Raw genomic sequence first — 135,278 nt, forward strand, 5'->3', positions numbered from 1 at the left:
ACACTTGCAGCAGGTGTAATACTTAGCTCCCTAGAAGGGCTTAGAGTTTTCTGCAAACCCGTGTTCCTAACCATATCATCATTCCCTATGCTGTTTAATGACTTGACTCCAAATTAATTCTTGAACATGACCCCTTGGCTCTTATCACCCATAGTGCCTTCTGAAAGTGGAAATTCAGAGCATTGGAAAGAACTGCCAGAAAAAAAAACAGAATATTGGACTCCAGGGCGTGGTTAGCTCAAACACATGGAGTGGTAGAGGATGCAATGGGCATGAGGGAGAAGTTTCTTGACGTGGCAAGGACAGAGCAGAAGAACACCAATGACTTCACGGACATGGGAGGACTAGTAGGAGAGGCTTTGAAACCCACGGATAAGCGGAGACGCGGAAAACAAGAAAGGTACCACGCGGAGCTGTTCCATCTGCCTCACCCTGCCCGACTTGGGATGTGGGTCAAAGCTGGCCTGGTCCCCAAAGCTTCTTCAGCCGGTGCTCTCACCACATCCCACCTTCACGGAGCGCAGCCACCCCTGTGAGACCACGACGGGCTCATCATCGTTACTTCTACCTCCACTGCTGCCTGGCTATGTCATATCTCTTCAGGGCAGTTTAAAGACATAGTGATTTCTGTCATTTTATTTAAAAAATGGGTTAGTTCTTATTGCTTTAACCCCCCCAAAATAAAAAATAAAAACAGGTTAACAGCCGATTGTTAAAGACTTACTCAGAATGCTGTGATGTTGAGATGCGTTTGCTCAGAGGATGAGAGAAGCATTCATTCAACACATGTTGAGTGCCCACTGTGGGCCGGGCACTCTCTTGGGCACTGGGTATGCAAGGGCAAACAAGACACAGCCCATATCCTCAAGCGATTCACAGGCTGGGTGTGAAGGCATAGGGGAGTCTAAGCACAAGTGTAGCTGTATCCACACCCCGGGGGAAAGCCAACCCAGACCGGAGAGTGAGGGAGGGTCCTGGAGGACATGCTGAGACCTTAGGGACATTAAATAGACCACGAGTGTCTTAGTCCATTCGGGCTGCAGTAACAAAATACCAGAGACTGGGTGACTTACAAACAACAAATTAATTTTTCACAATTCTGGAAGCTGGAAGTCTGAGATCAGGGTGCCCGCATGGTCGGCTTCTGGTGAAAACCCTCTTCCTGACTGCAGACTGCCGACCTCTGTGCCCTCCTGTGGTGGAAGGGGCCAGCGACCTCTGTGGGGTCTCTAATATGATCACTGATCGCATGCCTGACCTAAACACCTCCCCAAAGCCCCGCCTCCTAATGCTATCATTTTGGGGGGTTAAGATTTCAATATATGAATCTGGGAGGAACTCAAAGATCCATTGTTAACCATAGCAATAGGTTTTCTGGAAAGGGCCAGATAGTAACGATTTTTGGTTTCGCGGGTGGTATGTTTTCTTTCACCGCTGCTGAACTCTGTCATTGGGTGAGACTCTGCAGTCGCAGACGCTGTGTAAACAAGTCAGCATGGCCGTTTCCCTGAAGCTTTATTTACGAACATGAAAATGTGTATTCCGTCTCATTGCCTCATTCCACAAATTCTTCTTTTATTCTTCTTTTGATATATTATTCTTTTGAGGTTTTTTTTTCATCTTAATAATGTAAAAGCCCGTCTAAACTTGTAGGCCATTCCAAAAGCAGCTGGTGGGACAGACAGGGCCTGTGGCCTGGGAATTGCCAACCCCTGACCCAGAAGAAGAGAACACAGCAATCACATGAAGAGGAGACCGCTCCTGGGGAGGGGTGCAGGCGCATTCAGGAACGACAAGTGTTGTTAAGATTAATTTTTTGAAACAATAAAATGATGGCTCTCATACAAATATGAAGCAAACGTGTGCCAGAGATTTTATTTAATTCATTAATTAGGGAACTAGTACGAAGTGACAACCAGTTCAAAGGAAAATTTCTTTTAAAAAACTTATATATGAGTCATCAGAAGTGCTGAAATCAGGGCGCCTGGGTGGCTCAGTGGGTTAAGCATCTGCCTTCAGCTCAGGTTGTGATCCCGGGGTCCAGGTCTTTGGGCTCTGCGCTCAAAGGGGAGTCTGCTAGAAGATTCTCTCCCTCTGCCCCTCCCCCAACTCACATGTGCTCACTCTCTCTCTCTAAAATAAATAAATCTTAAGAAAAAGTGCCGAAATCAATTGGTCAATATCTATAAGCAATAAGGACACAGTTTGCCTATCTATGGACAAAAAGTCATTTGCATTACCCTCAGTATTCAGTTGTAAACTAGCTCAAAGACAAAGGATGTACTACTGGGGACAATAGGAATCTTTCTCCTCATTTCACAATTTTTCTTGGCGCAGTGCAGTGTGATTGGAGGGAAGTGCTCTGGGACGATTGGTTCTTTTTTTTTTGGTCCAGAATGTTCCACAGCTGGCTGACTTTAATTTAGAACATTTTGGCCTTTGACATTCAGGCTTAAGGCACAGGATAGTCAGGATACTTACCCATGATAGGCCTCAACAACCTGGCCCTCATTACTTCTACTTCCTCTTGCTGCCTTGTTGGAGCAGTTCATTTCCAACGAATGAAAGGCAATGCTGGCAAGTTACTTCTTTGTGCCTCAGTTTCCCCATCTGCAAAATGGGAATAATGTAATACTCACAGGGTTGTGGCAGAAATTAAATGATTCAGTATTCCTTGTCCTCCTACAAAACACTCCCATTTCTGTGGACTCACTGAAACCTTAAAGTATGCGAGCATGACACTGTGCCACAAAACCCCCGTCCCGAAGGACGAAATAAAAGAAACATGGCTGTCCACCATGAGTGCTAGGGCGGGAAAAATGGAGGAGGGCTGTGGACCAGGGTGTGGTACTGGCCGAGTCATTTAACTCTCTAGTTTTAGATGCCTTCTCTTGGAGGGCAAAGAGTTAGAACTAAAATTATCCACGACTCTGTGTTAACAACTTTTGTATAGAAACGACACAGCTTTTACACAGATGACCAACAACTGAAAATTTGGTATGTTTCAACATTTTCCTATAAGTATGGGAATGCATTTTAAAATTCTGATAGGAATTATAAAAACTCTTCAATGGACTCGAGTCCCGTGAATCGCTCTCAAATGCCCTGTGAGCTCCGTCTACCTCAGTCTGGTAAGTGGAGAATTTCAGGGCAGATTCTGAGGTGCGAGTCAGCAGGATTACCTCAGACCCAGGCCCCTGCAGGCTTAAGGATCTTCTCATCTTCTCTGGGGGGAAAGTTGGTTATAAAAGAAACCAAAGGGTAAATCTATCTTCTCTCCAGGTGCCCATGGCTCTCTGCCTGAGGTCACTCTGAGGTAACACAGGGGGCTGACATCAGTCCTGTCAGGGAGGGCTTTGCGGTTTCCTCATGGCCTGAGGACTTTGCAGGCAGGCCCACACCCATCTGTCCTTTCGGAGTTTTGGCAGTGTGTGTCAGCTCCATTAAGCATTGTGGTCTTAGTTTCATTCAGATCCACCGAATCTTATTACAGGCTGATCAGCTGTCTGACATCTCCTGAGATTGGATAATCCTCCCCACATCCTGTCAGGGCGTGCAGGCCTCCTTGTGCCCAGTGAAGACTTCTGAGCCCTTGTGAAATCTTGAGTCAGGGCACATCTGAGTAGGTGCTCAGCCCCACAGTTTTGGTGGGCCACCACCCCACAAGGCTCATCGAGCAATTCTGGTTGAGATAAGGTTGCACCAAGGAATTTCTTCCCAGGTTGCCTTCCAAGGAAATACCCAGTTCTAGAGCCATGAAATGTTCGCTTCTCTCATATCTTTTTTTTTATTGTATGAGTCCATTTATCATACAAGGTCCAGAATAGGCAAATTTATGGAGATAGAAAGTAGATTAGTGGTTGCTTGGGGTTGAGGGGAGGGTTAGAGGAACAATGGGGGCTGATGGCTAGTGGGTATAGAGTACCCTTTGTGGTGGGGACAAACTATTCTAAAATTAGATTGTGGTGATGTTTGTACAACCTTGTGATATATTTTAAAACAATGAGTTGTACATGTTAAATGGGTGAATCGTAACACATATGAATAAAGTTGTTTTTCTTTTTCTTTTTCCTTTATATTCTTTATTTTTTCCAATTATTTTTTCTTTTTTTTTTAATTTTAATTTTAACTCCCGTTAGTTAACAGTTATGTTAGTTCCAGGTGTACAATATAGTGGTTTGACAATTCTGTATATCACCTGGTGCTCATCGTGACAAGTGCACACCTTAATCCCCATCTCCTATTTCCCCCCTCCCCTCTGGTAACCATCAGTTTATTCTCTATAGTTAAGAGTCTGTTTCTTCGTTTCTTTCTCTCTTTCCCTTTGCTCATTTGTTTTGTTTCTTAAATTCCACATATAAGTGAAATCATATGGTAGTTGTCTTTCTCTGACTGATTTCGCTTACCATTATACTCTCTAGCTCCATCCATGTCCTTGCAAATGGCAAGATCTCATTCTTTTTATGATTAAAGAATATTCCATTGTATATATATATACCACCTCTTCTTTATCCATTCATCAATTGATGGATACTTGGACTCCTTCCATATCTTGGCTATTATACATAATGTTTCTATAAATATAGGGGTGCAGGTATCCCTTTGACTTAGTGTTTTTGTATTCTTTGGATAAATACCTGGTAGTACAGTTGCTGGATTGTAGGGTAGTTCTATTTTTTACTTCTTGAGGAAAATCCATACTGTTTTCCACAGTAGCTGCACCAGTTTGCATTCCCACCAACAGAGCACGAACGAGGTTTCCCCTTTCTCCACATCCTTGCCAACACCTGTTGTTTCTTTTTTTTTTATTTTTTAAAATTTCTTTTATTTTATTATGTTGTGTTAATCACCATACATTACATCATTAGTTTTTGATGTAGTGTTCCATGATTCATTGTTTGCATATAACACCCAGTGCTCCATTCAATACGTGCCCTCCTTAATACCCATCACCAGGCTAACCCATCCCCCACCCCCCTCCCCTCTAGAACCCTCAGTTTGTTTCTCAGAGTCCATAGTCTCTCATGGTTCATCTCCCACTCCGATTCCCCCCCTTCATTTTTCCCTTCCTGCTATCTTCTTCTTCTTTTTTTTTTTAACATATAATGTATTATTTGTTTCAGAGGTACAGGTCTGTGATTCAACAGTCTTACACAATTCACAGCGCTCACCATAGCACATACCCTCCCCAATGTCTATCACCCAGCCACCCCATCCCTCCCACCCTCCACCACTCCAGCAAGTCTCAGTTTGTTTCCTGAGATTAAGAATCCCTCATATCAGTGAGATCATGTGATACATATCTTTCTCTGATTGACTTATTTCGCTCAGCATATAATACCCTCCAGTTCCATCCACGTCATTGCAAATGGCAAGATTTCATTCCTTTTGATGGCTGCATAATATTCCATTGTACATATATACCACATCTTCTTTATGCATTCATCTGTCGATGGACAGCAATGTCCACAATAGCCAAACTATGGAAAGAAACACCTGTTGTTTCTTGTGTTGTTGATTTTAGCCGTTCTGACAGGTGTGAGGTGATATCTCATTGTAGTTCTCATTTGCATTTTCCTGATGGTAAGTGTTGATGAACATCTTTTCACGTGTTTGTTGGTCATCTGGATGTCTTCTCTGGAGAAATGTCTGTCCATGTCTTCTGCCCATTTTTTTTCTTTCTTTTCCTTTTTTTTTTAGAGAGAGAATGTGCATGTGCATGTCAGCAGGAGAGGGACAGAAGGAGAGGGAGAGAGAGAATCTTAAGCAGGCTCTACACCCAGTGGGGAGCCCTACGCTGGGCTCGATCTCATGACCCTGAGATCATGATGTGAGCCCAAAATCAAGACTCAGACACTTAACAGACTGAGCCATCCAGGTGCCCCTTCTGTCCGTTTTTTAATTGGATTATTTGTTTTTTGGTGTTGAGTTATATAAATTCTTTATATATTTTGGATACTAGCCCTTTATCAAATATGTCATTTACAAATACCTTCTTCCATTCTGTATGATGCTTTTTAGTTTTGTTGATTGTTTCCTTCCCTGTGCAGAAGCTTTTATTTTGGCGGCACCTGGATGGCTCAATAGGTTAAGCATCCAACTCTTGATTTCTGCTCAGGTCATGATCTCAGGGTTGTGAGATTGAGCCCCTCATCGGGCTCCACACTGACCATGGAGCCTGCTTAAGATTCTCTTCCTCTCACTCTACCCCTCCCCCTCCACTCGCACAGGCTCTCTCTCAAAAAAAAGAAAAAAAGAAGAAGAAGAAGAAGAAGAAGCTTTTTATTTTGATGCAGTCCCAATTGTGTATTTTTGCTTTTGTTTCCCTTGCCTCAGGAGACATATCTAGGAAAAAGTCCCATCGATGAGTCAAAGGAGTTACTGCCTGTGTTCTCTTCTAGGATTTTTACGGTTTCAGGTCTCACATTTAGGTCTTCAGTCCATTTTGAATTTATTTTTGTGTATGGTGTAAGAAAGTGGTCCCCTTTCTTTCTTTCTTTCTTTCTTTCTTTCTTTCTTACTTCTTTCTTTCTTTTTCTCTCTTTCTTTCTCTCTCTTTCTTTCTCTCTCTCTTTCTCTTTCTTTCTTTCTTTCTCTCTCTCTTTCTTTCTTCTTTCTTTTTTTAAAGATTTATTTATTTGAGAGAGAGAGCAGAGGCAGGGGCAGAGGAAGAGGGAGAGAGAATCCCAAGCAGACTCCATGCTGAGTGCAGAGCCCAATGTGGGGCTCAGTCTCAGGACCCTGAAATCACAACCTGAGCCAAAACCAAGAATCAGTCGCTCAACCTACTGAGCCACCCAGGCGCCGCCCATCTTTCTTCTGCATGTGGCTGTCCAGTTTTCTCAACACCATTTGTTAAGGATACTGTCCTTTTCCCATTGGATATTCTTTCATGCTTTGTCAAAGATTAATTGGCCATATAGTAGTGAGTTTATTTCTGGGTTTTCTATTGCGTTCTATTGATCTATGTGTCTGGTTTTTTTTAAGATTTTATTTATTTATTTGACAGAGAGAGACACAGCAAGAGAGGGAACACAGCAGAGGAAGTGGGAGAGGGAGAAGCAGGCTTCCTGCTGAGCAGGGAGCCTGATGTGGGGCTCAATCCCAGGACCCTGGGATCCTGACCTGAGCCGAAGGCAGACGCTTAACTGACTGAGCCACCCAGGCGCCACTATGTGTCTGTTTTTGTGCCAGTAGCATACTGTTTTGATTATTACAGTTTTGTAATATAACTTTAAGTCTAGAATTGTGATGCCTCAAACTTTGCTTTTCTTTTTCAAGATTGCTTTGGCTATTTGGGGTCTTTGTGGTTCCATACAAATTTTAGAACTGTTTGTTGTAGTTCTATGAAAAATGCTGTTGGTATTTTGATAGTGATTGCATTAAATGTGTGGATTGCTTTGGGTTGTATAGACATTTTAACAACATTCATTCTTCCAATCCATGAGCATGGGATGTCTTTCTACTTCTTTGTGTTATTTTCAATTTCTTTGATCAGTGTTTTATAATTTTCAGAGTACAAGTCTTTTACCTTTTTGGTTAGGTTTGTTCCTGGTATCTTATTATTTTTGATGCAATTGTAAATGGGATTGTTTTCTTAATTTCTTTTTTTTTTAAGATTTGTTTATTTATTTTAGAGAGAGAGAGTACATGTGATCAGGAGGAGGGACAGAGGGAGAGGAGAGAGAATCCTCAAGCAGACTCTGTGCTGAGCATGAAGCCCAATGCACAGCTCAGTCCCAAGACCCTGAGATCATGACCTGAGCTGAAATCAAGAGTTGGATGCTCAACTGAGTCACCCAGGCACCACATTTTCTTAATTTCTCTTTCTGCTGCTTCATTATTGGTATATAGAAATGCAACAGGTTTCTGCACATTAATCGTGTAACTTTACTAAATTCGTTTATCAGTTCTAGCAGTTTTTTGATGAAATCTTTTGGGTTTTCTATATATTGTATCATGTCATCTGCAAAGAGTGAAAGTTTTACTTTTTCCTTGCCAACTTGGATGCATTTCTTTTTGTTGTCTGATTGCTATGCGAAGGATTTCCAGTACTACATTGAATAGAAGTGGTGAGAATGGACATCTTCATCTTGTTCCTGACCTTAGGGAAAAGCTCTCAGTTTTTCCCCATTGAGGACGAGGATCCCCACATCCTAGCTAGCTGTGAGTTTTTCATATATGGCCTTTATTATGTTAAAGTATGTTCCCTCCAAACCTACTTTGTTGAGGGTTTTTATCATGAATGGATGTTGTACTTTGTCAAATGCTTTTTCTGCATCTATATGGTTCTTATCCTTTCTCTCATTGATGTGATGTATAACATTGATTGATTTGTGAATATTGAACCATACTTGAAACCCAGGAATAAATCCCACTTGATCGTGGTGAATGATTTTTTTAATGTATTGTTGAATTCAGTTTCCTAGTATTTTATTGAGGATTTGTGCATCTATGTTCATCAGGAATATTGGCCTGCAGTTCTCCTTTTTTAGTGGAGTCTTTGGTTTTGCAATCAGCATAATGCTGGCCTCTTGAATGAATTTGGAAGTTTTCCTTCCGTTTTTATTTTTTGGAATAGTTTGAGAAGAATAGATATTCTTCTTTAAATGGTTGGTAAACTTTGCCTGTGAAGCCATCTGATCATGGACTTTTGCTTGTTGGGAGTTCTTTGATTACTGAGTCAATGTTTTTGCTGGTTATTGGTCTGTTCAAATTTTCTATTTCTTCCTGTTTCAGTTATGGTACTTTATATGTTTCTAGGAATTTATCCATTTCTTCTAGGTTGTCCAATTTGCTGGCATATAGTTTTCCATAATATTCTTATAATTTTTTGTATTTCTGTGGTCTTGGTTGTTATTTCTCCTCTCTTATTTGTGACTTTATTTGTTTGAGTCCTTTCTCTTTTTTCCTTGATGAGTGTGGCAGCCAGAAGTTTATAAAATTTGTTGATTTTTTTCAAAGAACCAGCTCCTAGTTTCATTAATCTGTTCTATTATTCTTGTTTGTTTCGTTGGTTTTTGTTTTTTAGTTTCTATATCCAATTTTTACTATTTCCTTCCTTCTGCTGGTTTTAGATTTTGTCTGTTGTTCTTTTCCTAACTCCTTTAGGTGTAAAGTTAGGTTGTTTATTTGAGATTTTTCTTTTTGAGGTAGGCATTGCTATAAATTTCCCTCTTAGAACTGCTTTTGCTGCATCCCAAAGGTTTTGGACCATTCTGTTTTCATTTTCATTTGTTTCCATGTACTTTTTAATTTCTTCTTTTTATTTCCTGGTTGACCCATTCATTGTTTAGTAGCATGTTATTTAACCTTTACATATTTGTAGTCTTTCCAGATTTTTTCTTGTGATCATAGTGTTGTGGTCAGAAAAGATACATGGTATGACTTTGATCTTCTTGAATTTGTTGAGGCTGGTTTTGTGGGCTACTATGTGACCTATTCTGAAGAATGTTCTGTGTGCACTTGAAAAGAATGTATAGTCTGCTGTTTTAGGATGGAATGTTTGAATATATCTGTTAAATCTATCTGTTCTAGTGTGTCACCGAAAGCCATTTTTTTCTTCAGCTCCTGACTGCAAACTTCCTCTGTGCTTAGTCCTGCCATGGAAACGACATGATTCTAGTCTTCTAGGGGTTGCTTTCCAGGGCGTCTGAAGTGAACAGATAATTTGGACTATAGGGAATACATTAAAAACAAAGGGCATTGATTTAAAATACAGCAGTAAATAGAAACACAGAATTAAATAACAAGTAAGAAACCTTGGTAAAACACTTCTAAAAGCGTTTAAAGGTCTATAAAATTAATATTGGAGGAAAGTTTGTTGAATCTATTCTCTCACTAGTTGATATTGTATAAAAAATTAATATCAATTGTTGCTCAATTCGCAGTCATCTCCTTCCACGAGCTTGTAGGAATCTGAAATATGTCTTTGGAAGCAACTAGCAAACATACCCAGCTGACACTTCAGAGGAGATGTGTCCCAGATGCCTTAATATATGGGCAGGTGAGTAAAATTTAAGATTCTGCCTTAGTTTCATTTTTACCCTATAGATCTTTGTAGGAGAACAGAATAGCCATGGCATCCTGAGCCACTTACATCTGCAATTCCTGCAATGGTTATACTTGGCCAATCACAAGGCAAACAGAAGATGTTGACACTTAAGATGGTCCCTCGTCAGTCGGGATTTGACAGAGCATTGAGAACCAAAAAGAAAGTATTACACCTGATCCCCTGGAAGTAGATTGGGGTGGGTTTGGCTCCTTCATTTCTAAGAAACAAGCCCCTCTAGTCCAGCACATTTTACAGCTGATAAGTATCAAGCTGCCTGAAAATGACTACAGAAGCATGAGCCAGAAAAAATGAATAAACAAAACAGGGAACGAGATATTCCTGCCTTATCCTTGGCAATTCAGATTGGCTTCAGAGGAAAGGAGAACGCTAAGAGAGGGAAACAAAGGAAGTCTAAGAGATGGGGAAGAAAAAAAAATGAAACAAAAGAGAATTACATTTTGTGGAAAGAGCAAACCATGATTGATAAGAGAAATAACAGTTGATTTAAATTACCGCAGGGCCTTATGAGGGCAGGAAGAAGAATTTTCCCTCCATTCTAAATTACTAGACAGTAGAGAAAATTGTCGTTCTCTTGCTTTGAATGTTTTACTCCCTGCAAATTCTCTTTGATGACTTTTCTGTGCCATCCACTCAGCTAACTTATCATGCCTGTTGAAAAGCCAATGGAAAGCAGTTCAAATCACATGGCCCCAAATTTTAGAATATAAATTCCAAACCTAAATCCAGGGATTTCGATTTTTCTGATATAAAGATTTCTCCATATAATTTTGTTAGCAGTTTCTTCAACTTAATGGCACCTCATTCAAAAAGCAAGCGCCTACTGTGTGCACTGCACTCAGCTTGGCATTTGGGAATACAGTGTGATATGGTTTAAATTCTTGGCCAAAACACTTGAGGGGTGGAAGATCATGCCCAAGTGAATTCATCATGGTGGGGGAGGGGAGGGGTAGGTGACAGGCTCTCTCAGCTACAAAAACTGGCCAAGAGAGCAGCTTCTTTTTTTTTTTTTTTTTTAAAGATTTTATTTATTTATTCATGAGAGACAGAGAGAGAGAGAGACAGAGGCAGAGGGAGAAGCAGGCTCCCCGCGGAGCAGGGAGCCCGATGCGGGACTCGATCCCAGGACCCTGGGATCATGACCTGAGCCGAAGGCAGACGCTTAACCGACTGAGCCACCCAGGCGTCCCAAGAGAGCAGCTTCTTTTTCTTTAAGTTTTAAACTCTAGTTAGTTAACATACAGTGTACTATTAGTTTCAGGTGTACAATATAGTGATTCAACACTTAACATACAACACCTGGTGATCATCACAATATACTCCTTAATTCCCATCACCTGTTTAACCCATACCCCACCACCCCCACCCCCACCCAGCCACCTCCCCTCTGGTAACCATCAGTTTGTCCTCTACAGTTAAGAGTAAGAGAGCAGCTTCTTTTTTAATAAAGATTTATTTATTTGAGAGAGAGAGCTCACGTGTGTGAGTGGGGCAAAGGGCAGAGGGAGAAGGAGAGAGAGAATCTCCAGCAGACTCTCCACTGAGCATGGAGCCCAACGCAGGGCTCGATCTCATGACCCTGAGATCATGACCTGAGCCAAAATCAAGAGTCAGATGCTTAACTGCTTGAGCCACCCAGGCACCCCTGAGAGAGCAGCTTCTTAAGGAGAATCAGTCCATACTCCAGGACTAGATTAGGGGGCAGAGGAATAGGCCAGATTCCTCCAAATTCTGGTAATGGTCATCCAGTGTGGAGATGAGGCAAGGCCCGGCAGTGGAGAATCCACGAGGCTTCCAATACTGAGGATCTGTCCACGGTGGCAGAGTCATAGGTGGAGGCTGACGGGAAGGGGGGCCCACCCCAAAGAAGAAGAAAAAATGCTAGCCTCCTGATACTGATCCAGGCTACCTACCAGAAAGAAAGGGACCCTCGACAGAAGCCCAGTCCTGCAGAATGGGCCAACATAGGAGGAAGGGAAGTCTGCATGGCACTTCGGAAGTGCTGCCCCCTTGTGGGCATGAGAATACCCAGCGCCAGGCCCTTGAGCACTGGACCGTGAGTCTGGTGATAATGAAGATCAGAGGGTACACAGGAGTTTACCTGCTGGAACTGAGCCACTGGCTTCCAGGCAAGGGAAACAGGAGCAGCCCAGCCACCGAGTCAGAGGGAGAGCAATAAGGATGGTCGTCTCTGTGGTCCTTGACATCCCCCTGCTCAGAGTAATGAGGGGGAGGCCGCCACCAACATTTCACTGCAAAGGCAAGCCTGTCCCTCTATCGTTGTACTTCTGAAGCAAGAACAGCCAGCTCTCTCTGGAGGAATCTAGAAAAGCTTTACAAAAGATGGCAGCTAAAGGAAAAGTGGAGAGGGGAGAACGGTGTCACATAGGAGGGAATGGCCCGTGCCAAGGCCTGAGTCACACGAGTGCGTGATGTGTCCAGGGACAGAGGGAGAGAGTCTAGCTCTCGGGCAGGCAGTGCGCAAGCGGGGTTGGGGCCAGACTGTAACCCCGTTTTGTTCTGCCACACTGAGAAACGTGGATCCGGTAAGTGACAGGCCGCCGGTGAAGGATTGTCAGCGAAGAAGCCCCAAGTCTAAATCTGTGTTCTCTGGTGACAAGAGGATGATGGCTCAGAAGAAGCAAGGATAAAATTCGGGCAACAGTGGGGCACCTGGGTGGCTCATTCGGTTGAGTATCTGACTCTTGATTCAGCGCCCTGAAATTGAGCCCCCCCGCACCACCCCCGGGGGCACCGTATCAGCGGGGAGTCGGCTTGGGACTCTCTCCCTCTGCCCCTCCCCCCAGCTCGTGCGTGTGCCTGCGCTCTCTCTTTAAATAAATAAATTAAAAAAAATAAAATTTAGGCAACAGAGACTATGAGAAATGACGACAGCCCCAATGAATACATTGATGTAAGGCTAGAGAAGAAAGAATAAGTGGAGAAAAACAGCTGACCAGCATTTGGGAGAGATTTCCTTCATAATATTATTTGGCCACTCTCATCTTGGTTAGAGCTAAGTTAAACGTCAAACCAAAAATGTAATGTTGTAGAATGTTCTGCTTTGAGTAACTGAGGGAGACATAACTCTGTTTTGGTCCTCAGGACTTGGCCACGAGATGTTGAATTTGGTCTTTGTAAGCAAAATGAAACAGTCCAGTCAGTAATATTTAGCCTTCTTCCCCCCAGCACCCCCACTTTCCTGCACCATACTAGAAGGGATCTTAGGAGTAAAGCCAGTGAAAGGTCTGACCCACTGACTGACAATGGGGGGGGTGGTAAACTGGATGCAGGGACTGTTCCAAATGGACAGGAACCAGAAGGAAGCACCGTGAGGTCGGAGCCTTTAAATCCTCCCATTGGTGATGCTCTGAGACCCAGTGTGAGCCCCGCAATCACCCTCTGAAAGGACAGGACAGTGTCCCAGGGCCAGCCAGCCAAGGCCCAAGGGGAGTCACTAACACTGTGACTGACCACCAGCCACGCTTGTGCTGAGAGGAAACCATAGGAACTTTGGGGGAAGCAGCGGAAGACCACGTCCCTGTCTGTCACTGGACCCCATCAAGTGTTTAGGGAGGCTGTGCTCCGAGAGTGTGATTTTATGTCTCAGGACAATGGAAGGAGGGGGCATGGAATTAAGCACAGCTGAGGTTCCTGGCTTGGACAAATGACTGGATAAAGATGCCATTAACTGAGAAGGTATGAGGATGAGGAAGAGGGAGAAGTTCCAACAACACAAGAGTTCAACTGTGAATGTCTTATGTTTGAGGTGCTGGTGAGTCATCCAGAAAGAGGTGTTGGTAGGCAGTTGGGAGCATGGAGCCAAAGCTCAGGAAGTAGGTGGGGTTGGAGATAAAGAAGTGGTTTAAGCCATGAAACTATCTGAATGAATTTGCCTCAGGAATACACAGAGATTTCTCAGGTGATAAAGCCCAGAGGAAACATCAACATTTAAAGGGGAAGGTAGAAGACAAGAATATTTTGTTTTATCTTTTTGGTATATGACAACATAAACATCGTTTGGTTAATAACTTACTGACATAGTCAGATCTAATTAAATAATGGAGCAAAAAGCCAATCACTCCCAACCTGGGAGGTACTTGATAGTATTTCCAGAACTTCCATAGCAGAGCATGTGCTACCAAAGTATCTGGGTAAAGGTAAAAACAGAGATTTTCAAGGCTGAGTGAATGTGGAAAGACTGATCTTCTCTGCCATGTCTTCTCTTGGACAGATGTCAATATAAATCAGTGAAATGGGTTAGTTAATTTTGTCTTAATGGTGCATTTGTAGAGAATACCTTTACTACTCAAATTCTAGGAGCCGAAGTATGCTGCAGACTGTCTTGCTCTTTCTCTGTTAGTTTCATTAGACACAGTTTCTTTTCTCCGAAGCACCAAAAGCCTGGTATCTGAAGGCAAGAACTCAGGAGCAAAAGACTATACAAGTTAGTGAATAATAAAAACATGGCGTTTATCCACCACTCTTCTCCAGGGTGAGATTTACTTTGTAACACATTACAATCGCAAGTAGGAAGGATGCCTACTGGCAAGTGTTTGAATGTGCCTACAGCTTCCATCCGAAGGAACTCAGGGCTGCTCCCACAGACAGTTGGTTCCTCAAGAAAGCACTGCACCCCGGTTGCTTGGGGGAGCACAGTGTGAGCCTCTAATTCTTTGAGTCTTCCCTCTTAGTTTCACACGGCTGGAGCAGCTAAGGGGAAGCTGCAACTTAGTTACAAATTTGGTAGGAATATTGCAGTTTGTTGTTGTGACCCTGATCTCAACTCCTCCCAGCTTTTGCTTTCAGAAGTCTGGCACATAATGAAGAACATTTGCTGTAAAATAGAGCTCTTTGCCTCTGTATACAAGGGGGGGTGTGTGTGTGTGCGCATGCGCATGTGTACATCAAAACCCAAGGCAAGTAGCTTCACCCATCACCTTTTATGGCAGGTTCGGGAACATCACTCATCTTTTTTCCCCTCCCCCTAGGTGCCTCGGGGGAGAGGTTTTCTACTTAAACTCTCACTTTCAGGTGTGCCTTTACACGCCCTGTTTGCAGCCTGCGCCTCTCAGCACAGCCTCGCAAATCCCGGTAAGTCTCGTCTTCTCTCTCCCTGACATGTTGGCAGTTTTTGGATTAAGTGAAGCTATCAGCAAATTCAGAATTTGTTGTGTATGAGGGGAGCCAGCGTAGGGGATAATATATCAGAGCATGGAGTATACGCATTACTGTCACAGAAGGATAATCAGATAACATGTATACACAAGACATGTACACAGTACAATATCCAATGGCAAAAATTGGTGCTCAGTGGCCAGTGGGGTGCAGCCAGTGACCTGAGCTTTTCTGTTCCTTAAAGAAAGCTTCGAATGATGCAATGTTGAGCTGCACAATTTATAAATTGTGTAATAGGTGAATACTTACTTTCCCACAGTGATACAACTTGGGACAGTTGGGAAACGTCCCAATTCTGTAGAACTAGCCATATCTTCAAAATATATTGTTAATATCTTAGGTATGTATAAGTGGTGAGTTTTAAGGAGAGCACGGTGTCTGCTGTAATTTAAGGGAAAGTGAGATTTATAGCTTCATGTTCTGCATTCCTCACTGCAATGCAATTTAAGGCAACACAGTTGAAATATCTGATGATTCCTGAAGTAATGTGGGAGAAAAAAAAACATGTGTTACACAGATAAGGGAAAGTTAAACATAAGATTTCTATGAGAACTGTCATTTTAAAATGTGTAAAATAACCCATTTGAAGTGTGCCAGAAAAAGAATTAAGGGCTAGTATAAATAATGTGGATTATAATGATCCCCCGTGTTAGAGATTACTGTACAACTTGCAGAAGGAAGCCTGCAGAGAGGCTGTTTCCCACACGCTGTTTGTACCCGTGGGTCTACCTAGGACAGTGTTGGGACACTGCTGGGCAGCTCGACACTAAATCCCCCCCATGTCTCCATCTGTTGCCTCCACATCATTTTGACAAAAAAGAAGAAACTCTTCGACGAGCTGTCACCTTGAGCACAACCTTCCAGTGAGGGCAGATGAGGTAATGGTGGTGGTCAGTAAATTAAAATCGATTAGCAATGCTGGGAAATTAGTTATTGTCAGTTTCACATACTTTACTCTTTATTGCGACACTTAATGTAGTTTGAGCCCAGGGTCCTCTAGCGGCATTCCCTAAACCATCACCAAAATGCATCCAGGGCCTTTGTAAACATATTTACATGCTCTTTGTCCAAATAAGGGGTGATAGTATGTTTCTTCATCCCTATTACTTTTACAAATATCACTTAAACTCACCAATGAATTTAGCAAGAAAGAAATTGCATGTGGCCTCTGTGAAGCTTCGCAAAGGTCAGGTCTGGTACACCAACCAGAAAAGCAGCACTGATGAAATGGAAAGCCTGCTGAAGGAAGGTATGGGGGGGATGACCACCGCACCCGAAAACGTGCTCTATGTACAGCCGTGCGTTTTTACAGTGACTGGGTGATTTCAGAAAACAGATTTTGTAAAAGTTGCCAGACTGCATACTCTAACACTCATCTAGCTTGGGACTTAGATTATCTCAAATGGGAAACAGAAAACTGGGAGCAGGACCAGAGCTGAGGAGCTTATGGGAATGAAGGGTGAGGAGACAAGGCCCTGACTCAGGGCACTATTGATATTTGGGGCGAGATAATTCTTACTTAGGGGGATGGGGCTGCCCTGTGTGTTGTAGGAGACTCTCTAGCACTATCCCTGGCCTCTGCTCACTAGATGTCAGTAGATCCTCCTCTCCAATGTGACAGCCACAAATGTCCCTAGACCTAGGGTTCTCTGCTGGGCAAACCAATCCTGAGAACCCACTGCGCTCGTGAAAGCAGGAAAGCTGATCTGGGCCTCAGCCTTTCCAATGTAATCACAGGGATCAGCCATAATCTACCTTCGCTGAGAAGGAAGGAGATTCTACATCAGGAGGTAGAATTGAGTGAGGTGAGATAGAAGGAATGAATTGGTAACAGGATGCCAGGAACCACTGCAAAGTGACATAGAGAAGTAAGAAAATGGGGGATGATTGAAGCCCCTTTGCCACATTTTATTGGACATTTCAAGGAGAATATTTTTAGTAGCCTGAATTCACCAGAATTAACTCACGTCTTCATAGCCTGGGCCTCAGGGATTTCAGAGATAGCTGAATTAAAGAATTTAAAACCCCAATGTTGGCCTTCCTTTGGGACCACTCCCACTACTTGGCTGGAGGACAGGAAGCTGGGGACCTCAGCCCATTTTCTACCCATCATGCCTCTGGGCCCTGTAGAACCCCATGTGTGGATGCTGCGGCCCCAGACCAGTTCTTCTGACCTGAAAGCTGTAAATCGTTCACAGGATGTGGGTTCAGGATTGTTTCCCTAAACAAAGTTCTAAATCAGTTCTAAGTGGAGACAAAGACTGGGAATGGATGAGCTCCTTTAGAGTTTCTTCCAGCTGTGATATGAAAACAAAATTAGGAGTGTGGATGGGTGGTTACATCTATAGGCCCATTGATCTCCCAAGTGCCTCCTCTTACAGTATGTAAACTTTCAGGTTTAAAGACACCTCTAGATTCACACTGGGGCTCTGGAAAGCAAAGACCAATGGAAATGGGGAGAACGTCAGGAACTAGAAGCCACAGAATAAGGCAGTGGGGGGAAGAGGTGGAGAAAGGTCCGCAGCAGGGAACACCCAGGATTGGCAATTGCCATGGGGATCGTGAAAACAAAGCCAAAGCAGCCCCAGCAGGGATGGGCCCATCCAGGGCACAGTCAAGGCCTTCAAGTCAGGACAGATGAGGTGAAGTTCATGAAAGAGGCAGTAATAAAAATCAAGCTAGAACACTACGCATGCAGTTGGCGTCAAGGTTGGACGCTGGCGTATTTTAGCAGAAATGCAAACTGCCGATCCATGAGTATGGAATGTTTTTCCATCTTTTTGTGTCTTCTTCATTTTCTCTCATGAGTGTTCTGTAGTTCCTAGAGTATAGATCCTTTACCTCTTTGCTTAGGTTTATTCCAAGGTATCTTATGGTTTTGCGTGCTATTGTAAATGGAATCAATGCTCTAATTTTTCTTTCTACAATTACACTGTTAGCGTATAAGAAAGCAACTGATTTCTGTGCATTGATTTTGTATCCTGCCACATTACTGAATTGCTGTATGAGTTCTAGTAATTTGGGGGTGGTCTTCTGGATTTTCCACATAAAGTATCATGTCATCTGCGAAGAGAGAGTTCGACTTCTTCTTTGCCAATTTGAATACCTTTTATTTTTTTGCTGTTGTCTGATTGCTGTTGCTAGGACTTCTAGTACTATGTTGAACAACAGTGGTGAGAGTGGGCATCCTTGTCATGTTCCTGATCTTAAAGGAAACGCTCTCAGCTTTTCCCCATTGAGGATGATATGTGCTGTGGGTTTTTCATAGATGGATTTTATGAACTTGAGGAATGTTCCCTCTATCCTTACACTCTGAAGAGTTTTAATCAGGAAAGGATGCTGTATTTTGTCAAATGCTTTTTCTGCATCAATTGAGAGAACCATATGGTTCTTCTCCCTCGTCTTATTAATGTGTTCTATCACATTGATTGATTTGCGAATGTTGAACCACCCTTGCATCCCGGGGATAAATCCCACTTGGTCGTGGTGGATGATCCTTTTAATGTATTGTTGGATCCTATTAGCTAGGATTTTTTGAGAATTTTGGAATCCATATTCACCAGGGGTATCAGTCTGAAATTCTCCTTCTTGATGGGGTCTTTGCCTGGTTTGGGAATTAAGGTAATGCTGGCCTCATAGAATGAGTCTAGAAGCTTTCCTTCTGTTTCTACTTTTTGAAACAGCTTCAGGAGAATAGGTATGATTTCTTCTTTGAATGTTTGGTAGAATTCCCCAGGGAATCCATCAGGCCCTGGACTCTTGTTTTTTGGGAGGGTTTTGATCACTGCTTCAATCTCGTTCCTGGTTATTGGCCTATTCAGGTTGTCAATTTCTTCCTGTTTCAGTCTTGGGAGTTTATAGGTTTCCAGGAAGGCAACCATTTCTTCCAGGTTGTTCAATTTATTGGCATATAGTTGTTGATAACAATTTCTAATAATTGTTTCTATTTCCTTGGTGTTAGTCATGATCTCTCCCCTTTCATTCATAATTTTATTAATTTGGGTCCTTTCTCTTTCCTTTTGGGTAAGTCTGGCCAGCGGTTTATTGATCTTATTAATTCTTTCAAAGAACCAGCTTCTAGTTTCGTTGATCTGATCTACTGTGTTTCTGATTTCTAATTCATTGATCTCTGCTCTAATCTTAATTATATCTCTTCTAATGAGTGGCTTAGGTGTCATTTGTTGCTTTTTCTCCAGTTCTTTAAGGTGTAAAGTTAGTTGGTGAATTTGGGATTTTTCTATTTTTTTGAGTGAGGCTTGAATGGCTATGTATTTCCCCCTTAGGACCACCTTTGCAGTATCCCATAGGTTTTGGACCGATGTGTTTTTGTTCTCATTGGTTTTCCATGAATTGTTTAAGTTCTTCTTTGATTTCCTGGTTGACCCAAACATTCTTGAGCAGAGTGGTCATCTACGCTGCCCAGAGCAATCTATACCTTCAACGCCATCCCGATCAAAATTCCAATGACATTTTTCAAAGCGCTGGAACAAACAATCCTAAAATGTGTATGGAATCAGAAAAGACCCTGAATCGCCAAGGAAATGTTGAAAAAGAAAAACAAAGGTAGGGGCATCACATTGCCTGATTTCAAGCTATATTACAAAGCCATGATCACCAAGACAGCATGGTACTGGCACAAAAACAGACATATAGACCAATGGAACAAAATAGAGAGCCAAGATATGGACCTTCAACTCTATGGTCAAATAATCTTTGACAAAACAGGAAAAAATATGCAGTGGAAAAGAGACAGTCTCTTCAATAAATGGTGCTGGGAAAATTGGACAGCTATATACAGAAGAATGAAACTCAACCACTCTCTAACACCACACACAAAGAGAAACTCAAAATGGATGAAAGACCTCGATGTGAGACAGGAATCCATCAAAATCCTAGAGGAGAACATAGCCAGTAACCTCTTCGACATCGGCCACAGCAACTTCTTTCAAGATACATCTCCAAACGCAAGTGAAACAAAAGCAAAAATGAACTTTTGGGACTTCATCAATTCTGCACAGCAAAGGAAACAGTCAACAAACAAAGAGGCAACCCACAGAATGGGAGAAGATATTTTCAAATGACACTACAGACAAAGTGCTGATTTCCAAGATCTATAAAGAACTCCTCAAACTCAACACCCAAAAAAACAAATAATCAAGTCAAAAAATGGGCAGAAGACATGAACAGACACTTCTCCAAAGAAGACATACAAATGGCTAACAGACACATGAAAAAATGTTCATCATCATTAGCCATCAGGGAAATCCAAATCAAAACCACACTGAGATACCACCTTACACCAGTTAGAATGGCAAAAATTGACAAGGCAAGAAGCAAGAAATGTTGGAGCAGCTGTGGAGAAAGGGGAACCCTCTTACACTGTTGGTGGGAATGTAAGTTGGTACAGCCACTTTGGAAAACAGTGTGGAGGTTCCTCAAAAAATTAAAAATAGAGCTACCCTATGACCCAGCAATCGCACTACTGGGTATTTGCCCCAAAGACACAGATGTAGTGAAAAGAAGGGCCATATGCACCCCAATGTTCGCAATAGCCAAACTGTGGAAAGAGTCGAGATGCCCTTCAAGAAATGAATGGGTAAAGAAGATGTGGTCCGTATATACAATGGAATATTACTCAGCCATCAGAAAGGATGAATACCCAACTTTTACATCAACATGGATGGGACTGGAGGAGATTGTGCTAAGTGAAATAAGTCAAGCAGAGAAAGTCAATTATCATATGGTTTCACTTATTTGTGGAACATGAGGAATAGCATGGAGGACATTAGGAGAAGGAAGGGAAAAATGAAGGGGGGGACATCGGAGGGAGAGATGAACCATGAGAGACTATGGACTCTGAGAAACAAATTGAGGGTTTTAGAGGGGAGGGGTGTGGGGGGATGGGTTAGCCTGGTGATGGGTATTAAGGAGGGCATGTATTGCATGGAGCACTGGGTGTTATACGAAAGCAATGAATCATGGAACATGGCATCAAAAACTAATAATGTACTGTATGGTGACTAACATAACATAACAAAATAAAATAAATTAAAAAACAAAAAAAGAAACTGCAATGACTTCAAGTTGGCAGATGTTTTTGGTATTTTTCTACGTACCTCTGGGGAAAAGAAGATGAATGTTGGCCTTCAAGTGCTTACAATCTATGAGAAAGGTTTAGACAAGGTCTTAACATTAGTTTAAGAAAACAGTGTTTTTCTACGGTGATGCATTTACCCCAGAGAAATGAAAATACATACATTCATACAAAAACTTGTAGATAAATGTTCATAGCAGCATTATTCATAATAGCCAAAAAGTAGAGAAAAATGCCCATGAACTGATGAATGGCTAAACAAAGTGGTATATCCATCCATATAATGGAATATTATTCAGCAGTAAAAAGGGGCCATCCCTGCTGGGGCTGCTTTAGCCTTGTTTGCACGATCTACAGAGCCCAGCGGCATGACGGGTTGAAGGGTGCCCCCACCTGCCTGCTCTGTCCCCCCAGTACCACAGCCTGGACCTGCAGTGCCTTACGTGGGGGGCCACCCAGCCCAGGCAAACAGCTGGGAATGCACTTGGCACAGATTAGGTTCTTGTGAGGTGTCACTGCTGTCCCAGCAGCAGCAGCTCTGGTCTTTAGCGTTTGGACCCGGGAGTTACTGATGAGCAGTGGTTCTCAAACTTGGGCATACATCAGCCTCATCTGGAGGGCTTTGTAAAAGGGCACAGTGCTGGGCCCCATCCCTAGACTTTTGAATCAATGGGTCTAGTGCCGGGGCCTGATCATTCGCATTTCTAACCAGTTCCCAGGTGATGCTGATGCCGCTGATCCAGTAGGGTGACCAACTTTTGAATTTGCCCAGACCAAAGGGCGTTCCAAGGACCTGGGAACTTCTGGTGCTAACACGAGTAAAGTGCCCTGCACACTGGGATGAACTGGTCACCTTGTTAAATCCATGGACCACACATTGAGAATGACTGTTTAAGGAGAGGAGATCAAATTTAGATTCGGAAGCATGACAGGGAGGGAACAAGGATGACCCTCAACATTGTGGCCTAAGCAAGTCGGTCTGTGGTAACCCCAGTGGCTCCCAGACTTGGCTGCACGTTGGAATTACCTAGAATTAAAAAAAAAAAAAAACACTGTTGCTGGCACCCCACCCCCAGATATTCCGATTTGATTGGGATAAAATGTCCCCTGGGCAGCAGGACACGTAAAGCAGGCCAGGAGATTCAAATGTGCAGCAACATTTGGAGCCATTGGTTATTCCCTTCTCTTAGAATGGAATCCAGGAGGAGGGCAGGTATGTGGGCAAGTTGATGAGTTTTAGGTATTCACGAGCCATCGGTGGTTCTCCACCCCGGCTACATATGAGAATCCTCTGGGGGGCATCATGGACATATTGACACCTGGGTCCCACTCCAGCCATTCTGACTGAATTGGTCTGAGTTGGGCCTGAGCATCAGTCACTTAAAAATCTACCCCATACATACAATGGAATATTATTCAGCCTTAAAAAAGAAGGAAATTCTGACACGTGCTATAACACGAATGAATCTCGAAAACATCATACTAAGTGAAACAAGCCAGTCACAAAAAGACAGATACCGTATGATTCTACTTGTATGAGGTACCTGGAGTAGTGAGATTCATAGAGGCAGAAACTGGATCGGTGGTTGCCAGGGGCTGGGGGGACCGGAGATTGACAAGCTGTTTCATGGGTACAGAGTTTCGGTTTTGCTAGATGAAGAGAGTTCTGGGGATTGGCTGCCCAATAATGTGACTGTACTTAACCACTTTCAGATGGTTAAGATGGTAGATTTTATGTTATGTGTATTGTATCAGAAAATAAATAAGTATTTTTAAAAAGAAGTCATGAAAAAATAATCTTGCCAGGGGTTTCTGAGCTGCGGCCAGGGCTTTGGAGGTGCTCAGCCAGCAGGGGAATTATCGATAAGCCCGGTAATTCTGCACTGAGGAGCTGGTGATACACGTTGAGCAATTATGAATAAGAGAATGGTATCTCTTCTAGTCTAGCTTGGGTTCGCCTTCTAGTGCTCTCTTCTTCGGAGCAAGTCAGGCTGGAACCCGGCTGATGCATGCTGGGAGGTTCACTTCCTTGTATCATGATCTTTACTGTTGCTTGAAGATACTTCGTAGACTGACAAAATTCCCAGGAGTTTATTTGCTTCACAGATGTGTGATGAACTGTGATACTAGGAAGTTTTGTCCCCCACCCCACCCCTCCCCCCACCCCGTGCTCTGCCAAAGGCATCCCTTTCTTTTTTTTTAATTTAAATTCAATTAATTAACATATAATGTATTATTTGTTTCAGGGGTCCAGGTTTGTGATTCATCAGTCTTACACAATTCACAGCGCTCACCATAGCACATACCCTCCCCAGCGTCCATCACCCAGTTACCCCATCCCCCACCCCCTCCCCTCCAGCAACCCCCAGTTTGTTTCCTATGGTTAAGAGTTTCTTATGGTTTGTCTCCAAAGGCATTCCTTTCACACGAGCTTTTGCTCCTGTGGTCAACATGGCAGTCTTCTCCTTTCTCTCTAAAGCTGGGTCATTAGAATTGTGCCATCTGCGTCCCTCCCACCTTCCCAGAGGAGGGAGATTTTAGCCCTCGGTCTGTAGTTGGAAACAGTGTTTCAGTTTGGAATCTGCCCTGTGAATGGATTCCCCACTGGAGAGAAGCAGAGATGCTGTGTAATTTCATAATTTCGATGGCATTCAGCAACCCACACAGAATGGACCTTCTGAAGGCTCCGTTCTGGATTCTCCTGTAGGTCTTGACAAGGTTTTGTATACAGGGAGCAGTCCAAAATCGCAGACTTTAAGAGAGAGGACTCATTATCAGTTGGAGATGCTGCGGGGGCACTGCTTCTCAGTGACTCGTCTTCTTATGACATCGGGACGTCCAAAATGAAGCCCAGGCTGGCTGGGGGAAGAACTTGGGTCACAGAAGGAAATTCGCCTAAAATCAGGCATTTAAACAAAAGACTTCGTAAGGAGGCTGGCATTTGAGTTTAGGAGGGTGGCATTCAAGGCAAAGCCAAGAGCATGAGAAGAGAGTTCCGAGAGCGGAACGCCAGGCACATCAGGTTAGGGGGACTCAGAGCGTGGGCAGGGAGGAAAACAAAGAATTCACTAGGAAAAGCCTCAAAGGATCGAAGGGCAAAAATAATTCTCACCTGTAAATACATGGAAAAGCATTTTTACGTTCACTACTACCCAAATAGAAACATTATAACCAAAAGGACAATGTATAATTTTTTGCTCTTTAAATTGACAAAGCTTTAAAAATTCATAATACTCCGTGTTGGGAAGGGCACGAGTGAGCAGCGATTCTCGTTGGCTGTTGGTGAGCGTGTGCACTGGGATGAAATGTCCACATGGCAACTTGGCAGTTACATCAGCTTTATACACGCACACAGCTACATGCACGCGGTACGTATGCATGTGTGTATGTACTCTTTACGTACACACATGTATGTTTGTGTGCACACAGATGCCCAAACACACACGTGCTCTTTGATCCATTAGTTCCACTCCACTTAATGTATCCTGGGGAAAAATTCGGGATATAAATAAAGATTTAGCAAAAATGTCTAGAACAGGAAAATACTAGAAACAAAGCACACATCCACCAAGAGAGGATTCGTTAAATAAATTCTGGTTCCTGCATTCAGAGGAATACTATCCAGTAATTTAAAAATACTGGTGCAGGAGAGCATTTTACCTTCTCTCCTCCCAACCCCTGCGGGGCATGTACACACCCATCCCTATCAGGCTTCCCCACACAGGGACTTGGGGGCGCCCTCCATCTAGGGGGATATAGCTGAATCTGCAAACGGGGACACAAGTTTGGTTTGTGGAAGCCCCCAGGTGATCCTGATGTCCCTCACTAGGTTGAAAAATTACTGATGTAAAATTATATTTGCTGGTACGGAGAGATGTCTGGGATGCATTGATTGAAACAAGCATACAATATGCTATCATTTTTGGAAAATACTTACATGGAAGGGAAGCACTATGGAAAAACATACAGCAAGATATTAACCACTTGTCTCTGGGTGGTAGTACTACGGATAATAATTCCCTCTCTTTGCCTGTCTGATTTTTCTGTTTTTTCAATAATGAGTACATACTGATTGCATAATTAAAAATTTTTTTCTAAACAATAAGAGGACAAAAATAGGTTAAAATAAAAATATGCAAATGAAATTGTTTCATATAGTTCCTACAAACTATTGCATTCTTTGATTTCAAGAAAATAGAGAACAAATATTGGTAAAAATTTTATGCACTCTTACTTTTTAAGAAATTGGGCGCTGTACATATTTTGTGTCCCTAAAGAATCATTGAAAGTTGATGGCAATTATTGATTCTATCAGTGACTGACTTTAACCTCCTTTTTTTTTTTTTAACCTAGCAAAACTGAATTTAATCAGTTCCTGACAAAAGAATGCAATTTCTACTGGGGTTTTTTTTGCACCTTGGTGAGTATTAGTTGTCAAAATCCATTTTCTACTTTTACTGAATTGTTCTAAAATATTTAGTAAAAATGTTTTTTAAACATATCCACCTCTTTTTTTCTGTTCTATATATTGTCATGGTTCTTCTGTTGTATAATTGTGTCCAGCAACTAGAAAATTCCACTCCAATATGTTTTCTATCCACACATAGCTATTTCAATCATCTTTAATGGAATATTACTATCAGCAGATAAGTAAATTAAGATACCAAGGAAAGTAGAAATACTTTCAGATTCTTAATTTACAAGTAGAATGCATTTTAATTTTGAAATAGAGGCCTGTTTGAATGTAGCCCTTGTCCCAGTAATGAGGTCTTGTGAAGAACTTACAGGCAAAATTTCCTCTTCTGAAAGCCGCAGCTCCTTTCCACTAAAGGGCCAAATCCTCCATGCCTCTGCCATCTTTAATAAACTAAGAATAATTTACATTAGTCATAGAGAGGATGTTTCCAACAATTACTCTCTTTGATCCTGACTTTTCTATAACAGTCCTGCTTTTAGTTATTAAGTACTGACTAAATTGCTTAGAATCTTCTCTTCAAAGATTCATGCTGAATTTCTTCATGGCAGCAAACTTTCAGAATCTCATTTTTTAATGTTGTTAGCCCCAAACCCTGAGGCAGTCTCCCAGTTAGATTTGCTGGTGGTAGAGGAAAGAACAGCTCAAAGTAGGAAATGCTCATTTGTTCTCTGTTGAAAATTCTCTGCCTTGGAAATGTGAGCCGCAAGTCACTGGGAGCAGAGACTCATTACCTTGCCTCCCCCAGGACAATGAAACTTAGATCTGGCCTCAGATGGCCAGAGAAGAGCTGTTTCCTTCTACATCTGCCTCGGATGCTCTCTTTGGGACTAAACTCGTGTTCAAAATCAGAAGCAACCACTGAGGATCCCTGAACCTCTGTGTAGGATAACTTCCTCACACCTTGCCAAAATTCTAAACCACAGCAAGGTTGCTCAGGGACCCCTCTTCAATCAGGAGACCTTTCTCTCAGGATGAAAGATCTTCAAAATCAAATTAGCTTGGGCAGAAAAGGACCTCAGGGTGCCTGGCTGGCTCCGTGGGTGGAGCGTGCAGCTCTTGATCTCGGGGTTGTAAGTTTGAGCCCCAAGTTGGGTATAGAGATTACTTTTTAAAAAATTTAAAGAAAAAGAAAAAGACCTCACTCCAGTAGATCCTGGGTTTCCATCCGTAAGCTTACCCTGATCTAACCCAAGTCTCTAGGGTTGCCTATGGTCAAACTACCAACCAGGTTAATCCTACATATCAGCTTGGGCATTTTCTGGTTTGTAGTTCAACCACAGGTATTTATATAAAAACTGGAGCCTATTTAAGCCCTTAGACTTACCTTCTGACTAAGGAAGATTAGGAAAAATAATCCTAATATGTGTATTGGCCAGGTTTTAGGAACTACACACAAAGTACAAACCTTACCTAACATGCATTCTTTATAAGTTTTCTTACCCATAATAAGTAATGTGTGTGTGTATGTTTACAGCCTCTAAACTCCAACATGAACTCTAAAGTATATGAAAACATTCCACGTGTTTAAGAAAATGAAAACAATATACAAAATGAGAGATTATATAGTAACGGTTATTTCTACAAAATGATCCTTCACTTTACAGAACATTTGCCGTGCATTTTCTTTAAATGACCAGATCTCTTAACTTCGTGTTTAATCAGATCCTATCTTCAAGATGCATGTTGTTTTTGAGGAATGCATTGATTCTCTAAAGACATAAGCATCTTTATTCTCTGAATCAATTCCAGCCTGTTGCTAATGTGATAATCTGGCAGTTGAAAACTCTAACCCAAGAAGGGTATTGCTAAGGCTATCTGTGTTCGGGCATGAAGCTTTAACTGCTTATGTTGCTAGCCACTTTTTGCCAAGTATTTGAGGCTGGAAATTCATATTCTCATTTAGACTATTACATGAATAATAATAGTTCGATTTCCCTAAGTCCTGGGATACTTTTATTTCTGAAAAGTACACATCTGATCAAAACAAGTTAGGCCAAGTCAGGTTATAAAAACATGTTAAATCTCTAAGGCAGCAATTCCAATAAAAGAATTCAGGATGGAACTTGTCTAGAAGACTAAATCCCTGGAAGGGAAGTCTTAGCTAATCCACACATAGCAGCATTAGCAGAGATTTTTATACCTGACCTTGTCTTTAAAAGCCTCTGTCTTTGGGAATCCAAACTTCTGATTGGTTATTTATCCTAGAGGTCAAGTCGAGGAAATAAAAGGAGATCTGGGTTTGGATTGTTGGGTGAATAAAAGGAAAAATCCATGTTAACCAATGTAGGATCATTTATTATATAGTGAAATGAAAGTATGCAATGGTGCTAACTTTTTTCACTTATCTATCTTCAAGAAGGAGAAAGCTCTGTTGTGCCTCTGTTTTGGAATAATAGTAATCTTTGCGATGAGAGTGAAGACAGAAAATTCCTCGTCCAAACGAGTATTTGGTAACCTGCGTAGAAGGAGACCTTATGTATCATATTCTTAGCTGTAGAACTATGATCTATGTATTAATGCCTGATAATAATCACAAAATGACCAGATGAATAGAATAGTTCATGTGGGGAATGTGGACATAAGAGAAAAAACATTACTTTTCAATAGCTTCTATTTTTGGAGGACAAGTTGAAGGAAAGAAATCCATTAAATGCAAAACAAGACCATAAAAAAATTCTTATTGTTTTACAATTGAGAAAGCTGGAGAGAAACCAATCTTATTCCATAGTATGGGAATAATTTTCCATTTTATGCCCATCCCTCTCACTCCCGTCTGCTGGAATCAGGGCTTGGCATAAATCTTCATGTCTCAAGGGAAAAGTATATAAGAGCAGCTAGAGAAGGCCATGTATGTGCATATTATCTTAGAGTGTAGGGTTTACTTGATTCACCGTCCAGAGGCTGATGGGGTGATTTTGAAGGGGCAGAGGATTCTGTGGGGTTTTTTCACTTTTTATTTTGAGATTATTGCAGGTTCTCATGCAGTTGTAAGAAATAATACAGAGAGATCCCATACACCTTTCACCTAGTTTCCCCCAATGGTAACTTCTCGTGTGAAGATAGTGGGGTATCACAACCGGGCAATTGACAAGGTTATAGTCCTTGACCTTGTTCAGCTTGTATCAGTTTGACCTGCGCTCATGTGTGTGTATTTAATTCTATGCAATTTTATTAATGTGTCCATCACCGAAGTTAAGATACCGAACAGCTCCATTACCCTCAAGGAGCCCTAGTACAACCCTTTTCTATCCACACCCTCCTCCCTACCTCCCTAATCCCTGACAACCACAAATCTGTTCTCCATCTCTATAATTCTGTCATTCAAGAAATGGAGCCATGCAGCGCATAACCTTTTAATTGGCTTTTTTCACTCAGTGTAATTTGCAAAGTTTTAATTTTGATGAGGTCCAATTTACCGATTTTTCCTTGGACAGATCATGTTCTTGTAGTCAATCCTAAAATGTCTTCACCTAGTCTTAAGTCTCAAAGTCTTTCTCCCATGCGTTATAGGAGTATTATAGCTTTACATTTTTATATGTGCACTGAAGTCCAGGATCCGTTTTGTGTTAATATTTGTATAAGGTGTAAGGTTTTGGTTACAGTTCATTTCCTTGCCTATGGATGTCCAGTTCCTCCAGCCCTATTTGTTGAAAAGGCTACTCTTCCTCCATTGAACTGCCTTGGTGCCTCAAAAATCAGTTGGGCCTATTTGTGTGGGTCTGGAACTCCATCTCTCACAATATCCCAAAGGGGCATGATTTGTTCCATGGTGAATCCGAACCCAACAGTCCAGGTTATAAACGGGGTCAATTGAATTTACATGTTTTAAGAGAAAGTCGTTTCCCAAGGATTTCTTAAATTCTCCAATTGGTTTTGTACAGGTTGGAACAATAAGTATAAGAGGCTGGATTAAGATTTTCCTTCCTTGTGTCTATGCACTTTATTTGCCCTAAAATGACACATAGAGAATTTCTAGTACATACAGGCTGTCTCAAGTCAGGTTTCCTAGACACAGAGCCTGAGACAGGGATTTGTGTGTCCGTGATTTAGTGAGGGAGGGCTCTGCGGAGTAAGAGAGTGAGGAGAGGGGAGGCAGGATGTGGTCCCAGCTGGAGTGGGGCTTCAACCTCCTCCTGTGAAAGGTTCTGAGCACAAACCACAGCACAGAGTTGCTCCCAGCCTGAGGCAATGGTGCCAGCCTTTTGAACTGTGTATCCATCAGTCATGGCTACAGGCTGGCCCAGGTGGGGACGTGAACGCAGGTGGTTCTGCGTTCTCTCTGGCAGGCTAAGAGATTTCCATTAGGCCAAGGGCACCAACAGTATCCACAACCAGAGTCTTAATGACCAGAAAACCAGAGAACTGGTTTTGAAAATAAATGGGACTATTAACTTTCCAACTTAACCGCTTGCTTCTTTAAGCCTTCTGCTACCCTTTGACTGCCTTCTGTGCAGCCATGTCTGTTGTGTTCAAGGGTTGCTCGGTTACACGAAAGCCCACGATGACTGCAAAAGGGGCTCCTGTCACCCCACCACCGGTGATCTTCTGGTGGGTCGCAGCGCACAGCTCACGGCTTCTTCTACCTGTGGGCTGGACGGAGCCCAGAAATACTGCATTCTCAGCTACCTCGAGGTGCGTTTGTTCTTTGTTTATTTGTTGGGACATTATTGAGTCGATGACATAGATTTTTCTAAGTGTATCGGGGGCCAGCCAGGCAACATGAAAGGAGGACACGTCACCCTTTCCTGAACGTCAGAGGCACAGGTGATATGATTCCAAGTCCAGAAGCCCTTGACTGATCAGAAAATAGGGAAGATCTGCTTCATCTCTTTCTTTTTACCTTTAGAATTAGAAAAGCCTCCTTGGTTCAGCCTTCGAAGGGAATTACATGCAATGTACTGTTCTATTTAACTGCATTAGTGACTCCTAGAGAGTAAATTTAATTGACCCATCAGTGAAGATTGAAGATCCCTCAGGGTCTCAAGGCCATTACGCTGAATGTGAGTTCTCATTGTCCTGCCTTGGGTGGGGGGGTGGGGGGTAGAATGTTGAATTGATGGCATGCCAGCCTCACGATGCCACTTGGAAATTGTCTTGTCTAATAGGCCAAAAGATCCCAATATGAACATATTTTCGTGCCTTTTTTTTTCCCCCTTAAAGACCAGTTCTATAAAAGGACCAGCTGCTTTACTGTTTTTTCCTTCTCCATGCTCTGGGAGCAGAACAAGCATCCAAGGTCATCTGAGTATCCTACCTGCCGAGGAGCCTGGGGCAATCACGTCAACCCCTTATTTAAGAGGATGTGCAGGAAGGAAGTTGGACATAAGCCTAATGATCGCGGCCCAGGCTTTTCCATGTATTGTTCATTGAAAGCAGCTCCTGGAGGTCTCTGGGAAATGCTTTGTATTCTAATTGGTTTCTAGTAAAAGAGGATGATTATAAGTAAGTGGAGACAATACCTGAGTGCTTAGCACTGTTCTAAGTTTGGGGAGGACTTGTGTCAGAAAGCAAATTCACTACATGTGCAAGGAAATGACACTGTAGAAGTTTTGTTCAGGTGGGATGGATGGCCCTTCCAGTGACTTCACTAATTCCAGGCCCTCTGGACAAAGAAATGGTTCTCAGCTCTAATATTAGAAACTCTCCAACCCTGACATCACACATCTTGTTCTCCAAACACTGACATTTTGCTTACTGTTGCCTTGGCCAACTCATGCCATACCCTGACAATAATTAGGACTTGATACTCCTATCTTTCAAAGTCACACCACCAAAAGTAGAAGTAAATCAGACTTCAAGGTTTCTTTTGTCTCGAGAATGCCAGAAATCTTAAAATCTTAGAGCTGGAAAAAAATCTCAAAATGTCTTCAGGCTGACCAAGTATTCTGGGTGGGGCTACAAGGACTGGTCTACTTAAACATTTTTGCAGCACAGAGGATGGTTTTTTTCCCCATCCATTGTCTAACAAATTGCTACCAAGCCAAACATTCTTCTCAGAAGCTTCAAATCAACATTGACCCATAGCGTTACCCAAGTTGGGACTTCCCCATCCGGTTACTGCAACTAAGCATCCTGTGTAGCCAGGTCCATCAAAGGTATGCTCCTAAAATATTTACAGAATAAGCCCCAAAGTTAAACATTTTCCCTAATAATTTCCATAGTCTTACTGGAAATCTTTTGAAGTCTTGACATCTTTTGATGGAATCATAAAGCTTCCGCTCTCCTTTCAGGACAGGTCTGGGGCAAGCCTCCCCATATGCAGAATAGATCTCGCTTCCATCGCTCCTTAATTTCCAAAAGGCATTTTGGTGTGTTTTGCAAGTATAAGGCTTATGGTGGCCAGTGATTCTAAAGAGATTATATGGACCTCTTGAAAGGCTGGTTTACTTTGACAGACATTAGCTGAAATAGTCATTAAAATCACCACGCAGGGGCACCTGGGTGGCTCAGTCGGTTAAGCGTCTGCCTTCAGCTCAGGTCATGATCCCAGGGTCCTGGGATCGAGCCCCGCATCGGGCTCCCTGCTCATTGGGGAGCCTGCTTCTCCCTCTCTCTCTGCCTGCCGCTCTGCCTACCTGTGTTCTCTCGCTCTGTCAAATAAATAAAATCTTAAAAAAAAAAAAAAAAATCACCACGCAATCAGTCAACAAATTTTATTGAGCATCTACTATGTGCCAGACACTGTTGTAGGTAAGGAGGATACAACCTTATATGAAACAAAGTCCTCGCCTTCATTCAGCTTAAATTCTAATGATGGAGACAGACAATAATCCAACAACTATCCAATACAGTCTCAAGTGGTATTACAGGCTTAGAAAATATCACAAAGCAGAGGAAGAAACAGAGAGTGGCAGAGGCCATAAGGGTGGGGAGCTGGCGGTATTTTAGATAGAAATCTGAGAGGAGGGCAGTTAAACAGAGCCCCAGAAGAAGGGAAGGAGCAAGAGATGGGGCTATTTGAGGGCTGGAGGAAAGGGGAGCAGAGAACAGCTTGTGTCAAGATTGTAAGGCGGTAGAGTTCCTGGTGAACTCAAGGAAGAGCAAGAAGTGAGTGCAGCCAGAGTTGAGGGAATCGAGGGACGACTCAATTTTTAAATGTGGCTGCTAGATGCATTAAGTTAGGCAAACTCAAAGGCCAGTCTTGGCTGTTGCAACCTTTGGAAGTCCGTTCCAAGTAAAGTAGTGCCAATTGACTAATGAGGCCTTCTAGTCTGCAAGACAAGGGGGCAGGCCTCTCTGTTACGAGTTCAGTGAGAATCTTTTACAAAATCCACATATTACAAAATCCACAAACGTAGAGGTTTTGATCATGGAAGTTTTTCTGCCAAAAACTAAGTCTGAGAGAGAAAGGAGGATGGTTGCAGATAACTTGGTGGCCAAGTGTTTCATTAATTTCTTGCCAAATATTCGTTTTCTGACTAAAGAGAGTAATCCCTCAAGGAATGTATCCTGTTTATTTCTCTACAGTTTAACATAAGTTCCAGATCATCCGCCTCTTGTGTAAGACAAAAATTAGTTCCGCATAAATTTGCATTTTTACCCCAGATATATCAATTTATCAAATTTCTGGGTCATATTTTTATTGCATTTGTCATTGTTAAGTACCTATTGATGGAAAAATTGATGTCTTGTTATTTCCTCTGCTTTTTATTTTTAGCCAGATTGAAAGATAAATATAGCAAGTACAGCTTGTTTTCAAATTCAGATCAACAATAAGTAATTCTGACTCTTTATTTTTTATCTAAATGATGGTCTTTTCCAGGGGGAGCAGAAATGCTTCATCTGCGACTCGAGATTCCCATACGACCCGTACACCCAATCCCACAGCCACACCATTGAGAACGTAATTACAAGTTTTGAACCAGAGAGAGAAAAGAAATGGTGGCAATCTGAAAATGGTACGATTGAGTTTCTTTCCAGTTTTTCATTTCTTTACATTTTTAATAAGCTGTCTTTCGCTCTGTATGATTTTAACAATTTCACAGCAAGGAGCCCTATTGGAATGGAACAGCCTCCACCGAGAATGTAAAACCCAGTATAAGAACAAACTTGATTTTCATTTCAGGAAAGGTTATTTTCCTCCAGAGAACTCAGTGTATTTTAAGCACCTAACTCTGGGTGCTTCACTCTTTCCATGCGCGGGAAGAAAATACCTGTGCCTCCTTTTGTTCTTTGTAAAAAAAAGAAAAAAATAGGCCACTTACAAGGTGCTGGTGAATGAAGGCTAATATAAAACACACTGATGTCAATGGAATTAAGGATGCCCCGGGGGAGATCTGAGAGTTATCACCACATACTTCTTCCTTCTGCAGTACATGCAGGGAGAGAGAAAAATAACATGTCATTTCTTGCTGCAAGCCAAATATTTTCATGTAAAAATTGAATTGAAAGGATAGTTGGTACTAACTAAAGGTCTTTCCTTCCTGGATTTGTGCCCTTCTCTGTTCATGAACAACTGTGGTATTGAAGCTTATATTGGCCCTGACCGTCCGTATTTCCGAGGTGCCCCGATCAGGACCCGACTGGGGTTCCTCCTGTCCCACCCCAGCCTTGGGCCTTACGTGCTTGAATGAATGTAGCTGGCTCACTCATGATGGCTCCTCTTCAACACCCATCTGGGACCCTCAGCCCACAAAATGATTCCATTTGCCACATCTCTATATGTTGTCCTGGGGCTACAATCCCTCTATCCTCTTCAGACACCTAAGCATATTTCCCACAGGGGATCCTAGACCATTAGGGGAACATGGGAATAATCATAATGTATAGGATCATAATATATAGGGCAAGCATAATATGAGGCTGTTTTTCTCTGCTGCCCATTGGACAAGTATGTGATTGGTGTCTACTAAATGCCAGCCCATTTTGGATCCCAGTTACTCATCTCTAGTTGGGCTCTCCTTAGTGCATGGGAAGGGCCTTTGCCACAGCCACCTGCCTTCACTGATGCCATTTTTGCATAACAGCTGTTTTCCTTCTTGTTTCTGTTTTTGGTTTTTTTGAGAGAGAGTGCAAGCAGGGGGAGGGACAGAGGGAGAAGCAGACTACCTGCTGAGCAGGGAGCCCGATGTGGGGCTCGATCCCAGGACTCTGGGATCATGACCTGAGCCCAACCAACTGAGCCAACCAGGTGCCCCGCTTAACAGCTGTTTTAAACCACGTGCCCAGCATTTGTCCCACATCTCCTCACAGAAGGAGTGCCCCTCTGTCAGAGTTGTTTGCATAGAACAAGGGTTCTCAGCCAAGAACTTTCAAGAGGGGAAAGGAGATCTCCTTTCTAGAAAGGGTGAGGAGCCCTTGACCCGGGAATGGGGCTGCCCTCTGAGGTGCAAACCTTCCTGAGTGGTTCACCCTCTAAGAAGACTGCTTCCCATTTGCTGCAGCCCAGTTAGTGCTCTCAGAGCTGTTTTGTCTGGTCCCGGAGCCCCTCACCCTGGGCACTCCTGGGCATTAACAACATGGCCGATCCAAACTGAGATGTGCTCTTGGTGTAAAACCATTCCAGATTTCTAAGACCTCGTTTGGAAAAAATGAAACATTGTTAATAGTTAAAAGAAAGCATTATTAATTTTTTTAAAAATGTTGACCACATGTTGAAATGAGATGCTTTTAATATATTGGGTTCAATAGATTAAAATTAGTTTCACCTGCTTATTCGTACTTTTTAAAGTGTGGCTGCTAGAAAATCTTAAATGACATGTGTGACTCCTATTCCGACTGGACAGGGCTACTCTAGAGCGATCAGGGCTTCTGTTCCGTCCAGGCTGGGGCCCATCCTCCACGTCCAGGCAGAAGGTGAATGGCCGCTGACTATCTCAGTGCAAAGTCCGGGCCGGGCTACTCCTTTCTTCTTCTCAGTCACGGAGGAGCCGCAGATCCTTACTCCAAGGGGACTATTTCAGGCTGTGTTTTATGCTAGGTAACAATAAAACTAGTCCAAGTGATCGTTAAGCAGCTGCTGGAAGAATAGGGTGTGTCGATTTTTACCAGGCTCTGGCTTGCTAGCTCACGGTTATGCACAGTCAAGAGGTGAGTTCAAGGACATGAGTCCACCTATGGGAATATCCCGGAAGTCCCTTGGTGGGACGTGATACTGCCACCCAGTGGCCGTGTGCACAGCCACCGTAACATGAATGTGGGCACGGTCTGGGTAAACCCTATATTGCTCTCAAGTAGACCTTCTGCACGTGGAGTGTCATGGGAAACCACTGGACAAGACCAGGAAAGAGTGTGGATCCCCAGCCATGCGATTTCAAAGGGCTTTATTACAGACAAGCCACAGGGAGGGATTAATGTGATAAATAGGGGTCTCTCAAAATCACTGATCTTCTTCTTTCTGGATTTTTCTTTAGGTCTTGACCATGTCAGCATCAGATTGGACCTAGAGGCATTATTTCAGTTCAGCCACCTCATTCTGACCTTCAAGGTACAGATGTGTGGGCTTGCCGCCCCCTCTATCTACCTACAAGATGCTGGGCTTGCCTGGGATTTCACTTCCTTTCTTCCTGGCAGAGCACAGAAGGCTTTGTAAATCTCTGCTCAAGCTTTGTCATTTGGGTTTTGGTTCCTGAGTGGAAAACAAAACAAAACAAACAAACAAACGAACAAGAACCCCACTGCCCATTAATTAATCACTTAGATGGTCAACCAAAAAAAAAGAAAAGAAAGACAGAAATCTTACAAGATAGAGCAGAAAGGAAAACTCCAAGCACTGGGGTGATAGGGACTGTAAGAACTAGAAAAATATTTTTAAGGAGAAAAAGGCAGGAAGTGGAAATTATTCAGGGAAATACAGAAAGGTTGCGATCAGAAGAGGCAGAAAAATGAAAGGGTCTTTACTAAGGATAGTTAGATGTCAGAGAAATCCTGTGCTGTAGTCATTCCCAAATCATTCATCAAAATTCTAATTTTGTCATCAGGCTGGAAGCTGACTTATAGTAATAAAAAATGAAAATAAAAAATGAAAAAAAGCGCCCCACAAGTGTTTGCCCTCAGAGGGCTCACCGCCTAGTAAAGGATACAAACATACATAGAGATTTAAAATCATAATACAGAATGGTAAGTGCAGGAACTGACATGTGTGCAGAGTGCTGGTGGGCTCCTTAAGGAGGTGAACTCTGAGGAATCAGAGTAAGTTTTCTGGTAGATCTTAAAGGAGTTTGCCAGAGAAAAGTGTTCTTGTCAAAGAAAACCACGTGCAAATCGCTATAAAATATCAATCACGTTGCTTTTTAAAAATTGACATGCTCTCCTTCTTCAATGAGTAATTCACACGGCCCATACACATCTTTTATACAGAACCAGATTCGAGGCAAAGTATATGTTCATGAAAGCTTGCCCACTGATTGGAAAGAGATTTCTGTGTGTTCCTTATATGAGAGATTTTCAAAGATACAAATAAAGTTTGAAAAATGGAGATTAGGAAATATAAATGTTCAATCTGAAGCGGATAATGAAATCTGCCTTTGTGAACCATTACAAGTTTACCTCATGTTTTTCTAGACTTTTCGGCCTGCTGCGATGTTAGTTGAACGCTCTGCAGACTATGGACACACCTGGAAAGTACTCAAATATTTTGCAAAAGACTGTGCTGCTTCCTTTCCTAATATCACATCGGGCCAGGCCCAGGGAGTGGGAGACCTTGTTTGTGACTCCAAATATTCGGATATTGAACCCTCCACTGGTGGCGAGGTAGCCTTTCCTTTCTTGGATTTCTCTGATAGAAATTAAACCTTTTTTTTTTTGCTACTGTGGTTCATTTAAATGAAAACAATTTAGGTAGTGTTTACTGAAATAGAACTTAAGCTGTTGTTTTTTTTTTTTTAAGAATGAACATGTCTAAATTGAAATGAGTCCTGCATTCATTTTGAACTCGGATAAATAGTAAATAACTTATAGGAAGTAACTCTGCACAGGGCACCTGGATGGCTCCATCAGTTGAGCGTCTGACTCTTGATCTCAGCTCAGGTCTTGATCTCAGGGTCATGAGTTCAAGTCCCTTGTTGGGCTCCATGCTGGGCATGGAGCCTACTTAAGAAAGAAAAGAAAAATAATTCTGCACACGAGTGCTCAGCTGAGGGTGAGCAGGGACTGAGACCCCAGGCTGGGTGCCGGGGCACAGGGCCCCCAGAGGAAGGAGCATCTGCTTCTAACCCCTGCTATAGGCTAGTGGCAGCCCTGGTTTAGCTGTGTTCTCTCCATGCTCTGTAAACCACCATCCAGCTGGAATCTGCCAGGAGCTTCCTCTGAGCAAAGCTGGTGACTGGCAGAGGGTCAGGGTAGGAGTGGGGTTGGGCGGTATTATTTTATCAGGTAGAATGAAAGAATTGGCAGCAGAAGTCGGCTCTAGAATTCCCTGCCAGATCCAGATGGATGATGACCTGCTGAACTGTGACCCCATCGCTCCACCCCAACCCCAGGCAGGAGCTATCAGAGCTTCTGCCTTCACGGACCACTTGGGCATAAAGAGCCAGAATGACTGTTTAAGGTCTTTCATTCATTTTCATTCTTGGGACTTTTATTCATGTGCGAACCCAAATAATAATCTGCATCCTACACCACCGAGGGAGGCAATGACTCAGCCCTTTTGTAAGGGCAGGATCTCTTCTTTGAGACTATATTTAACAACACTGTTTTGGGTAGGATGCTTATACATTTACCTATATTTGTTTTACAGGTCGTTTTAAAAGTTCTGGATCCCAGCTTTGAAATAGAAAACCCTTACAGCCCCTACATCCAGGGTATGAGTCGCTCTCGTTTGCGCACCAATTCCTTATCTCAAATTTCATGTTAGGAGTGTTCCTCATCACTGTGGGTCCATAGTCCATTAAGGGGATGTCAGTCCGGGAGAGCGCCTTGACCTGATGCCTCCTAAGTGTGCTTTGCTTTGCTCTTTTCCTTTCTCTAGACCTTGTGACATTAACAAACCTGAGGATAAACTTCACCAAACTCCATACCCTGGGGGATACTTTGCTGGGAAGGAGGGAAAAGGAGTCCCTTGATAACTACTACTATGCTCTGTATACGATGGTGGTGCGGGGCAGATGTTTTTGTAACGGCCACGCCAGCGAATGCAGCCCTGCGCAGAAGGTGCGGGGAGACGCATTCAGCCCCCCCGGAATGGTGAGTTACTGAGCAATCCCAAGGGACACCTGGCTCCCTTACCTTTCCTGCGCTGTGCTGCTGCTGGATGTAGACCAGACTCTCTACAGGGGGGTCCACCATCGAAGTGACAGCTTTATGTGGGGGCAGGTGTCATTCAACCTGGCCTGACGGACCAGCTGGAGGAGCTGGGGGGCCGTGGGGTGGGGGGCTTTGGTATTAATTAATGAGTAGCATTTATCATTTATGGTCTCATGGGAGCCCATCTTGCTCCCTTTTTGTTTTATTTGGCTTTTTAGGGAATGGAGCTTTGGTGGCAAGGACCCATGGTCCCACAAAAATGCCTTGAAGGTCTCTTGTGTGAGAGAGCCTGTACTCCATGCCAGGGTGTTTGACTAAAATCTGTCACTGTCAAAATGGCCATTCCAAGTAACATTCTTGCCCTGGGAATGACTATTCCTAGCACTGATCTCTTCCATGCTTTGGGACACGGCTTCAAAGAGTGATGTAGTAGAAGAATTGTGTTTTAACGCCGAGTCCCAAGGGTGTGTCCGCGAAATAATTTTAAACTATTAGCCACAATCAGACAAGGCAGGATACTTCCCTGTCAGCCACCTCATATTTCCCTAGAAATAGAACTTCTCTCTTTGAACTTGGACATACGGGGCATTTTGTGGAAAAGCCAAGAGAATCACACATTTTTCTCCAGTTTCTTTCTGTTTTCTAATTCCCTCTTTTCCCTTATGCTCCTCAGCCACCCCCTGTGCTCACGCACACACACACACACACACGTGCGCGCACACACGTGCACACACATGTGCACACACATGCACGCGCACATGCGCACACATACACACGTGCACACATGTGCACACACGTACGCACGTGCACACACGTACACACGTGCACACACACGTACACACACACGTACACACACTCCCCATTCTGTCTGTCCTTGTGCTGCGGGCTGCAATATGTTGTTTTAAAAGTAGAACTCAGAAATGCCAAAAAATGTGTGTCCCGAACACCTTAAATTTTTTCAAAATTTTAGGGCTGGTTAAGCAATAACAAAAGCTAGTCAAGGTTGGTGCCGTCATTAGCCAGGAACACTGAGACCCAGAGAGGCGCCCGGCCTGCTAGTTCACTTTCCACGTAACGAACCCCAGCATCCTCCAAGCAAAGCCCCCTTTCCACATCACGCAGGTTCACGGTCGCTGCGTCTGTCAGCACCATACAGACGGCCCGAACTGTGAGAGGTGCAGGGACTTCTTCCACGACGCTCCGTGGAGGCCAGGAGCAGGCCACCAGGACAGCACGTGCAGAGGTACGCGGGGAACACCCTCAGCCTGGACCCAGCGTGCTCTGCACCGCCTGAAAGACCACTGAGTTCATTTCGGTGGGGCTGCAGGCGACGGGGGTGATGGACCTGTGGCTCCAGCTCCGGCATATCCTGATGTTGCCCATGACCTCCAACTTCTCAAGTCTTCACACCAAACATGAACATTAATTTACACACTGAAACAACATGCACGTCGTGTGGTCGCTTTCTGGAGGAGGGGCAGAGCCATGTCACGGTACTATCACTGGGGACAGGGCTGGTCCAGGATCTGGTGAATACCAGGTTTGGTCCGGAGATCCCTACCATTTTCCTGAATACTCATACATTCCATGAACTGGATCTTTTTTTTTTTTTTTTAAGATTTTATTTATTTATTTGACAGAGAGAGAGCACAGGCAGGGGGAGCAGCAGAGAGAGAGGGAGAGGGAGAAACAGACTCCCTGCTGAACAAAGATCCTGACATGGGGCTTGATCTTAGAACCCCGGGATCATGACCTGAGCCGAAGGCAGATGCTTAACCGACGCCACCCAGGCGTCCCCTCATGAACTGGATCCTAAACACATGTGTCAGGAGAGATGAAGATAAGGACCAAGTCTGACAGGCTATTGTAATTTTTGTAAAATATTTAGGCTAATAAAGTAGAGCGTTTTCTTGTAAGGTGTTCACGGCCTCTGAATTTTGATGAACTTCCATACAAACTTGTCACTCAGTTTCTTTTCCCAGACGGGGAGGGGGGATAGGATGTGAGGGAAGAGTTCTCATGAAAACGTCCCATCCATGAGAGTCACACAGTGGGCAGACCCAGCAAAACAGAGCCTGAGATTTTGCTGTTTACAGGGAAACCCCAGCAAGGCACACAGCACAGACTTCACCACCAAGACAAACAAAGTCCTTTCCCTCTGTTGCTCTGGCTGAGCCCCAGATGGGATGGGAATGACCTATAAGCCGCCCTTCCAGCTCTTCTGCCCACGGAGATGGAGAAGCAGGCGGGGGCCCAGCTCGGACATCTTATCTGAGGATCCCCGAACCTGCAGAACATGGGATATAAAAATTCAAGTTTACAAAGCCTGAGTCAGTAAAAGTATTCTTTACTGGAAAACAACAAAATTGCACCCTAGGCCTTCTGGATCACCCAAATGATTTACTTTTGTTTATTTGATATAAAAAAACCCACAAATATTAAACACAGGGAGCACATTTTACAGAGAATGTGGGCAGAATCAGAGCACTAGGAAGATCCTTTGAAAGCACCTGTTTTAATCTGTGTGTACTGGGGGCGCCACCGTGGCTCAGTGGGTTAAGGGTCTGCCTTGGGCTCAGGTCACGATCCCAGGGTCCTGGGATTGAGTCCCCCATCTGGATCCTTGCTCAGCGGGGAGTCTTCTTCTCCCTCCCCCTCTGCCTCTCCCCGCAGCTTGTGCTCTCTCTCGTGCTCACTCTCAAATAAATAAATAAATACAATCTTTAAAAAAACTGATCTGTGCATACTTGGTGTATCTCTAACAAGATGGGGTAGTGGCAGGAGATGGAGGGGCAGGAGGGCTGCGGTGATTGGCGCGGCCCAGCGGCTCGGTGTCCCCCAGACCTCGGCCAGTCTCTCATAGCCCGTCTCCTTCCTCAGCTTGTCGCTGCAACAGCCACGCTGACCGCTGTCACTTCGACATGACGGCGTACGTGCGGAGCGGCGGCCGCAGTGGGGGCGTGTGCGAGGACTGCCGCCACCACACCGAGGGGCAGCACTGTGACCGCTGCAGGCCCCTCTTCTACAGGGACGCGCTCAAGGCCATGTCCGATCCTCACGCGTGCATCCGTGAGTCCCCGGCCGCGGGCCTGTCTGTCCCACGCGTGTGAGCAGAGGCTGACGGAGAGGCCTCCCTTGCGCCGCCAGCCCCCCGCTCGGTTGTGCAGCATGCCCAGAGCGCCGGGGTTAGGGGCCGGGGGCGGCGGGGCGGGGGGGGCGGCTCGCGGAAGCGCTGCGGCTCTAAGAGCTTCCGTTCTCAGCGCAGTTTGGGTCGGATGATCCGGGTCCGTCCTGGTAGCCCCTGGTGAGTGGGGAAGCTATGCTGGATTGAGCCAGGGGCGGGCGCGTGGTTTCAGAGGAGGCTGCGGACACCCGGTGCGCTGGACGTCAGCGGGGGCAAGTGGCCGACCGCAGTCGCCCGGCTTACCGTGGCCGGCTGGCTCCACCGTGCCGGAGCAACAGGCATTCGGTAGAAACGTACTTGGGATTTTGAACTTGGATCTTTCCCCAGCCTAGCCGAAGGGGGACGACCCTCTCTCCCCATGCTGGGCGGGGCAGCTCCCAGTCAGTGGCGCTGGTCCAGAGGGTCCGCAACCAGTAAGCCGCCCACAGCCATTCTGTTCCCACACAGCCACTCTGTCACTTCCAGTACGGTAGTCAGTAAATTACACGGACGTGCAACGCTCCGTTATACAACAGGCTGTGTGTCGGATGATTCTGCCCAACTGTCAGCCAATGTGAGTGCTGTCAGCATGCTAAGGCAGGCTAGACTAAGCCGTGATGTTTGGTCGGTTAGATGTAGTAAATGTATTTTCGACTTAAGAAATTTTCGGCTTATGATGGGTTTATCAGACAGAGCCCTGCCTTAAGTCGAGGAAGATCCATAGTGAAATTGGCTGCAACATTTCTCTGGCTGTAGACAATTCAGTTTTGCTGATAAGCTAACATTACCTTGCTGCTGCTGCAGCTTTTTAAGATTTATTTATTTACGTTAGAGAGAGAGAGAGAGCCCGAGCAAGAGGGGTGGAGGGAGACAGTCTTAAGCAGACTCCATGCTGAGGACGGAGCCTGATGCTTGGCTCAGTCTCACAACCCTGAGACCATGACCTGAGCTGAAACCAAGAGTCGGTGGCTTACCTGACTGAGCCACCCAGGCAGCCTACCTTGCTTCTTTTATTTATTTTTTTTAATCTTTAAAAATCTTTCATTTTGTCCTTAATCTCAACTTTTAAAAATGGAATATATTATGCATATACAAAAATAGAGAATAATATAATAAGCAACCTTATGCCCACCAGCAGCCGTGTCAAAACATATCTTACGCTGTCATCTTCAGGACCTTAATAAGCACTACAGACACTGCTGGGGACCCGGGCACACACTTGCCCCATTTGTTACCCTCTTTCCTGGGGATAAACTCACATATTTGGCAATTATCACGGCAATGCCAGCTTTTACACTTTCATATGTTCTTGTATAGAAACAATATATGTTGGCATTTTTTCAAATTTCAGATAAATGGTATCCCACTGTATGTATCCTTCATTATTTTGTTCAACATTATATTTTTGAAATTTGTCCATATCAGGCAGCCCTCAGTCTCCAGTTTTAATATCTGTATGTAATATCTGTATAGAGCTCTTTCTTCCTCTAAGTATGACAAAATCTATTTGGCCATTTTTCTTTTGATGCTTCAAAAAACATTCTTGTATATGTGGCCTTGTGCACATGCACAAATCCTGTCCCTAAGACCCATACCGAGAAGTGGAATTACTGGACCATAGGGTATGAACTTTGTCAAGTCAATTACGTGGTACTGCTTTGTTCCCTAAGTGGGGGTACCAATTAACACCCACACCAGCAGCGTGTGAGTGTTCCCGTTGCTCTGTGTCTTGGCCAACCCTGGGTTTTGTCACACTTCAATTTTTGCTAATGAAAAGTTATCTCATCATTATTTTCATTTGAACGTCCCTGCAGGAATGAGACTAGAGCGAGACAAGCCAAGCACCCAGGTCCCAACACTTCAGGAAGGTCTCTCTGTCTCTGTCTGAGTGACGTAAGCGTGGGGTTGACACCTCCCATTTGCACTAAGCTGGCAGTGAGCACCTCCTGAAGTTTTACACCCTCGGCACTTTGCTTGTCTCACTCCAGTCCCAGCACTGCTGTCGATCACTGCATAGATAAATACTCCAACTTGATTTCCAATACCACGTGCCAGTTCCTGGGTCTGAGGTTTTACTCTACTCGCAGACTGACAAGGAGCTTGTTACTGTTTCATGGATGCTGGCGGAAGACCTGAAACTCCCGGGTGAAAGACAAAGGACTTCATTACCCATGACACAGCAAGCAACAAGATGCTTGTATTGGTGTATGTTCCCATGTCCCTGAGCCCTGAGTTCCATGGGGCAATTCAAAGGATGCCAGGTGGATCCCGCATACCGAATGAGTTTGTGCTACAGCCAAGGAACACTGAGCTTGGGGGATTCACTGCTTTTATAGCAAGGGGAAGCATGCCTGTTCTTTGTCCAGGGGAAGAGGTTACCTCATCCCTCAAGGTAGCTTGCTGGAAGCACAACCTTGAGAAATGGCCCTGGTGAAGAGCAGTCAGGGCCTTGCATTGTTGGCACACTCAGCAAAAAACGTTCGGATGCCCAGGGCCCGTGGAAGGTTGCCTCTCCCAAGACCCAGAAATCCTGCTTCTTAGGCGATATCATCAATATCTTGTTATTTTGGGGGGAGGGGTTTGCTATAAAACTACAACTTCAAACTTTATATAATCATAACACATAAAATAAAGTCATATACAGAAGTAATTCATAACCACCTGAATGTATACAACATCCTAGATTTCACTTTAAATCCTCACAATGTAGGAAAAGCATAAATGAAGTTTTTGTTCAGATTACTTAGTGGGGGGTAGAGGGATGAGGTAACTGGGTGATGGACATTAAGGAGGGCATGTGATGTAATGAGCATTGGATATTATATAAGACTGATGAATTACAGGCCTGTACCTCTGAAACCAATAATATATGTTAATTAATTGAATTTAAATTTAAAAATGTTTAAAAAAAGATAACTTAGTAGGTACCCGACTGCATAACATTTTCCCTTACATGACCTGTTTAAAATTGATACAAAGAACTGAATTCTTAGAAAAAACATTTCTTTAAATCAGTGTCCTAAGTGTCCTACATTTTTTTTACCAGAATCTATAATCTACCTCCACTGCCTTACACACACACACAACACACACACACACACACACACACACACACACGCGCACACACATTTTATTAATATTTTAAACCCTATTCATTTATAAAAGAAGAAGAAATTGCTCTCTTAGGTAGAATCAGGGGGAAATATAATGTTTTGAAACAGATAATCTAGGAATCTGGAAAGAGACTGGAAGTAACTAAGCCAGATAGTCACGTCAACCAAAGTCTTGTTCCTTAAAAACCACTTAGTATTGGGGCGCCTGGGTGACTTAGTCAGTTAAGCGTCTGCCTTCAGCTCAGGTCATGATCCTGGGCTCCCTGCTCAGCAGTGAGTTGGCTTCTCCCTCAGCCCCTCCCCCTGCTTGTGCTCTCTCTTACTTGCTCTTGCTCGCTCTCTCACTCAAATAAATAAATAAAATCTTTAAAAAAAAAAACTGCTTAGAATTAATGATGGCACTTCTGAAGGAAACTAAGAAAACTAGTACCCAGACATGAAATCAAGAAGTCTTTCTTTATAAACAAGGAGCTGTTTTTTGTTTTTTTTTTTAAGGAAAGGCAAATGAGGAGCTTGTAAAACAACCTCCATGAGGCTCCCCAGTTTCCCTAAACACATGTTTATGTGTGTGGGATTATGTGTGTACAAATGGCATTTATTAAGACTGACCAGCAATCTCATATAAATTTTCTCTGAATTGTCCTTGTTTGAGCCTAAATATTTACATACTCAGATTCCAGGCCTAAGGGATGACTAATTTTAAGTCTTCTGTGATTAAAACACAGTCAAATATGATACAGGAAAAGACACAAAGATTTGGTAGATTCAACCACTCATAATGTGAGTTTGCTGGAGTTAAGTTGTGTGATGCCGAGAAATTTTATTGCGCTTCTTCTGGTTTTCCCCAAACTAAACAGAACCAAATGATGTTTTTCTGTAATAAGATTTTATTACCAGTCACAATCCAATAACAGTTGAAAATCGAAAGATTCTGTCAGACAAACCACATATTTGCTTCAATACCCCAAACAACTAGGTTTTTTCCATCAAACTCACTAACCTAAATGGGTGTTATATAAACATACATAACATGGCTTTAGATGGAAGGGGTTTGTTTTTATTCCTCCAAAGTAAACCTGTATAAATGTGAATATAATTATTTCATAGAATCAGGATATTCATTTTTTTAAAATCTTTATTACATTCCTTAAAAGTGGCATCCCTTGGAAACCCAGCCCCACGAGGCTACGAGAGACGCTGGTGGTCATCTGATTATCTACCTGCAGACTTGTTCTCTCTACCAAAGCCACATCAACTGCCGTTTCAAGCTCTCCTGGACACTACCCCTCAAAAATGTGGGGGTCACTGCTTTACAGGGCAGCTCTAACTGTCAGAGAGCTCTTCCTTATAGTCAAATCACTCTCTGCCTTTTATCACTTCTCCCCTCTGGAATTAGTCGTATGATCAGCATCCTTTTTCATAGCGTGCTCCTTCCTGTAGTCGTTCAAGTTTCCGCTGAACAGAAAAGGGGGTGGGGGTGGGGTGGTGCTTTTGTTGCTCCTTTTGCTATAGGCGACCATCTCATTTTGCAGAATCTCTTCATCCCAGCTTTTGCTGTGCCAGCAGATTTCCAAAAAGGAAACGGTGATATAAACCCTTCTTGCTATTCTCCCCTTTTCTTTCTTGAAGGTGCTTCTTCCAGGACGAATTAAAGAGAATGCTAGCATTTATCCTTATTTTTCTGTGATGGGGAAGGGCAGACTTACTTTCTTAACCAGATTTCAGAGATTTGGTAGATATTTTATGTAATGTTTTTTTCTCTTACTCTCTCACGACCCTTGATTATATATACATATATATATGTATATATGTATATTTGTGTATTTATATATATAAATATATAAATAATATATAAATATATTTTATATTATATATAAATAATATATGTAAATATTTGTATATATATAAATATATAAGTTATATATATAAATATATATATTGTGTTTTTCCTTACAACATCCCATGCTTACTTGCCTCTAGACTTCATTCTCACCTTTGGAGTCTTATTTTCTTCTCTTAATCTTTCTTTCATTGAGGTGAAATTGACATAACATAAAATTAACCATTTTAAAATGAACAACAGGGCGCCTGGGTGGCTCAGTTGGTTAAGCGACTGCCTTCGGCTCAGGTCATGATCCTGGAGTCCCGGGATCGAGTCCCACATCGGGCTCCCTGCTCGGCAGGGAGTCTGCTTCTCCCTCTGACCTTCCCCCCTCTCATGTGCTCTCTCTCTCTCTCACTCTCTCAAATAAATGAATAAATAAAATCTTAAAAAAAAAATAAAATAAAATGAACAACAATTTAGTAGCACAAAGTTGTATGATCAGCATCTCTGCCTAGCTCCAAAATGTTTTCATCACCCCGCAAACTAATCAATGTACTCTTCACATCCAGTTTTCATAATAGCCGTCTTCCTCTGATCCTCTTACTTTAGAATCACTTAAAAGCCTCAAAAATATATATATATGTATATATATACATATATGCATACACATATGTATGTATGGAATCGTTCAACATTTTCCAAAGCCCGAGATCTGGGAGACATTTCTGAACAGCCTTTGCCCACTGGTCTAGTTGTTTAAACGTATTTAATTATTTAAATGAAATAAAATAGTTATAACGTGAGTAAAATGCTATGTTTATATCTCAGGTTTCCCGCAATTTGCAATTAACTAAGATAATGCGTGTCTGTGTCCCCAGCTTGTGAATGTGACCCAGACGGGACCTTATCGGGTGGCATGTGTGTGAGCCACTCTGATCCGGCTTTGGGGACTGTGGCCGGCCAGTGCTTGTGCAAGGAGAACGTGGAAGGAGCCAAGTGCGACCAGTGCAAGCCCAACCACCATGGGCTGAGCGCCGGGGACCCCGCGGGTTGTCAGCGTAAGTCAGCAGCGGCGGTCCACCAGCCCGGATGCGTTTTAAAGCTTGGGGCTGTCTCTTTCAGCCCTAAAATTCGGTCATTGTAAAACACGCAAGGTATTGCCAGCCTCTGGGTTTTCTAAAGTGATGCAAACAAAGCTCTCACAAATTTAAGTAAATGGGTGATTTTTCTCTTGGTGGTTAGCTGAGATTATCATAAGGGACCAGCAGGGGGCGCTCACATTTCCTCACTGGGGCAAACATGGGAAAATGCCAAGAAATTTAATGCCAAGTTGCGAAACCTTTAGAAAAATGGTCTGGACTTGGACTCTCTTATACAAATCCGTTAAATTACATTATGCATTTATGCACAGATTGAGGACTTCTTAAGCAATCTTCAAGTGGTTGTTTCTTTTCTTTTTCCTTCTTTAAAATTACTTTTCCCCTTTCTTCTCATACCCCTTCTGGAATTGGTCCTATATTCTCTAACAAAGAGAAGACAAAAATTAAAGAGCCAAGGGAGAGGTTGTGGGGAAATAGGAAGAGTTTTCTGGGGCCAAATGGGGAGACCGTTGGCCCCGGGATCACAGAAATTTAGAGTTGCCTGGGGTCTCATAAAGCTGCAGATTCCCCAGGAAATCCTGGGGAAATAATTTCCCTCTGGTCACAGCATCATGCTCTATGTTTTTGCTCATATAAGGAACTATAGATTATTTGCATGTTTAGAGAACAGCATGCAGAATCCTACATTCTTCTGGAGTTTAATGGCAACATTAAATTCCAGGATAGTGAATTATATCGTCAAGCCAATCCCCATCACACCCAAGTGTTTCCCCTGGTTCAGTATTGACCTGATGCCCTCCCAGAATAGGGCAAATGTTGTGTTTTGTTTTGTTTTTCTTTTGTAACAGCTTCAGTGAGATATAATTCACATACCATAAAATTCACCCTTTGAGGTACAATTCAGTGATTTCTAGTCTATTCAGAGTTGTGTCACCACCACTATAATCAATTTTAGAACATTTTCATTACCCCAGAAAGAAGTCCGATAGCCTACTTCTGGCTGTCTACCCAAAAGATTGGAGAGATGTGTACACTCTTGTTCATAGCAGCATTATTCACAATAGCCAAAAAGTAGAAGCGATCCAAGTGTCCATCCATGGATGAGTGGGCAAGCAAAACGTGGCATATACATACAACAGAACATTCTTCAGCCTTAAAAAGGAAGCTCTGACACATGCAACAGTATGGACGGACTTTGAGGAGGTTCAGCTCAGTGAAATAAGCCGGTCACAAAAGGACAACTACTGCATGATCAATCCACTTCCGTGAGGTACCTAGAGCAGTCAAGTCCATGAAAGCACAAAGTAGTGGTTGCCAAGGGCTTGGGGGAGGGAGGAAGGGGTGGAAATGGTGTTTAAAGGGCATAGAGTTTCAGTTTTGCAAGATGACGGACAAGTCCTGGATATTAGTTGCAAAACAGTGTGGGTGTATTTAAAATGGTAAATTTTATGTCACATGTATTTTACCATAAGAAAAGTAAAGAAGCCCCATGGCCTTTAGCTACCATCTCCCCATCCCCCATTCCCCCAGCCCTGGGCAAGCATGAATCCACTTTCTGTCTCTGTAGATTTGTCCACTGTGGACATTTCATGCAAATGAAATCATCCAATATGTGGTCCTTTGTGACTGGCTTCTTTCCCTTAGCATCATGTTTTCAAGGTTCGTCCATGTTGCAGTGTGTGTCAATGTTTCGTTCCTTTTTATGGCTTAACAATATTCCGTTGTGTGGATACTCCACATATGACCTATCCATTCATCATTCGATGGACATTTGGGTTGTTTCCACAAGCAGTGGTTTTTCCTGCAGGGGAAATGTGTATCTTGCTCTTAGCAAATTTCTTAGCCTCACAACAAAGGCAGAACTCAGGGATGCCTGTGCATGGCAGAGAAAGAGGAGGGAGAGGATGAAAAGAAAACGTAACAAGGCAGTAAGGAGAGAGGAGAGAGAAACGTTAGATGCATCTGCCAAAAAAGGAGCCATCGCTAACAACCACAAGCCTCAAAAACCCTTGCCCTGCGTTAAGCGAGCTGATCCCCCCCGACCCCCCACCCCCCAGCATCACTCAGGGTGACTGTCCCAGCTGCGCCCTCTTGCACAACTTCTTTTCCTTTGTCTCCTCCTAAGTGCCATCCGGCAGAACCGCACGGGGGCTCTGGAAGTGTCTGGGCCTGGCTTTCCTGGGTGGGGTTGCACGCACTACGATAATCGTGCTACCAGGCGGACCGGACACTAGGCAGGGCTGGCGGCTCTGTGTTCTTGAGGCCATGCGTTTTGCTCTGTGTGAGCTCTTCAGGACAAGAGTGGGGTCAATAAAAACGAGAATAATTGTGTTTGCCGTGCTTTCAGCCTGTGACTGTAACCCCTGGGGGAGTCTGCCCCTCTCAGCCTGCGATGCGGACACGGGGCGATGCTTGTGCCAGCCGTTCGCCACGGGACCACACTGTGAAGAGTGCACCGTAGGTATTTGCCTAGGATTGCCCTTGTAGGTCCTCCCTCCGATTTCTGCTGCCCTTGCCCAGAAGAGACCCGGTCTTGTTCATTGCTTTCCTTGTCCTGATGTATTTCAGGCCTCCCTGGGAAAGGTTGTATAAGCTACAGAAATCCACAAACACTAGAAATCAGCCCCCACCCTTCTAGAGAGAGCCCGCTGTTAGACATTCACCAGCACACCAACTTTTACCAAATTGGCCTGAACCCACCCAGGCACCGATGTCGGAAGTGTTATGCGCTGTTCTCCTGAAAGTGCCAAGCAGTAGAATGTGACGATTTATCTCCGCCCCTCTCTCAGCCCGCCAGATCACGGAGTCTTTTCTTCTGTCTCTCGCATACAGTCCCTTTATCACCCCTACCACTCCTTGCCTAAAAAATATTTTGGATGAGCTCATTAAAAAAATAAATAAATAAAACCCCCAAACCACAGGATTACATGTATTATAGATTCCTGTGGGAAATAAACTCCTGGATTTTTCACAGTCTCCTCTAAACATATGAGCACGTATGTCTAAAAATTAGTAAAAGAAAACCTTTTTTTACGCCGTAAGAAATGTGTCATGCAGTTAGGGAGTTCAAATCCAACTCGTCCCTTTGTTGTCCAATCTTGGCAGCCCACCGTGACATTTTAGAAAGAAAGAAAGAAAAAAATAAAAAGCTGAACCTAATAAAAGAACAGTGACCTTGATGTGTCTGAAGAAATGTAGCTGATAAATAAGAAACATATGCCTATTACAACATAGTTTTGTGGTAATATTTTAAGTCATTTTACTGAAAACATATGAGGATAGGGCGCAGGAGGTGGGGAAAGAAAGCCAGGAAATATGTACGAAGAGGGAACTCTCTAAGACAGGGCAGGTGACCTAGAAATTATGAGGGAAGGTGAGCCAGGCTAACTCCACGGCCATGTGGGGGCAACACGGAGAGGATGCAGGAAAATAACTGAGCAGGGGCCACCCCGTGGGGGCTCGTCCATTGTGGCTGAGCCCACGCATCCTGTGTCCGGTGGTGCCTGGGACCTGCCCGGAGCCCCCCACCTCCCCCCATGCCAGCATGCCCGGCCCAGGGGGAGTTTTCACAACCACATCCTGAGTGAGGCCGGTCATGGCACGTTGTTTTGCCTGAACTGAAGTTTAGTTTTGGGAAAAATATCAAAATTCCTTTCCTGTGTTTTGTAACAAGTTAGGTCAACTTTTAATGTTTAAAATAAATCTTTTTGAGTAAAATCAGGCATAAAATTTTACCAAGCTAATGACAAAAAAAAGTATATTGATACTTAACAGACCTGTTTCCAACAAGAGCGCCATGCCTATTAAGACCTTAATTTTTTAATTGTCTGAGCGTGTTAACTTGAGATCTGAGGGGGAAGCATTTTTTTTTTAGCATTTTATAGTAAATGTTATCAGATTTAAGAACTAGTTGTTTGTATCTCACCAGCTGCTTATATTGAATAAAGGTCAAGATGTTGCAATGATGAAAAAAGTCTCAAACAAAGTTGACTCTCACGCAGAGTTTATTATGCCAAAACAACTTATTTATAAAAAAGAGAGCCTGCTGAACTGTGATATTCAACTAAGATCTCAAAAGCAGCTTGATTGATTTTTTTTTTTTTTACCCCAAACATTTTAGGGTTGTGGAGGTAAAAATCCCTAGGGATTCTGTGGTAAGGGAACCTATTGGTTTTGCAAAAGCAGTTGCAAATCAGCTAAAGACCTTCTCCCCAGACTGGCCTTAGGTGACCCAGTGGAAGATGGAATTGATACTCTTAGAGGACCCAGTAGTTTCCACCGCATCTGAGCTTGGAGTCATCCACAGACAACCCGCCTGTCCCCCTCATTTCAAGTCCCAGAAATGGGAGATACGTGTCCTCGAAGATCATTACCAAGTGCACAGGCAAGAAATGCTGGGTGATTGCCCAGGCTGTGTGGCTATTTGGCATGAGTCAACTGAATCGTACTGGTTTTAATAGTACACTTAGAGCAGCAAATCTCTTCATAGCTGGAAGCGGCTGAGCATTTTCTCTTTGTAGGCTGGATACTGGGGACTGGAAGATCACCTCCATGGCTGTTCTCCCTGCGATTGTGATATTGGAGGTGCTTATTCCAATATGTAAGTCAATCAAATGAATGACAAAGTTCTGTGGCTATAGTCTTCACTCACGTTTCCACATAAAAGCACATTTTATTTTGATATGCTCTTAGTCATCGGCGATGGGCTTTATTCCATGACAAGAAAAGGGCGTTGAAAAGCGATGATCTTGAAGCATTAACTACAGCTCAGTTGATTTATTTTGCTTGAAATATTCCTAAGGAAGAGAGAAACAGTTCTACTCCCTGGGTATCCCAGGAGGTGGTAAGATGGATGCCTCGTGTGACTTGACCTGCCTAAAACACCAACTTTTTGCCACCCTATAAAGAGAGGTCCTACACTCCTGTTTGCAGTCTTTAGAGCAGAATCAGAGGAAAGAAATGGCTACTTGGGTTTCATAGATCTGGACTGGCTTTTCAAGACTAGACATGTAGAGCCCACGGCCTCCTAACCTCCTCCTCAAGACAACTGATTGATAGATTCAAAGAGTGGGTCCAAACTCAGAAGGCATTGAGCTCAGCACTCCCATGCCTTCATTTTATATCTGCCCACCCCCCATCACCACGTTTGTGCATGATGGATTTGTTTTTCCCCAGGTGCTCACCCAAGGATGGGCAGTGTGAATGCCGCCTGCACATCACGGGCCGCCGCTGCACTGAACCAGCCCCCGGCTACTTCTTTGCTCCTTTGAATTTCTATCTCTACGAGGCAGAGGAAGCCACCCCACTGCAAGGACTTGCGCCTTTGGTGCGTATTTCATTTAGTCGCCTTACAGATTTGATTTGACGGCGTGTCAGTCCATATATGTATGGACATATACATATAACATATAACATACATATAACACAACCTTGAGATCATGGGTAAGGTACCCGGAAAAGGATGGTTTTGCCCACATATGCAGATCAGAGTAGACCTTAATTTATCATAGAACTGAAGATTATAGAAATTCTTGAGGGCAGAGTCTGCATTTTATTTAATCTTTGTAGTCCAATTCTAGTGCAGAGCCTGGCACATAAGGGGGAATTGGATTAAGTTGTGATTTCACTTTCGCTCTTTAAATGTGCCCCTCAGATAGCACGTGTTTATTGAGCATCTACTTGTCTGCCTTCCCCACGACACTACAAACCATGAGAGGGAAGAATAGATGTGTATCCCATTCACCACTGTTGCCCTAGGGCCTACCACAGTTCCTGACCCATGGTAGGAATGTCACAGACCTCTGCTAATGAGTGAATGAATAAGGTTCCTAACAGATGAGGATGCTGTGTTCTCTGGCCTCCTGAAGCTGATCTCAGATTAGCAGTTCTCACCGAAGGCAGCCATGTTCACTGGAGTGTGTGACTGCAGACGTCACTTGGCGTGCTACTTTGTTTCCTACAAGTCACAGTCCCGTGGGAGCTTTTCCCTAAACATATTTTTCTAAAAGTCTCGTTAGTGGAGCAGACACATACATGCAGAATGGTTAGAGAAAACACGAGTTGGACTCCTGTGACATTCTCAAGCACGTGGCGCCAGCCACAGGCAGGAATGTGATGGGAAATGGTAATGCGAGGTGGACGTCTCAAGGAGAGAAAGCATGGGAAGGTCGGTTCTGAAGACAGGATTTGGATAGAAAACAGGGGAGCTCATCCAGGTTCCAGCGACGAAGTCATTTCCTGAGACCTCTTCTTTATCTGGACACTGTTGGTGGGAGGGATGAAAATGCCCCTTAGGAGGCTTGGAATGTTCTCTTTTACTGACTGGAATTGGGGAAGGGGGCAGGAGGCTTTTCCTGTCCCTACTTAGACTTACAGCCGTGGTGGGTGGAATCAAATGAAACAATTCTATGTCCGCATTCTTCGCGGGTTTTAATTTTGTCTTTATGATGGAGAGTGGAAAAAAAAAAACAACTTTGGGAAAGTAATAAAGTAATATTAGTATTTATAGTTACGCTGTAACTATTGTTAAGTAATAGAAAATGTGTATTGGCCCCGCCCCCTGGTTCTTGGTACAGAGCTCCTAAAGCCCAGGTAATTTTCTGAGTGATAAGAACACTAGGAACATCTTTTGTTCTAATATTTGGTCTTTGACCCTGGCTCGGGACACAGAGCTCCTAAATCCTTTGGAATTTCCTGGGTGATAGGAGTGTCTTTTGTTCTAATCGGTGACTCTTGATGGGCTTCTGGATGGGGGCTGGTCACCAGAAAGACCCAGCCATGATTGGAAGCTTGGAATTTTCAGTCCCCTTTCCCATTCTCTGGGAAGGGGAGAGGGACTAGAGATCAGGTTAATGATTGATCATGCCTATGTGATTAAAGCCTCCATAAAAATCTCCAAAAGTATGGGGTTCAGAGAGCGTCCAGGTTGGTTAGCGCATCCACGTGCCAGGAGGGTGGTGCACCCCGAATCCAGGGCCCAGAAGCTCTTGCTTCCAAAACCGTCCCAGTCCAGTCCATGCCCTACATATCTCTTCATCTGGCTGTTTATCTGTATCCTTTATGGATCCTTTATTGTATAATAAATCGCTAAACATAAGTGTTCCCCTGAGTTTTGTCAGCGACTCTAGCAAGTTATCGAGCCCAAGTCCCAGTTTATAGCTGGTTGGACAGACGTACCAGTAACAACCTGGATTTTCTACTGGCTTCTGAAGTTGGGCAGGGCAGTCTGGTGGGACTGAGCTCTTAACCTGTGGCATCCGACACTAAATCCAGGGAGATGGTGTCAGGACTGAATTAAGTTGTAGGACACCCCGCTGGTGTCAGAGACTTGGTGGGTGTGGGAATAAACCCACATATTGGTGTCAGAAGTGTTGTGAACGTGGTAACTACCACTGTCACAGCGGAGGGGACACACAGCGGTGTCTCTCCTATACAACTGTAAATATAATCGTTCCCATTGTTTTAGATAAGAAAACACAAAACAGATGTAGTTGCCTAGTAGATGGACTGATACTTAACATTTACTCGCTGTGCACCACTGGTAGGTGCTGACAAGCCATTAAGTAGGATCATATCCTGTGCGGATACGGCTCCCAGCTGTGAGGAGTGTCTGACACGAAGCCCTACTCCTCTCTCCAAGGCTTTACGGGGAAAAAAAAAAAGTCAAGGCTATAGAACAGGCTTAAAGGATCAGGAAAATTGCTTAAAAAACTGGAAAGTCATATGTATGACAAAGGAAAGTAAATTCAAGGTGGGATTGATGTTAAACATTTAAAAAATAACAGCATGAATAATTTCCTCTCCACTAAAAACATGATCCTTAATTGTAGTAGAAAGGATTTAAGTTAGACACTAATTATTTGTGCGTTCATTTAACAAATACATGTTGTGTGCTTACTATGCTGTTGCTGTTGGTATTAATAAAACTTCCAGGGGCGCTGGGCTGGCTCAGTCAGTAGAGCGTGCGATTCTTGATCTTGGGGTCAGGAGTAGAGTTTACTTTAAAAAAGATTTTTTTAAACCCCACAAATTTCCACTTAGTTAGTGCCTTGTGCTTTGCCCTTTATATGCATTATCTCTTTTAACTTTCCAAACAACCTAAGTATTAGCATCTTTAATTTCCAGATGAGGGAAACATTAGAGAGGTTGTGCAACTTGCCCAAAGTCACACAGCTGGTGGGCTGTGGGCCCTGGATTGAAACCCAGGTGCATCTGTTCCATAAGGCTTGCTCTCACCCCAGGTGCATCTGTTCCATAAGGCTTGCTCTCACCCCAGGTGCATCTGGCTCCATAAGGCTTGCTCTCACCCCAGGTGCATCTGGTTCCATAAGGCTTGCTCTCACCCCAGGTGCATCTGGTTCCATAAGGCTTGCTCTCACCCCAGGTGCATCTGTTCCATAAGGCTTGCTCTCACCCCAGGTGCATCTGGTTCCATAAGGCTTGCTCTCACCCCAGGTGCATCTGGTTCCATAAGGCTTGCTCTCACCCCAGGTGCATCTGGCTCCATAAGGCTTGCTCTCACCCCAGGTGCATCTGGCTCCATAAGGCTTGCTCTCACCCCAGGTGCATCTGGCTCCATAAGGCTTGCTCTCACCCCAGGTGCATCTGTTCCATAAGGCTTGCTCTCACCCCAGCAATATGTGCCACCCAGTGCCTAACACTGACCTCTAGGCCAAGGGCAGCATTGAAAATGATTAGTTAGGGTCTCTGCCCTCCAGGAATTTTTAACTATAGCAAATACACTTCCATAGATGGCTCAGGATGGGCGCAGAGCCTTATGACAAGGAGAGTGGATACGTGCAATGTGTTAAAATTTCAGAGGGAGTGATCCTTTATGAACAGGCTTAATGCACAGGTAGAATAATATGGCCTGAGACTTGAAAACAGTAAGCGTTTCAGTTGGTGGCCTTGGTGAGGAGACAGTCCAGCCAGGAACATTATAAGTAATGGCTCAGAGGAGAGACAGTGCAAGTGTATTCAGAGAACAGGAAGTTCATATAGGGAAGAAGTATTGGAAAAGAACATTAGATGCTCTTATTAAAGAGACTATATTTTAGGGGCGCCTGGGTGGCTCAGTTGGTTAAGCGACTGCCTTCGGCTCAGGTCATGATCCTGGAGTCCCTGGATCGAGTCCCACATCGGGCTCCCTGCTCGGCAGGGAGTCTGCTTCTCCCTCTGACCCTCCCCCCTCTCATGTTCTGTCTCTCTCATTCTCTCTCTCTCTCAAATAAATAAATAAAATCTTTAAAAAAAAAAAAAAAAGAAAAAAATTAAAAAAAAAAAAGAGAATATATTTTATTCTCTGGGCAATGAGAACTCACTGAAGCTTTCTGAGCAAGGGACTGACCCGATGAAGACTGTCCTCGGTGTTCTGCCAGGGCAGTCTAATACAAGTGAGGCCGGGGATGGAGGGAGAGCGGTGTGCAGTAGTCTGGCAGGAATAAGGAAGGGTCTAAGTTAATGGGAAGCAGAGAGAAGAGAAAGGATGATGGACACATGAAAGGATGTGAATCCAAGACCACAACTTATGAATTTGAGAACAAAGAAAAACAATGATTTCTTGGTGGGTCTTCAAAAGGTGTGTGTGTTTATATGTGTGTATCTTAATTTATCCAGGCTTCTATAACAAAAGCACCATAGACTGGGTGGCTTATAAACAACAAAAATTTATTTCTCACAGTCCTAGAAGCTGGGAAGTCCAAGATCAAGGTGCCAGCAGATTCATGTCTGGCAAGAGCCCGCTTCCTGGTTCATTGACCGCCATCTTCTTACTGAATCCTCACATGGTCGTAGGGGCAAAGAAGCTCTCTGGGGTTTCTTTCATCAGGACGCTAATCCTATTCATGAGGATGTGCCCTCATGACCCAGTCACCTCGCAAAGCCCCCCCCCCCCTTAAATATCATCACCGTGGGGATTGGGCTTCTATATATGGATTTTGCAGGGACACAAACATTCAGTCTGTGGCAATATCCTTGCAACTCAAAATGTCTATAGACCAACAAGATTGGTATTGCCTGTGAGTTCACTGCACTTGGAGAATCTCTGACCCCACCTCACACCTATTGAATCATGTCTACCTGTTAACAAGATCCCTAGGTGATTCATAGGCAGTTTGGGAAGCACTGGTCTGTTTTCTTATAGAAATGACCTGTGGCCACAAAAAGTTAATGTTGATTGAATTTAACATAGTATAGAATTTAATACAGTATAGTATAAAGCTAATTCTGTATTATACTGTCTGTGTAAAATTAATAAAATAGTCTCTAATTTTGTGTTACACGAACTCAATTGGTAAGAGAAAAAAAAAAAAGAGGACAAATTGGCATAATCCAGGGTAGCCTGTCCACGGGTCCTCATCACAGAGGTCGGGCAGCTGGTCAGAGAGTGTGGCTGAGAATCAGAGCAGTAAACACTGGAGTAAGAGAGTTCCGGAAGCAGGCCACACAGCTGACCCTAGGGCTGCGCGCTCGTGACGAACAACCAGGGCACCTGTGAAATTAAAAATCATGTTTGTAACACCAACAATGAAACATCAACCAAGGAAACACCCATGTCCAGAGTCCAGCGACAATCTGGAAACAAGCAATTGGAGATTCTGACTGGGTCACCGCTGAGGACATGGTAGCAAAGAGAAGCCTGCGAGGCCAGGATTTTAAGGAAACTGGAGCTGCATGAATGCAATTCCTCTGCTTCAGTTTGACTGCTGGGATTTGGCTCTCCTGCTCGAACCTCTCGTGGGAACCCAAAAGGCCAAATCCCACAAACTGTGAGAACTGCCAGGAATTGGTCTAGGGAGTGGCCAGAGTGACAATAAGCTAATAAATCTGCCTCGCCACCATGTCTGTTGTTGATTTTCTACAACTTTCTTCTTGAGATTTCACATTAAAAACATAACATTTGTGCTTTTTTTTTTAATACCATAAAACTAATAGATAAAAATAAATGTTTCCCCAGTTTCAAATTTTACCGGTACACAGCATCCTTTAAAAAGAAAACCAGGGGCGCCTGGGTGGCTCAGTCGTTAAGCGTCTGCCTTCGGCTCAGGTCATGATCCCAGGGTCCTGGGATCGAGCCCCGCATCGGGCTCCCTGCTCTGCGGGAAGCCTGCTTCTCCCTCCCCCCCTCCCCCTGCTTGTGTTCCCTCTCGCGCTGGTCTCTCTCTGTCAAATAAATAAATAAAATCTTTAAAAAAAAAAAAAAAAGAAAAAGAAAACCAAATACATGCTCATCGGACTACCAAAAATTTCCCATTTTCACAGAGGAACAGAAAATTATAAACTGCTTCATAACTCCTCCCTGAGGCTATGAAATGAGGCTCGGGATTACCTTTAAATTATCGGATAATCTGAAACTCTTGCCCCGTGGTATAATTGGAACTTTCGTAGGTTGCTTACACTGTCATTTCTTTTCTTGTTAAGATATCAGCCACAGCTCTGCCTACATGTGATGTGTACTTCCAGCAACAAGGGAGCGATTTCGTAGTTGACAAAGGCAATATAATACTGAAGAGCAATCAGAAGCAGAGTGTACATGCTGACGAGTGGAATAAGGTAAACCATTTCTTCGTGGCCGTTGTCTGTCCTGCCGTAAGCGAACAACCCAGGACTGCCCTCAGAACTGTGTGGGGCCCGGGTAAGTGCTCAGGCCATGTAAGCTCCCAGTGTCGTCAAGGATGGGATAGACGAAAGGAGGACACAAGCTCAAAGTAATTAGAGCCTCTGGGCAAAACCTTAGTAGCTTTCTTTCTTTCAAGACAGAAGTTTCTGGAAAGCTGGATTCTGGAGTTCGAGAGTCAGGTATTATGAATTCACAATTTTTTGTTATTTTAGTAAAGAAAGGTACAGTGCTGAGGAATGGTTCTCCCCCTCATTGGAGGGAAAAGGACATGTGGATATCCCTGGGGATAGTGCATGGCTATGCCCTGGAACCAGGCCGTGGGAGTCGGCCAGTGCTGGCCTGAGTGCAGGATGATGCCCCCTCCACGGGATCCCACCTCCGATGGCTTCAGATGGCCCAAGGAGACCTGAGGACCTTGTAGCCATCCAACTATATTAGCCAAAGTTGGGGGTATTTTAGGCCCATTCATTTGTTCGTTCATTCATACACTGGGATCTTTACTCACTGAGTGTTCCCATGTGTGTAATGCGTGATGGGCGTGTTAGAAAGCAAATGAAATCAGCCGCTCGCTGTCTTGTTCACGAACCTAACACCTAAGTCAGTTCCTTCCATATAAGAGACCTCCTTGAGTGAATGAAATGCTTGGATCAATAAGAAAAATATGTAGGCATGAAGCCTGCCCTTGAGATTGTTGTTGTGGAAATGAGCCATGTATACAAACAACTAATGGTGGCCGGGTGGGGTGAGTCTCATAGAAGAGGTGCACGTAATGTGATAGGGACTCTCATCTCCAGCGGAGAGGAGCAGAGAAGGCTTCCTGGCCGGTGTTCTTCCTCCCGGGTCCATGCACACCAGTATGGCGGCCTCGCTCTTTCTCTGGTTTCTGTTCCCACACCGCATGCCCATGGAGCCTTCTCTGACTCTCTGGACTTCTCATTCTGAGTCCATCTGAAAGAGAAGAGTGGGGGATGAGTGGCTCCTCCCCTCCCCTGGCTCTCTGCGGCGCAGCTCAGTGAACCTCAAATTTTACTGTCAGTATTGCCTGGGGAGTTCATTCAGAATGCAGATTCCGAGCCTTCCCCTCAAGATGCTGAATCAGGGCATCTGGGACCGGTCAGGAAATCGGCCAAGCACCCCGAGGTGATTCTGATACAGCTGGTCCCTGACTGCATTTCGAGAAACACAGCTCTGAGCTTCCACAGACTATTCTCCTGACTCTTGCCTGAAACAACCACCTCTGTATGATTGATGTGTAAAACTTCTACTCATCCCTGAAGGCCCAACGCAGATTTATCTTCCTCTGACATTCCCTACCCTGCCATCTGGACATTGTTCATTGTTTCCGTCTCTGGGGTCCCACAGATCAGTAATTTTCAAAGCGAAATCAATTGGCTGGGCCAGCTTGGTGCAACAGAACAATACAAAACAAGGGCATTTTTTTTTGGTGAAAATTTTGTATCAGTTTTCTATACATGCGTATGTGTGGGCTGAGTCGCTGTCTTGGGTTGGGTTCCCCCGAAACAGACATGACAGCAGAGATTCGGGTGCACGTGCTTTACTGGGGGGACGCTCATCAGGAGAAGGCTGTATGGGGAGCAAGGGCAGGAGGCAGGGAGGGGAAAGCAAGGCAAGGACGCGTCTAGGGCAGAGTCTAGCCTTGGCCTGGCCCCTGGGCAAGGTCGGAAGCATAAACGGCACAACAGAATTGCCCCCATGGAGGCCCAAGGGCAGGCCTGTTGTGTTCATCGGTCAGTCATTGTTGCGGGCGGCCAGGGCAGGTGCAGGCAGCCTCCCTCGTGGGAGCTCCCAGCCAAGGACAATTCTCAAGAGAAGGGAGCTGTGTGAGACAGCAAACAACAGTCACAGCAGCTGGTAGCTGGGGAGAGCGGCCCAGCAAAGGGCAGTGCACGGAAGCATCAGCTCCTTGAGTGCTCAGACTCCCAAGCATGGCCATTTGTTCGGAAATCAGGGAAAAAGAACATTGAAGGTACTGAAATATCCAGCTTCTTAGTTTCTTCTGTAGTCTCTCTTGTGACTTGTTAGTGGTTTTTTATTTGCTGTTTAATGTCACTTGAAGAAAAGGAATATTTTTTTTAAAGATTTTATTTATTTATTTGACAGAGAGAGAGATAGCAAGAGAGGGAACACAAGCAGAGGGAGTGGGAGAGGGAGAAGCAGGCGTCCTGCGGAGCAGGGAGCCCGATGTGGGGCTCGATCCCAGGACCCTGAGCTGAAGGCAGATGCTTAATGACTGAGCCACCTAGGTGCCCCAAAAAGGAATATTAAAAAGTTAAATTATTAGCGTGAATTGGGCCATTCATCTTTATGTCATGCGATGCCAGTTTTCACTGCAAACATAAGAGCATTTGGCTCCTGTGTAATCACTGAAATTACACAGTTTGTATTTTGTAGTCACATTTGCATCTGTATCTTGTTCTTCCCAGAACAATGGAACGCTGCACAAAACTAACTCAACTTAGTTTTCGTTCCACTTCTCGGTTTGTGTCCCGCCAACACTCCCTACCTTCAGCGTACTAATGAGTAAGGGAGGGCTGCAAAAAGGGCACCCGGGAGTCACCTTATCTTTTATTCTTCCTAGGCATCCTTCGGTGTAAGCAGCTGGCTGATACAGGGAAGCCACATGAATAATGTCTTTCTTAGAATGCCTTTGCCGCCTTTCTGCTTTCAAAGCAAGTTCTGGTTGGAACAGAAAGCCTGGCTTCCTGGAGCTGTCAGCACCCTGCTTACTCAGTCATAAATGTAACACATTTACCTTGTACACACTCTTAGTCTCCTTGAACGCATGCACATAGTAGATCCACTCGAATGCTATGCTCACCGGCATCATGTGAGCTATTTGCAAATGGGAGCAAGCAAGCAAGCACATGGTGGGCATATCTCTTCTGCTCACATGTGCCCTCCATTATCCCAAGAGACATCAACTTACAAAACAACTTCAAAGATAAAATTATTATTTCAAGATGGTGACAGCAGAGCATGAAACCAAACATGGGGCCCTTCTGAGTGTGGGACCCTCTGCAAGTACACGTGTTGCACACCTATGAAGCTGACCATGCTCATTTGCTTCTTACATTAAGTTCATTCCATGCAAGCACAGGTTCTCCAGGATTCTCATTGATCACCATTCCTGGGGAGATTTACAAAAGGAGATTAGTGGGACAAACTGCAACCTTCAGCTGTGACAGTTGGTCCCAAGGTTGTAAATGATACTATCTTCCCCCTCCTTGCCACCCATTCTAGATTCCCCTCATCCTCAACTAGCACTTCTGTTGGGTAGGATGACCTAGGCCCTCATCCCTCCAGGGTCTGAGCCCCTGGTTTCCATGGTCTCATCAGGCTACATGTAGGGCAGCGCCAAGGGTGTCTTAGTGGGCCCCTCAGTGCCATGCATATTCCTCACGTCCTGACTGTACAGCATCAGCCCTTCCAGTTATGGTCATTTCTTCCCGGGCCTCCTGGTCTACTGGCATGAGGAGCCTGAGTGACCATGCAGCAGCCATAGCTTTAAGTTTAGTGGAGTTCTTTGTTCCTGCCCAAGAATCAAGACATCGAAACCCACAGAGCCTAAAGTCGTAAGCACAAGAAGCCCAAATTCCCATGATCACCGTCAGTGACAGTGAGCTTGGCTACTCCTACTTGATTTCCAAACCCATGTTTTCTCCCTGTTGGGGACACTGCATTACATAAGGCCTTCGCCCTAAGGAGTAAACAACCTCCAGAAGACCACTGTCCCGCCTCACAGGGTGTCATTTCCAAGCTAGCTGAAGCTGATGCATCTTTGAGAGACCCCATTCCACCCCCCATCTGAGGTTAGCATCTTCTGGACAGTTTGGTTTGTGTAGGAGCAGGGGATCTCAAAGTCACATGACTGCTGCTCTATTTCTTTTGCTGCGAAGTGGGTCCCTTGAGCTGAGGAGGTATTCTGTTTTCCCTCACTGGTGAATCAGACACTCTGTGAGCCCTCAGACAGTGGTGCTGACCAAGGCCACAGAATGTCTGATTCTCTCTATGGGAGACCGCATAACATTGCCTTGGACTAAGGGACCCAACTTCACTGTCCTTTAATATAGGAAATCAGTGTGCTATTTTGTGGAATATCTGGATGGTTCAAACCCTTTTGGGCTATACTGTCGTAGAGAGTGGGAGAATGTGAATGGCCTTGGGGCAAGACTGAATACACACTGCTGCTCAGCCCAAGTCAACACAAATTGCTTCTGTTCCTTCTTCTGTATGGGGATGGAGAAGAACACATTTTGCGTTTCAGTAGCTGTGTATCATATATGAAGGTGGTGTTCATCTGCTCTGGTAAAGATACTCCAGCAAGCACAACAGCTGCAAGTGGGGCTACCAGCTGGTTAGGTTTGTGTTAAGTTTGTGATGAGGATATGATGGGAACCACCACCAAGTCCTGAGAGTGGTACTTTGAGGATACTGCTGATTTGCAATATTGTTTTGTATTTACTGTATTGGCTTGGTGGGGAGAAAGTGGAGGCGGATGGGCATTTCACAAGCTTTTACTTGGCATTTCCTACTATAAGACCTCTTATGTTACCTCACAGGTCAAAGAGTCAATGTCCACTGCTAAGCAGGTCTGTGCCAATTACATACTCAGGAATTGGAGGAAGTAATCAATGGGTGGTTCATAAGTGCAGTGAACGCATTGCAAAAAGAACTTAGGCCAGGACTCCATATATTACCTCTCCTTTATATGCCCCTCTTCTAACAAGGGGACCATGATGGCACTTTGGGTACCTGGTTTACACTTGCCAGGGTGTTGAAGAGTCTTTCTTCATTGGGATCTGGCCTCTTTTCAGTCACCGGGTTCTGGATCTGAGAAGTGGCTCAGATCTAGGAACTTGACAAAGCATCATGTCTTTCCATGGGGGCAGCTGACCTCAGCCTTTTGCTAACTCATACTGGATCGCTTTTGATTATATATATGAAGCAATACCTTTGTTGTCTGCTCATCTCTCTTGCTCCAAGGAACACCATGTTCTATTAATCATCTCCATTGAAGATTCCTACGGGTCAGGCCCCCTTGTCTCCTACTCCAACCTTGCTGCCCACTTTAATAATTGTACCCATCTTGCTTTTGAGAGTTAAGTGATACCCAGCCTTTGGTAGTCTGTGATTCTGTCCTCCACAGTGATACGAAGGAGCTCAGTTTTGTAATGATGTATCCTACCAGGCTACAGAGGTTACTCAACACTCAGCTTTTCAGTGATGCTGGTGCCCTTCTCACCAGCTCATTACTTACTGTCTTGATATATAGAGTGTCCTCTAGGCCTTCAAGGAACATAATCAGTTGGTGTGTTTTCTGGTCTTGCATTTTAGATCCATTCTAGCACGCCTACTACTCTGAGCCTTGAATCCCTTCCTCCACAGCCTGATACAGCTGTTCTGGAACCTCTGCTTCCTTTCCTCAGGGCCACAGCTTTTGCCAAGCTTCCAAGAGCTGTTCCAGCAATATATTGGATCCATCTCCCAAGATTCCAGGGCTCTTGCCAGGCTATTAAGTCCTACATTGCTGGTGGCCCCAAATCAACAAACTCTCTTTATCCAGTTTCATATCCTGCCTCGTTGGTCTAGCAACCTCAGGACCCATAGTCAGCCATTCTTTCCCAGTTGCTACTGGTCTATGTTAGCCAGGTCCCTCTCAGAGATCCAGCCCTTTCCCAGTCAGATCATGCTGAAACTTGACCCTAATTATCAGGCAAGTGGTCAGGAGGGATAGTATAGGCAGGTCCTGAGGAAGGTACACATTTTCTTCCAAGACACCTGCATCATTTGAGGTTTCTGCATTGTCCTCAAATGTGGCAGGGGTGGAGTGGAGGGGCCCTATTTTCCAGCAAGAGTGAGTGGATTACTTCTGTAGTCCGAGAGCGCTCAGGGGAACCTCAGGGTTCAAGGTTCTCGTGTGCATCGCCCATGTCTTAAAAGCCCTCTTCTTCCCTGTGAGGGGCTTGACTTTGTCATAGGTGACTTACCTTGGCTGAGAACTCAGGCTTCTCTGAAGTTCCGCAAGTCTTATAACTAAGTCCCGTGCCTGGACTTCAGCTCTTCCTGCCATCTAGCTAAAGGAGAGGAGTCCGTAAATACCTCCAGGGAGGCCTCGGATTCTCACACTGGGCTTGGAATTCCTAGGTGATCGCCCTGAGCCTGTCATCTCTCATCGAAGCTTCGGTGGCATTCAACAACTACCCCCATTTCCACAGTCCACAGTCCTTATCATTATGGCTCCCCCACATCTCTTGGTGCCAGAAATATCCAGTGGGCGCCCCCTCCCCGCTCTATCCTGTCCCAGTTCTCCACAGGTGACAGCTTTAGCACTTGCTCTGGTAACCACGGTCCAGGGACCCTCGATGCACGTTACACACAGGGGTCCTCATTGCCAGCTGAACCCAAAACGATCCTCCTCCCAATTGCATCTGGGAGTCTGCTTCTGGTCTTGCATTTTAGATCCATTCTAGCATGCCTAGGGAACGTGCTAGCACGTTTCTAGGGAAACGGTCTGGCACTGACTGTCTCAGGTCAAGTGCCCTAGAAACAGAGCCCAAGACTGGATTCAGGTGCATGTGATTTATTAAGGAAAATTCGGGAAAATTCCATAAGAGAAAGACAGAAACAAGACAAGGGGAAAGAGTAAGATGTGGTCTCAGGTAAAACAAACTTTGGATTGATCCACGAAGGAGCTCAGAAGCATAAACCTCAGACAAAGTTGTCCTGTCGGCTGAGAAGCCAGGGTCAGCTTTTTATACCCTTGTATTAAGAAGCCATTGGCCGCAGCTACCCCGGGGGCTGGGCTGGAGGTGGGGAGGAGGTGTTTAGGAGGGCAATTCTCTGGAGAAGGAGGCAACTGTGAGCCCTTAGAAGCCACATACACAGCAACTCGGGGGTGGGTGCGCCAACCAGGTAAGGGGATCCCCGAGGGGCATCTGCAGTGTCTATGGCAGTTGTGAGGGTATATAGACACGTTTACATAGATCTGTCCGTTGGGACCTAATCTGGTTGATACAGTTTCTTATTTACATTTTGGTTTCCAATGCAAGATTCTAAACTCTTCCGCAGCAAGGACTCTGTGCTATTCATCTTTGCATTCCTAACGCAGGGACTGGCGATGAATTGTTACTAGTCAAACTCTTACCAGATAAAGAGGAGCTTGGGGTCGATCGCAGAGCAACTTGAACTCCAGATGAAGTAATTTGGGTGTGATTCTGTTGGCGGTTGGAAAGAGTGTGGAGCACTTACTGGCCGCAGTGGACCCTGCGCATTGGGCTAGGGAAAGGACGGGAGAGCGGCCGAGGCACTGTTGTAGTGATGCAGGCAAGAAGCCACAAGAGGCAGAGTTCTGGTAGAGGCTGCGAGCCGGGGGAGGCAGATGCAAAAGTCATTCAAGTATTATCTACAGGATCCAGATGGCCCCAGGCTGACAGCCAGTAGAGAGACCATCAGCGAGGCTAATTAATCAAGTGTGTTACAAGTTTTATTCTTCTATGCCTGCACGCAGATAGAAGAGCATGCCTCATATTTGCACGGAAGAAATATCCAAAAAAATAAATCCATGTGGGTTTTCTCAGTGTCATGCATAATTAGACAAAGTCCATGAAGTAAGCATGGGAATATTTTCTTTCCCTCCATATTTTGGCCAGAGTTCCACAGTCAGATCTGAGAAAACCCAAGGTCATCAGTGTGGAATTCGTTCAATTCATTAGCACGTGGGGTACTTAAGTTTAAAGTGGTTTCCAGGGGCGCCTGGATGGCTCAGTCGTTAAGTGTCTGCCTCCGGCTCAGGTCATGATCCCAGGGTCCTGGGATTGAGCCCCGCATTGGGCTCCCTGCTCAGCGGGTAGCCTGCTTCTCCCTCTCCCACTCCCCCTGCTTTATTCCCTCTCTCACTGTGTCTCTCTGTCAAATTAAAAAAAAAAAAAAATCTTAAAGTGGTTTCCAGTGACATTGCTTTCAAATCAATCATTCTATACCGTAACATATGTTCTGAAAGCTGCTGATTCAGCACATTATCCTCAGCTGCATTCTGGACCGGATCCTGGCTGGGATAATTTATCTGTGACTCAGATGGATCATATACACATCAAGAAATACGTACTTTTTTTTTTTTTTCTGAGTTCTTCCAGGACTGGACTCTAGGCAAAGCTGTGTGCATTCCTCTCCAATTTTAGGGCTCAGTGACTTTTGGCCAGGTGCCTGCCCTTCACGTTGTTTTCCGAGAACCGGTTCCTGGGACCCTTGTTGCGTGGACTGGACCTGGATTTGCCAGGGTTCTCCGTGGGGCTGGCTTGAGATTTGCCATCAACAACATTTCCTTTCCCATGAACTTCACCATTGCCCTTCGCTACGAAACTCAGGTATCCAACTTCTTTTTCAGGGGTAAAGGGCTGACTGAAGTGCATTCTCGAACTACGAGTTTCCATTCCAGTCTTGCTAGATTAGGGTCATCAGAAAATGATTTGCAAAAAGTAGAACATCTGGAGAGCATTAGAAATCAAAGAATTTCCTAGCAATATTAAAATAATAAACCAGAGGCATACATGCTTTATTCCGTGGAGAGAAGCTGAATTTGAAGTTATATATCTAAGGTACAGGGTCTAAGGAAGTGGTAATGGAATGTTTGTATAAGAACAATGAAAAACTAAACTAACACAAATTCTGCCCTCCTGGGACTTTTTTCTAAAAATTTTCTAAAAATTTAATAAGCTAACCTATGTGCAGAGATTCAGATTCACGCAGAAGAGGCATTTATTTTGCACTTGGAATTTACCCTGAAACAAGAAAAAAACTAAAGGCAGACAGCTCCTCTTGCGTCCTCTCCCTGCCTTTTGAGAAATATCTAAGGCAGAATAGAAACCAAATCAGAAAAACACTCCATCTAGAGTGGTAGCCCCTAACCTTTTCTCTGCATAATCTTTTCTTTGATAATCTGAAACCCCACAGACCATTTCCCCTGAAAAATATTTTATAAGGCTGGGATGGTCTCAGAGCCCCCAGGTTTCCTCTGGGGACCACATTCTGGAAATGTTCATGTTATGTTGTATGAGCAGAACTGCTGATCCACTTGGAAACTCTTGATATGACATAATTCTCTATTGCTCACTTATAAATGAAAGCCAAGGGACTTCAGTGAACTTGGACCTGGGGAGTATGATGAATCATTAAAAATATGATATATATTTTAATTTTTCCATAGAGAGGACACATCTGTGGCATCTTTAAAAAGCATTTCCAAATTGCATGGCTTTCAGAGTATAGCTGATTAGCATGTACTATAAATATATATGCATATTTAGACACATATAAATAGATTTAGCAATATAATCATCAAATATTACATAACAAAATCTATGTAATGATATATTTATATAATAGTATTTATGCAATAGCATGAAAAAAAGGATATAAGCTTTTGTGAAGGATTCCAAATTTCCATTTTTGTTCTGTAATACAGGGACAGGTACATTAATTGACTCTCTGGGAGACAGAGGTTAAAGACGAGGCCTGTCAGGAGCGCCAGGGCTTTTCCAGCCCATGAACTAGAGTTACGGCCAGAAACAATATTCTTGGGTCTACCTGGCTCACCATTCAGACCCCAGTGAGTTAGAGCTGAGAGTGAGCCTCTCAGACGTCGCTCGTAAATTCCATTTTCCGAGAGGGCTGGGGGTCGTGGATTCGAGTCCAAGTGCTGTCCTTGATTAGCATGTACTATACATGTGTTGTACCTGCATCCTCACAAGGATGTGTTTTTTATGTCCTGTCCGCCTAGCCCACAGCCGACTGGACTGTCCAGGTCCTGATTAACCCCCTTGGAGGGAGTGAGCACTGTCCACGCAAGAGTCCATGGCCACGGCCTCCATCTTTCCCTTTACCAGCGGCTTCCAGGTATGCTTGGGACCTGTCCTCAAACACGGAAGTCTTCTTAGAATTTTGTTCATCTATCAGTAATTTGTATCAAAGAACTAAGCAGGGGAAGAGGTGCATTAAAGGAGATGGTGACATTTATTAAGTGCTTGCTGTGGGCTACACTAAACTTCACATTTAAGATCGTATTTTATCTTGTTAACAACTCACTGAGGTAGACTTTCTCTTCATCAGGCGAGGAGGGAATTGAGACTGAGAATACTTGGAGACCTGCCCAGTCTCATAGCTAACATATTGCAGAACCAGGATTCTAGCCCCGATCTCCTGATTCTCAGTCTGGAAATTTCCTTTCCCTTTCCCCACATGGCCTGGAAAGGTAAGAAAGTGAAATGATACAAGAGTAAGAGTCAAATATTTAGCTGGCATTATCTCAACAGCTGAGAGTCTGTCAGGTAAAAAAAAAGCTACTAACTCTGAGGCCACTAATTTTGCATCAGAGATTTGTGGCAAAATAAAACAAGAGACCCTGTTGAGATTAGCATGGTAGAAAGGATGAAGGACATTTGTTCTATCCTTTTCCCAGAGCAGTCATGACAACCCATGGCTAATAGTTCCTAAGCTTTGCTATTTGGCACAGTCCTATGCAAGAGCCACAGAGAGAATCTGAGAGTGAATTTGCTATCCACCCAACGCGCCTGAACCGGTCTAGACCTGGCCTCTACCCCACGGTCAAACCCACGTCCGCGCGGGTGGGATACCACCAAATACCCTGGCCACTTAGGTTATATGACTGTACTTTGTCACTGAATTGTTGCTTTATTTCTCTTCATACAGAATCGTGCTGCTTCCCACACCCATCTGTTTAGAACCAGATGTACAATATTTCATAGATGTCTATTTTTCCCAGCCTTTGGAAGGAGGGTCCCACGCTTATTCGCACATCCTGGTTGATTCGGTAAGTATCCCGGAGCAACGGCGTGCTGCCTTCCAAACTGAGCCCCATTATCATTCTGCTTTTAGACTGCATGGTGCAATGTTTCTTTAGAAGTATAAATGAGTTTGTTCCATTAGAAAAATCACCGATTCTCTATAAACGTCACCTATGACCAATGGCAAACCTTACAGAACAGCACGCACCAGCAACAGTTTGAAGTGTTTTACCTATTCTATTGTTTAGTCTTCATGACAACTCTGTGAGGGAGGCACTGTTGTTGTCCCCATTTTATAGACGACAGAAGCACAGGGTCACAGAGCCAGTGAGAGAGGAGTCTGCCATCAGAGCCAGACTCCCTGATGCCAGAGCCCCCACCCTGAGCCACCACGGCGTCCTGGCATTGCAGAAAGTTGGGGGAGAAATTCTACCACTTTAATTGTCAGCATCTTGTAAGTTCTGCTCTATACATACTGTGTTTTTATATTGCTGTGATCAGAGCACTCATACATAGACAGATATTTTTTAGTTCCCGTTATATCATAAGCATTTTCTTATGGTGCTTATGTAGTCTTATCATTTTTAGGAACGATGCATAATATTTCCTCAAATGACTTCTTTCAACACCTTTCCCCCACAAAGCTGGGCCACAGATATTCCTTCCAAACCTCTCACTCTGTACAGAACTTCAGGCCCAGGCTAGTCCCTGGGCAGAGTTTGGGCACTGAGGAAATTTAAGCCTTCACTTACCAGTATCTATTCCCTACTCGTCAAGGTTTATGGCTCTTGAAATAGCCTGTCAAATTAATTTCTGGGAAGTATTCTCCAATTAACTCTCACGATCATCAGAAATATGTGAAAGTATCGGGTTCATTCCACCTTCAGCAGAATTGTATAGAATTGTGTGGAATTTTTTTAAAGTAATTTTGTGGATAAAAATCAAATTCATTTGTTACAGCTGCATTTTTAAAATATTCGTGAGAGGGGTGCCTGAGAGGCTCAGTCGGTTAAGCGTCTGCCTTCGGCCTTTGGCTCAGGTCATGATCCCGGGATCCTGGGGTCCAGCCAGCGTTGGGCTCCCTGCTTGGTGGCGAGTCTGCTTCTTCCTCTCCCTCTGCCCCTCCCCCTTGCTTATGCTCTCTCTCTCTCTCTCACTCACTCTCTCTTTCTCAAAATAAATAAATAAAATCTTAAAAAAAAAAAAATAAAGTATTTGTGAGAATCTTCTAATATCATGATTTAATTGGCAAACTACTGTCTTACAAGGTTTTATTTGAACACACCTATGGCCAGTTTTTTAAAGATTTATTTATTTTTGTGGGAGGAGGGGCAGACAGAGAGGAAGAGAGAATCCAAGAAGACTCTGCACTCAGCACAGAGCCTGACACGGGGCTCCATCTCACGACCCTGAGACCATGACCTGAGCCGGAACCAAGAGTCGGACACTTAACTGACTGAGCGCCCCAGGCGCCCCTGGCCAGTTGTTTATATATTATCTACCACTGTTTTCAAGCTACAAAGGCAGAGCTGAGTACTTGCCACAGAGGCCTTATGACCCACAAAGCCAAAAATATTTACTGTCTAGCATTTTATAGGAAGCTTGACAATCCCTGCTTTAATTAGTTGTATGTCCATATTTCATGAATTGTGTCTTTTAAAGTTTAATTTTGAAGCATTGAACATTTTAAATTTATAACCTGGAACTTTGCTGTTTCATCATCTACTATAGAACTCAGTATGAGGCAGGTGTATCTTGGAATTTATTCAACAAGTTCAGGTATTGTAACATCTAGAAAAAGCCATTATATAAGATTATTTTACCAGAGATAGGATTGCAAAATTTAGAAAACAAGGAGGGAGGGAGGGAGGGAGGGAGGGAAGGAAGGAAGGAAAGAAGGAGAGAAGGAAAGAAGGAAGCAGGGAGGGAGGGGAGGAGCAAGGGAAGGAGGGAGGAAGGGAGGAAGGAAAGAAGGAGAGAAGAAACGGGACACTCAGATTTGAATATTGTATAAATATGTCCAAAATATTGCCCTTGAATGCTGGATGAGACATAGTAAAAAATTATTCATTGCTTTTCCAAAATTCAGTTTCAACTGGATGATTTGTATTTTATCTGGCAACCTTACCCAAAGATGGTCTAAATCTTGCACCTGGAGGGCCGTCTGATATTGTGGTGAGGTTCTACCATATTACAGTAGAAATGAAGTGGAAAGTAGAAATAAACTCTTGAATGAGAGTTTAAACTATCGTGATTTCCCTACCCATGTTAGGTCCTATTCTCTGCCCAGGAACTTCAAATAGAACTGCACTCACAGACCAACACATGAGTTACAAAGAAAGAAAATCAAATCCAACAGATTTAATTTAGGGGGAAAAAGCTAAAAGTTGGGAACCCACGCAGAGTAGAGAAAGGAAGAGGAAGAAATTAAGGAATTGATACATCATGAAGAGATTTTATTATTATAATGATAGTCATGAAACTCAAATTTGTAAGAGCCAAGATACTCCTCATCTTAAATCCATATCCTGAATATTTTATATTCACTATTTATAATTTTATTTATAGTAGTTTATGACTTGATGCTGTATTTCATGCATCCATGCAAATTATTCATTCATCACCCATTTGCTGAGCATACATGGGCTGATACTGTGCTGGTTCCCGGGGTGTAAGCTGTGGTCCCTTCCCTCAAATAATTCTCAGTCTGATACAGAAGACGGACGTGTTAATAAAATCATTGCAGTGATATTTGATAGATACATAATACAAATGGGTAATTTGAAATTAACTGAAAAATATTTCCATTTGATCAGTTTTCAAGCAATCATCTCTTACATATAGCTACAAAAACCATGAAACCTGAATGAAAATTAGGACAGCAGCCTGATCTTCGCAAAGTGTCAGAACCTCAGAAGAGAGGCTAGATCCCTCTTTCGGGTCAGATTCCCCAGAAGCTGGAGCTGAGACAGGGACTTAGGTCCCCCTGATTTATTGAGGGTGTGCTTGTGGGAGAAGAGGCGCGGGGGACAGGGGAAAGAACAGAGCAAGGATGTGATCTGCGCTGAAGTGTAGCTGATCCCACAGGGGGCTTGGGAACGTACTTGTACCACCGAGCTGGTTGCACCTCGAGGCCAAGCGGTGGAGCCTGTGTGCACCCAAGTCATCCACCCCACCCGCCCCCCAGGGAGTGTGTTCACTTCCGGGCAAGTTGGCTGAGTCCAAGTTTCTGGAGAAAGGGACAGCTGTGAGACTTTAGTGCCAATACCACAGCAGCTGGTGAACGGGGCGATCCGGGCAGGGCACCTACAGTGTCCCTTTGAGTCCCTGACCCCGGATGTCCATAGGAGAAAGCCAATGCACATTTTCTGATTACAGACTAATGCAGTTATTTCCACACCACCAATATTGCAGCTCTGGGAAGATGCTTGACTGCCTGAGCCCTGGCCCTTTCAAAGTTCATTTTTCTCCTACAGCCAGATTAACATTTATATCTAAGACCAGGATGCACTACCAAGAAGCCCGGATGAAAGCTTTGGTCAACCCTGGATGCTCCGTCTGCAGAAATAGCTTTTGTTTGGCAAGCCTAGTGAGACAGTCACAAATTTCCTTCAGTCACCCTATTTCATGATATATGCTTCCATGAAAATGTGTTTAGAGTCAAAAGTATATTAGCCATTCTAGAATATAAAACTGCCATTCTTTTAAACCATGGGATGGACTACACTTGGTAAACAAAGTCTTTAGAAGTTTCTAGAAGAAGTGAGTTACAAAATCCTATAGCTTGACAGGGACTCTTACCATCTGGCCCATCAGTTTGGTGCCAGGACTGGCCTCCTCGAAACTGCCTCAGACCAGTAACTATAGATAACGAACCTCTGGTTGGCTGCCTTCATCCCCAACCCTAGCCTGTCCGGCTTCCTTCTGCATCTCTCTTCACTTGGTATAGTCATTTTGGTATCAACTTGAAGAGACCACACTAGACAAGTGTGTATACGTCTTCATTGAGCAAATATTTATGAAGTAGCTACTGTGAATTAGACACTGTGGTAGGCACAGGTGTGAACGAGACAAGCACTGACATGCCGGGGCTTCCTCTCTAAAGGGGGGATGCAGACAGTTACACGGGAAATGACAGTGTGGTCTGAGAGCTACCGGAAAAGGTGGCAGGTCACCGAACAGAAAAGCTTGGGGTGCCTGGAGCAGTGATCCTCAGCATCACCTGACCCAACCTCCTCTTTTTATTGCAAATGTTTTGTAACACTCTTTACTGATTTGAAATGCAATTCATGGGCATCATAGCCTACCTTCATACATACCTTCCAAAGAATGTCGATGTAATGTGTGAATACAAAGATACATAAAAGGAAAGTAATTTATAGGGGAACATTATGTACTTCAATATGTTTGCGCACTGGCATGAATACACTGCAGACAGAGGAGACAGGGACATGCTGAAAGGTGTAGAATCCCTCAGTGTGAGACAGCCATGAAAGCAGGAGTGTTGCAAACATGTTGCAGTCATGTTTTTAAAACAGAGAATAAGGCTTTCTCACCTTATAATCATAAACAAAGATTTCTCCTGCATGGGTGTTCGGTGAAACATGGGCTGATTTTCCTTTGTGTCAAAACATCAGGGATTTAAAAGCCAGTAACACACCTCATCCGATGGCCATGACAACCAAAACTACCCCTGGGAATTCCAAAATGCCCCTTAGGGGATGGTGCCTCCCATATTGAGAACCACTGAGCCAGGAGGTTGGGGGGCAGGGGGGACACGGGGGTAAGAGAAAGAAGCCACTGAAGGTTTGAAGGAGGGGTTATCTGAACAAACTGCCTTTTAAGGAATCACTGTGACTACAGGGTAGAAAACTCACGGGGGAAGGGGAAAAAGAGTGGAAGATGGGACATCTGTTGGGCTGCCACCGTGGTGATCTGGATGGCCTCCATTAGAGCAGTGACAGGGGGGTGAAGAGACATAAATGCATCCTAGACACATTTGAGAGCTTAGATGGACCAGGCTTGTGACTGACTTGATGTGTGGGGCAGTGGGCAGTGTTGATGGCGAAGAGGCAAGTATCAGAGATGACCTTCTTCAGTCTTCTACACTGAGTAGCTTGGCAGATGCTGACACTCTCCTGCCAACAGGCTCAGGGAGGAAAGCGGGTTTCAGGTGTGTTGGTTTGCAGTGCCTGTGGGATGACCAGTAAGCTTGTCTGTGCAGATCTGGAGCCCGTAACTGAGATGTGGGCAGGAGGCCTGGGTCGAGATGTCGGCAATCTATACTGACGGTAACTGAAGGCACAAGGTCGCCTGGAAGTGGGGTGTGGAGTAAGGGAGGGGCTGATGAGAGAACCCCGAGGACCCCAACATTGAGGGATGGGTGGAAGGAGAGGCGCAGCATTGGCGTGAAGAGTAAATGCGGGAGGGCCAGTGAGGGTAGCGAGGAAACAGTGTTGCAAGAACTGTAGCTATCAAGGGGTCAAAGGGCAGAGACGGGGGCAGTGGCAGGAGGAATATATGAGACCAGGGAGGTGATTTTACGGGTGGGAGAGATTTCAGCACATTGAAATGCCAGTTGAAAGGAAGAGATTAAAGAAAGAAAGTATAATCCACAGAGAAGTTTCCTGAGGGCAGAGGGCACAGTGGCAGACATCCCTTCCCCTGGGACACTTCTTCGTAAGCGCCGAGCCAGGGACAGGGGTAGTACCTGTGCGCCCGGAGTTTGGGAGGCAGGAAGCGGGAGGCTCCATTTCCTCTGGGAAGCCAGAGGAGGAAGGGGCAGTGAGTGGTCCATCCGGGAGTGCAGGGAGAATGAGGATAGTGGTTTGAGGCATGGAGACACTGTGAAATGGGCATCCGGGGCTGAGATTCCACCCCTGGCGTGTCAAAGGGCAAAGAGAGAAGGACCGGGGGTGTGGATGGGCGTGGGGGGAGGGGATGGTTGAAAGGGTCCTTGAAGCAAAGGACCATGGGAACAAGGTTCAGTATGGACAAAACAAGAAGGCCAGGGGACATTTATCTGGGCCCCCTGGTTCTCTCTTTTAACTTGACCTGCTGAATTAAATCTTAATTTCAGTGCTGACCAACTTGGTGTGACCGATTCTCTTATACCAACATGTTCTCCACTGCATCAGCCATGCCACTGAAAAACATTTAAAATGGTAATAGGTTATAACATAGGTAAAATCTTCTCAAGAAATATAACTGTATGGCTTTTCTTCACATAGGTTATCAAACTGTAGATGATCCCTCTTTGAGAATAAGCTTAGAACAATGCATTTGCCCCTCTAATAGCTGTATGCTCTAAGCCAGCAATTCACAGAATACATCTGTGAGATATTGAGTTTGTGGGATGTTAGTGTTACTTGAATATAGGACCAAGTAGTTAAATAAGCATGAAAGCACTGAGTTTAAAAATACCTTTCTTGCAGGACTTCTCAGAGCTTTATATGGTAATCTACACTGTGACTCCCTAAGAGGCAGATAGTTTGATGTAGGACACTACTGTTCATATGGAATTGAAAAGGACAAAACATTTAAAAGGAGAGTTTTGTGGATTTAGAGTTCCACAATAATACTATGGAATGCGCTAAGCCATAATTCCTGAATTTATCACAAGTAGCCTAGTTAAAAGTCTTTGAAATCTAAGACAGATTTATGAGCAAGCTAAAAATATAATAAGGATGGTAAAAAAAAAAAAAAGTCTTATTTTCTTTGTCCCAAGTCAATAAATGTAAATATTTAAAGATTTCTTAAATACGATGAAAATCCTAAAATCTTCAGTTGTAAGCATTTTCTCATAGATCTAATTGTTTATACAACTAGAATCTTGAACAGGAGACAGTTATGAACCTAAGTCTTCTTTTTGCATTATTTCAAAAGCTTGGTCTGATTCCCCAAATCAATTCATTGGAGAACTTCTGCAGCAAGCAGGATTTAGATGAGTATCAGCTGCACAACTGTGTTGAAATTGCCTCGAAGGCGGGACCTCAGGTGCTCCCCGGGGTGTGTGAGAGGCTGATAGTCAGCATGTCTGCCAGGCTACACGACGGGGCAGTAGGTGAGTATTGGCCCAGTGGGCTCTACCAACGGACAGCTTTTTAGAATGTGAATGAATTGATTTAATTTATTTGAGCATCTACTCCAAACAATCAATGTCAATGACAATTTCCCAATGTTTAGATATACAACAGTCTGTTGATGTGTTGGAATCCCAACGCACAGTACGGTAAGTGTATAAAAAAGGAGCCTTGTGGTAGCATTTGCCTGCTAGGATACCGGAACTATGGTCCTAAAATACTTACTTGGAATCCTGGAATTTTAGGGCTGGAATGAACTCTAAACAACTTCTTTCATCCTCAAACTTTCATTCAGTGAACAAGACTCTTGGGGTCCAAACCCATTAGGTAACTTGTCCATTTCACTAAGCCTTAGGGCTGTGTTTCTCATCCTGAAATTTGGGGCTGAATAATGCTTTGTTGTGGGGGGTCGTCATGGGGGGCTATTCTGTGCACTATAGGAAGTTTAGCAGCATCTCTACCCTCTGCCCACCCGATGCCAGTAGCACCTTCCCTCCAACTATGACATTCAAAAATGTCTTCAAACTTTGTCATATGTTCCGGGAGGCGGGGGTTTACAAAGTCTCCCCCCAGTTGAGAACCGCTGCTATAGAGTGACAACTCCAGTGAGACCTCGGGGTCCCTGAGTTCTGGGCACAGGCTTCTCCCATTACACTGCAGGACTCCGGCTTCAGGGTGCCCACAACCCCATGAAAGAGACGGAAGAAGGGAAATCAAACGGATGGTCCAGCACCAACATAGATCATCAGGATCTGAAGGAATAATATCAGTAATACTAATTATATTGGAACAGTTAATTACTAAAACAATTTCTTTTAAGCCTTTCATTAACTTGTTAAGTAACATTTATTGTTAAGCTATGTGTATTAAGTCATGTTTATTGAGCACTTACTACCTGCCACACAGTTCTAAGTACTTCATGGGCATTCTTGTCTTTAATCCTTATAATCCCCTGGGGTAGATCCTATATTTTTCCCATTTCACAGATGAAGGAGTCGAGGATGAGAGAAGTACCAAACAAAAGAGAAGTGAACTAAAGCTCCCAACAGGACCAGGTGCTTCCCTGTCGCTTCCTTCACCTCTAACTGCCCTCTTTGGCTCCCCACAGCCTGCAAGTGTCACTCTCAGGGCTCGGGGGGGCCCAGCTGTAGCCGACTTGGGGGCCAGTGCCGGTGCAAGCCTCACGTGGCCGGGCGCTGCTGTGACAGGTGCTCACCAGGAAGCTACGGTTTGGGACATCACGGCTGTCACCGTACGTAGCAAAAAACAGATGGGGGAAGACCTGCATGGTCACAACCTTGGCGTCTCAAAGGCAGGAAAATCAGTGTGGGTCTTTCAAAGAGGAGGGGACTGGGAATTTGACGACATGACTCAGGCTGTCTGTCTATGTAGATAAAATGTATGGGAAAATTTTTCCATCGTATTTCATTCATCCGTTCAGAGGGCACCAAATGGATACAGAGCTCCATTAGTAATCATGAGTGATGGTGCTCGCTTCGACGGCACATAGACTAACATTGGAATGATACAGAGATTAGCGTGGCCCAGGTGCAAGGAGGACACACAAATTTGACTTTGAGAAGTCAAAGAAGGGGACAGCTCTGCCACCTGGATATCAGCCTCTCTGATGCTGGGGTCGCAAACAGCCATGGAACTGATTTTGTAAGCGGCACATTAATATGGGCTTAGATGGGTCTTTGTCCATACGTGGTGGCAATCCAGTCCCATGACTCCCATGTTCAGGGGATATAGTTCTCTGTTCACGCTGTAAGCCATTAGTGAAAATACTGTTCCCCACAGAAACCTGTCTTTGGTGGTTATCTCCAGATAGGTTAATTCTTTCAGGTAAAGGAACAACATATCTTTTTAGTCATGATTCAGAGAGATGGCATACCTTCCTGGTTATTGTCAACCCAGCACATAGTGCTTAGGTCCATGATCATTTTTGTGTCCCTTTCTTAAAAAAAAAAAAAAAAAAAAAAAGAATGAAGTGCTTGAGATTCACAAAGGGGTATACACAAAGGAGCAAGCCTATCTTCCGCCTCCCGTCTTTGTGTAGGGCAGATTGGCTCCAAGGATTCAACAATTTTCTAGAGAAGGATTGAGCCTCTATGATCTCACTGAGGAAAAAGAAAAATCCAACCACCCTGAGAGGGGTTTTTATATTTTTTTAGAATCTTGAAGTTTGACTTGATAATTAGAAGTTCGAGTCACTAAGAACACGCTACTTGTTCAGGTCCTGTGTATAAACAACACTTATAAGCCCCGATGGCTCACAGCGTACTGTTTATTGGGTGAATGAGGGAATTGTGTGACAAACATTGACCCGGTACTCCGTGCATGCCAGCTTCTCAGACTCACTTTATGTACCTGATCGGGATGCAACAGTAAGTTCAGCTGCTACAAAATCAGGACCGTCACTCATTCCCCCAGCACACCACTTGCCCCCCACTCAGCATGTCCTCTTTCTTTGTCTAGAATGTCACTGTCACCCTCAAGGCTCAAAGAGCCCCGTATGTGACCAAATAACGGGACAGTGCTCCTGCCAGGGGGAGGTGGCCGGCCGCCGTTGTGATCGGTGCCTGCAAGGCTACTTTGGATTCCCCAGCTGCCGCCCTTGCCTTTGTAATGGGTTCGCCGAACTTTGTGATCCAGAGACAGGCTCGTGTTTCAATTGCAGGGGTTTTACAACTGGAAGACACTGTGAAAGGTATAGAATCCACATGTAGTTTAATTTTGTTTCTTTTGTTCCGATGTCACAACACTCTCTGAAGGACCACTGAGTAGAAACTCAATGGTATTTCAGTGTAGAATGATTGCTATGGGAGGTGGGGGGAAGATAGAGCGTCATTCTTGGTGTCCTTCAAGATCTTGTGATGAGCCAGACCATGTCTGATTAATTGGCCTGGCACCTTGCTTTTTATGTCCCTGAAATATGACACGTAAATTCACTGCTACTATATTGAGTGTAATGACTATACACCTTGGGACTTTCAATGTAAAGCAAAAAATTACTTCACAGAGTAAGCGAGCATCTTCTAAAATACGGAGTTTTGAGAGTTGCACTGTCCTCAAGCATAGCAAATCCACATTGGCTAATGTGAGCTTTTCCTGGGAACGTTTGGTAAAAAGAAATTGTCTTGCCAGATGCATCGATGGTTACTATGGGAATCCTCCTTCAGGACAGTCCTGCCGCCCTTGCCAATGTCCAGACGTTCCCTCAAGTAGCCAATATTTTGCCCATTCCTGTTATCGGCATCCTTGGAGCTCAGATGTGATCTGCAATTGTCTTCAAGGTTATGCAGGTACGCCGTCTAGTTCATGATGCCGTTTTGCTCCTATCCCATAGTGCTATCTAAAAACTGATCCCATGTTCATAATTTATCTGCTCTGAACAATTGAGTGGTCCTGAATAGAAGTTAATGGTAAGAAGACACAATCTGGTACCTTGCTGCTTTACTGAACAAAGGATTTGAATGACTCAGAAACCAATGACAATGAAGAGCTCATTCCTCAGAGCTATTACTGTTTTTAAATAGTTCTGGAAAACTAACTGACCAAATGAGTTCAAATCAAAATAATTTATTCAAAATAAAACCATCACATGTTAAGTAAGATACATAGGTGATTAAGTAATATATATGTCTTATGTAACATATAACATAAGCAATTTAAAGTAAAAAATTTTAATCAAATGCTTTCTTTATATAATCCCAACCAGTCAATTTCACTGATATTTAATAAATACAACTTATTTTTTCAGATGTCTTGAAGCACTGATTTGGGCCTCATACAGACACCATAGAAGTCAATTCAATATTTGTGTCTGTCGCTCTACCAAAAATGTTATTTTGAAGAGTTTAAGCATGAGTGTAAACATATAAGGCAAACAAGGAAACAACATGACTTCACCTTGATTTAATCATATTTTGAAAATATGGTGCTGCTATTTTCTTCAATGATAGTTACCATCATGATAATAAATGACATGGCTAATTTTTTCTTTTTTGCTGCCTATGTCTCTACTTCATTCTGATGTCTTCCCATGTAGTTTCTTGTCCATGTCCACTCTGGCTTGGTTGGTCACTGTTTAATAACTGAGACCATGATTGGCTGACGAGAGCATTCCTAAATGGGATGAACCAAAATGTGGGGGGTAGACCCACAGTTTGAGCACCTAGCTGACCACCGTTCCCCGGTGGTTGGAAGGGTAGCAGGTGGAGGCGTGAAGGGATGGTTTCTCCACACAGTGCTTGATAAAAACACCCTCCAGGCTGCGCACATCAAGAAAACCACTATCACCATCTTCACTGCTAGACCCCCATCTCAGGGTGCTGCTGGTTCACCTCCAGAACCAGGTGATGGTGGGGGTACCCCAGAGAGAACTGGGGCTGAGATCGGCTTTGGGTCCTGAGGCACACTTGGGTGACTCCAGTTATAGAAAGATCCAGAATCCTGTGCCTACCACTCTGTAGTTTTTTTAAGGACTAGAATGCATTCCTCACCAAGGGCTTTTTAGTTCTGAATGATCATTGTATTCTCTGACTGGATAATAAATTAAAATGAATGTTTTAATTCAGAACATTTTTTCCTTCTTCATCCCCAGTGTGTGACATCTCATTATCCCTTGAAGATCCTAATTATTCTCTGTATCCGTCTCCATTCCCTGCTCCTCCAACACCCATCCCCCCATCACACACAGACACAGAGACAGACAGACAGACAGACAGACAGACACACACACACACACACACACACACTTCTCATCTCTTTCCCGTTTCCTCTCCCCTCCATTCAGGTAAGCAGTGTGGAGAATGCTCCGCGGGTTTCTACGGAAATCCCAGAATTTCGGGAGCGTCTTGCCAGCCATGTGCCTGCAACAAGAACACGGATGTGACGGACCCCGAGTCCTGCAGCCGGCTGACAGGGGAGTGCCTGAAGTGTTTGCACAACACGCAGGGGCCCCACTGCCAGTTCTGCAAACCGGGTTACTTTGGATCGGCCGTCAATCAGACCTGCAGGAGTAAGTCTGCCTGGCCCCCGGCGGGGAACGTGGCAGCAGAGCGAGGCCCTGCGTGCATGTGCCGGGATTGCCTGCGGATAGGGCTGGGGTATTAACAGGCCGATTCCTAGACTATACCTCCGACCCACTGAGTGCAATCTCCAGGAATTTGGGACCAGTTCATCCAGTGTCTTTAATGTATCAGTTGGGGAACCACTGATGCAGGAGAGGGCAAGGGGTTGAGTCTATGATCTAAAAAAAAAAAAAGGAGGAGGAGTAAACTGCTCATTTTTAGGAGATATTTAACTATTTCAGTTGACTCAACTCAACGTAGTAAACTATTTTCAGACTGTGAGTGGCAGGTGGAAAAAGTGAGGCTTTCAGTCATCCTAATTGTGAGCTCTCGGAACATAGTCGGCAGAACCACATGAAATCGCTATGTGAGGCGATCAGAAAGAGTTGAATGGGTTCAACCTACTTAGATTCTTTGATAAATCTGAAATATCGTAAGGTGTCTCTTCCTTGAGCCCTTTGGAGAAGCAATTCATACAATGTTTGTGTGGTTTGTGGAATGCCAGGGTCGTCCCTGAATTTACCTGCAGCAATGGCTCTATTATCCCAGGGTGCTCCTGCCATCCTTCTGGGGTGAATCCTGCTGAGTGTCCCCCTGGTCGGGGAGCTTGCCTCTGTGACCCTGACACTGGCACATGCCCTTGTCTGCCCAATGTCACAGGCCAGGCCTGTGACCGTTGTGCAGATGGATACTGGAACCTGGTCCCCAGCAGAGGATGTCAGCCATGTGACTGTGAGCCCCGGACCTCTCACGGCAGCCACTGTGACCAGGCAAGATGCTCTGAGCTTACCTATGGCGCTAGAGTGGGAAGGGAGGGGGAGACGCAGTTTCCAAATTTGTAAATAATGTCTTCCTTATGTACTGTTGTTAATTAGTGTTTTTGGACAGGATTGGCCTTATACAGGGATAGAGTCTGCATTTATAAGGAATGAAAAGCACTAAAAAAGAAAACGAGGGTCTCAAGGTCAAGTTTGGCCTCCTTCGGCTTTCTCCAAGCTTCTCTGTGACTGGGGAAGTCAGAATTCATGCATAGCAAAACAGAGACAACTTCTCTTTCCCTACCCTGTATGTGTGATCACAGGGAAGCTCCAAGAAATTGATCATTAATCAGAATTGATGATTAACCAAAATGAAAATCAATGGGTGCATGCAGAACCCACAGTTCCATTTTCAGAAATTGAGCTGTCATTCCCTACAGCTCACCAATCACTTTACGTATGGGTAAAATAAGATGTCCCTTTACTTGCCAGAGCAGCATCAGTGGTTTCTAAAGGATGCAGTGTAGTATACTAGGAGCAAGTCTGCACTGCGTAATATACAGTTAATGCTACCTCACTGCACATGCGATTTTTAGTCAATAAAATAACGAGCATGGAATTTTTGAAACGAATATAATGACATCTGTATGGAAAAAAATCTATTCATGTCATGATCAGGGTATTTGGCTTAATAAATATATTCTTTGAAACACTTTCCACGTTAATAGAGATTGGAGGGAAGGGTAAAACAATGACAAGAAATTTTAGAGTCAGTCCATACTACAGGGACCAGGGTTTAATTGGAATCAAAATGCTAATTTAAGAAGCTGGACTTTTCCCAACTACTAATAATAATAAGCATGGCTCACCTCCAATTTCAGCTCCACTAGTCAACTGATTCAAAGGTCAAATCTTATGCAAGTCAACTTTTGAAGGTAGTTCTCATATACTGAATGTGTTTTCCTTTCTCCTTTTTTTCTTTTTCTTTCTCTCCAACCCTCCTGCTCCAACACACACACACACACACACACACACACACTCACCACGCCCTTTTTTCCCTTAATAAATTTTTTATTTTGGAATAGATTTCCAGAAAAGTTGTGAAGACAGTACAGAGAAGATGGACCCCACACCCAGCTTCCTCTGCTTTCAACATCTTACATTAATATGGTAGATTTGTCACATTTAATGAACAAATATTGATACATTATCATTAACTAATGTCCATAATTTTTTCAGATTTCCTTAGTTGTTTACCTATTGTCCTTTTTCTGTTACAAGACCCCATCCAGGACACCACCTTACATTTAGTGATCTTGTCTCTTTAGGTTCTTCTTCGTTGTAACGTTTCTCAGACTTCTCTTATTTTTGATGACTTTAACAATTCTGAGGAGGATTTTGGAAAATGTCCCCTGATTCAAATTTGTCTGACGTTTTCTCCTGATTGGACTTGGACTATGGGTTTGAGGAAGAAGCCCGCAGAGGGAAAGTGCTGTTCTCATCACATCATATCAAGGCTACACACTATTTACATGATTTATCACTATTGACACTAATCCCTATCACCTGGCTGAGGTAGTGTTTGTCATGGTTCTGTTTTGTAAAGTTACTTTTTATCCTCCTTTCCATACCGTGCTCCTTGGAAGAAAGTCACTATGCACAATCTGTACTTGAGGAGTGGGGAGTTTCACACTTCTTCCTTGAGGGCAGAGTAGCTCCATAAATTATTTAGAATTCTTCCACACTGGAGATTTATCTGTTGTCCCCCATGTCTTCATTTATTAAGCATTTTTTAATACCTATACGGAGTCATGGGTATTTATATTATACTTTAAGTTACAATCTGATACTACTTTATTTTGCTGTTCAAGTTAGTCCAGCTTTGGTCATTGGGAGCAATTTCAGTGGGTTTCAATACCTCATTATTGTTGGGTTTTGGGATTTTTTTAAGCACTTTCTGCATGACAAGATACTCTAAGCTCATCTGGTGTATTTCCTGCCCCTATCCTAGGAAAAGCCATTTTCTTTTTCTTTCTTACTTTTCTTTTTTTTTCTTTTCTTTTTTTTTTTTTTTTTTTTTGTGTGTGTGAGAGAGAAGTGGGAGGAGGGGCAGAGGGAAAGGAAGAGAGAGAATCTTAAGCAGGCTCCACGCCCAGCATGTAGCCTGATGCAGGGCTTGATCCCATGATGCTGAGATCATGACCTGAGCCGAAATCAAGAATCAGACACTTAACCAACTGAGCCACCCAGGCGCCCTGAATCAGCCATTTCTTTATGGAGCACTGGTTCCTTTTACTGGAGAATGGTATCTGAGCACTAGATGACCATACCTGTCTTATATCCCCCCATCCACTCCTCGTACCTGCTGCCACCGACCATGGAACAAATGGTAGATCTCCACATGACTACTTGGCTTCCTAATTCAAGAGGAACTCCCAAGGTTCATGACATGACTGTCTGGCATGCTTCTTAGACCTGTTAGCTGCTTCTTCTTCTTCTTCTTTTTTTTTTTTTAAGTAGGCTCCACACCCAGTATGGAGCCAAACACGGGGCTTGAATTCACGACCCTGAGATTAAGACCTGAGCTGAGATTAAGAGTTGGCTGTTTAGCCAACTGAGTCACCCAGGTGCCCAGTAGACCTTTTACGAAGCATATTTGTAGCAGGACTCAACAAAGACCACAGTCCAGTCATGGAGGCAAAGGGAAGCCTATGAAGCTAACAGTCAGATGGCATTGGTTTAACCAGAGAGCCCCCTGATGACAAGGGTATTTGGGGTGGTCTGGTCCACTGGGGATTCCTTGGGGAAGATTGCTCTTTAAAATCAGGTAACACTTTCATTGGAGTATAGAAGAGACAGGTGGATATTTAGATTCCCAGCTGTTTAAACCACCACTGGTAAGTGTCTCTGTGTCAGCCAGTTGGCCATCCCTGGTGCATTATTACAGAGAGGTCCAAATGTGCCATCCAATATTTTCATCAACAGTTGAGATGGAGGTGGAGAAACATGCTTCCCAAATATTATCAAATTTGCAGATATGGCAAAGTTGTAAGCTCATGGGATAAAGACAGAACAAGAGACAAGATATCCCAACAGCCTGTCCTGTTGGCCGGAAAGAAGAATGTGAAATGTTACCAGGATAAAAGTGAAAGTTTTGCAATTGGGTTTTTAAAATCCATTGCATCAATACAGGGTAGGAGTAATAACCTGGCACCGGCTCATGTGAAAAACATCTGAGGATTTTCGCTGTGTGTTTCCAGGGAGCCAGCAGTGGTTGCCAGGCTGCCAAAGACCCAGTGTCCGTTCAGGCTGGACTAGTGGGAATGCCATGCTCGGGTTCAGGCCAGTCACTGTCCCATGGTCCTCTGTACTGGTCAGACAGCTGTAGGAGCATTGTTGTTATTTCTGAGTACCACCTTTTAAACATTATATTGACAAACTAGTATGTGTCTGAAGGAAGACAATCAGGAGAGTGGGTAGAACCATCGCTATTCTGTGATGAAGGCTTGAAGGAATTAGAGGTGATCAGCCCAAAGAAAAGAAGCAAATGCAAATTGAGAATGGTCATCTCTAGTTGGGAGAGGGACTGTCCGAGGGAAGGGGGAGGCCGCCTGTTTTGTGCAACAGGGCTCAGAACAACGGGAACAAGTTACAAAGGAGCAGACTCTGCACCCATGGAAGAAAAGATTGTCCGACAGTTAAGGACAACCAGCAGTGTGCCAGGCCTCAGGGACAGCCCGCTCCCCACAACTCCTTATGTGTGAGCAGAAGTTAATGCGAACGCCAAAGATGGGCAGAAGCTGCATAGATCCAGTCATTTTATAAATCAAGCTACTTATGGAGCTGTTGTTTAAGCAGATTTGGTCATGTATAACCTAGGACCGTGACAATAATGATTTGCTTCTGTATTTTTCTCCTGTGAATTTTCTAACTTCCCCAGGTTTCAGAAAAGCTGGTCAAGGATCCAGTTGGGAGGATGCACAAAAGATCAGCCCTCTCCCCCAAAACACAGTTAAATAACTGTCATTAAATGATTAAGCTTGGATTGCAAAAAAAAAAAAAAAAAAAATGTTGTTTTCTTGAGTAAAATTGGGAGAAACTCCATTGTATTTTCCATAATGGAAACATTATATTCCAATGAATATTCGTTCAGGTCTTTGGCTGTGTCATGCATTAAATCCAATAACTGTAGAGGAAAAGAATGTGGCCCATTTCCCATGATGTGTTTTGTTTTCATTTACATCTGTGTATATTTCCCAGTTTGGGGCCACCTGTCCTCGAACAGCAGGAAGCAGGTGGTATATTCAGGGGCCCTAAGCCAAAACACATTAGCTCCTGAGCCTTGGTCTTGCCGAGAGTGTTTGCTGGCCGTGGGAATCATCCTTCCTCTGCCTTTGCACAGCTGTATGTTCTAAACCACTGGAGGGAAAACTGTTTTGTATTAAGATACATTGTTTGTTTTAGATCATAAATCTTGTCAATTCATCACCCGTGACTGTTCTTACAGCTTACAGGCCAGTGTCTGTGTAAATTCGGCTATGATGGGAAACACTGCAGAGGGTGCAAGGAAAATTATTACGGTGATCCACTGGGGCGATGCATTCGTAAGTATTGCTAATTCTAAAAACCTGAGGACCGTCCACCTGCTCCGACCATGAGCATGCTATGAGCCAGCTGAATTTTAAATTCCTCTATTTGATAGAAAATTCACAATGTGTAATCTTAGTTTTGAAAACAATATTTTTTATAGCCTTATAAAAAGATTTGTGTCAAACTTTAGGCTATATTAGATGTGTTGAAGCCTGGATTGCAATTCCTCAAAGTCCCTAAAATGGAACAAACGTCTGAGGTCATGACTTGTAGCCAGTTTTCTGCTATTTGGAAGCATGTTGACAAAAACAGCTTCTAGAAGGAGGTACAGGCTGGGAGATGGTTCATAGGAAGCCAGCAGAGGGGATGTTTCCTCACCTTGGAGCTCATAACTCTGGATCTTTCAGATACTCACTGATTCATTTATTTTAAGATATTCATAGTGTGCCTACTGGGTAAGCTAGGTCATGAGCAAATAAGGCAAGGCCCCTAATCTCATGGAGTTCGTGGTCTAGTGCCTTTCGCCCCATGTCTTAGCACTGATTGCTGGATTTAGAGCAGCACTGTCCAACAGAACTTTCTGCAGAGATGGAAATTGTCTGATCGGCACCACTGGGATGCAGGGGTCACTGGCCTGGGAGCTGATGAGCACTTGTAATGTGGCCAGTGCAGATGAGGAAAAGAATGTATGTTCAATTCATTTAAATTTCAGTAGCCCTGGATGGTAAGTGGCTACTTACCATGTCCATATTGGACAGCACAGATTGAGAATCTGGGTTAGTTCTAGGAGGAGGGATTTTTGAATCTCTAGTCCGCTGCCAAAAGAAGTCAATCCAAAAAAATATCAGATGTGGTGGGCTTATTATGGTCACCTCTACGTAGCCACACATGATAACTCTTCTCCTCTCTATTCCTTTCTAAATGTGCTTTTGTGGCTAAAATAAATGGCCTTCATTTCCTCGCCCCACTCAAATCCATATCCTCAATGGTTTCCCTGGTCCCACTTAGTTTTCTAAGTGGAATTGCTACATTAAAAACCAGGGTTATCTTTTGGTAAGCTAAAAAAAAAAAAACAGGGAGCAATTTTGGCTCCTGGAAAATCTGTCTGAGCCTCTTTCCTCTGTGCCCTTCTCGTATTTCAATAATCTCATTTTCTGAAATGCTTTCATCTTTGATAGAGAAAACTTTGCAAATGATCAACTCAGGCCACAGACCCCCTCTAACGCTCCTGGAAAAGAGCAATTAATAAGCTGGTGACTTGACATAGTGCTGCCCCTGAGGGGTTCCTGCTGAGGCCTCTGTGCCAAAGCCAATGTGCTGGACAGATGGTATCTAGCTGGGGAGCCTAGCGTGTTAATCAGTTTTTATTTGTAATCAGCATTTTTACTCAAGCTGTAAAATGCATTTTTAAATCACTCTTTCCTTGCAGTTAGTCCAGTGACGTAGGCTAATGATTCCCTGACCTTCTGGAAACTGCTGTAACTTCCATAGCTCTGTCCGTCCTCCATCCTCAGCCTTAATCAAAAACCTACTCAACTGAATTACATGTAGCATCTGTTCGTTTGTTTTTTTAACTAAGACAAAATTAATTTAATTGTCTCCCTTTTTAAAAGGACTTGATTTTTTAGAGCAGTTTTAGGTTCACAGCAAAACTGAGAGGAAGGTACAGGGATTTCCTATATATCCCCACAGCCCACACATGCGTGGCCAGCCCCATTGTCCACACCTCCAAGAAAGTGGCACGGTTTTTACAACTGAGGAATCCACACTGACACACCATAACCACCAAAGTCCGCAGTTCACATTATGGTTCACTCTTGGTATTTTCCATTCTGTGGGTTTGGACAAATGTATAAGGACACGTATCCACCATGACGGTATCATACAGAATATTTTCACTGCCCTAAAAATCCTCTGTGCTCCACCTGTTCCTCTCTGGCCACCCCTCTCCCCACAGCCCGTGCCAACCACTCATCTTTTTACTGTCTCCATAGTTTCGCCTTTTCCAGAATGTCTGGTAGTTGGAATCCTACAGTACACAGCCTTTTCAGTTTGATTTAGTTCACTAGGTGATATGCATGTAAGGTCCCTCCATGTCTTTTCATGGCTTGATAGCTCATTTCTTCTTAGCCCTGAAAAATATCCCTTGTACCACAGTTTATCTATTCACCTACCGCAGGACTTCTTGGTTGTTTCCAGGTTTGGGCAATCATAAATACAGCTGCTATAAAGATCCGTTGCAGGTTTTTGCGTAGAGACGTAAGTTTTCAACTCCTTTGGGTAAATATGATGGAGTGATTCCCCCCCCTTTTTTGAGGATGGACTGATTCTCCTTATATAATGGAAAACAGCATGGGTCAGCAGCCCCCAGGCTGGGTTTTGTTGAGACAGAGTGTGGTCACGAGAATTCTTAGAGGGTCGCCGGCATGCCTGAGTCACCCACGGGGGCAGTGGCCCCAGACACTAGTGTGTCGTCCGCCACTAGGTCCAGGTTACTCACTCGTATAGGCAAAGGAGCCCACACGTGAACACTCACACTAAAGACGACACCTAGTATTTTCCTTCTGGAAACCATGAACTGATTTGTTAGTGGAACGCAAAGAAGAGTGCTGTGTGTAATGGCCATTGCCCAGGTCTCTGTAATTATACCGGTTTTTAAACGTTCACCTTAAAAACGGGCGTTGGGGAGTCTCAGGGGAGAGGAGTGGGCTTGATTCTTGAGCGAGCCAGAAGCAAAAGGCCAAGTGACTGACATTCTCGGCTCCCTCTGTCTTCCGCTTTAGCATGTGACTGCAACAGGGAAGGTGCCCAGAAGCCCGCCTGTGACCAGGACACGGGCATGTGCCGCTGCCGGGAGGGGATGAGCGGCCCGAGATGCGATCGCTGCGCCCGGGGTCACGGCCAGGAATTCCCTGCCTGTCTGCGGTGTCACGGCTGCTTTGATCGCTGGGACCACACGGTGTCTGCCCTCTCCAAAGCGGTGCAAGGGTTAATGAGGCTGGCTGCTGACACGCAAGATAAAAGAGGGCCCGTGCTGGTCTGCGAGGCCGACTTCAAAGGCCTCAGAGAGAACATGTCTGAAATAGAAAGGATTCTGAAACATCCTGTTTTCTCATCGGGGGAATTCTTAACCGTCAAGGATTATCAGGACTCTGTTCGGTAAGATTTGTGCTCCAGCAATAGATTGCAAGTTCCTGATCTGCCTTGACTCCTGTGGAGCTTTATAAAGCAGCCTTCATCTTCGAAATGTACCTATGTGGACGTTAGGGAAATAATTTTTCAGTCAGCGTCCAGGCTGGGGATCATGACTGTCTGTCTCTTTCTTACCTACTTAGGATTACATGGGATCTTTCCAGATGCCATCGATTAGAACAAAAAGGCAATCATTAAGAGCTTGATTTTGGAAAGCCCAAACCCAGCAGAGCTGAAAGATACAAAATTAGAAAAAGGGTCGTTTATCATACAGATATTTTTTTTTTCCAACCAGGCAGTCAGGGAGAGTTGCTAAATCTTCCCAAATTCTTCAGTTGTTTGGAAAAGCCTGTACATTAATGTGAAGTCATATAGCAAGCGTGAGAAGTTCCTCAAAATGCACTGTCATTTTTATTATATGTTATATATATTTATATAACATTCATCAAACATTTCTGGACATTATGTTGGTTGGTCTGGGCCAGGGCTCATCAGACCACAGGCAAAATCCCACACACCACCTAGTTTTGTAAATCAGGTTTCACTGGTACAGCCCCGCCCATTTATGTACCTGTCCTCTGTGGCTGCCTTCTCGGGACAAGGGCAGAGTGGGGTAGTTGTGACAGGACTATGGCCCCCAAGGCCTGAAATATTTACTATCTGACCCTTTGCAGAAAAAGTTTGCCAACTGCTCTGGGCAAAAACCAGGATGCATGGGATACATTTTCCGTCCTTCTATGAGCACGTAGTCTACTGAGAAACCAAAGAGATTGTGATTATGTAGCAGAATATCCCCTGCCCCGCCCCCAGTCAAAGGTCCTGGATTAAGGAATAATTGAAGCTGTAGAGTTTTGTGTTATACAAAACACCAGTGTCAATATAAAGCCATTCATTTTCATCAGGCAAAAGTCGCAGAGGTACATGGTAATAGCTTCAAAGTTACACAAGGAAGGAGATGGAGTCCACCGCCGTAGTTCAGAGGAAGGGCCATGCCCCTACAGGGCCCAGGGGCGTCACGTGGCCAGGCCAGGCTGGCGACTGAAAGCAGGCACATCCACCACCTTGTAAAGACTATTGTCCTGCAGGATTTGGGCCCTGTGTCCCCAGGCCTTCCCACTTTTCCAGAGATGTCAGGCCTCCAGATTTTTATGGAAATGTCCCCACTTTAAAATATAGCCAGCTGGGGCGCCTGGGTGGCTCAGTCGTTAAGCATCTGCCTTCGGCTCACGTCATGATCCCAGGGTCCTGGGATCGAGCCCCGCATCGGGCTCCTAGCTCCGCAGGAAGCCTGCTTCTCCCTCTCCCACTCCCCCTGCTTGTGTTCCCTCTCTCGCTGTATCTAGCTCTGTCAAATGAATAAATAAAATCTTTAAAAATAAATAAATAAATAAATAAAATAAAATATAGCCAGCTAATCCAATAATGCTCTTAAAAAGCACCGGACAGGCCAAATAAATGTGTCTGAGAATGAGCTTTGGCCCATGGACCACGGGTTTGTGGTTCTAGAATATGGCAAACAAAGTGGACCTGTCAGAAAGAAAGCAGAATGAGCCAGTCCACAGTGGGCACTCTAAACAGAGACCATAGGACCTCAGATAGAGCAGAAAGACAGCAAGAGAAGCAGGAGTCCCAGGGCCAGGCCTGAAGCGATGAGGAAAGCAGTGAGTACTGGGCCTCTTCTGCCAGAAACCAGCATCCCTCCCGGTCCACCTACTGAGCTCCTGTTCCTCCTTAGCAACCACCAAAACACCACCTCCTCTCTGACACCTTCCATGACCTCCTCAGAAAAAGACATGTCCTTCCTTCTCCATCTTCCCCCTTCCCTGTGCTTCCTGGGTCATTGCCTTACTGAGGGACCCCTGAGGACAGAGGCTACCTTCTCCAGGCTCGGTTCAGTCACATAACAAACGTTTGCTGGGTAAATTACCAATGAAAGGGGAGGCGGAGGGCAAGGAAGCCAGGATATCACGAGTACAGATTCCGTGACTGAAGTCCACTTATTGCTGTATGGCCTTAGGCAAGTTATTTAACTTCTCCAAGCACCTGTTTCTTCATCCAAAAGGGGGGTCGAGTCTCTATTTCATAGGTTTCTTGTGAGAATTACTCAGACAAGCCTCTGAGCATGGTGTCTGGAGCATTGTAGGGCTTCGAGAGTACCAATTATAATAACAGCAATTACTATCATTGTTATTATTATTATTAACCTGATGAATTATGGTCCTGACAGTTGGCGCCGGAAGGAAAAGTCTGTAGATTAGAAGGGAGAGTTAGAGTAGAAAATGCTAGGAAGCATTAGTTAATGCTTTGCATTTCTGCCAAGATAAATTAGTCCCATAGATTCACATTGTAATTTTCCTCAACTGTACTCTTCACGATTTGCACCGAATTTCCTTATCATGAAGGATATTACTAATTATTTCCTTGAACCCACTGTGGGTGCTGAACCCAGCAAATTGAAGCAGGACAGAGATAGGCATCATGGAGAAGAAGGTGAGGAGAATGAACACAGCCCAGGCCTGGGTACTCTCACCAACAAGGAAACCTCCTCGTCACTCATGGGAATGACAAGTTAAGACCCTGTACAGCAGTGGCACTAGAAGGATCCTTGCTGCAAGCAGATTTATTCTCAACAAAGAACTGGTTTCTACCCTAGGCTGGGTGAGGACTTCCGTGTTAAAAGCTGAATATAGGTTGGATCTCATGGATTTAAATGAACAGTGTCTGAATGTGTGTTTTTGAAAACCCAAAGCAAAGGGAGACAGAAAGAGTCTAAATAGTTGAAATTGAAAGATTCAAAGCCTTTCTTCCACTAGACCTTGTATGCAGATTGTATTTTAAGTGAGTGCTAAAACGTTCCAGGAAGCTGAATTAACAAGAAAGAGAGGAACCATAAACAGAACTATAAACTGTCAAACACAACATCGAGGAAGAAGGATCCATTCTAATTATGAGGGTGCCTGATCACGAGGGCAATGTTGGTGTGTTTTTTTTCACTGATTTATCAACAGGAATACAAGCTTCGCTACATTTACTCTCTTTTCCCTCCAGGGAACAAATCATGCAGCTAAGTGTGCAACTGAAAGAAGTGCATGAGTTTCCAGATCTGAAAGAAAGGATAGGAAGAATGGGGAATGAAGCAGACCTCTTACGTGAAGATCTTCAGCGAGAAATCAATTTGCGCTTCCGTGCCCGTAATGCGAGCATCGTGGGTAAGAGAGAAAATGCACTTGGATGGTCCGTTGATGGACAAAGGTTGCTGCCATCCATCGTTTATTCCATTAGCGCGGCACCCTGTGCTCATTGCCACAGAGCCTGAGCACTTTAGGACTGAAAACACACCCATTAAAGGTATTATTTGTACATGAATATTTCAACTTTTTAAGCAGTGCAGAGCTTGGGTAGCATCTGTTGAAAATAATGAATACAGCTAACTGTCTGATACTAAACAGATACCGACAGCCAGGGTACTATCCTAATGCCAAAGCATGCAAGGGGTCTTGTGTAACTGGCTTCGGACCGGGACCATGATGTTCCAAAACCTTGTCCCTCCGCGGAATGATGCCCAGAAAGGTCCCCGCCTTGGCTCTCCCTTCAGAGTCAAAGAAACAAACAGGGACACTCGGAGAAAGGACATCCGACCACTGCTGTCTAGGTTGCCACTTCAAAATGGTTCACGGCATGAAAGATTTGGACTGCCAACTCGAGCACGGGGACAGAATTCTTCCTGGGTTTACTGGGAAAGGCTCTGAGAAGTAGGTGACATTTGACTTGGACTTCACAAAATGAGGATAAAATTTGCCAGATAAATAAACGCCAAAATCATCCCAAGCAATAGGAAGGTGTGGTTGTCTCATGCCCGACTTCTGGTTGCGTAGGGAGTAAAGATCAGGACCCTGGGCCTCTGGTTCCTAAAATACGGAGTTACCGTTGAAAGTCCTGCAACACTATCATTTGCAGTAAAATGAACTGTATTACCTTCATGAGTTTGTATTTTACTAAAAATATGGAAAATATAGAGCAGTGCTGAAGAACATAGTTTCCAGAATCAAACCGCCGGCCTTGAAATCTTGACTTGATCCCTTGCTGTCCGTGAGACCTCAGGCAAATAACTTACCTCCGGAGAGCCTTGTTTTCTCACCTGTAAAATGGGGGTGATCATGCTAACACGCACCTCGCGGTGTTTTGTGAAGATTCAGGAAGAAAACTGACAAGCGGGGCACAGAGAAAGCGCTGCAAAATTGTGACCTGTTGTCATCAGCCTCCACATCACAAGTCAGCACACTATAGTCCACCCGCCACTTTTACCCAGAGCCGGTTTTTTTAAAGGGGTTTCACTAGGAGACAGACGCACCCGTGCGTTGACATTGCTTGCAGCTGCTCTCATTCTCCAGAGTTGAGAAGCTGTGCTGGACCCGCTGTGGCCCCCAAGCCTAGAACATTTATTCTCTGGCCCTTTCCAGAACAAATTTGTCAACCCCTGCTGCTCCATCTAGTTAGGTGAACTCGGCTGGTGTGTCGCGTTAGGGTTCGTACGGGTAGTCGTCCTTAATACCAATGAATACATAATTAATACACCTGTGGAACACTTTACAGAGCATTCTCGTATTATTTCACTTAGTCCTCACAAATTACAGAGAAGCAAACACAATCTAAGAGATTAACTGGTTTGCTCAAGGACTTACGCAGACAGTAAAGGGGAAAGCCAACACTCAAACCCATGTCTGCAGACTTAAATCTCAAGGCTCTGTACCTATTATATTGATACCTGTTTCACTCCATCCGATCCTTCCCCATTAAGTGTAAATTCAACGAAGAGGATGGTGAATTTTTGTTTTGGTCATTGAGACCAAGACATTGGTCAAACTGTGGGATGATTGTCTTGATAACCAATGTATAATTTCATTTGTTCTCACAAAACTTACCTTACCTCAATTTGCATTAATGTAGATTACTCAGAGAACATCAAGAAGCATTATCAGAGATCATCAACTGCTGAAAAGAAAAGTAGTGAAACCACTTCTATCATAAAAAACTCTGAAAAAAACAGGAATGACTTACTTACCATCTTTGATACCCTAACCTCAAAACAAAACTTGTCATTGGAAAAATTAAAGCAAATTACAGTACCAGATATCCAAATACTGAACGAAAAGGTAAATATTCACGATGGTGTAGTAAAAGTATTTGTGATTTCTGCTTGGTATACAAATCTCTTCAATTATATTTCCTGCCTTGAATTTTAATTTTTTATTTATACTTTATAAATGTGTAAATATCATAATATATATAGATATGCTCTATTATTTAAGATATAAATAATATAAATATACTTCTATTTTATTTTTTTTTATTTTCCAAGTCAAAGTTTGAGAAAATTCAGAGTAAGACTGTGGCTTGATTTTATTATCTTACATTTATTTATATAACTTGCTATTTCCACAATGGTACAGATTATAGACATTCACTCCTCTTGCTTTCTTATAAATAAAAGGTAATTTTTATTTAAAAAGGCGTCTGCCTTTGACTCAGGTCATGATCCCAGGGTTCTGGGATCGAGCCCCGCATCGGGCTCCCTGCTCAGGGAGAAGCCTGCTTCTCCCTCTCCAGCTCCCCCTGCTTCTGTTCCCTCTCTCGCTGTGTCGCTCTCTGTCAAATAAATAAATAAAATCTTTTTTAAAAATTTTAAAAATGAAATTAACATGCAAGAAATGCTAGATATTTGACTGTTTTCTCCAAAAACTCTTAAGCATAAAAATGGCATCAATTGACACAACGCTGACAACAAAAAATTCAGGTATTTAGTTACCTGGAAACATTTCACGGGGCTGCATCCTTGCGCTAAGCATGAACCACTGTTGAAGAAACACATATGCATAGAGCAGTGCTTTGCCTCAGTGAACCTGGATGGCATTAGCAAAACTCTGCCCACACGTCGCTTTTCAACATGAATCCTTTCTCCTGTGAGGTGTGTGGAGAACCAGGGGACATGCCGTGCGTGCTCTCGTCCTGTGATGGCCCCAGCTGTCGTGGCCCCCTGCCCCTCTCGAGCGATGCCGTCCAGCAAGCTCAGGAAGCAGAGTTTGTGATTCATAATTTGAGCAACCAGGTTCAGGGTTGGAAGCTCCGGGTAAATATGTCTTCTCTTGTTTTATTTGTAAAGCTGTAGCAATAGGAAGAAAAAAGCAAACTGTCTGAAATGTTTAAAACTGCCATTTAGCTTCGAGGCGAAAGGACAGGTTCTAGATATTACGTGTTCTTATGCTTGGAAACATAGGATTAAAAATACAGATGTGGATGTAAATGTACCTTTAGAAGTACATGTGAATATTGACATTTTCTATTATATATGTATCACATATATGTGTGTAAATGTATATTTGTGTGTGTGTGTGTGTGTGGAGAGAGAGAGAGAAGAGAAAGAAATCAAAGTTTGTGTTTGTAGGACATAGACTCATGTAGATGTTTCTTTTATAGCAAACACTACATAGAAATGGGAGACTATTAGCCTTAAAGGTTTGAAAACTTTAGATTTCTCAAAGTAAAGACTAATTTGTACAAATTCAAGAGTATATTTGAAATTCTACTAAATATACAGATTCTAATGTTAAAATTTAATTTAATGTTAGAAAATATTTTAATAGGAATACACCCTTAGGTCTTGTACTCCTTCCTGTGTTTTTAGACATGAGACAGTGGTTTTAATATTAAGTACCTGATGATTGAGTCTCTAATAACTTGAAATGTTTTCATTTATTTTTCTGATCATGTTGATAAATGAGAATAATATTTAATTGCCTAGTTTTCCTTAGGGTTTTTTTGTGTGTGTGAATACATTATATATTCACCTGGAAAAGATGAATACAATTTTAGGTATTCTGTGAATACACTGGATTCATCTTGTATACAAGATGATGATGTGTGCCCTAGTTTGCTCCATTTTTGACAATATACATAGAGTCTTTGATGAAGAAGAAAAATCTCTTTTTTTTTTTTTTTTTAAAGATTTTATTTATTTATTTGATAGAGAATGAGAGACAGAGAGCATGAGAGGGAGGAGGGTCAGAGGGAGAAGCAGACTCCCTGCCAAGCAGGGAGCCCGATGCGGGACTCGATCCCAGGACTCCAGGATCATGACCTGAGCCGAAGGCAGTTGCTTAACCAACTGAGCCACCCAGGCGCCCAGAAGAAAAATCTCTTAAAAAGCTAAATTTCTTTACCAATAATACGAGCACCAGGTGTTATATAAGACTGATGAATCACAGGCCTATACCTCTGAAACCATTAATACATTATATGTTAATTAATTGAATTTAAGTAAAAATTATTTAAATGAAAATATATCTACACACAAAAAATATATGTTAAATATTATAGCAGGCAGCATTCCTGTTTGTAAGCAACAGAAACCAACTCCTGAAAAAAACAGTCTCAGAATCAACAGGAGGATAGAAGGTCAAGCTTGGGAATGGGCTGAGAACCACAGCTAAGATATGGTGCATATCTCAAGCACACACACACACACACGTGCACACACGAGCTTGCATGCACATGCACACACACAGAACAGCAGTTTCCTCCTTGAGCCTCCTGCATGAGCCTGAGCCCCAGCTGGTCCCAAGCCCTTGCTCCACATGCTCCCAAATCCAAGTTCTGGTGCAAGCCTCTGATAAGCCCAGCTGGTGGATATCCCTATACATCCGGAATGTTGAAGATTTTTATTTACGTAGTCATAATTCTGCATTGCTACCTAGTTTTCACTTGTATGTTATTCTTCCTTCTTTGAACAAATATTCATTGAGTGCCTACTATGTGCAAGACATTTATCTAGATGTTGGGGAGCCAGCGGTGAACATAACAAAGACAAATCCTGGTCCTGCATCCCGGTGGTTAAAACAATCCTGAATTGTTAAACATAATTTTAAACAATTACACCTTACTGCCCCTTCTCAAAAAAACCAGAAACCTCACACCATTTAAAGAAGCCCTGTGTTAAGCTTTTACTTTTAAAAGATAGTCCCTGACATATGTTCTAGCAGAATTTGGCTTCATCAGCACGTAAATGAACAACTGGAAAGGATGGGGGCGGGGTTTTTCATGTTGATAAAATGGTGTGCTATTTCCCTCTTGATTAGATGGGGGGAAGAGTGCCAGAAAAGATTGTGAGAGAATTCTCAGGAGCCAGTGGTGACAGAGGATGGATTGCAGAGAGATGTTTTAAGAGTGAAGTAATTTAGCAATCTCTTTCTCTCTGAATACAGCATCAACTAATCAACACAGATTTCATCTCTATAATTTTGTGTTTTCCTGTCCAGAGTATTTATTTCTGGAATTCTCATTTTACTTCCACGTGTTCTTACTTACTGCTAACCATTTTATTCTTTTTTTAATTGGGAGAAATATAATTAACATAGAACATTTTATTAGTTTCAGGCATACATAATTTGGTAGATGTATATATTGCAAAATGATTAGCACAAGAAGTTTGGTTAACATCCATCACCTCACCTAGTTATATTTTTTTGTCATGGGAACTTTGAAGATCTCTCTCAGCAACTGCTCACCATTTTAAGGTTTTCAAAGTTCTAGAAAATTAAGGGACAACTCTCCAAAAAATGAAGATACATATTTTTAATCATGTAAATATTTCTTTTTCGTTTCATCATTTGCCAATGAGTGCAATTAAATCCTTTTCCACAAAATCCGTATGGCTCACATTAAGCTGGCTCCTTTTGTGGGGAAATAAGGGGAGATTTTTTTTTTTCCTAATGGTGTTTGATCCTAATTAGCCCTACTTCTGTCACAATTAATTTATTCCATACAGCTCGACTTGGTGATATTACCCTATTGCTTTCTGGTTTTTTTTTTTTTTTTCTTTCTCTTTCTCTAATTTGTTAGAATCTCAAGAAAAGCCCAGGAATTTTCTCAAATCACATAATTAAGAATTTGCACTTCTAGAGGGCAAGTTTTAGACCTATCATTCCTCCACCAAGTGTACAAGAAGTTTGGAATTTATCTTTGTAGCTTGCTCCGAGTTCAAACTCGTTTATTAAAAGGAGGAATGCTTTCTTTTTAGCTTTCAGAAAAAGTACATTATTTGAATTTGAGGAATGTCAAGAAGAGTAATTATTTTAACTTACATAAAAGAAAATGCTCTTAACTTATTAAACATAATGACCACTCTACGTAGTCCCAAGTAATTTGCTGATGTGATAGGAATGCTAAAGTCTCATTAAAACAGAATTTGTGTTTTACATTTGTATAAGGAAAAGTCATTAGCACTAGGTCAAAACTGTTTTCAAATAATACTTTTGATCACTAATAATGGTTTTAAGAGATAAAGTCACATTATTTTTTTAAAGATTTTATTTTTTAAGTAATCTCTACACCCAACGTGGGGCTCAAACTCACAACCCTGAGATCAGGAGTTGTGGCACCCACTGAGCCAGCCGGGTGCCACAAGATAAATTCACAGTCAGCAAAAATGATAATGAAAACAAATAATATCACCTCGTAAATGAATCCCTTAAAATGATCTTTTAATTCTCTATAGTCCTATTTTGTTTTTAGTGAGTTTCATTTGGTCCAGCTAAGTAATTAAATAGCACACAATGTGCCTCATTGTGTTTTTTCCTCATTGTTATTTTTTTCTTATTCCAGCTCAAAAATGTAAGTAAACTGGCAGAAGTCTCCAAAAACAATGCCTTACAGCTAAGTGAGAAACTGAGGAATATGAAAAATCAAAGTGAATCTGAAGAAGAGAAGATGAGTCTTTTAATCAAAAAGCTGAAAATGTTTTTGTCAGGTAATTAGAAAAATATATTGGAACTAGTTTTGTTTCTTTTTCTTTGCTTTTTTTTTAAAGTATACTCAAACAGCATAACCAATTTCAAAATACATAAGTGGAAATGAAATGCCTAAATCAGAAACATGATGTACCCCTTGATTTAAAATTTCTTAATGAAAATAATCCCCAAATATTAACTCTGTACGAAAAAAAATATATATATATGTATATATGGCTATCTGTATAAGATAAATTTAGTAAAAAGTCCTAGAATTTAGTTAAAATTTCAAACAAATGAACTTGGTGCTTAAAGTTATGTGGTTTTTTTAAGAAAAAAGTCTAACATGATGATTCTATCAGATTTCCTAATGTTATGATTCCATGATTTTCTCTGCTGGCAGACTGTGTGAGATCAAGGCATGCCAGATTTGGTTAGTATACCAAATACTATAGTGAAGTGGTATCTAAAATATCGGTTGTTAACTATTATGGACTATTTTCCAAGTTTTGTATTGGTTCTCTGTGATTGGCCGAAAGGTACAATTTGATCCATTTATTATTATAATTATGATGTTATTATCCCTCATTGTACCTTATTATGGGAGAAGTTCACTTTGATTTTATTTTTTTAGAAGTTTATTTTAAACTACAGAGAATTATTATTTGAAGATAAAAATCAAAGAGTATAGCTGGAAATTGACCTGAAAACTCACTCTGTGCAAATAACGCAGCTTGGGTACATTATATGGAATTAATCTTAAGAGGCTTTCTTCTCCATCACCGTCTTCCAGATTCAGTAACTTAATACTCCTCACGTGAATCAGCTGACAATTGGGATGTCTGTTACCATCTTTGCAACCACTTTGTGAACCTGTTTAATATTTCTAAGAGACCCCTATGGCCAATTGTTTTTTCCACCTCCATATCTCTAGATACTGTATGAACAGTTCTAGTCTTGATTTTCAAAATAAGAACAAAATGAGGCAGTACAAATAACCAATAAAAATGACCAAAATAATCAGTAAAAATGAATGAGGTGGGATCTGTCTACTGGATGTTTTGTTTGTTCAAAAGCCAATTTTCAGTGAGTTAGCATTGATTAGACACAGATCCAGGAACTGGTTGGATTAAGGAACACCTTAGCTATTTCTGCAGATACAGGTCAATTCAGGCACCAAAACCAAACCAAAACCAAACTGCCAGACCAGTTGTGCGAAATGGCGTGATACACTTCTGGGCCCCAGCGATGGCTCAGAAGGCAAGTTCTACTGCTTTCCACCTCATTCCCTGGGTTATAGAGCCTATTCCCTTACTGGTCTCATTTCTCATTGCTGCTGAATACATCTCTAATAATAAAGTTTAATTACCCCAAGGAGTTAAAAAAAAACAACAAAAACTGTGTCCATTATTACAACAAAAATTAGACTAGGCAAAGGGAAAAATCCTATTCTATAAAAGAAACGTCTCTGATCTGGGCCCCAAGATCCTTGGTCACCAGGAAGCAGTACCCTTCACTCACCAATTTCTTTTCCTCTATCCTTTCCATAAAGCCCAAATAAAAGTATTATTAAATTGTATGGTGGCTACACTACTCCACTCTTCTTGACCATATTAATATTTTCCTTGGGGTCTGAATTCCCCATTAACAAAGTTATGTGTCACTTCTCCTGAAAGTCCCATAGAAAAATTTTGAATTTATGATCTCATAACAAATGCCAATAAATGTTCAATGACAAATATGTGGCTAAATTAAATTCACTTTTTATTAGAACCCTTTTTATAAAATGAAATACCATTTCTTTCAAAAGTCAACTTCCAAGAACAGTACATTCTGTTTCAAGTATGATTTTGATTTAGTCACAAAAAATCTTGTTACTTTTTTTTTTTCAAAAACATGACAGGAAGTAAAATACTCCTTTTATTTTAAACAAGACAGCTAGAGCGAAAATGATCACCAAAAGGATATATAGTCATGTCATGTCCGTCAAATGCTAAAAGGTGTCTGTGGTGCCCACCGCCTCCTGAAGAAGAAGCCGAGGTCCTTGGCCTCACATTTAGAGGCTCCCGTGCTCTGCTCCCAGCCTTTCGGGACTTGCACCCCCCCCACCCCCGCATTTAGACTCGACTCTCTCACCAACACTGATCCGAGGACTGCTTCCTGCTACACCCAAGCTTTGGCATCTGTGGGTCGCTCAGTTTAGAATGCCTTTACCCCTGCCTTCACCCCACATTTCCACAGGTATAACCTCTGCTGTCCTCCAGGCTCAGTTTATGTGCCTTTTTGAGGTTCTTCCTGAAATATTTTCTCCTCCCTCTGGATCCCATATCATTTCGTCTTCTATTTATCATTTCTATTCTCATGTGATCAGTATTCATATGGAATGGCTTATACTCCCCCACTGGGTGGTCAGCACTCCAGCTGCCCACACGGGCTTTAGCATTATGCCTCAGTAAGGAGCCAGAGATCACAATGTTAGCACCCCGGACCCAAACAGTCCATCTTCCGCTTCAGTTCTCAGGAAGGCCGATTTTATTTTCCTGAAAAGCAGGGCATGGGTGTATTTAACAGTTTCCTGATAACACATTATTCATCCGGTACTTTACTCTCTATTGTCAAGTTCCCTTCTCAAAATAGGACTTTGAGTGGTAGCATCAGGTAGAGTTGCCCCGTTACACAGATGAGCAACAACTGTGAGCCTTTTGATGTCACGGAGGATTAGAATCAAGTTTTGTTGAGTCCAAACCTGGCGCTTCCCCAGTGTCTCATTCACTGTATTCAAATCTTCGTAACAGGCATCTAACCATTTTAATTGCTTTTTGACTTAACTGGTTCTTAGGAGGACGTTTCGCAGAATATATACAATATTCCAAGTCTGTAGTTTTTCAGTTTTCCAGCAAGCATTTGTGTAGCGTGTATTCAACACTACATGAACAGTGTTTCTTTCAGAGAGAAGGGAAAACTGAGGATGAAGAAGAATCTACGTCCGTAGATCCCGGTGTCCTAGGGACACATAATCAGTTGCACATACTTATGACTTAGAGTTCGTTGTGGTTGTATTTACAAGATACAGTGTTTACTAAGGAGACACAATGACCTAAAACCACCTTCTTATTTAAGAGGAAAACGTGCCTCCAGAGGACATAGAGAAGGTTGCAAATCACGTACTTGACATCCACCTACCAATGACATCGCAGAATTTAACCCATGAACTTGACAAAATACGGAAGCTGATGCAGCTCTATGAGGACTACGGAACAGATGAGGACAGGCTATGTAAAGCAGCAGAGGAAGCCCAAAAGGTTTTGGTGAAGGCAAAAGATGCTGAGTAAGTACAGTATTAATATTCTCATCTTGCTCGCCCAGGCCAACTCCTAAAAGGCCATCTGAAAAATATCTGGGTGAGGAGCTATTTAATGTTCGAATGAAATTACCCTCCAGTAGCTCAGTGCCCAGGGTGAGGGCTAAGCTATTTGCAGGAGCCTCAGGAAGCTGGGGGATTGGGAGGCAGGGGGCAGGAATGCTTGTTTCCCATTTGCTATAGACTTGGAATGCCTTTCCAGTGACCTGTTACTCTTTATACCAATTAATGCCATACACTAGCTGTATGCCAATATCTTAACAGGTGGTGGGAATATCGGTGTCTTTTCCCTTTCTTGCTGACCTATGTCTGCTACTTCCTAAATGTACCATAATAGACAGTACTTTGAAGATCTAAATTTTTTTAAGAAAGACTACACTAATGGGGAGCCTGGGTGCCTCAGTCAGTTAAGTGTCTGCCTTCGGCTCAGGTCATGATCCCAGGGTCCCAGGATCGAGTCCCACGTCAGGCTCCGTGTTCAGCGGGAAGTCTGCTTCTCCTTCTGACCCTCACCCCTCTTGTGCTCTCTCGGTCTCTCTCTCTCTCTTAAATAAATGAATAAGCTCTTAAAAAAAAAAAAGACTACACTAAAAAGATATGATGGTGAGGAGTAAAAGAAACGAACACTAGTGCCCTAGGAATAACACGGGAGTAAAACTACAGATATGGTACACGGAGTTCATTAACTCGTGCTTCCTTTTGCCCTTGTTGACTTAGCCAAGCAAATGGGAAGAGGCATGTTGGTGTTTTTAGGAGCATGGTGTGCTGCGGGTCAGAGTTGTGGGCTCGGTTGGATGGTGGCAATACCATCACGTCAGGACGCCCAGCAGTTGAGACCTGAGCTTGCTTTGCTGTCTCCCCAGCCACTTGTATAAATGAAGTGCACCAGACTCCCCTGTAGGCCCAACCCCTTCCGGTTTTAATACTTACAACCAGGAAGACGAAGTAACTGCGGTACGATCACACAGCTGTCAGAAATGATGCTGAGGAAGGATTCTTTATAACATGCAGGGATTCTTCGAGCGTAATGTTAATGCTTTAAAAAAAAAAAAAGGTAACAGATTATATATAGAAGAGGATCTCCATCATGGAAAGAAAATATTTTGTAGGACAAAGATGCTAGAATATGCTGGTATCTTAAAAAGATTAGTGGTAAATTTTTCCGTTCCTGATATGTTTTTTTCTCTTTTGGTGTGTGTTGCTGCCTCCTCCTCTCCCTCCTCCTCCTTCTCCTCTTCCTTCTCTTCTTCTTCTTCCTCTTCTTCTTCTATTTTTAGGCATTTTCCCAATTTACTCTAAAAGCAGTTACATTGAAAATTTAAAGGAAAAAGAATAAATACAAAGATATGCGGGGGGGCGTGTTATGAGAAGGGAAGCCTCCTGAACCCCTTCTGTAACTGTAGGGAAAGAAGTAAAGAAAGGGAAGCCTACTTATTATATGGTTCAACCATGGGATATTCTGGAAAAGGCAAAACCGTGGAGATAGTAAAAAAGATCAGTAGTTGCCGGGGGTTGAGGGGAGGGATGAATAGGTGGAGCAGAGAGAACTTTTAGGACAGTAAAAATACTCCGTGTGATTCTAGAATGATGAATACATGTCATTATACATTTGTCCCAAGTCACCAAGTGAACACCACCAAGAGTGAACCCTAATGTACACTCTGGACTTGGTGTCTCTGATGTGTTGATGTAGACTCAGCCTCTGGCGGGGAGGTTGGCTAACGAATGTCCCAGTCTGGCGGGGAGGTTGATAACTGGGGAGGCTCTGCGTGTGTGGACACGGCGGGTATAGGGAACTCTCCGCACCTTCTGCTTTTTTTTGCTATGAATCTAAAACAGCTCTTTAAAAAAACAGCCTTTTTAAAAAGTGAGAGAGAGACTCCACTGGGAGGAGAAGTAGGGTTGCGTGGGGCAGGGGATGTTTTGCAATTTAGCTAGTTTTGCTCTTCCACACGCATTTCAAATGATCCTTCTGCAAAGGTCTATCTGATAGTTCACTCACTTGGTATATTCTTCCAAAGGTGGTTTTGAGCCCACAGATCCAAGTATCTGGTGAGTGTTGACTTGAGGTGAGCTTATTTCTGTAAAATAGACAATCAGTTGGAATGCTTGTGATTTTAACCTCTGAAGGGGCCCCTGGCAGCTAGAATGTCAGTGGAGCTTAAATAAACCTGAATAAACACAGCCTGGAAACGGAGGGCTTTTAGTTCTCTTTGCTGTCTGTGGGGCCCCTTCACTCTCCCACCCCCGCTCTGGCGAGGATTTAGAGTGTGGCTGAAGTGGGAGAAATTAGGGAACTGGAATCGGCCGAGGATTGTTATTTTGTTCAAAGCTTGCCAGTGACGGTCGTCAAGCCTCTCTGGTTAGGACAAATTAAGAATAAACAAGACCTGTATCTTTGATTTGCATACCTGGCGAAATCTGTATCTACTTGATATGCATATATATGCGTTGTTATGGGCATTTCAACCTACCTATTTCTCAAAATAAAGATTACCGCACTTGGCCTTGCTTAAGAGCAATTTAAATTTACTTTATAAATAATTCAGCCAAGCTTTTCGTGGAGTCGAATGGACTCCCAAGGTGAAACAAATGAATAATTGTGTATTTATCTAATCTGACACGTTAATATCCTACCTTAGAAAAGCAGCAAATGTTCTATTAAATCTTGACAAAACGCTGAATAAATTGCAACGAGTTCAAGTCACCCAAGGACGGGTAAATTCTACCATCACACAGCTGACGGCGGAGATAACAAAAATTAAAAAGAATGTACTGCAGGTATTTATCTTCTTGGAAACTAAGCTGAAAAAGATTTTGAATGTGGAGACAGCCTGGTGTTGATGTGTGCCCATGTCATGCTTGCCTGACCTGCCTGATGGGATGATTGTAGGATAAAATGAAACGGTGGTGCTATGATACGTTTAATTGATGTTCTACAGAGTTCCCACGGCATCACTTCATCATTGCCGACCCCTCCTGGGGGACGAAGCAGGTGCTACCACCAGCTTGTAAATGAGGAAACTGAGACTCAGGGAGGTTAAGTGACTTGCCTAAGGTCACACAGCTAATTAAAGGTAGATTTGAGGTGGGAGTTTATCCCTTCTGACTCCAGGGAAAGTAATAGACTTGTTAAAGCTCACAAGGCAAAGAAATAAAGTTCGTTGTTGCCAGGTTTTTGTAACTGCCAGGTTTGGCATGAAATCTCATCAGAGTACCTTAGGACTAAAAGGATATCTTACCCGAAAGAAAGTGTTCTCTCCGGAGCTCGGTGGGAGCCCGGCCATGGTTTAACCCCCATCATGGATCCGGGAGAGAAAGTCTGGCAGTTGGCGGACAGGACAGGACCTAGTCCCAAGCCGTGTGCAGTGTCTTCCTCCAAGGCTCCATCCTCCAGCCCATCCCCTTCCCCACAGAATGCCAGCTCCCCAGTCTCTGTTCTTCAGCCAGGTTGTATAGATCCAAACGCACGACGCATTTTGAAAAGAAAAGCAGAAAGAGAGAGAACAGGAAGTAGTGCACCAGGAAATGAAAAGCTTAGATGTGAACAGGTTTCAAATATAGGGTAGCAAAAAAACCAAAGAAGTCCTCCAGGTTTTCCCCTTCGAGGCATATACGCTAGACCCGGGGATGGCCAAATACAGCGCATGGGCCAAATGGGCGCACTGTTTGTTTTCTTTTTAATCTAAAATCACAAAGTTTTATTGGAGTCCAGCCACGTATTGTCTGTGGCTGCTTTTGTGCCACGGTGGCAGAGAGTTGAGGGTTGTAATAGAGACTTCATGGGCCACGGAATATAAAACATTTACTGTCTGGTCCTTTACAGAAAATGCCTGTAGATTTGTGCTTTAGAAAAAACATATCCAAAGGCACAAGAAGGTTTTTGGTTTTTTTTTTTTTTTTACAAATACGGTAGACCAGGGCTCTCACGGAACCTTCCTAGTAGAAAAAAAACCCAAATGTTGGCTGGGATATTTTTTTAAAATTGTAATACATAGCTGAATTAATAAGACATGGAGGAAATCTTCAGAGGCCAACAGTGACGGGGAAGTACAAATCCAGAGAGGTAATAAAGCATGAACCTGACGGCAGGCAGAGGGTGTCCGCCAATCGCTGGTGTAGGAGAGCTGTTGGCTTTAATGCTCGCCATGCATAAGAGACAGAAAACAAAGGAGAGAATATGACCCCTGCATGGAAAGGCAAAATCCTCAGTGAAGTGTTCAACTACTACTACCTACTACTGCATGCCCACTGCACGCATGCGTGTGCACACAACCACACACACACACACACACACGGAGGGGCAGTGCCAGTAAAGACTCTTGCTGTGGGGGAGGAAGGTCTTCACTAAGAATTGCTAACCATAAGCTGGCTCTTACACGAGTTCGAGGTTAGAATTCACACTACTCGTATGGCCCCGATAACCCAAGCTAAAAAATGTCACTTAAAGTGGTTGTGGGCTGAGAGTGCCCTCAGAGGCCTGACAGAGGCCAGCAGAAATCCCCTCCCAAGGAATGCACCTTAAAAAGCCTCAAAAATGTCTCTCAAAACACATAAAAGAACAAATTGCCTCAAGCAAGAGGCACCAGAAAGAGTAGACAAGAGACTGCGGATTATGGCGGTTACTGGATGTAGAAATACAAAATCAGAATGTTCATTATGCTTACAAAAATCAAAAAAGGTATAAAAGTATGACCCAAGAACAAGATATAAGAGATAACAGATGACTAGTCAGATTTGACTTCTAGATGGGACAAATGGAGCCACAGAAATAAGAAACAAATACTAAGATGTTCATTATTGTTTGTAAGGAGGAAAAATGAGAAGCCACTTGCATCAGCTGGAGAAGAAAAATACAAATTGTATGTCCAAACAATGCAATGCTTTAAATTGCTAAAACTGAATAAACAAGAGCTATGCAAATTCGTCAGGGAAGAACTGTACAAGCATAATTTTGAATTAAAATTCAAGTAGCATATATTTGTATAAAGTTAAAAAAAATACTGCATATGTTAGACTGCGTAGGATATAGGAAAAAGCGGGTAGAAGTACGTGGAGTGACAAATACTAGATTCAGGACAGTGGTTACCTTATGGGGAGGGAGGGGGTGTGAGGAGAGCCTTAGCTGAGGTGCTTTATTCTTAAACTGGCCACTGAGCGCATGGATACATGTCATAGTTGCTTTTATAACCATGTGGATGTCTGAAATATTTATTACAACGTTGTTTTCAATGGAACCGAAAAAATTGAAGGAATGATTCACTTTCCCTTCCCACCTAGCTTATTTTCTGAGAGGTAATTATATCATTTGTTTTCTTGTTGTTTTTACATAAAAAGACCTTCTCCTCTCTGCTCTTTAAATCAACAACAGGCTGAAAATGAAGCTAAGGACACTAAGAATGAGCTGGACTTAGCAAAGCAGCGGTCAGTGCTGGAGGACGGGCTTTCCCGGCTGCAGACCAAGTTGCAAAGGAATCGAGAGCAAGCCACCCGTGTGACAGCTCAGGCCACATTGGCCCAACGCCAGGCTGGGGGCCTTGAGCAGGTCATTAGCCCCACCAGTGCCACCAAGAGCAGACAGACAGAGCCTCTTTGAAGGATAATCCTCTAACCTCAGTTCCTTGTGCCGTTTATCAGCGGTCCCCTTAGTGCTGGACCGTGCTCAGTGGCATGTGGTAGTAGTGATCCCGACAGGCATGAAGCCTCTTCTGTAGTGGAGGACTGTCTCCAGGGAAGACAGAAGTCCTTTGACCAAATTAGGATGGGGTGTTTCCTCCCCGAATCTCCTCCTCCTAGGACTACTAGCAGTGTCCTCGTCAAATGTTTCCTTTCTTCCAAACGTTCACATTTTGTGCCATTGGTCTATCTTGGGAGTATTTACCCTTTACTCTAATACAATCACATAACCTATCATGAAAACAAAGAAGTGAAAGTCACCTGCCAAAGAGAATAGGTCAAGTTAAAAAAGTCAGAGTGAGTTAATTAAACAGTTGTGGAAAATACCCTATTCATCTAGGTTGCTGAAAGAAACTATCAACTCATTTTCTCAGCAGGGTATCTCTGGTTGGTTGCATTAATAGAGTCGCTTAAACACAAGAAAAATGTGAAAGTGTTTTTACAATTGGTCCATTCTCTTGCTTTTCATTCCTGATATGCTGGGTAATTTCCCACAGACTTGGGAGTTGAGCACATTTTCTATGGAAGGGAGGTTGGGAGAGGTACTTCTGGTCCATCCTGTCCCCATTTCCCTTCCTGGGCTTCACCTAGCTGTTCCACCTTCTAGACTGTCAGCCACCCAGGCTGACCCCCCAGGTTTTCATTCGAATGCCGAGGGAGCTCTTCATGCTAACACGTGTACTTCCCTTCCTGCCTCATGGCTCTCTTACCTTCTTGCCCGCCAAAAAACGCATCCTTGCTTCTAAAGCTTCACAGCTCCCTCTGCCCTTCACCCTGCACTGGCCGCTGACCCACCCAGCTGACCCAGAGGTTTGTCACAGGCAGGATCGCGTCCCTCCTGTCCTCTGTATCTCTCACCTTAAGTCTTTTAGGACAAACGATTGGTGCCCCATAAATAACTGCCTTCGCACAGAATCATGATTGCTACTTTATAACAAAGCAATTTTATTTTTAATTAACTAAAGCTGAGAATTTTTTCAGCCTGCAAAGAAAAAAAAAATGCAAATAAAAGCCTGGAAATATCAGGGTGACTCAAGCATATTGACTGGATCATGGTTTTCCTCTTCCTCCTTTTATGAACAGTATCAGGCAAATATCATGCATGGGTACATGCTTTGTAAATATTTTCTGGTGATGGCAAGGTGTTGCTCTGTTACAGGCGTTTGCAGAGCTGAAAAGCCAATATGCTGTTCTTCAACATAAGACCAGCGCTACAGGACCGACAAAGGTGACATTAGAAAAAGTGGAGCAGCTAAAAGATGCGGCAGAAAAACTGGCCATAGATACAGAGGACAAGATAAGAAGAATAGCAGGTATCTCTTCTTTTCTTCCAGCTTTATCGAGGTCTAGGTGACAGGTGAAATTGTATATATTTAAAGTGTACAACGTGACAATATACGTTGTGTTATGATTACCATGATTAAGTTAATCAACACATCCATCTGCTCACATAGTTACGTTTTTCTTTTTATGGTGAGAATGCTTAAGATCGACTCACATACACAGTGCAATACAACATTGTTAACTAGTCAGCCCACACTGAGCATTCAATCCCCAGAAACTTTTCTTCTTAAAACTGGAAGTCTGTACCTTTGCTCAACCTCTCCCCATTTCCCCCACCTGCTGGACCCTGGCAGCCACCGTTCTTCCCTCTGCTTCTATGAGTTCTAGGTTTGGTTTTTTTTGTTTCTCTCTTTTTTTTTTAGATTCCATATACAAGTGAGATCATATTCTATTTGTCTTTCTCTGGCTTATTTTCACTTAGCGTAACATCCTCCAGGTTCACCTATGTTGTTGCAAATGGCAGGATTTCCTTCTTTTTTTATGGTTGAATTTTATACACCCCCCCACACACACATTTTCTTTATCCATTGATGGGCACTCAGGTTATTTCCATATCTTGTTTATTGTGAATGCTGCAATGAACATGGAACACAGATATTTCTTCGAGATATGGATTTCATTTCCTTCAGATATATACCCAGAGTGGGGATTGCTGGATCATATGGGAGTTCTATCGATTCTATTACACACTCCACCAATTTGACAATAGCTTAATACTTCACCTTCCTGGTAATATTTATACCAACTTATCACTGGCACAGTTCAGCTACCTATGAGCCCACAGGGTCGAGGAAGTAGGAATTGGGTCAGTGCCTTTGGGACTGCAATATAACAAGCCACTTGCATGGTTTTACTTCAAAGGGTATCAGGGAGTCTCTACTCTGCCTTCATCAGAACAAACTCCCATTGCCTTCAGTCAACTGGAAATGCCCTTTTCCTAACCCCTTGGTTCTCAACCGGGGGTGATTTTATCTCCTTCCCTGGGGACAAAAGTGTCTGAAGACATTTCGGCTTGTCACAACTAGGGGGTACAACTAGCATCGAGTGGGTGGGGGCCAGGGACGCTAGTAAACATTCTATAATACACAGGACAGTCCCATGATGAACAGTTGTTTTGCCCAGGGCACTAAGGGTGTGGATGTTGAGAAACTTGAGAAACCCCGTCCTAACCTATGCTGCTTATTTTCTCCTCCCATGCAGATAACTGTTTTGGAGTCACTATGATCTAGACTCTAAGGCACTCGTCATCTTGTATAGATCTGTAGGTAGCATTCCAGAAGGATCCGTAGTCTGGATCAGCATTTTGATCAAAAGTGGAAATTTTGATGCACACCAAGTGTAGTAAACATGGAATACACACAATCAGAAAGTTAATTAGAATCTTTTTCCCCCACAATGGGTGCTCATGATTTTTCTGGGTAGTCATCATGCCCTTAGCAACTACCTCTAAATCATCAAGAAATATCCAATGATGAATGGTCTAGTTCTACTTTTGGTTGCATTTATTGTCTCCAAAACTTTAAAGTTAGTCATATTCATTTGGAATATAAGTAATTCTCAAGGTATTAAAACAACCAAGCCTCCTCATTTATAATGCTTCTTTGTTATAAAATGAGTCTTTGCCTTAGAACCATTCATATCACCACTATGACATGAAAAAAAATGAAAATGCAACATTGGTGTGGGCCAAAGTCAGGAAAAATACATACCAAACTGTTAACATTCTTTATCTCTGGGGAGGGGGAGAGTGAAGAGGAAAACACTGCTTTTTGCATTTATATAATTGTATAATTTACATCCTTCACATTTATATGATTTACATTACTGTCATTTTAAGTATTTTCCTAATACTTTTAAAAAGGAATTGCTAGGAAAGATTCAAAAAGACAGAATGTTGTTGTTTGTTTGTTTGTTTGTTTGTTTACTCTCCATAGGTAATAATCGTGAAAATCAGTTGCTGTAACTATAGGAGCAGAAACATGGGGAGAATATTTTCTGTCTTGTGTTTTATGTCGAGGCCCAAATTGTTTCCACTTATTCCCATAGACTAGAACTTCCACAGTTTTTGAAATTAGGTCAGAAGAGAAGTTAGAGGCCTTCCTTCTAAGCGAGGTCTAAAATCATGCTCTCCACTTTTTTGGCTCTCTTTTTAAAGCTGTTTTCATAGTTCAACAAAGTAGGAAAATAAGATATTGGCTTGGCCACCTTCCTGACTCTGCCGCTCGAGAAGGGTCTGACCCACAAGGGCTGCGCTCTAGTTCTACCTGGTAGGAAGAAGTGCCCAGGGGACTCCAGAAAGGAGCCCTTCCTTACCTTGGCAGGGTCAAAGTGGAGAGAGTGGAGAAATGTCCCCAGTCTGCAGCCAGGGTCCCTCCACAGAACTTTGTACCAGTCAGGGTCCCAGCGAGAACCAGGCAGCACGCTTGGAGATAATTCTGGATCACGTAGTTACAGCCAGAGTTGGCTCGGTTATCTATTCATTGTACAACAAAGCACTCCCCATATTTGGGGGTTAGAACAACAACCATGCATGATTTTTCTGTGGGTTTCCTGGGTGGTTCTTCTGCAGGTCTGTGCCGCTCCCAGTTGATGGGTCAACTGGCTGGTGCGCCTGGGGCCGGGCTTGACTGAGATGCTGGCCCTCTTTCTACGGGCTCTTCCAGCCCAGGCTGCTTTACAGCTCGCCTGCGTCTCGGTTCCCCGCAATGAGCGGAGTAAGGCCCTCGAGGTCCTGTGCACTGATTTCTCTTACTTTCTGTTGGTCAACACAACAGGCCCAGCTGGACCTGGTTTGAGGGGACAGGGCAAATAGCCTCTGCTTCTTGATGGGAGGAACTCTTAAAAATGCACAGGAGTTCCGAGAGCCCGCTGAGGGTGTGGACGTGTTGCGTGACTGGCCGTGGTGAGAAGCCATCAGCATCCCTGGGCCCTAAGGAGCAGGGGCCGCGGGAGGGCCGGTGCTCTGAGGGCGCTCTCGGAATGCTGGAGCCAAAGGCAAGAGGCCACCTTGCAGGCTGAGGGGAGAGATGTAAGAACTGCCAGAACCCTTCGGCTCCACAGGGACAGCCTGTTCACTCTCCCCACCCCGGCCCCGCCCCGGTCACTTCTCTGAACTGTCCAGTGGCCAAGTGTGAACGAGCTCCAGAGATCCTGGGAGCCAGATGATGTCATCCACTGAGGCTGGCTTTCCAGGACAGAGCAGGACGGAGGATGGATGTGGGCAGGCAAGCGAAGAGGGACCAGCACAGCTTCATTAACTGCTAAGGAAGAAGCGCAGGGGTCTTTTTTCTTGTTAGTACAAATACACTTCCAGTGCTGAGTCTCCTTTTCAGTCCCAAATGATCTATATTTAAGTTTCCAGAGACGGAATGCTCACCACCTCCCATAGCAGCTCTTTCTTTGAACAGCTGTGACTGCTAGAAAGTTCTTTATAATCAAAGTCTTCCTTCATGGAGGTTTCACCTGCTGGTTTTAGTCTGTTTCCTCAGGATGACAAAACACATTTCCTCTGCTTCCATAGGCCTCAAATACTTGAAAATAACTACAGGACATGCCCTGAATCTTCTTCTTTCTCTATCTAAAACATCATCAGTTAATTCGTCTTTTGTTCACTGGATAGTTTCATATTTCTTCAGCAATCCGATTCCTTCCTCTAAACATATGCTCCAGGCTGGTTTGACAACTCCCTCCTGATGATCCAGGTGTGACCTGTCCAGGTGAAGTGGGACATTTACCTTCCTTCTTTAAGAAGTTCCGCTTCAACCTAAGGGCAGTTTCTTTTTCTAAAGGCCACTTCACACTGTTAACTGTGGCCCTCTCTACCTCTTCTATCCACTACTCTATGGGCTCCTTGCTGGGGTTTACTATAATTCCCAGGTATTTTTTGAATGAAGTATGGATAAATGGATGGATGCATGGATGGTTGGAAGGAAGGACGGAAGGAAGGAAGGATGGATGGGTAAGAGTGAAAGGCATCACTTTGCTTTTCCTGTTCAGGGGCTGGAATATCAGCAGAGCAGAATGAAGAAATGAAAATGTCAGTGTTTTTTTTACTGAAAGACTGAGGACCCCTAAAGTGATGAACACATGTTAAAAAGTGAAGTTAAAACAGCAAGAGCAAACCTGTGGAAATATTCACCAAGTCCAATCAAGGCTCATCATCCATCTTTTCATTTCTAACAAACTCTAACTAGCTTTCAACTGGCATTGATAAATGCCACTAGATATATAATACTTTTTAGACAAAAAACATCAGTTTGTCTGCTCTGGTTTGTATGAAAACCTTGAGGAGCCTGGTGACAATAAATGTTTTGTCTGTTGAATCAAAACGCAAAGCTAAATATGTCTTTAAGAGGTACAGAAATCCCTGTGTTTCATATAAGGTGGGTATCCAGGAAGAATCCACCAAAACCAAATCTATCCTTTTCTTCATTTTCTTGTTTCAGATTTAGAAAAGAAGATACAAGATCTGAATCTGAGTAGACAAGAAAAAGCTGACCAACTGAAACAATTGGAAGATCAAGTTGTTGCCATTAAAAGCGAGATTGATGAGCAAGAAAATAAATATGCTACTTGCTATACTTAGGCAGAGGTAAAGTGCAAAGTCACCCATGCTTTCTTTTCTGACGAGGAAGCCTGAGGAGCTGTGCTGAACTTGGGAAACAGAAATGGTCAGCCCCACCTCCTCCGCCTCCGGAGCTCACTCCTAGCCAAAGATCTGAGCTGGGCCAAGGAAATGCTGTTCCACGTGGAATAGAAAGGGGGAAGTAGAGACATCGTCTCCCGCTTCAGAAAACTTTCCTCTTGCCTTCCTTTCCCTTTCCCTTAAAAAAAATGTGTTACATATGATAAGTACAAAATAAATAAGTATTCTGTTTACTAATCATCACTTCAATCAAGTGAACCTAAGTGTGAAATCAGTTGCCAGTGTGGGGGTGGGTGGCTTGCAGGGCGGAAATGTATTACTAATTGATGGGCATAAAGTTCCGGTGAAGCGAAATGAATAAATTCTAGAGTTCTGCTATAGATTGTATGTAAGTCAACAAGTGTGGTCAGAAAGTAGATCTCATCTTTTTTTTTTTTTTTTAAAGATTTTATTTATTTATGTGACAGACACAGCGAGAGAGGGAATGCAAGCAGGGGGAGAGGGAGAGGGAGAAGCAGGCTTCCCGCAGAGCAGGGAGCCTGATGTGGGGCTCGATCCCAGGACCCTGGGATCATGACCTGAGCCGAAGGCAGACGCTTAACGACTGAGCCACCCAGGCGCCCCAGAAAGTAGATCTCATCTTAAGTGTTCTTATCACAATAAAACAAAATAAAAATAAATTTAAAGAAATTAAGCTAAAATATATCAATGTCTCTAATACTATGATGGAATAAGTCTGGATGGCATGTGCTAGATTGTCCTGTGTTTTATTTTTATTTGGATTTGTTTATCTATAAAACAATTATTCTGAATAAAATGCATACAATTCAAAATGTAACTTGTTTTTACACCCACTTCCCTCTATATTCATTCTCTCAACCAAAGGATTCTGTTTGCGCCAAACGGCACTGGAACAATATTCAAAAAGATAAATATTGAAGTACTTTTCCTAAATTGTCTGTAAGCAGTTTTGCTGTAAAATGTGCTACTGATTTTTGAAAGACCAGCAATTCCGCTGTTATTGTTTAGTGTGAAAGATCAGATTGTCTCACTTCAAAATGGGTCTATGATTTCACATTAACTTTTTTTGCATGTATGATATATAACCGAGCACCATTGCTTCTGTTTGTGAAATCCATCCATCAGAGGGATTATTTTAAGGAAATTCTGCCCCACATTTTTGAATAAGAAATAATAGACACCAACACTGATGTATGAAAGAGGAAAGCTGCTGGAGCCATCTCCTTTAAGGACTGACTCGTAAAAAATGAGTCTAAAACTTCAACGAAGGGGCTTTAGGATTACACATAAATATGAAATTTCTTAAAACATACGTTGTTTAGGAAAATTGCAGTTTCCCTGGAGATCCTGAAGAATGAAATGAAATTTTTCTACCAGAAAGCCCATCAGAAATCTCTCTTGAAATGCACGATTGCAATGCTCTCTCTATCCGGCACTTAAGACACCTGGAAACTTCTACCAACAAATGACACACAAACTGAACCAGAGTTGAAACACAGACTGTCACAAAATCTAAGTTGTGTACTCCAGTGTAGAGGGTAGAAGACACTCCAGCCTTCCCACCAGGATATTGACTTCCACTCATGCACAGTTGATAAACTTAACTCGACGCGCATGATTATCTGTTTGCAATAGCAACATTCAACTGTTCTAGCCTTGCAGTGGTAGGAGACTATACAAGTAACAGCCAGAGAGTGTGGAAAGGGTTAAAGGGGGAGAAGTTTCTGTCCTCTGACCAGGAGGCTGTTGAGGTCACCAGGGGTAGAAAAATTCCCCAGCCCTAAGGAAAGGGCAGTAATCTGGAGAATCATGTCCAAGGGTGAGATAAACCCGTCATCTCCTCTGGGCCTCGGGGATCGCAGTTTGATGAGGCCAGGCAGGATGTGATGCACTTTGGAAAGATTGTCATTAAGAAGTGGTTATGCTTTCTAAACTTTGGTGTATAAAATGATACACTTTGGGTGTCTTTAAAAAATGCACCTATGTGAAAAATCTTCTTCCTCAGATAAATCATTTCTAACTTCTATTACTTGCTGTATCCGTTGTTCAAGATGTGACCAAGGCAAAGATTTGGTGAAACAGTATCTTTTATACATTGCAAAGTCTTCTGAAAATGTGTAGCAAGATCTATCCTGACACCCAGTTGAACCTGTATATTAAGAAAATAATCTTAAATGCAGGGGGAGAAAAGCTTTGTGAATAATTCATTGCAGCACTGCTTATATTAAAAATGCAAATAATCTAAATAATAAAAAACCAATTAAATATTATGATTTTACCAGTCTGGTTCTTGGATGCAAACACTGACATATGCAAACAATAACAGCTTATTATGCAGGAAAGGATTTCTTTAAAGGTAATCTCATAGCACATAAAGCTGAAGAAATGACTGGGGAAAATGTAACCAAGGACAGTTATGCATCTGGGAATATATCCAAGATCCCACCCCAGGAGCACTCAGGTGAGGATGCTAATGCTCATCCTATTGGACCACCCAGTTAACTCTCAACTGTCTTGCATCTCGTGTCCCTCTCCCATGACTCAAAAATCCCCGGGAGAAATATCCAACTGCCTGACCTCTTCATGTGCCCTGGCTGCCAGAGAGAAGACAGAACATCTGCCCCCTTTAGCTTTGGTAGTGGGAGCAGAGTTTTGTCTCCACCTATCTTTGGAATCTTCCAAGGTGGGAAGTGTTTTGATGGCAAGCGTCAAAAAATTACAAATTTCCATCATAGTCCACCTTTTCCTGATATCATGATACATTCATCCCACATCTGATTCTAAAACAAAAACAAACCCTTCCACCAAACACAGTGTTGCATCCACTCAGCCTTCTGGAAGCACATCCACCCTGCCTTCAAGGAAACCAACCCAGAGTCCCATCACTTGCTGATGGCATCCAGCTGTGCTCCCTCCCTTTTCCATTTCTGTTACGATTCAGTCTCCAATGTCCCACAACTTACGATCCAAATGATAAAGTTTACCACCAACACACATCGAGTATAGAGTCGTGGGGGAAAGAAGGGAACTAAAAAGGAAATTAAATATATTTTTATATTTTATAATAAAAAATACAAATACATACAAAACATCACACGAGGAACACAGATTGGGATTGCAGGCTTCATTTCTGTTAACTCTTCAAGAGGCTGCGTTGGGATTAATGATCCTGCTTTCCTAGTCATTCCACCTTCCCTCCGCCTTCAGCAAGCATCTCTTTACCAGCTAGTGTGACCCAAACCTTCTTTCCTGGGGATTCTGTCTTTGAAGGTCCTGCAAGTACAGAGGCAGAGTGCGCTTACATTACATTTTGTGCTTGGACTTGGCAGGACCGGATTGTCTAGACTGCAGTCATACCCCTCCCTGCGGCCACTGTGTAACAAAAGCTCTATTTCTCTTTAAGAGTTGAGATCAATTACCCCAATCAAAATGATACCCCTCCCCACTTTCTTTGGCCTGTTTATCCGTTAGCATGAGGACTCTGAAAGAGCTGGGTATTGGTATGTATTCCAATCCAGTGGTGCAACTAGTGTGTCATCTAGTAAAAACCTACTTCCTTAGACACCGGAGCCCAAAGTCAGGTATAGGAAGTACAATTTTGCCTCTGAGGCATTTGGATATAATTGTGAACAGTGTCAGATAGATTTTCCCTCTCTCTTGGTTTTAGATCCATGTAGTCTGCATCGAGAAGGCTCCATCAGTTTTCACAGAAGAACGCACAGCTCTGCCTTGCATCAACATGAATACATTTTCTTTGCTTCTGTTATAATTATTCTAACAGTTTCCTAAACTTGTTGAGTGAACACTCCATCTGCCCGACACTGGGAAGTCTCTTGAGGTGTGTGAGGGACCAGCATAGAGAAGTCTAGACTGAACTCCATGCGTCTCAGAGCAGCGGTTGAGTGAAGGGCAGCAGATAGAGAGCCAAGGTTGAGACCGAGAGTGGTGGCCAGGCTTATAGCGACTGACACAGGCGACACTCAGTAACAGGTCAGTAGACGGGACCTATGACTGTGACCGTGGAAGGGAGAGCAAGATGGTGGACAGCGCGCCAGTAAATGTGAGGGAGCCCTGTTACCAGAGGTCAGATGGAGACACCGGCCAACCAGCTGGTCTCATCAGAAAATCATTATGAAGCTCAGGAAGCATCACTGTGAGGTAGCCAGTGTGGTCCATTAAGGAAACAATTCTATCTTCTCCTGAATTAGAAACCAATCTCAGGTGAAGGGCAGCTCGGGGCCAGGAGTTAAGTGCCATTAGCCCACAGCACCAAGGTGGCAAGATGAAGGGCAACCAAAAGAATTGCTGTCCAATATCTACTTTCTTCCCTCTGTCTTTTGGGAATAGTTCCTCCATGTTCTAAACAGGCACGTGGCTGCCTAGTTGGAGAAACTATTTCTCAAATTCCCTTGCAGTTCAGTGTGACCATGTGACTGAATTCTGGCCGGGAGGATATTCGTGAGAGTGTTGTGTGCAACTTCAAGGACACAACTTTAAAAGGAAGCTGTTCAACCTCCGTGGGAGGCAAGAATAATGGCCCTCAGAGATATCCATGTCCTAACCTCCATAGCCTGTGACTATGTTATGTTACATGGCAAAGGGAAATTAAGGTTGCGGATAGAATTACTGTTTGAATCAGCTGAACTTGAAATGGGGCAATTAGCCCGAACTATCCAGGTGGGTCCAATGTAATGTAAGAGTCCTTAAAAGTGGAAGAGGAAGGAGCACCTGGGTGGCTCCGTCGTTAAGCATCTGCCTTTGGCTCGGGTAATGATCCCAGGGTCCTGGGATCGAGCCCCACATCGGGCTCCCTGCTCCGCAAGAAGCCTGCTTCTCCCTCCCCCACTCCCCCTGCTTGTGTTCCCTCTCAAGCTGTGTCTCTCTCTGCCAAATAAATAAATAAAATCTTTTAAAAAAAAGTGAAAGAGGAAGGCAGGAGAGAGAGAGAGAGGGAGAAAGTCAGCGAGGTCCCGGCACGAGAAGGATTTGGTCTGATGTTCCTGGCTTTTAATACAGAGAAGAACGTAAGTGGATCCCAGAAACTGGAAAAAGCAAAGAAAGGGATTATTTTCCACCGCCTCCAGAAAAGGACACAGCCATGCAGCACCTTGATTTTAGCCGAGTGAGTCCCGTGTCGGACTTCTAACCTACAAAACTGTAAGCTAAAGATGTGTCCTCTTAAGCTACTATGTTTATGGTGATTGGTTATAGCAGCAATAGAAAACGAAGACACTCTCCATTTGTCCTTTTCCCCTTCAAGTGAGCCAGAATGTGGCGAGTCAGGTATAACCATGTAGAGGAGGATAAGACTGGTGAAGCAAGGCCAAAGAAACCTAAATCCCTAGTTGGCTACCAGTCAGGGTCCTGGCAGGACGCAGAGGGTACAAGCTGGAACTGTTTAATAAGGGGACGGCGGAGAAAGATGTGGTCAGGGTGAAGGAAAGCTATAAAGGATAGGGCAGCACGACACAGGGGGTCCTCACCATGCCTGGCCACCCTGCTTGGCCGAGGAGAGCGGGTGACAACTGGGAATCGAAGGGAGTGTGTAGGAAGGCCACTTACCAGGACCTGTGGTCACTGGCGGGGAACGCACCAGCTGTGACAAAGCTGCAGAGGCTCTAGGGGCAGGGACACCCTGGTGCTGCTCTCCCCAGTCCCAGCCAGTCTCTGGTGAGCACTTCCCATTCCTTAAACCAAGACCCCAGACTGATGCTGCCACGTAGACCAGCCTCCTGGGGCTTAGAGGCCGCACGGGGACCGTGTGGATTAAAGCTGTCCACGCCTGGTTTCCTGGACTGCCTGCCGGCTTGAACTTGCACGGGACAGAAAAGCAAACGTCTCGTGTGATGTCACTGTGATATCAGTCTCCTTTAAAACTGCCGAACCAACGGCCCCTGTATATGTCTGGGGCACTAATGGCATCCAATCCCTCTCCAGACTGCTACAACAGTCCCTCCCTGTCCCACAGCGTGGGCACAGTGGCACCAAGGGTCAGGTGACAAGTGCAAATTCTGGCTTGTCCCCTACATGACCTCACGCGGTTCACAGTCTCTGAATTTCATGTCCTTTCTTTCCTTCAGCTGTGAAATGCTAAGGACTAGGCCTGGTCTACCGCCCAGGGTCACTCCCAGGTGGAAGGGCTAGGAGAAGCGTAAGGTATTCCTGAAATCCTTCGAGACCCGCTTCCTAGCAGTCACCTTGTGTTACAGCCGCACTTCCCATGTGCGCAGGCGCTCCGGCCGCGTTGCCGGCCTTAAAAGCCTCATTCCTGTCTCTCCACCAAGTCTGACTTTTCCTTTAGGAAAACCTCCCTTCCTCCGAAGTCATGTCTCTCCGGCTTAGCTGCACTTTCTCTGAAGTCTTCTCTTACGTCGCCAGTTTGCTGATAAGCCTTATCTAACCAGATAGTAACAAACGAGAGGATGTAGAACACATGTTCAGCCACTTCCATATTCCTTTATAGAACTTAGCACCGTGCGGAACATTCTAAATATTTGTTCACTTACATATTAGTTCCATAAATCGACTCCAAATTGTTGCAACTCAGACAGTCCTGGGACCATCCCTGAATGAAAAAGTTTTCCACTGTAACATGAAACCAGCTCGCCATATGGGTTGGCCCCTCTAAAAAATGTAATTGAGAACAATGCAAGTCTTTAACTCCATATGTAGAGGAAACCATGTCAAATGGGAATCCAATCCATGCACAGGACAAAAGAAATCCTTTTCCCCATCTCCCCCCCGCCCAGCTCTCTGTAACCACCACCCTATAGCAGCTACTGAAAATCATCCCTCTGGAAACTTCTCGGCTGTAAAAACTCCCCAAACCAAGCTCCCTGCTCTTTCCTCTCAAATCTGGTTCTTCCCTTTACCCTTGGTCACTCTCTCTTTTCCTCGCCGCCCTGGATGTTTGTTTACAAGGTTGTTGATGTTTTCCAAGCCCCTGGGCTATAAATTAGGGTGTGCCACTCCCAAACGAAGGTCATGGCCTCGCAGGCAACAGCTACACTTCCCAGGCAGAGTTCACTGAGCCAAAGGGAAGGAGTTCCTTGCTTTGCATTCAATTAGGCTTTGCATAGAGAAAGCGGTTGCATTAAGTGGCTAAGCAAAAAACCTTAAAGAACACATGTGAAAAACATTTTTATATATAAATATAAAGGCTTATATATTTACATATAAGATTTATGCAAAATTTATGTAAATACAGCTATGATTTTTAGGTTCCTTGGTAATCCTTAGCCATTCAACAAACTAGTTTAATCAAACTCTCCTGCATGCAAATCCCCACACACACATACCTACCTATTCGTCTCTTCTTACCACCAAGCCCCCCAAACAAGCCCGAGTAGAACTTTTTTCATTCACTTAATGCTTCTAACTAAAAGTTCTTTGCCAGCCCTGATTCTTACGCTTCAGAAAAATGACAAAGTTTGGTGACCAAAGTTTTCACAGGCTTTTTCCATTTATAAGCTTTTAAGGCTTTTAGGAATAGAGATGCCTGCTTACACTTTACTAGAGGACAGTCCCCTGTTTGTTCTCTCCGGTTTCCTGCCCTCAACCCTTGAGAGAGCATTCCATCCCCCCCCCCCCCCCAGCCTCCAACATAAAGCAGACGAAGCATGATTTCTCTTAACACCAGCTTATCCATCAGCATCTAGCTTTTCTCTACTGGGAAATAGCTTGAAACTACCTATAATCTTTAGCTTTACTCATTAAATGCTTTGGCCATTCTAGAAGGCTGCTTCTGCCCTACCAGTCCACCTCTGACTCAGCCTGCTCACTGAACAAGCTTTGTTAGGCAAAGCAAGCTTACCACAATCTATATTAAACATATTAATCAGAATGTACAGGATTTTGGAGTACCGTGTTTTCTTCCTGTTCATATGAATTATGTTTTTTTAAAGGTTGTGTTTGCTTCATAGCCATATTGACATCATTCCATGCACAACCGTGGTTCTTTGATGACAAACACCAAAGTCTAGGAAATAGAAGGCTGGCCATGTTTTATCTTCTATTCTCCAGGTGGTAACAGATGAAGTTTACTGCATTCAAAGCCCTCTGGTCCTCCCTACGTGGCACCAAGAATTAAAATCTAATCTTTAGTACTGGTACTTGCTCGCAGGGAAGACTTTGAAATAGCCCACAGAACGTTCATAGTAAAAAAAAAAAGAAAAAGAAAAAAAAGAAAAAGAAATAGATTTTATTTATTTATTTATTTATTTGTCAGTGGAAGATAGTCCCTCTAATGGGAAAAGCTATAAAATGACTATCTGAAAAGTTCTAGAAAGAACTAGGCAAACCCTTAGAGAGCTGGCTGCAGGCATCTCTCTGGAGCTTTTGTGCATGCTCTTCTCCCCGATCTTGACTCTCCTTCATGAAAGAGGTTTAAGAAATCCAAAGTGCAAGAGATTTAAAGAATTCCCTCACCACCCCCCTTATTTTCAGAAGAGCATGGAGATGACCTTAGCCGGGGTCACACAGCTCGTTGGCAGAAATGCCAAGGTGGGGGTGATAGAAAACCTCTCCCAGGACAATACTTGTTCTATTGAACCCTCTCTTTCAAGACCACTTGCTTTTTTAACTGGTCTTAGGCTCTACTAAACTGTCCATCAAATACAGGAGAACATTTTCTTACAATTGACTAACCTATTTTTTATATAAATGGCCTATCTTAGAAAGGATTTCACAGAAAGTAATTCTGCTTGAGAAAAAACAAAGGTCAAAGTGGCTCACCAAATAGAAATATTTTATCCTTAATGTTAGTGAACAAACATGTCTAATCTTGTGGGACTAGGAGGTCTTTTAAGAATAGCCAACTAAGTGAGCATATAGTCTTCATCAAACACAATCAGCAGAATTTTCAGTCCTCAAAGCTTTCCATGTAGTTCTTAAAAACAAAGCAACAGTGTAACAAATAACAAAGGTAGGCCAAATTTAAAATGTTAAGTTCCATTATCTAAAACTTATTACAATATATGTGTATTGCTTTACATTCATTTGCTTTAGTAGTTAGGTTTATTTTGTTTTCCTACATAAAGAACTATTTGGTTGGGTACAGTGGTTCTATAAGATATGCAACCAATTTCTAGGACTCCATAATAACTGCTATCTACATTATTAGCTCTGTTAAAGTGAATATTTAAATTAATCCAAGTTTTTTTTTTCTTGGTTCTCAACTGAGCCTATTAAAAGCATCACTATACTGTGAACTTTCTAGAAAGGAGTAGGAATGGAAGTTAAATGGAGCCTGAAAATCTAACAGCCGAACTAGTGTTTGAGGATTCCAGAGATTCGTACCATGGGAAGAAGCTCAAAGCTTGGAAAGGCTGTATAAACTCCCATATCTAAAGATAAACACTCGGGGATCTTTATGACATTCAGGTTTAGCTTTGTGTTGGCCATACTGCATTATGATTCATCTAGGGAAGCAAAATACTAATGGAAAAGGTCAAATATTTGGGATTAAAAGAACCATTGCTTTCATTTGGGATTAAAAGAACCATTGCTTTCATTTGGGAAGCGGTCTAAACTTTCTTACAAACCAATGTAAAAAAGTTCATCTATTCAGATAGGATAGGCTTCAAGTTGCAATTTTCGTTTAAAATCCCAGTTCTGTCCAACTCTTCAGACCACCACCATACATTCTACACACCAGATATATAGAGATTTGTATTCTAAAATTTCTCCTTAAACTCCATTTTTCCTTCCATCCACTTTGGGGGCTAACTCTAATATACAGACAATGTGAAAGATTTAAACACTGATAAACACGTTTCTTTGTAAGAAAAAAATCAACTTTCCACTGTGAATACAGCTAACTATATTTTGACTGGAACATAAAAGCAAAGGAAGTGGTTACAGAAAATTAATCATGGCTACTCAACATTGTATTCAGACCTAAATAGACCGCAACAGTTCCTACTGGAACTCAAGCTTCTATGAAATACCCACATATTTTAGGGATATCAGCAAGCTTGATCTGTTTTCCTTGACTTTGACTGGGCAGAGACACTCTTTGCTCAGGGATGTGAACATGGCAATACTTCCATCTAGGTTACAGAGTTTATTAAAGTGACTTCACTTCTGAACATCAAAGGTCACTTTGGAGAATGCAATCACAGGAAACTATCTTAATGTAAAAATTTTTAGGACAAGGGCTATACATGTTCATTATGGAAAAAAAATCATAAAATAAGGAGGAAACAATGATTTAATATTTTGGGCTAAAATGTAGGCAATTCCTGGGTGGTCTCCCTTTTTAATCCCTCAAGAAATATGATATACATCTACATATTTTTTTTCACAATTGGAGCTTACTTTCCCCCAGTTATATCCTAAAAATAGGCCCCCATCTTTTTAGGCAACTGTCTAGTATTCTATTACAGGGGTCTAGCATAATTACTTAACCTAAACGATCATCAATAAGGGATCAATCAGTCATTTCCAGTTTTTCTCTTATTTAAAAATGATAGTGTAAACCTCTTTATCTGCATAATTTGACATATTTTCCCATGAAGTTATGTGTAATTTAAATTTTAATATTTCAGATTGCCCTCCAGAAAGGCACACAGTTACCTTCGTAGCAATTAGTTATGTTAGTGCCCTTATGGACCTCATTACAGAGGACACCAGAAGACATGGGAACCTTGACTTACCATTAGATCATCATCACCCTGCAGCTTCTCACGTGACGGTGAAAGTATGGTTGCTTCTTGGTAAACCTCGTGTGGATTTACACTCTCCACAGCACAGTGTAGAGCAGTGACTGAGCAAGTTTATGCTGAGTTAACATTATGTATTCTCATTAATACTTCACAGAACACTCCTTGCTTATATTTCCCATGGAATAAAATGAAATATGCTATAAATACATAGTACTAATGTATATTGGGTATGACTCATTCTGGCTAAAGAATTACCTGTGAATTATTTCTCCCCAGAAAGCACAATGGGCATAGTTCCAGGCATTTATTGAATGAACGCATTCAGTAAGTATCTGATGAGTTCTGTGCTCAGTGCTGGGGAAATTAGGTTGCTCTCAGAGCACTTGAAATTGAGCAAACACAGAAAATATACTCCTACACTAACAATCTGTTTGGTGGGCATTCATTGTATACCAATGATGTATTCTGTGTTGGTGTTAGGGATATGGCAGGGAGGGCGAGAGATGAAGTGCCTGGCCTTGTGTGTGGCACAGCTGGTCTAGAACAATCCAGAAAGATCTCTTCCAATAGGTGTATGTCCAAGTAATCTACCTGGGCTGTGGAATTGAGAAGTTTCCACACGTGAACATAAGTAGAAGCTGTCTTGGCAGAGAAGAGCGAAGAGTGAGAAGGCATTCCAGGCAGAAGGAACTGGATGAGCCAAAAACCAGGGTTTAGGTTTTGAGAACAGTGAGTCTATGCAGGCAAGAGCTTGGAGGGAGTGGAGGTTGATAGCTGAGAATGCAGAAGTGAGAGTAATCACATAGGGGCCAGATTTCCAAGAGCCTATAGAGTGTGCTAAGACACCTGGTCTTTGTACTTGTTTCACAGATGAGATTGAGGAGCCCTGTCATGTCATTTAGTAAAATCATTGGTGACTAGAAATAATGAATTCTAATTTCCTAGCTCTTTGAATTTGTATTTTAAGGTAAAAACCCAGACTCAGCCAACATTTATCATATGCTTTATTCAAAGTATAACAAACACTGATACCTAAAAAAAAAAAAAAACAACTTTGGATTACAATTTTTTGCTACTAATTATACCAGTTACAGACAAATAGATTGTCATTAAAAAAAAAACCTCATCCCATCCCAAACGTAATCACTGTACCCTCCCCAAGAGTACCCACCATCATCTGTTTGCTCTGCCTCTTTCTAGAATTTTATCATTGTCTAATCCTGTATGTATGTGTATATATGTTTATAGAAATAGAGCATTGTAATGTTCCTCCTTCATCTTCGACTTTAACCCTTGTGGGTCTCCTTACCAATAGTGTATCCATGTCAAGACAACCCTGGACTTCTCTCCGTGTAGAACATATACCATTAGTACATAGCAGTGATTGGCACATAGAAAACACTCAAGAAATGTTAAAGAATGAGAGAGGTTGCTACTAACGCTTAAGGTACTAATTAGGTAGATAACTGGAGCTGCCAAAGTCCAAGGCCATCAACTAGTGGTCAGTACTTTGATTAAAAAGTCCTGAGCAGATGGCAGAATCATCAGCTCCATATTCCATGCTTTCCAGACATCATTTAGTCAGGTTAATAGCAACATTCCATTAGCCATCTTGGAAAGGGCAAACACATCCTATGACTTCTTTGTCTGGCAAACAGCCCAATATGTGAAATAGCACCTACTCCTGGAGTGAAGCCTAGTGCTGACTTGTTCACGATGTGATAAAAACGCAGTCACTCGGCTCTGGGTGGGCTGGCCTTCCCAAATCTGATCACCAGCCGTGGCAGTCACAGGCGCGACAGCCTTGATAAAATAAATGCTCTTTCCAGAAGAGCAGGCTTATTCTTCTAGAGGAGTTGCAGCTGTAGAGTTAATGCTTCTAGAAGGCCCACAGCACTGTGGCTGGGGATGAGGAGGCAGGACTGTGGTTTTTAGAGAGGGGATGCCCTTTAACTAGCCTTTCCGTCACTTCTGAAAGGTGCTCAGATCAAAAACTGCATCTACCCAGGGTAAAAATACTGGACCGGAAATTAGGATCTACTCAAGTACAAGCCATGAGTAGTAGTGGAGTGTTTAACTTGCTAACTGAACCTAGTGTCCTGGATCACCCTAGGTAATAATTAATAACCCAAATCTATGAGCTAGGTTTGCGGCAAGAGAGTAGTTGACACCATCATTTCAAGCCTCTGGTACAAAGATACTGCCTGAACCTTACTACACTCAAAATAGAAGTTAAATAAATTCTTTTTTTTTTTTAAGATTTATTTATTTTAGAGAGAGCAAGCACATGGGCGAAAGCTGGGTGGGGAGGGGGAGACAGAGAGTGAGAGCAAGAGCAAGAAAGAGAAAGAATCTTAAGTAGGCTCCACACCCTGCGCGGAGCCGGACGTGGGACTTGATCTCACAACCGTGAGATCATGACATGAGCCAAAATCAAGAGCCCAATGCTTAACTGACAGAGCCACCCAGGCACCCCAATAAATGCTTTTTCATTCAATAAGCATTTCCTAAGGACCTACCATGTGCCGGGCATGGGACTGGGAACTCACGGGGAAATGTGGTGAGGACTTTTGGGGCTCACTGGGAACTGAACCGGACATTTCAAATGGAGAAAGACAGAATCTAGATTTAAAAAAGAGTAAAGGAAGAGTGAAAAAGTTAAAATACTGGAATACAGAAAGTCCTTTTCTCCTCCTCTGGCTATTACTGAATTTCAGCATCATTACAAAGCCGAGGGCAGTAACACCATCAACTGAAATAAAATTTTCAAAATCTTTAAAATACAATTTTAGGTAGATTGCTATAAGAGGTGAACAGAGTTTAATTAAAAGTTTTTCTAAAACTTAACTATCAGATAGTTAATCAGATGTTGGTGATTTTCAAGCACCAGTTTTAAAACAAAAAGCAGGCCTCAAATTTTAGATGCCAATGTATTTTATCCAAGCACATAGCTCATATAAAAAAATACTTTTTGGGGTGCCTGGGTGGCTCAGTCGTTAAGCGTCTGCCTTCGGCTCAGGTCATGATCCCAGGGTCCTGGGATCGAGCCCCACATCGGGCTCGCTGCTCGGCGGGAAGCCTGCTTCTCCCTCTCCCACTCCCCCTGCTTGTGTTCCCTCTCTCGCTGTGCCTCTCTCTGTCAAATAAATAAATAAAATATTTAAAAAAAAAAAAATACTTTTTAAGTATTTCTAAAGTAAGTAGCTGTAATAATTTCTTAAACTTCCAGTTCTACAGATGTTTGTGAAGGTAACTATCAAAGTTGCCAAAAGCTGACCAGAGAGACAAAAACCCTTACTTTTAAAGGTCTTAAGTTTTATTATATGTGAACTGGCAAGAATTTGTGTTTTTTACATTCTTACTGCCCCTCCTCTCAGTAGGGCACTCATGAACGAAGGTAAAGATAGGATATGCCAGAAAAATGAAACTAGTTTATGACGAGTAATCAAGTCTTAAAATGTTTAATTGACTACACTTAGGTTAATCCTGCTACGAATCTAATTAAATAAAAAAATTAAGAGCTTTGCTAAGGCTCTTGAGTCTTACCTCAACCATTAATCTCTCTCCTACTCATTTTTAAAGTGCCGGGTTAGCAACCAGATGCTAAAATCCATAAACAAAGAATAAACAGTGAGCCGAAAATGTGTCCCAGTTAGACTGTTTCTATGGCATTCTTGTTAAATATAGATAAGAAGTTTTTAAAGAGGTTTGGAATTCACGGGCATAGATGGGTACAAAGTGTCACCCGACCTCCAGCAGGATCTAAAGAAGCCTCTTGCCACCTTTGTGGGAGGTGAAATTCGATGCGTATACAGCATTTCAGAAAGCCTATGAAGAGCATGGATGTGACCACCTTATACCACTTTAGTGACCATCTTAAAACATTCAAATACAGACTTGGGTCCTCACTTGTGACCTTTCTTTTGACATACTTAAGAATAGACAGATGACTGTTTTTAAGACACTAATGCTAAAGACCTGCTTGAATCATGATAAACTAGGTCATGTTGCAGTTTAAAACAACCCCCCCCCCCCCCCCCCCCCGCCAAATCTCAGGCTACAAACAGCAAAGGTTTATAACTCTCATGCTGCGTATCCAGGAAAATGTCTTGGCTTGGGTAATGTCTGCTGGCTTCAGGCATAGCTGGATCAAGATATTCCAAGAAGGTCCTTAAGGATCTGCCCTTTTGCTTCCCTCTGTTCAGCCTTCCTCTGTGGTTAGCCCCGGTCTCAAGCAGCCTCTACCAGTTCCATCCATATAACTCTAAGTCCAGGGGGAAAGAGATTTTCTCTCCCACAAAAAAATCCCAGAAGTTACCTAACTGCAAATTTGAATTGTATACTCATCCCTAAACCAAATACTGGGAAGAAGGAGATGAAAATGCACTGAATTATAAGCCTGGAGCCCATGGAGGGAGTGGCCCCATCCAAATTATGTGGGCTGACAATGTCAGGGGACTAGTCCCCTCAAAAAAACTCTGGGTGCTGTCACCAGACAAAGGGATGTTAAGATAAGCCCACATAGCAGTTTCTATTTATGGTCCAAGATTGAAAATGCCAGGACTCCCTGCTTGATTCAGGCTTTCCATAATCTAGGTGACAGCACCCCTACGTGCTCTCTTAATGGTTATAAGAAAGGGTTATTCAATTTTTGTTATTTATCCAGCAAGCAGATTTTGAGTGTATTCTGTACACCAAAAACTCTGCCACTGGAGGGGAATCCAAATTCCAATAAAATACAATGCCTGCCCTCAAAGAGCTCCTAAGGGCAAGGGCATTTAATACAAGATTACAAATTCCTGTCCCACATATTATAAAAGGGACATGTAGAAAGTGCTATGTGACATTTGTTCTGAATTTTCCTGGTCATTGAACATTCTTTTTTAGCTCACTGCCGAATCTCACAAAGTACATTTAAATCTAATTTCCACAGCAAATGAGAACGATGTTACATAAACAGTCAGGTTTTAGAACCTAAAGGCCAAAGTCTAGAATGTGCCATCCTTGTTTTACATCAATCCAGGATTTAAAATGAGATACATAAGTGGCATTCTACAACTATGAAGGTGACCCTGAAAGCAGTTTTTTTTTCCTTCAAACAAATAATGCCTCAGAGAGACAAATGTTACATATTCTTTGAGACAGAACAGCCAACAATTTGCAGTCCCACCTGCCATTCAAAATGCTGCAGAACTTTCCAGTAAAGACTGCCTTATGCTGAAGCAGGTCGTGCCAGGTGAGGACACGTGTGGAATGGATAAGAAGGTAAGGGTCATATCAGCAGGAGTAAAGCTTCGACGAGCTCCACTAACAAAAGTGATTCATTCCTCCCAAATTTGTAACATCTTCAGAAACCAGAGGAAGTCGTATGAAATAGAACAGAGAGGAAGAATTTGTTGATGAGTGAAATTTGGAAGTATTCCGAAACTGAACTCAAGGCTGGTGATATTTTTTCCTACTTGACTAGAAATACATGTTACGTAGAAAGTGGACATTTAAGATTTAAAGAAGTGTTTAGAACATGGAGACTAGTCTTTATTTAGTTGCATTCAAGAAACATTTATTGAGCACCTACAATGTGCCCATGTCACATTGGGCAATGTTTATGCACAAATCAATGTTGCACAATACTTGGCCTTGTCTTACTGTCTATTAGAGATAAGGCATAAACAAATAGTTACAGCATTATGTCATTTACACTGGAACAGGCTTTTACAAGGTGCTGGTGGACAGAGTTGGGGGTGGAGAGAGGGAAGAGAGGAACTCTGTTTAAGTGGAAGCTTTAAAGATGCATGGTAGTTCACTAAGGTGATGAGTCCAATGAGGGTCCATGGAGGAGAGGGCAAAAGTATAAAGTATGTCCTCTACAGGCAACTTCAAGAAGCTCATATAGGCAGAGGGAAGCCATTGAAGGCTTTGGAACAAGAGAATGACTTAATCAAAAGTGTGCCTCAGAAATCCTTCTAGTGATGTTAGGGAGGATTGGACAAGGAGAAGGGGAGAGTTTGGAATAGATATGGCAGCCGGGGCAGGAGGGGCGGGGTGGGGGAGGGAGGCTCCTGCAAGGGTTCAGACCAGACTTGAGGACAGACTGAACTAAGTTAGGGTGATGATATTGGAGCAATGGGAACATGGTGGCCAGCTGCTAGTAAAGTAGAAAGGACAGGAGCTAGTTTTGGAAAAGGTAAGGAGAGGGAAATGGCCAACACAAGTCCCAGGTGGGGCCTGCTTTAAGGATGTGGGATCTGTAGAGTCTCAGAAGGGTCCCAGGCTTGGTTTAATGCTCTGTCAACATCTTGAAACCACTAATTTTTGAACAAAGGGCCCACATGCTCATTTTCATTGTGCACTGGGCCCTGCAAATCCTACAGCTAGTCTTGCTCCCAGGCTTGTCCTGAGCTCAGAGGTGGATCACCTTGCCAATAATAGAAATTGGAAACAGAAGAACACATTTTGTTCTAAGAGGGATGGGTGGGGAGAGGTCAGTTTTGCAACGCATGTACTTATGGGCCATCAAAGTAGAGCTATTCAATAAGCTGTTAGAAATTGGATGTAAATTCCACGCAAGGTACACGCTAGAGTTATAGATGTAGGGAGTACCAAGCCTAAGGTGGTGGAGAGGTTGGGTATGGATGAGAGTGTTCAGAGGGAAAAGCAGCTGGAGACAGACCTTTGGGAGCACTTACGTTTAAGGGAAAGGGAGGGGAAAGAGAAACGGGAGAGGGGGAGTTAGAGTCCTATGGGAAAATGTTGGAATTGTGTCCTGGAAGTCAAGGAAAAAAGTCTCAAGAAGGGAGTGACCGTGTGAGATAAGCCACAAAGAGATCCAGTGGGGAAAACGGCCATTGCACTTGACAGTAAGAGGGTCCATGGTCATCACTGAGACCAGTGGTGGAGATGGAGGTCCTATTATAATGGAATGAAGGAGCAACCAAGAGGAAACAGAAATAAGAGCAGACCATCCTTTCAAATACTTGGGCTAGGAAATCAAAAGGAGGAAAGGAGTTGAGAGTGTAGAGAATAGAGAAGCGTTTTGGTTTTTTTTCTTAAGATGGGGAAATTGAGCAGATATGCACGTGAGAGCCTTATCCTTAGCAGGTCAGAGGAGGGCACATACTTCCGGGACAAAAGTACATTCTGGAATGGGGAATGGAGACCAACAAATTCCCAGATGGAATGATCAGAGGGTGAATGCGTATTCTATACATTATTCCCTGCACGTATGTGTTAAAAAGGAAAAAAAAAAAGCCCTCAACAAATCTCTTAATTTTCTCAGTAATGTTAAGTTTACTCCTGAGAGTGAGGTGGTCAGGGTACGGGGCTTTAGAACAGTGCTGAGGCGACTCTTTGCAGTCTATGAGAAGACACTGACCAGGGAGAAATATCACTGCTGAGTAGCAGGGAGGGCTCAGCGGCTCTCCAAGCAGAGGCCAGTCTCATGAAAGAGGCAGAACTGAATGATGCTTGTCATGTGTATGGATGAAAAACTAAGAGGCAACTTTAGCCCAGGGTATTAAGAGCTCAACAAGGGGAAAAGCATTTGCCTCTGAATATTTTTTAATTAAGCTCTGAAGACCCTCCACTGCAATATTAAACCCTCACAACAGCACCTGCTTTCTCTGTGTTGCTGGGGCTGCCCAGCCAGCACCAAGGATCCTGGGCATTGGCTGGAGGCGAACCACTCTGGAGGCTGCAGCAGGGCAAGTGCTGATTTAGTGAATAATTAATGCATCACCAAGACCTGAGGCTCCTGCCTCCCTCAGCAGAAAGGAAGTTTATAAACCCATAAAGCAGCTTTACTTTGTGGTCTAATGATTAAACTTTCCCTGGGCCCTATTTCATTGCAGCTCAGTTAAAAGCTGACCAACTAGCCACTTAAACCCTTCTCCCTGGGGTAATTAAAAACAAGCAAAATCTCCAGGCTGGACTAGCAAATAACTGTACTCCCCTCGTGCAGGGCACTTTTGCGGAAAACCCCAACTTTGACTCCATCCATTGCGCTAAGGCAGCAGAATTGGGCTAGTTCAGTGGAAGGGTGGCGGTCCCGCCGCCAGCCTCACTTACCTCCCCAACGCCCAGGAGATGGGTGAGCTGCTTCTGTTCACCCCTAATCTAACCAGACAGGTCGCACACGGTGCCATTAGAAGCCCTCCCCTTCCCCCCACCTCACCATTTGTGTACCATGGAGTTCCTCTCTAGAATTGCCGAGGTGGCGCTTTGTGGAGACGGTGAAGTGTGTCTCATTCGTGGCTGAACCGACCCTGTCACGGTGAGATGGGAAAAAGCCTCACCAACAATAGCGTCATTCGAGAAATTACCTGAATTAGAGCCATCGTCTGGATTTAGGTAAGAAGTAGATTTTATAAAAACAATTAAATGGGTAATTCAATGCCGTGGCCACCTGGATGGCAGGGACGAAAGGCAGGTCCCGAATAAATGTGCGCGCC

The 135,278-nt window shown here is 43.3% G+C and overlaps 1 protein-coding gene across 1 annotated transcript; it reads left to right on the plus strand.

The window, feature by feature from the left end:
- Positions 1-266: 266 nt before the first annotated feature.
- On the plus strand, positions 267-116,979 carry LAMB4 (laminin subunit beta 4). Its single transcript, XM_078059872.1, has 36 exons — positions 267-400; positions 15,064-15,166; positions 15,488-15,590; positions 16,395-16,499; positions 30,296-30,453; positions 33,584-33,719; positions 36,174-36,247; positions 37,324-37,512; positions 38,498-38,561; positions 38,729-38,943; positions 40,126-40,246; positions 41,884-42,072; positions 47,983-48,162; positions 50,552-50,661; positions 52,725-52,804; positions 53,380-53,530; positions 68,020-68,205; positions 69,618-69,733; positions 70,547-70,667; positions 77,527-77,704; positions 78,832-78,975; positions 80,202-80,433; positions 80,871-81,028; positions 82,522-82,746; positions 83,348-83,568; positions 88,064-88,160; positions 90,930-91,305; positions 94,387-94,547; positions 96,286-96,491; positions 97,304-97,465; positions 100,996-101,140; positions 104,241-104,448; positions 107,124-107,262; positions 109,853-110,026; positions 111,317-111,470; positions 115,947-116,979. The coding sequence occupies exons 1-36, from the start codon at positions 267-269 to the stop codon at positions 116,084-116,086; spliced, it is 5,655 nt and encodes a 1,884-aa protein (XP_077915998.1). The 3' UTR covers positions 116,087-116,979.
- The last annotated feature ends 18,299 nt before the right edge of the window (positions 116,980-135,278 follow it).

Source organism: Halichoerus grypus, chromosome 12 (assembly GCF_964656455.1).
Source record: "Halichoerus grypus chromosome 12, mHalGry1.hap1.1, whole genome shotgun sequence".
NCBI lineage: Eukaryota > Metazoa > Chordata > Mammalia > Carnivora > Phocidae > Halichoerus > Halichoerus grypus.

Excerpts from the sequence above, each read along its gene's own strand:
- LAMB4 (XM_078059872.1), top strand. The coding sequence starts at position 267 with ATGGGCATGAGGGAGAAGTTTCTTGACGTGGCAAGGACAGAGCAGAAG. Across the intron at positions 401-15,063 it reads AGACGCGGAAAACAAGAAAG|GTGCCTCGGGGGAGAGGTTT; the intron begins GTACCACGCGGA and ends CCCTCCCCCTAG. Across the intron at positions 53,531-68,019 it reads TGCAAGGACTTGCGCCTTTG|GGCTCAGTGACTTTTGGCCA; the intron begins GTGCGTATTTCA and ends CTCCAATTTTAG.